We start from the raw sequence: 133,161 nt of genomic DNA on the forward strand, positions 1-133,161 counted from the left end.
TTAAAAAGAAGAAAGTATCCATTCATCAGTTGATGGACATTTAGGCTCTTTCCATAATCTGGCTATTGTTGAAAGTGCTGCTATGAACATTGGGGTACAAGTGCCCCTGTGCATCAGCACTCCTGTATCCCTTGGGTAAATTCCTAGCAGTGGTATTGCTGGGTCATAGGGTAGATCTAGTTTTAATTTTTTGAGGAACCTCCAGACTGTTTTCCAGAGTGGCTGCACCAGTTTGCATTCCCACCAACAGTGCAAGAGGGTTCCCGTTTCTCCACATCCTCTCCAGCATTTATAGTCTCCTGATTTGTTCATTTTATCCACTCTGACTGGTTTATAGACACAATGGAATACTACTTTGCAATGAGAAAGAATGAAATCTGGCCTTTTGTAGAAACGTGGATGGAACTGGAGAGTGTTATGCTAAGTGAAATAAGTCATACAGAGAAAGACAGGTACCATATGTTTTCACTCTAATGTGGATCCTGAGAAACTCAACAGAAGACCAGGGGGGAGGAGAAGGGGGAAAAAGTTACAGAGAGGGAAGGAGGCAAACCATAAGAGACTCTTAAAAACTGAGAATAAATTGAGGGTTGATGGGGTGTGGGAGGGGAGGGCAGAGAAGGGTGGGTGATGGGCGTTGAGGAGGGCACCTGTTGGGAGGAGCACTGGGTGTTGTATGGAAACCAATTTGACAATAAATTTTATATTAAAAAAAAAGAACAAAGTAGGTGGACTAATACGCCCTGATTTCAAAACTGACTACAAAGCAGAAGAGTGTTGTGCTTACTTAAGGATAAACATAGACCAATGGAATTGAATTGAGAATCCAGAAATAAACTCATATATCTGCAGTTTTCAACAAGGGGACCAAAAGCACCATTTAACAGAGAAAAATAGTCTTTTTAACAAGTGGTGATCAGAAAACTAAAAATCCACATGCAAAATAATGAATTAAGAGCTTCACCTCACACCATATACCAAAATTAACTCAAAATGGACCAAGACATAAATGCAAGTGCTAAAACTATAAAACTATTAGAACAGAGACATCTGTGTAACTTATTGTGACTTGGGGTTAGTCAACAGTTTCTTAAATATGACATCAAAAGCACAAGCAACAGCAACAAAATAAACAAACTGAACCTCATCAAAATTTAAATCTTTTGTGCACTAAAAGACACCATCAAGAAGCTGAAAATAAAACCCATATGATGGGAGAAAATATCAACAAAGTATATATCTAATAAGGATCTAGTATCCAGGAAATGCACAGAACTCTTCCAAGTCAGCAACAAAAAGACAGTCAAATTTTCAAACGGGCAAAGGACTTGCACAGACGTTTCTCCAAAGAAAATATACAAATGGCCAGTAAGTACAGGAGAAGGTGTTCAATGTCATGAATCGTTAGGGAAATGCAGATTGAAACCACAGTGAGGGGCGCCTGGGTGGCGCAGTCGGTTGAGCGGCTGACTTCAGCCAGGTCACGATCTCGCGGTCCGTGAGTTCGAGCCCCGCGTCGGGCTCTGGGCTGATGGCTCGGAGCCTGGAGCCTGTTTCCGATTCTGTGTCTCCCTCTCTCTCTGCCCCTTCCCCGTTCATGCTCTGTCTCTCTCTGTCCCCAAAATAAATAAACGTTGAAAAAAAAAAATTGAAACCACAGTGAGATACCCCTTTGCTCATTAGAATGGCTATAATTAAAAAAAAAAAATAGAGAATAACAAGGGTTGGTGAGAATTTGGGAAGATTAGAACCCTCATACACTGCCAGTACAAATGTTAAGAGTGGTGCAGCCTTTGCCGTTCCTCAGAAAGTCAGACATAGACCTACCATATGACCCACCATAACTCACATGTAGGTGTGTGCCCAAGAGAATTGAAAATATGTGTTGACATGAAAGCTGGTACACAAATGTTCGTAACAGCAATGTTTATAAAGGCTGAAAAGCGAATGCAGGCCAGATGTCCGTCAAATGATGAATAAAGTGTGAAATACTTGTATAGTGGAACGATATTTAGCCATAAAAGAAATAAAGTTCTAATACAAGGTACAACATGGATGAACCTTGAAAGCATCATGCTGAGTAAATGAAGCTTGGCACAAAAGGCTGCAGGTTCTAGAATTCCATTTCTAAAAAATGTGCAGAATAGGCCAATGCACAAAGACATACGTACATTTGTAGGGGCCAGGGGCTGGGGGAGAGGGAATGGGGAGCAACTGATGACAGATTCGGGGTTTCTTTGTGTGATGAAACTATTCTGGAACCAGAGAGTGGTTATGATTGAACAACACTGTGGATACAATAAAAAAAAAAAAAAAAAAACACCACACTGGTTTGTATGCTTTAAACTGGTAAAATTGTGACTCTTATGTCACGTGAGAATTGTTCCTCAATTTAAAATATTAAGAATAAAAAATAACAAAGGAGAAATAAGAAAAGAACATTCACCAGCATTTCAAACTGAGAGAATGTAATTGAAACACATCAGATATGTTAAAAACCCATGAGATGATGATCCCGAAAGAATATCTTCATTGGCTACCTTTGGAGGGTGATGCTGAGAGATTCCATACTGCTCCTCACAGTGACAAAATAATTTTTTTTTGTTTAGAGAGACTTTCCTTTTATAGAAGTACTGCAACTAATAAATAAAGAATGAATTACAGAATTTGCATATCATCATCTTATAAACCCCTAACAAAATAACTAATCTAGGTAGTTATTGCTAATGGCCACTACCAGGACGCGATCAGCAAAATCCATCTGAGCATCTCTGCAGGATAACTACCTGTTTTCTTCAGTAAATAAATTGAAGTAATAATTTAAAATAAAAATGGGGGGGCGCCTGGGTAGCTCAGTCAGTAAACCATCTGAATCTTGATTTTGGCTCAAGTCATGATCTCGAGGTTCATGGGATCAAGCCCCGAGTAGGGCTCTGCACTGACAGCATGGAATCTGCTTGGGGTTCTCACTCTCTGCCTCTCCCCTGCACCCTCTCTCTCAAAATAAATAAATAAACATTTAAAAATAAATAAAATAAAATAAAAATAGAGGGACTGGCAACCAGGGAATTAGAGACTTAAGAGGCATCAGCAAAACACAGTGGGCCTTCTGAACACTTCAAAACAAACTGTAAAAGAAAAATTAGCAATCAGGAAAATCAAAATACTACATGGAAATTTTTATAATATTAAGAAGTAATTATTAATTGTTTTATGAATAATGGTAACATTGAGGTTGCCTTTCTTTCAAGTCCACATTGTTTATAGGGATTAAATATGATTGACTCTAAGTTGATAATTTTGAAGTTGGTTGGTGAGAATAGGTAGGTCATTACTACTCTAGTTTTATGTGTGTGTGTTTGAGAACATCTATAACAAAAAGTAAGAGGCATATGTCTAAGATAAATTAAATAACACTAAACAGAGAGAATCTGTTATCAGTAGACACACACTAGAGGGAATGCCCGAGAGTGACCTTCAGGAGCAGGAAACTGACCACTGGTTGGAAGGTCAGTCATGACAGAAAGAATGAAGGTTAAGAAAAGGTCCCCAAAAAGGATATATCTAAATAAATACCGATTTTATAAGATGTATGAGAGGTTAAAAATGCAGGGAGAGTAAAATACACCACAACAAATATATGTAATTCAGGAGCGAATAAGTAAAGAGTTTCCGCGTTTTTCAGGAAGTTAGCAAAAATGCTAATATTGGTTGTGTTAAGCCAAAAATGCAAGTTGTATAAAGAACTTATCAAACTCAACACTCAAAAAACACATAATCCAGTTGAGAAATGGGCAGAGGACATGAATAGACATTTTTCTGAAGAAGACATCCAGATGGCCAACAGACACACGAAAAGATGCTCAGCGTCACTCATCATCAGGGAAATAGAAATCAAAACCACAATGAGATACCACCTCACACCTGTCAGAGTGTCTAAAATTAACAACACAGGAAACAACTGATGTTGGCGAGGATGTAGACAAAGGAGAACCCTCTTACACTGTTGGTGGGAATGCAAACTGGTGCAGCCACTCTGGAGAACAGTATGGAAGTTCCTCAAAAAAGTTAAAAATGAGGGCACCTGAGTGGCTCAGTCAGTTAAGTGTCCAACTTTGGCTCAGGTCATGTTCTCACAGTTTGTGAGTTCAGTCCCTGCATTGGGCTCTCTTCTGTCAGCATAGAGCCTACTTCCAATCCCTGTCTCCTTCTCTCTCTGCCCCTCCCCCACTCACTCTCCCTCTCAAAAATATATAGACATTAAAAATATATATATTTTTTAAAGTTAAAAATAGAACTACCCTTTTAAAGTTAAAAATAGAACTACCCTACGATTCAGCAATTGACTACTAGGTATTTACCCAGAGGATACAAAAATACAGATTATAAGGGGTACATGCACCCCAATGTTTTAGCAACCGTTTAGCAACTGTTTTAGCATCAACAATAGCCAAACTATAGAAAGAACTCAAATGTCCATCGGCTGATGAATGGATAAAAAGATGGTGTGTGTATATATATATATATATATATATATATATATACATATATATATGTACACATATATATACACACATATATATGTATATATATATATATATTACCCAGCCATCAAAAAGAATGAAATCTTGCCATTTGCAACAACATGGATGGAGCTAGAGAGTATTATGCTAAGTGAAATAAGTCAGTCAGAGAAAGACAGATACCATATGTTTTCATTCATATGTAGATCTTGAGAAACTTAACAGAAGACCATGGGAGAAGGGAAGGGGAAAAAAAAGAGTTCCGGAGAGGGAGGAAGGCAAACCATAAGAGACTCTTAAATACAGAGAACAAACTGAGGGTTGATGGAGGGAGGTGGATGGGTGATGGCCTAGATGGGTGATGGGTTCTAAGGAGGGCACGTTATGATGAGCACTGGGTGTTATATGTAAGTGGTGAGTCTATAAATTCTACTCCTGAAATCAATATTACACTATATATTAACTAACTAGAATTTAAATAAAAATTTGAAAAAAAAGAATTAGTATGATATAAATATTAAAAACAAAACAAAAAAAATGCAAGTTGTAGTTTGCTTGCAACCACTAAAAAAAAGAGTAAACAAATAAACTTCCAAGCTAATAAGAAAAAGTAGAATAATACTTTTTTCAACAAATGTGAGGAAATGAAAGAAAAGTGAGAAAAACAGACAAGAGAGTAAAAGCACTAAAGGTCATGGTATGCATAAAACCTAAATATGTCAGTATTACGTAAACTACAGTATATTGTATAATGTAAATGGAATAAAGTTTCCAATTAAGAGGTATGTACTATTAGGCAGAAGAAACAAAACTTAACAATGTGTTGATAAGAGACATAAAAAGCAAACATAAAAAAGTGTTTAAAGTAAGTGATAGAGGGGTGCCTGGGTGGCTCAGGCGGTTGAGTGTCCGACTTCGGCTCAGGTCATGATCTCAAGGTTTGTGGGTTCGAGCCCCGCGTCGGGCTCTGCACTGACCACTCGGAGCCTGGAGCCTGCTTTGGATTCTGTGTCTCCCTCTCTCTCTGCCTCTCCCTGCTCATGCTCTGTCTCTCTCTGTCTCAAAAATAAATAAATGTCTAAAAAATTTTTTTAAATAACTGATAGACAGATACACAGCAAACTAACATTTCAGCAAAAAAACATCAAAAACTAGAGTTGCTATACTAATCCTAAAGTAGACTTCAAGACAGGAAGCAGTAATTGAGAAGAGGACACTTTCTAGTGATGACAAAACATTTGGTTCACTAAGAAGACGACCAACAATGTTTAACGTGCAACCATCTAACAGAAGAGCCTCAATATATACAAAGCAAAAATGGGCACGTCTTCCGTATCCAGCCATCAAAGGATGTAATGTACCCTGCACACTATTTTCAGGTTTACAAAGAGCAGATTCACACATGGACTACATTCTCGACACCGAGCAGCTTTCAACAAATTCCAAAGGACTGAAGGTATACAAAATATATTTGTGTGCAATTTAAAGTAAACCTAACATAAATCATGAATAGAGCATTTTAAAACCTTCATGTGTTTTTTTAACTTAAAACATAACTTCTAAATAAGCCACAGATCTAAACAATAATTTTGAAATTTCAAAATTGCATAAGATAAGTAACAAAAATAGTAGCTAGGATGCATCCAAGTCAGTGTTTAAAGGGAAATGTATAGGCTTAAATACATATGTTAGAAAAGAAGAAAAGCAGGAAATCAAGAGCTCAGTATTCATCTGAAAATGTTATAATAAAAAGATGATTGGGTGAAGTCCCAAGAAAATAGCAGGGAAGAAAGTAAAGAACAGAATGTATTAAGTAGAAAGCCAGCAAACAGGAGAGAGACATTATACCGAAGGTAATTATTTGAAAAGACGGACAGCATCACAAGACTCTGGAAGGATGAGGAGAGAAGGCAGAAATACTGATGCTGGGAATGAAAGGAAGGTCTCACCACGATCCTAAAAACACAGAGTGGATCCTGAGAGGATGTCATGAATAATTTTGTGCGAATACACTTGAAATGTTGACGAAATTGGAAAACTACTGGAAGAATATCACCCACCAAAACTGACCACCAAAGAAGTAGAAGATCTGAAAGCTCATAGTTATCCATAAATGTAATCTTGCCATGAAAAAGATTCCAGGATCAGGTGGCTTTACTTGTGAAAGGAAAGACACTTCTACCAAATTTGACCATATTTACCAAAATCCTTAATATTACACAAAATCATCAAAAGAATAGAATACGGACAACGTTCTGTGTTATTTTATGATGCATGGGTAATCTTAATGCCAAAATGTGACAATGACAGTGTAAGAAAATTTTAAAAATCTCTCTTCTCAATCATAAGTATATAAGCAGAATTACCAAATGAAATCTAATATGTGTATATATAATATATAAAAATTATAGTATGTCCACAACCAAGTTGTTTGTATTCCAAGAATGCAAGATTAATATTCAGAAATTGATGTACGTCACCACCATAACAGAATAGAGGAAAATCATATCCTCTCAATAGATGCAGAGAAAGCAATGGAAGAAAATCAATATCCGATTAGAGAGGCCTGATAAAGCGTAGCTATGAGAGGCTAACCGCGCACATCTTCCGTGATGAAACACTGAAAGCTTTCCGTTGACCCTCTCCGCAGTTCCCGTCAACACTGTACTGGACATTCCAGTCAATGCAGAAAGGTAAGACCGCGGACAGTGATTATAAGGCTCAGAAAGAAAGAATAAAAAACTGCCTATGATGACACATGGTATGATCATGTACATAGAAGATCCACATGAAGCTATAGGTAAGTTACTAATGTGAATTTGGAAGGCTTGCTAAGTAACAACATCAGTATATAAGATGAACATCATTTTCATGGACCTGCAGCAAACAGCTAGAAGATGAAACTCAAAAGTGATATCGTTTCAATAACCCACAACCATCCATTACCAAATACGTGTAAAACCTTTTTGCGTGAAACTGATGAGAGAAACCAAAGGAGATTTAAGTAACATGGAAGGATGCCCAGGTTCCCAACCTGGCAGCACAAATGCCAATCCCCCCACACTGAAGTGACTCCAGGAGATCCCAGTGATTTTTACTTGTGGACTCTAAAAAGCTGATCCTCAAATGTATATTGAAATGTGCAGGACCAGGTACATCCAAGACATTCTTGAGAAGAGAAGCAGCGTGGCGGGATTTGCGCCACCAGATAGCGACTCGTAAGTAGCGGTCATGACACAATGTTGGTGGCAGAGGAGAGACCGTCTGCGAATGGAACAGAACAGAGCCTGGAAATCAGTGCTTACCTAGACGCCCAGTTTACCAAACAGGTGGGTAGTGCTATGGAAGAGTCAGAAAATCTGGGACAGCCGGAAGTCGTTTGTTAAAAGTGAGATTTGGCTCTGACCTCATACCACACACGAAAAAACAATTGCAGGTTGACTGCAGATCTATATTTGAAGGCAAAGCCGGGAAGACCCCGGAAGCCAGTACAGGAGACCCTCAGGGCCTCAGTGCGGGAGAGGGCTTCTGCCAAATTTCCTAAGCAAAGAGCAAAATTACCAGGCATGAAGGAAATTCCTTGTGAATGGAACTGCGTGAAAATCAAGACAGTCTTCAGAGAGCGTGAAGGGAACTCACAGCTTGGGAAGACATACTTGTCGTATATGAACGGACAAATGACTTGTCTGCACAACACATGAATCATCCTAGACAAACAAAAAGACAACCCAGTTGAAATACAGGCAAGAGACTTGGAGAAGGACGCACAGAGAAGAGGAGCCAAATGTGCCGCAAACATTTGAAAATGTGCACGACGCTGCTAAGCCCGGGAGAAAGTAAGTTCACACGTTAATGAGGGACTACTGTGCACCCCCTCAAATGTCTAAATTAAGCAGACGGGCCATAACCAGTGGTGTCGAGGTCCAGAGCAAACCAGAAGGGATTGCAAATGAAGACAAGAAGTTTGGATTTTCTACTGACGTTGAAGCTACCTGGCCTGACCTATGATTTCACGTTCCCCATCGAAGGTATTTACCCAACAGAAATGCACACACACGTGCACAGAGACCAGCATAAGACTTCTCTGCAGCACTGATCACGACAGCTATGAATGGGAAGCGACAGGAGTGAATTGCGGTGTCTCTGTCTGGTGACGTGCCATCCAACAGGAAACATGACCACACTAGAAGCAGCACAGCATGATGATGCTGGCCCGGGGACCGCACTTTGAGAAAGCTGATAATTACGTGTCTGACTCACACTTCTCTCTCTCTCTCTCTCTCTCTCTCTCTCTCTCTCTGTCTCTCTCAACCCATATTTCCAAATGGTCACAACCTAGGTCATCCTGTTCAAAACTGCTTGTTCACACGCTCACGTCCAGGCTAAGGATGTCACCACCACCAGCCACCCCAGACCCTGCCCACACCCTCCCCTGCAACCTCCGTGCTGTGCCCTGCCAATCCCCATCCACCGTTTCTGCCTCCACCCCTCCTGTCGACTCCAGGCCCTTCTCTCACCTGACTGGCTGCCGTGGTTTGACCATGAGCTCCAGCCTGTCCATTCCCTGCTTTGTTCCCCACACGGAGCTCCCTGTGTGGACTCGTCCAGTCCTCCATTCAGATTCTATTGCTTCCTAATGCAAAGGAGGTGACAGCTTCCCCGTCACCCGAAGGGCCCCCCGTCACCTGGAAGGGACCCCCAGAAAGGTCTTGCTCCCAGGCTGCCGGGAGACCTCGGCTCCAACCCAGAGATCATGCCCGGCTGATTCTCCAGTTCTCTCCTTCTGCCCAGAACGTCCACCCTGTGGGTGTGACCGGCTTGCACATCTCCCCCTGAGTTCTCCATCACCTCTCTGGTGTGACTGTTTCCTCCTCTGTGCCATCAGCAACCTGGTCACGCCCCTCTCACTGCCCTTGTCACATCACATTGCAGGTGTTTGCTTCCACGTCTGCATTCCCGCAGAGCTGTGAGATCCCCAGGGCCCAACTTGGTCTAATTCATTTCCGTCCCCCACACAGTGCGCATGTCCCTTAGAAGCATGTGCTCGGTAGTCTGGTGGTACCGATCTGAGCCTGAGAAACACATTTAAGGCGATGAAGGAGCCTGATGCTGCGATCCTCTCATTATAATAAAAACCTATCCCTAAAGGGGGTTGAAATGACCCTGAAGCCTGAGACAGGGCTGGCCAGAGCAGGAGTGTGGTCAACACTTCATTGCGGAGAGCGGGCCCTGAGTGCTTTCTGTGTACCACAGCCCTCATGCCTCCCTTACACACACAGTGTCCTCTCACCCCCGGCAGCCGTGAGGGGTGGCTGTGTTGACCTTACCTTTTCCAGCTGAGGGTCATGACTCATTCAAGATCACACGGCTGGTACCTTCTCTCCCAGGGTCTCCCGAGCTCCTGACCCATGTCTGTACGGATGATAATGCGGACTGAGGACTTTCACCCTTCGTCGCTCAGCTCCGGCTTCCTGTGCAATGAAGAGAGAGTGGGGACGGGGCAGGGGAGGGCACCTGGGGTCCCAGTGAGAGTCTGGCCGGGTGCCCCATGTTCGGGCTACAGGAAGCTCCTGCGTCTTGCTACAGGAAGCAGGGGAGGGAATGGTCTCCGCTCACCTCAGCTTCCTCATCTTGTTGCGTCAACCAGGTAGCGTATTAAGGCACCTGCACCTTGACATCCCTCTGATTGGGAAGATCTCTCCACCTGCACGGCTGGGACTTGGAGCCTCGAATGGCCAATTAGGTGTTTGTTTGTCTTCTGGCCTCTGCAGTGCGCTGGGACCCCTGGTTCTCCCGGGTCCCCTCTCACCACCCCTTGTCTGATCCCCCCTCACCCGCAGAGCCAGGAACCAAAGCCGACAAGTCCCTTGGGACCCCAGAGGGGTGAGCGGAAGAGCAGCACAGACCCTGTGGCCCTCAGTGGCCTGGCCTCCCAGGGGCCACAGGTGTGAACTCCTGGGCCCTAAGCTGTTCCGTCAGCCCGGCCCCCCCCCCCCCCACCACCACAGGTGCACCGCTCCGCTGTGAGCTGAACCCATCTATCAGGAAAACAGTTCTCTTCCGGGTCGGTCTGTGCCTACTGTTGGTCCCCCCCTCCAGCAGAGCCTGACCCTGTGCAGATCACCCCCCACGACTGGGAGAAGACCACCCTGAATACACTTCTGTTCCTGGAGGAGGAGCCGGTGGGGCATAATATTTGAGAAATACTGCTTTTCTTTTCAAAATTATAAAACCAAAATGTGTATGAAAAGTTCAGGAGATTAGAAAGTGGAGACCACATCGAGGATGTCGCTCTGTTTACCCCAATCACTGTCCCCACCTCTGTTGGAGGCTCGTTGTTTCCACTCTCAAACCTGCTGGGGGAGGAGGCTTGGGGGTGCCCGTGTATTCTATTTGTTTTTTTTCTTTTACAAAAATATGATCACACCCTACACAGGGCCTGCACTTTTTTTTTTTTTTTTTTTTTTTTTTTTTTTTTTTTGCTGAATACTGTGTAACTGTTGCCTTCCTGAGCCAGTGGCTTTCTCCTTCAGCATCTCCGTTGTATGGGGGACCAGAACTCACTCATTTAACTATGTGAATGGTTGTTTAGGATTTTACATTTTTAAAAATTTTATTCTTGAAATAACACAACGTAAGATCTACTGCCTACTAAACGTTTAAGGGCACAATATTATTGTTGACTGTGGGCACAATGTTGCACAGCACATCTCTACAGCATATTCCTCTCGTTTGACCGAGACTTCTGCCTGGTAATAACCCCACCGCCTCACCCCTGGCAACCACCACCCCACTCTGATTCTACGGACTTGACTATTTCAGATAACTCATACACGTGGAATCATACAATTTTTGTCTTCCAGTGACTGGCTTATTTCGCTTAGCATAATGTCCTCACGTTTACCCATGTTGCAAAATGTCCTTCTTTTGAAAGGCTGAGTAGTATGTATTACACTGTATGCATAAACCACAGTTTCTTTTTTTAAATTAATTTATTTAAATTCAAGTTAGTTAGCATACAGTGTAGTAATGGTTTCGGGAGTAGAGCCCAGTGGTTCGTCACTTACCTACAACACCCAGTGCTCATCCCAACAAGTGCCCTCCTCAATGCCCATCTCTGTCTAGCCCCTCCCCTCCAGCAATCCTCAGTTTGTTCTCTGCATTTAAGAGCCCCTTAGGGTTTGCCTCCCTCTCTGTTTTTATCTTATTTTTCCTTCCCTTCCCCTATGTTCATCTGTTTTGTTTCTTAAATTCCGCATATGAGTGAAATCTTACAATATTTGTCTGTGACTTATTTCACTTAGCATCATACCCTCCGGTTCCATTCACGTTGTTGCAAATGGTAAGATTTCCTTCTTTCGATAGCCAAGTAATATTCCACTGTATGTATATGGGCCACAGCTTCTTTATCCATTTGTCACTCAATGGACATTTGGGCTCTTTCCGTAATTTGGCTTTTGTTCATAGCGCTGCTGTTGACATCGGGTTCATGTGCCCCTTCGAGTCAGCATTTTCATAACCTTTGGATAAATACCTACTAGGGCAATTGCTGGGGCAGCCGCTCTGGACAACAGTATGGAGAGTCCTCCAAAGATGAAAAATGGAACTACCCTACAACCCAGCAATTACACCACAGTCTCTTGATCTGCTCACACGTTCACGGGCAATCGCGCCGTTTGCACGTCTTGGCTGTTGTGAGCAGTGCTGCACCGAGCCTGGGAGAAGCAGACCGACTTGGGCTCTTTTGAGTACGTACCCAGCAGTGGGATTCCTGGATCCCGTGGCAGTTCTATTTTTCATTTTTTAAAGACTTCTTTGCTTTTTCTGTAGCAGCTGCACTATTTTGCCTTCCCAACAGCCATGGCCACTTCTTCCACATCCTCACCAGTGTCTGCTGTCTTCTTAAAAACACATAACAGCAATCCTGAGAGGTGGGATACGACACTTCCTTGTGCTTTTGATTCTTATTTCCCTGATGATGAGTAACCTGAGCAATTTTTTTCCATATACGTGTTGGCCACTTGTATGTCTTCAGAGAAATGTCTATTCGAGTGCTTAAGCCATTTTTTAATTGGGTCGTTAGCATTTTTTTTTTAATTTTGAGTTGTAGGAATTGCTTCCATGTGGAGATGAACCCCTTAACAGACATGCAGTTTGCAGATATGTTCTCTGTCCCGTAGGTTGCCGTTTCATGCTATTGACTGTTTCCTTTGCTGGGAAGATGCTTTTTAGTTTGATAGAGTCCCTCTTGTTTATTTTTTTTTGTTCTGTTGGGTGTGCCAAGACCAATACTGTGAAGTTTTTCCTTGTGTTTTCTTTTAGGAGTTTTAAAGATCAGCGTCTTGTGTTTAAGACTTTTGTCCATTTTGAGTTTATATTGGTGTATGGTATAAAATAAGGGCTAGGGGCGTCTGGGTGGCTCCCTCGGTCGAGCGTCTGACTTCAGCTCAGGCCATGATCTCATAGTTCATGAGATCGAGCCCCGCGTCAGGCTCTGTGCTGATAGCTGGGAGCCTGGAGCCTGCTTCGGATTCTGTGTCTCCCTCTCTCTCTACCCCTCCCGCGCTTGTGCTCTGTCTCTCTCTGTCTCTCAAAAATGAATAAATGTAAAAAAAATGTTTTAAAAAATAAAATAAGGGCCTAATTTCATCCTTTTGCATGTATATATCTAATTTTCCCAGCACCAGTTGTTGGAGAGAATGTTCTTGTTGTGTATTCTTGTACAAAATGTCAAAGATCGATTGAACATGTATGCATGAGTTTATATCTGGGCTCTCTAGTCTGTTCGTTGATCTGTACATCTGTCTGTACACCAGCATCATACTGTTTTGATTATCGTACCTTTATGATATATTTTGAAACAAAAAACTATGATGCTTCTAGCTTTCTTTTCTTTTTAAGGTTGAGTTGGCTATTCACGGTCCCTTGTAGTTCCATATGGATTTTAAAATTGTTTTTTCTATTTTTGTAAACAATGCCATTGAGATACGTTAGTTTCATGTGAATGATATAATGACTCAACAATTCCATATGTCACTCGGTGTTCACCACAATCCCCTTCACCTATTTCTCCCATCCCCCACCTGCCTCCCCTCTGGTAACGATAAGTTTGTTCTCTATACTTGAGTGGCCATCTTTTCTTTTTCTATCTTTTTTATGGCTGACTAGTATTCCATTGTATACATGTAACACATCTGTTTTATGCATTCATCTATGGGTGAACACTTAGGTTGTTTCCATATCTTTTTTTAAGTTTATTTATTTTGAGAGGGAGAGTTTGAGCAGGGGAGGGGCAGAGAGAGAAGGAGAGGGAGAATCCCATGCAGGCTCTGTGCTGCCAATGCAGAGCCCAGCATGGGGCTTGATCCCATGAACCATGAGATCATGACCTGAGATGAAATCAAGAACCAGGTGCCTAACCAAGAGACCCCTAGATTGCTCCCATATCTTGGCTATTGTAAATAATGCTTCAATAAACATGGAGGTACACATATCTTTTTGAATTAGTGTTTTAGTTTCTGTGGGGTAAATACCCAGTACTGGAATTAGTGGATCATATGGCAATTCTAGTTTTAATTTTTTGAAGAACCTCTATATTGTTTTACACAGTGCCAGCACCAATGCAACAACCATGGGTGTACCTAAAAAGTACGATGCTAAGTGAAATAAGTCAGACAGAGAAAGACGAATACCATATGATTCACTCATATGCAGAATTTAAGAAACAAAACAAAGGAACAGTTTCATAATATATTTTGAAATCTGGGATTGTGATACCTCCAGTTTTGTTTTTCTTTTTCAAGATTGCTTTGACTGTTCTGGGTCTTTTGTGCCTCTATACAAGTTACAGGTTTATTTGTCTTAGTTATATGAAAAATACTTTTGGCATTTTGATAGGGATTGCATTAAATCTCTAGATTGCTTGGGGTATTATGGACATTTTAACAATATTGGTTCTCCCAATCTATCTCTCCATTTGTTTATATCATATTTAATCTCTCTCTCTAGATGTGTTTCCATTGGCAAGGGAAACAAAAGCAAAATTAAACTATTAGGACTACACAAAAATAAAAAGCTTTTGCACAGCAAAGGAAACCATCAACAAAGCAAAAAGACAACCCAATGAATCGGAGAAGATCTCTGTAAATGATATAACCAACAAGGGGTTAATATCCAAAATATATAAAGAACTTATACACTCAACATCAAAAATAAAAAAGGAGAAAAGAAATAATCTAACTAAATATGGGCAGAAGACATGAACTGACATTTCCTCAAAGAAGACATACAAATGGCCAACAGGCACATGAAAATATTTTCAACGTCACTCATCACCAGGGAAATTCAAATCAAATCCGCAATGAGGTATCACCTCACACCTGTCGAAACGGCTATAATCAACAACACAAGAAACAACCAGTGTTGGTGAGGATGTGGAGAATGGGGAACCTTCTTGCACTGCTGGTGGGAATGCAAACTGGTGCAGCCACTCTGGAAAACAGTATGGAGGTTCCTCAAAAAATTAAAAAAAAAGAAATTACCATATGATCTGGTAATTTTACTACTGTATTTAGTCCCCCCCAAATGAAAACACTAATTTGAAAAGATGTATACCCTATGTTTATTGCAGCCTTACTTATAATAGCAAAGATATGGAAGCAACCCAAGCATCCATCCATAAATGAGGATAAAGAAGATGTGGTATAGATATATAAGGGAATATTACTCAGCCTTAAAAACAGAATGAGATATTAACACTGAGATTTTGATAGGTACTGCATTGAATCTGTAGATTGCTTTAGGTAGTGTGGACATTTTAAAGGTATTAAGTCTTTAGTAAATACCATGTTAATATTTCACTTTAATTTTTTCACTATAGGATGCAAGTAGATGTGTTTTATCAAGTGGGAAGATTGCTAGAGAATTACACATAAATACTGCTTTAGCTGTATCATCTAAGTTTTGATATTCAGAGTTTTCAGTATCATTTAGTTTTACCTGTTTGGGTTTTCAGTATTATTTCTTCTTTGACCTGTGAGTTACTTATAAGGATGTGTCTTAAACTTCCAGATATTTAAGATTTTTTTCAGTTTTATTTTTTTATTAACATCTATTAAATTACATTTATGTCTTGGTTCCGTAGTCATAAATTAATTGACCAGATATGTGTAGGTTTATTTCTGGGCTCTCTATTCTGTTCCATTCATTTCTGTGTCTGTTTTTAGGGCAATATCATACTGTTTTCATTACTAACACATTGTAATATGGTTTGGAATCAGGAAATGTAATGCCTCCAGCCTTGTTATTCTTTCTCAAGATTGCTATGGCTCTTCAAAGTCTTTTGTTGGCTCCATACACATTTAAGAATTATTTTTCTCTTTCTGTGGAAAATGCCACTGGAATTTTATTAGGGATTGCATTGAATCTGTAGATGGCTTTGGGTAGTATGGACACTTCAACAATATTTATTCTTCCAATCTATAAACACAGACTATTTTTCCATTTATCTGTTTTCTTCCATTTATATCATCAATATCTTATAATTTTCAGTGTATGAGTCTTTCACCTCCTTGCTTAAATTTATTCCTAGGCATTTTATTCTTTTGATGCAATTTTAAATGGGATTGTTTTCTTAATTGCTCTTCTGATAGTCTGATAGTATATACAAACACAGCTGATTTTTGTTTATTGATTTTGTGTCCTGCAACTTTACTAAATTTATTAGTTTCAACAGATTTTTGGTGGAGTCTTTAAGTTTTCTACATACAAAATCATGCCATCTATAAATAATAACAGTTTTACTTCTTTTTTTCCCAATTTGGATGACTTTTATTTATTTTTCTTGTCTAATTGCTCTGGCTAGGAATTCCAATACAATGTTTAATAAAAGTGGTGAGAGTGGGCATCTTTGTTTTCATAAAGGAAAAGCTTTCAGTTTTTCACCTCTGGGTATGATATTAGCTGTGGGCTTGTCATATATGGACTTTAGTATGTTGAGGTACTATATCCAGTTTGCTGAGAATTTTTTCATGAATCAATGTTGAATTCTGTCAAATGCTTTTTTTTTTTACATCTGTTGAGATGATCATTTTATCTTCACCCTTGTTGTGTTCATGTTATGTATCACATTGATTGATATGCAGATATTGAACCATTCTTGCATCTCCAGAATGAATCCTACTTGACTATGATGCATGATCCTTCGAATGTATTTTTGAATTTGGTTTGCTAATACTTTCTTGAGGATTTTTGCATCTATGTTCATCAGGAATAATGGCCTATAATTTTATTTTCTTCTTGTCTTCTTGTCTGGTTTTGATATCAATGTAATTCTGAACTTGTAAAATGAGTTTGGAAGTATTACCTCTTCTATTTTTGGAAGAGTTTGAGAAGGATTGGTATTAGTACTTTAAATTTTTGGCAAAAGTCACTAAAAAGAATTCTTTTTTTTCCTCAGCAAGTATGGCTGAATCTTGGTCTAGAGAGGAGTTCTGTTCCAAAACGGTATCATAGGAGGCTTCTGAACTCACCTCCTCCCATGGATGCATTGACTCTACAGCTATACATGGAACAATTCTCTCAAATAAAATCTAGAAACTAGCTGAGTGACTTCTACACATCAGGTGAATGAGAAAATACCCACACTGAAACACACTCTCACCATATGTTCCCACCCCTGCAACAGCAACATAGAGTGGGAAAGAACTGACAATTCTGATTCTCCATGAGAAGCAAAAGGTTTGTACTCAACACGTAGCACTCTAACTTTTAAGAATTCCACATAAGGGATGGCTGGAAGTCTACATCCCTACACAGGCCTTACAAGAGATGTTAAAGGGACTTCTTCAAGCTAAAATGAAAGGATGTTAATTAGTAACAGGAAAAAAATGAAAGTATAAATCTTACTGATAATATAAATACGTTAGTTAATTCTAGAATACCCTGATGGTGATGGTGGTAGGTAAATTACATATACATTTAGTTTGAAGGTTAAAAGACAAAAGTATTTAAAATAACTATGACTACAATAAATTCTTAATAGATATACAAGGTAGAAATGTAAATTTTGACCTCAACAATATAAAATGTAGGTGGAGGAGAATAAAAATGAAAGCTATAGCATGCATTCAAAGTTAACTTGTTATCAGCTTAAAATATACTCTTATAAGTATAAGATGTTAAATGTAAGCCTTGTTATAGCCACAAAGCAAAAACCTATAGCAGACACACAAAAGAGAAAGAGACAGGAATCTAACTATACCACAACAGAAAAATATCATTCACGCAGGAAGAGATAAAGAAGAAAGGAACAAAGGAATTGCAAAGTAGCCAGGAAGCAATATCACCTACAGCTATAAATAATAGCTCCAAATGTAAATGTTCTAAACTCTCAAGTAAAAATACACAGAGTGTCTGAACGAATAAAAAGAATATGACATAACTATATGCTGCCTACACAAGACTCACTTCAGTTTTAAGGGCACACACGGACTGAAAGTGAAGGGATGGAAAAATTAGTCCGTGCAAATGGAAACTGAAAGAAAACAGTGGTACCTCTACTTATTTCAGAAAAAAAAAAATAGACTTTAAGCCAAAGACTGTAATAAGATAAAGGTCATTATATAATAATAAAAAGATCAATCCAGTAAGAGGATATAACATTTAAAAATATGCATGCAATATACGAGCTCCTAGATACATAAAGCAAGTACTAACAGATCTGAAAGAATAAATAGTCAGCAATACAATAATAGTGGGGATTTCACTTTCAATAGATTGTCCAGACAGAAAGCCAGAATTGTCCAAGCCAATAAGGAAACACTGGACTTAAACTACATGTCAGACCTGATGGACTTAGACATTTATAGAACATTCTATCCAACAGCAGCAGAATAAATTCTTTTCAAGTGAATATGAAACATTCTCCAGGATAGACCACATGTTAGGACATAAAACGCATCTTAATAAACTTAAGAAGATTGAAATAACAGGCACCTATTCTGACCATAGTGGTTTGAAACTAGAAAATAATTACAAGAAGAAATTAATTACATGAAAGGATAATTCACACACATGGAAATAAAACAACATACTACTGGATGACCTATGGATCAAAAAAGAAATCAAAAGATAAAAAGAAATATAAATATTGAGACAAATGGAAATACAACATATAAAAACATATGGGATGCAGCAAATGCAGTTCTAAAAGGGAATTTTATAACAATAAACACCTATATTAAGAAATAAGAAATGTCTCAAATAAACAATTCTACTGTATATCTCAAAGAACTAGAAAAAGTTCAAAGTAAATCCAAAGTTAATAGAAAGTTGTCTTATATTATTGCTTTCCAGATAAATTATGATGTCTTGTTTGATTTTCCTCTTTGACTCAATTTTTGATTCCTTTTAATCAATATTTTTAATTTTATTGTATATGACCCAAGAACCTGGTAAAAAATATTATTTTTAATTTTAATTTATAGCCAAACCACGATATATTTTGGAAACATTCTATGAACAAACAAAATAAACCCAATATGTTTTTATTCAAGGGATCTAAGGTTTTTGTAAAAATATTGAAGAATTTTGTTGACTTGTCTCTTATTATATTTGTCTTTGCTTACATTTTGACTTTTAGATCTGTCCCATTCTTTAAGAATTCTCTCCTAACATTTCTAGCAGCCTTTACTTTATTTATTTAAATCCATTTTTAGTGTGTACACATTTATGACAGTTATATGATATGTGTAAATTTACCTGTTTTCATTGCTTAATTAAATCTTTATCCTGTTCAAAAAATTTATCGTTAAATTTGACCTTGTCAGCTATTAACAATCCTTCTGCTTTTTTGTGCACTTAGCTGCCATCAAATTGCTCATAACATTATCTTCAACAGTTCTTTATCATTTTAATTATGTTTCTTGTACCTTAGTGTATAGTTGGATTTTATTTTATTCAAACCTTACATTTTCTCTCTTTTGATAGAGAATTCAGGGCATTCGCATTTTGTGTGATGACTTTACATCCTTCTCAATATTATTAATAACACATTGGAATAATCTATGGTAATGAAAAGTGAATGATCTATTTCTATAAGCAGCAGCATATATTAACATCACAAATATAATAATGAACAAAGGAAGGCAGATATAAAAGATTACCTAGTATGTAATTCCATTTATATAAATTCCGAGAAGACAAAATTAATCTTTAGCATTAGAAGTTAAAACAATTATTACCATTGGAGATATAAAGGAATATTAGAGGGTTTCTGGATTGAGTATTACTGTTTTTTTTTTTTTTTTTTTTTTTTTTGCTAGGTAGTGGGTTACACAGGTGTGTTCACACTTTCAAAATTCATTGAGTTGTATGCTTAGGTCTTATTCAGCATCCTCTAAAAATGTTATACTTAAAAATGTTTATTAAATTTTTCTGATCTATGAGCATAATCATGTTGTCTGCAAATTGTAAATTTAATTCTCTTCTAAGTTCTGTTTCACTGAGCCTTTAATTTACATTTTTATTGAGTTTTTATGTCCATGTGCTTGTAGCTCAACACAATGTTAAGGAGTGAGACAAAGGCTATTGTGTCATTGACTTGTTTGCAGTTTTAGAGGAAATACTTTTAACAGTTTATTATTTAAGTGTGATATTAGCTGTAAGTTTTTAGAATATGTCCTTTATGATGTTAAGGAAGTTTCCTTCTATTCCTGGTTTGCTAAAAGTGTGCAAAAATAGGATGTTGAATTTCATCAAATGCTTGTATTATATGTATATTCTTCTTCATTTTGTTCATGAGTTAGGTTACATCAATTAGTCTTTAAGTATTTGATAAACCTTGTATTTCTGAAATATATGAATTAGTCGGGGCGCCTGGGTGGCGCAGTCGGTTAAGCGCCCGACTTCAGCCAGGTCACGATCTCGCGGTCCGTGAGTTCGAGCCCCGCGTCAGGCTCTGGGCTGATGGCTCGAAGCCTGGAGCCTGTTTCCGATTCTGTGTCTCCCTCTCTCTCTGCCCCTCCCCCGCTCATGTTCTGTCTCTCTCTGTCCCAAAAATAAATAGACGTTGAAAAAAAATTAAAAAAAAAATGAAATATATGAATTAGTTGTAATGTATGCTATCTATCACTATCTGCAATTAGCCCTTTGTTTGAAAGGTTTTTGTTTGTTTAGGAAAACTTTCCATCTATATTTATTATGGAAGAAGGTCTGTAATTCTGTAATGTCCTCATCAGATTCAGGAATCAAGGTTTTGTTGCCCTTGCAAAATGAGTTCATCAGTGTTCCTTCTATTTATTTTTTCTGAAAAGATATGACCATGCTTCTTTCTTATATACTTGGAAAAATCACTGACAGAACTTTCTGTGTCTAAATATTTCCATGTTGAAAGTTTGTAATTTCAGAATCCATGTCTTTAATCTATATGTAATTATCATCCAGCTTTTAAATTTCATTTTATGTTGGCTTTGGTAAAGTTGCATTGCTATAGGAATATTCATCCTATGCATCTAAATTTTCATTTGGCTTAAAGTTTTTCATAATATCCCTTGTCATCTTTTTAATATTTGTGGGCTCTGCGTAACTTCTCCTCTCATTCCCATTTTTGGTTATTGATGGCTTTCTCTCTTGTCTTCATCCATCTTGCTATGTTTATATCACTTTCATTAGCCTTTACAAAGAACACATTTTTAACTTTATTGGCCTCAACACTGAGTATTTATTTCCTAATTAATTTTTTTGCTTTTATAGTTATATATTCCTTTCTACTTTATTTGGGTCAAATGTAATCTTCTGCCAATTTCTTGGAATGGCTTCCATTGTTTCCATTGATAACACACTTACCTGTTTATGAAGATAAGAATTTTTTTCTGTGGATTCCTTTCAATTTTTCATAATGTCAACTGTGACATACCTAACTACAATGTGTGTGTGTGTGTATGTGTTTAAATAAATATCCTATTTGATGTTTCATAATTTTTGGAAAACTCATCTATTATTTATTCTAATATTGGTCCCTGCTCATTCCTTCACTTCTTCATTTGAGGACTTCAATCATATGTATGTTCAGGCTTATTACCATATCCTCTGTGTCTCTTATTACTTTTCCAGTATTTGTGCTTTTGTCTTTTCATGCTTATAAGTATGGATATTTTCTTTTGATCTATATTCCAGTTTACTAATTCTCTCTCCAGCTATATCTAATCTGTTGTTAATCCTATCCATTGTATTCTTGATAGCAGTTATTTTATTTTTAAATTTATTGTTTTTAATTCCTTGAACATACTTATTTTAAAGTCCATGTCTGAGATCTCTTGTGGATCTACTTCTAATGCCTACTTTTTAGTTTTGTTTTATCTTGTTTCTCTGAGTGGCTGGTTACTTTTGATTACATGCTGGCTAATAAATATTTTTAAATGCAGGGGTAATTTGAGGCTCTGGATGATGTCAACTCTCCTCTAACAGGATTTTCTTTTGCTTGTACTCAGAAGCCAGACAAACAAACCCTGACCACATTAATTCAATTAGACTCTAAGAAAATTTGGATCTGGAAGATGGTGTGAGACCTTGTGAAAGCTGGTCTATGTGAAGTTTACTGCTACTTCTAGGATGTTGCCATTCATACTCCCTCCTATTCATTGCCAATTTTTGCTCCCCCAGCCCCATGAATCTGCCAGTCACCTCTTAGCATCTCAGCATCAACCTTGGTAGTTGACAACTTCCTCAAGGGAGAAGCCCTGACAAATTTTAATCTCACCTGTCTTGGCTTCATCTGCATTCCAATTTTGGTCTCCAATTTCTTCTTGCACTAGTTGGTGTCTAGTGCTTCCAGAAAATTTTTAAATATTTTTAAAATATTTCATATTTCAACAAAAGGGTGTATCTGAAATACTTTTCTGCCATTGCCAGAACAGAATTCCTATTGTATCATTTTCCATTCTTTTCGTTTTGAACCTCCAGTGTCATTTTGTTTTAGATTGTGTCTTACGTATAAAGCATCAAAAAAAAAGTAGTGTGTTTTCCTTACCATTCTGAGAGCCATTTTCTCTGAAAAGGTTAACTTATTACATTTATCTTTGTTGTAATTTTTGATATATTTAAACTTAAAACTCATGTATTTTCTTATATTATGTGCTGGCCATTTGGGTTTTTTTTTACCTTTTTTCTTACTAGTTTCTGTACAAATTACTGATATTTTTTCTTCCACTTTTACTCTCAGTATTTGGAAATTGCACGTTTATTTCTATTCTTTTAGTATCTACTCTTACATTTTTTAATACACCTGCTAAAGTTATATTTTGTATTAATGTCTAGAGGGAATCAGAATTTCCTTCCTCAAGGAACAAAGAGCATTAGTATAGTCTTTCTCATAACACATCTCTCTAAATTAACATCATTTAGCATTTTAGAACTAGATTCTACTTTAAAAATAAACATTGTGTTACATCCTGTATCAACAGTCATGAGGCTTAAAAATACATTTTACATTTTTATTTTTCACCATGACTTCTTTTATCGCTTTTCTCTTTCTTTGAACCATTTATTTTGTGGGAGCACATCACATACACCTATCTCATTGTTTCCTTGATAAACAGGATATACCAGAATCTTTTCTACTAGGGTCTGTGTCTACTTATACATGGCCATTCCTCTGTAGCTCTATTACCCACAAAATAGCACTTTTAACATGTGGACAAATTCCCTGATAATGCACCCTGTGAAGATTAAGGAGAGACTGGCTGGTCTAGATTGGTTCAGAAGTAGCTCTCAACTTAATCACCGATGAATGCACTGAAGTCATTTTCTGCTACTTGCATCCAAATCTACTTGATTTCATACCAACCATTTCTATCTCCATAGCAGTCTTCTCCTGCATATCTGGAGGTTTTGATTCACACTGTATTGTATTGGTTACTCCACAGATCTTTTCCTTTTTAAAAAAAAAATTCTTTTTAATGTTTATTCTTGAGAGAGATGGACAGACAGAACATGAGCAGGGGAGGGGCAGAGAGAGAGGGAGAGACACAGAATCTGAAGCAGGCTCCAGGCTTCAAGCTATCAGCACAGAGCCTGATGAGGGGCTTGAACTCATGAACCACTGTGGGAGATGCAGGAGAGAAGCATCAAAGGAAAAGACTTCCAAAGGGAAGAGCTGGAGAAGGTGCAAGGCCTTAGGACATGTTTACACAGCTGAACATGGCTGGGGCTCATAAGGAATGCCTAGAGCTATTAACATTGTTCAGGGCCGGATCCTTCTTCACACCTGACCCTTTCTAGTGTTATAGAAACCAATTAACTCAAAATTCAACCTTGAAAAGCTAAACCATTAGATTGATTAACACACTTGCTTAGCTGACTTTATGCACATAGTCTTTAGCAATTATCCTAATAAAAAGAAGTTTCATTCTGGAGTCGGGGTCTCATTCCGACTCGAGTATGAGGACCTTCACTAACTGTATTTTGTTTGTGGACTCATCTTTTGCGACTCTCGCCATACTCCCTGCGACAAACCACGAGATCATGACCTGAGCCAAAGTCGAATGCTTAACAGACTGAACCACCCAGGTGCCCAAATCTTTTCCTTTTTTAAGTAATTCTTTAAAATGCCTGATCAATGATAACATTATTTCTGATTTTCAGGATTATTGTAGAGTGATAACATTTCTTATTCAGCCATCTTGATCCAATACAGCTTTAATTTGTATAACAATGTAATAATTGACACCATATGTCAGCCAAGTATTTGAATTTTTATTTTGAATTTTCATTAACTTTCAAGTTAATTAATCGTATTCTATAAAGAAAGGGTCCAAAAAGATTCAAAGGACAGAAAAGGGATTTTAAAATTTCTGAACACATGAGACTGGCATATCATTTGAATATATTTATATTTGAATATATATTAAATATGTCTTTGAATATATTTTGAATATATTCAGTAGTCAAATGATATGCTAGTACTCGTGTGTTTAGATACCATATTAAAATACATATTACAAAAATAATGTTAACTGACCTATTCCTATACTATGCTATGCAGTTAAAATGCATCCGTGTGCTTATTTAAATACATTCTAACAACACTGTGCATCAAATAGTAATGGTGCCTAGCAATATTTAATGTCCTTCTAGAGAGCCTACTGCTAGTGATTGAACTGGGAGTCCAGCCCAGGTTTTCTGAACACACATCCAGCACCACTTCTGTACAAACCTGCCCTTTTCCATTTGCCCTCTATGTAACCCTATTTAGGGTTTAGCCATCACCTTGGGCTATTTACTGATAATACCAGGATTTATTTTTCTCTTAATCCTGAAGCTACATACTCCTCTGGGCTCTGCCTTAAAACAAACTCTACTGCTAACAATCTTACAACTCTTGCCTCATTAAAGAGTTTCTAATGAGCTAATTAAACAGGAATGTAGTTTGGCAAGGAAAGGCCCCCAGACAATGTGAATTCTGAGGCAGGGAGAGTAGGGATTTAACCCTCTGGAGAGCTCAGCCTAATAACCTAGGATCCTAATGAGCCTGGTGTGGCTCCCAACTAGCTCCCAGGAAGCCCATCTGATCAAACTGCATATCATAATGAATATGGTCTCCTGACCCCAGCCTCTAGTGAGCCAGCTTGGCAAGCTGCATCTTCTAAGGTATTTGCCAAATCAACACATCCAAAGTTAAGTCTCACAATCCATCTGTCCTGCTGAGCAACCCGTCCTCACACAAAGACTTCTTACCTGTCAAAAGTCTCAAAACACTGGGTTTTAAATAGTTCAGTATCTCATGGATCCAGAGTGGAAGAACATGGAACTACCCAAAATCTCATTTGGTCAAACCCCATCCTTTCATGAAGGAAGGATATGAGACCTAGACAATATGGGATCTGACTGGCTGTAGAAATTCAGAAAGCAAGCAGAAGAAGGTGCAAAAGTAACAAAGAATACTAAATAGGCATGAAAAAGAGTAATAAATAGGCATTTTTTTCAGCCAGATGTTAACATTTATTTTAAAAGTAATGGTCTCTTATATGTTTTGCCTTGACGAACAGCCATTTTCTCTGTTGGCTGCCTGTTTGCATAGCTACCCACCCATAACAGACTGAAAATACCAGATATTAGCTTTCTTAGTGTCTCACAGCTAGTCTAGTTGTGACCAACAACACATGAAGGGAAACATCTAGAAAATACTCATGAGCAAAAGAAGGGGGACATATACTCTTTGAAGAAGACTGATAATGCCTTTCAACGTCCAATTCCTTTCATTATATCGTAATAGAATCCTTATTATTATCCTTATTATGATCGCTCGGAATAAAGACAGTAATTTTCATCCTCTCTTGCAATGTGTGTGGCCATATAACCCAGTCCTGATAAATGTCATACAGCAACAACTTTATTAAAGAAAAATTACCGAACTTTGATAAGGACAGCAAAGGCCGTGTCATATTGACCTGGGCTTCTCCCAATCTCCCCTTTCTGGCCACCACGGGTTGGCAGCCTTGAAAGGCAGCCTTGCAGATACCAGAAGGGGAAGAGTGATTTTACAGGTTGTCAAAAAAACCTTGTCCCTAGAGCAGTGTCACTGTTTCCCCCAATCTGCCATCTCCTGGAAAGGCCACATTCACGTGGTAGCTACTTGGTCTGACCTAGAGCCCAGTTCTACCCCCAGAGAATCATTGGCATCACCAGCAATGAAGCAGATGCCAGACGCTTCAGTACCAGCATTGCTGGGATAAAGAAGTGCTCAGTCAAAATCTAAAAGGAAGACCTGGGCAATAAGAGGTCTGGCGGCGGGGAGGGGTTTGAAAAGCTCACACATATCACTGGGGTCCTATAAGGCTGTATTCATCATATGGCCGTGTGCATGCCCAAGGACGATTAGAGGGCCCCGGTCACTTGTCAGTGGTCTTGAGGTTCTGCACAAGCAGGAAGTGAAGGCTAAGACAGATGAGATGTGTCAGTTGCCTGAGCTTTGAAGGAGTGCCTCAACACAGACAGATCTTAGCACAGGTTGGAAGATTTACTGGCTGAAGACATTTAAGAAAATCTGAGCAATCATTGACTATTAAGTTAGTCTGAGCAAGTATTGCATTGTTATATTATCCAAATTGTTAATTTATCAATGAAAAATTATGAAACACCCAAAGAAAGAGGAAAGTATGGCCACATTCAAAAATAAGGCAGTCAATTGAAACTGTCCTTAATGAGGACTAGATGGTTGGCTTACTAGACAAACATTCATGTTTTTGTAAATATATTTACATTATTTTGTAAATATATTTACATATAATTACATACAAAAAACATTCAGTTTTTGCAAATATATTCAAAGAACGGAAGGAAATCATATTTAAAGAATTCAAGTAAAGTATGACAACTGTGTCTTATCAAATAGAAAATACCAATAGAGGAAAAAAATTATATATATTTATTTATAATTTTAATGTATATTTAATATATAATATATAATTTTAATATATATTTAAATATATAGTATATGTTTATACTTTATATATATAAAGTATATATTTTTCAAATAGAAATTCTAAGAGAGAAAGTATAATAACTGTAATGAAACTTCACTAGAGGAGCTTAACTGTAGGAGAAAGAATCAACTGGAAGAAGAAAAACTCAGTGAACTTGAAGATAAGTCAATAGAGGTGATTCAGTCTGAGGAACAGAAAAAGAATGACTAAAAATGAGCAGAGCTTCAGAGACCTGTGGGACATTATCAAGCATACCATCATACACATAGTAGAATCCCAGGAGGAGAAAAGACAGAGAATGGAGCTGAGAAAAGATTTGAAAAAAATAATGGTGGAAAATTTCCCAAACTGGATGAAAACATTAATCTGTACATACTGGAAGCTCAATGAATTCCAGTACATAAATCTGAAGATATCCCCACCTAAAAGCATCATAATCAAAGGGTAGGAAGTCAAAGACAAAAAGAAAACATTGAAAGAAGAAAGATTAAAAATAACTTATCACATAAAATGAATCCTCGATCAGATTAACAGCTGACACCAGGGGCACCTGGGTGACTCAGTTGGTTAAGCATCTGAATCTTGATTTCAGCTCAGGTCATGGTCTCATGGTTCCTGAGTTCAAGCCTTGCATTGGGCTCTGTGCTGACAGGACAGAGCCTGCTTTGGATCCTGTTTCCCTCTCTGGGACACCTGGGTGGCTCAGTCGGTTAAGAGTCTGACTTTGGCTGAGGTTATGATCTCGAGGTTCTGAGTTTAAGCCCTGTGTGGGGCTCTGTGCTGACAGTTCAGAGCCTTGAGCCTGCTTCGGATTCTCTATCTCCCTCTCTCTGCCTCTCCCCTTCTCATGCTCTGTCTCTCTCTCTCTCTCTCAAAAATAAACACTAAAAAAATTGTTATAAAAAAACCTGACATCAGAAAATGTGGAAGTCAGAAATTAGTGGGATGACATCATCAAACTGCTGAAAGAAAGGCTCATTGACCAAGAATCAATATAGAGCGATCAATAAGGATACTTTGAATATTCTTCAAAAATGAAGAATAAGACATTTCCAGATTGAAAAAAATAATGTCACTGGCCTCTATGAGATATACTAAAAAGTGTCTTTCTGGTTGAAAAGAAAGAACACCAGATGGTAATTGAAATCATGAAGAAATAAAGAGTACTAGTAAAGGTAATTACATAAGTAAATATAAGGACAATATAAATGTATGGTAACACTTTTTTTCTCTTAATTTAAAATATAACTGCATAAAACAGTAATTATAAAACTGTTGATTGGCTTATAACATACAAAAATATAATTTGTGTGACAGTAGTAGGGAACTATAGGAAGGGAACTATATTGTAATAAAGGTTCTATATGCTATTGAAATTAAATCAGTATTTACCCAAACTGTGTTATTCTAACTTGAGATCTTAATCTAAATTACCATGGGAGCCACTAAGAAAATTACTCTGAAAACATACTAAAGAGAAGGAACTAAAAGGGTACACTAGAAAATATTTATAAACATAAAGAAAAAAAAAATGGAGTGATAGAAGAGCCAAAACAAAAAACAAAAGAACAAAAAAACAAAAAACAAAAGACATACAGAAAACCAATGTCCCAGAGCACCTGGGTGGCTCAGTTGGTTAAGCATCCAACTTTTGATTTCAGCTCAGGTCATGATCCCATGGTTCAAGCCCTGTGTTGGACTCTGTGCTAAAAGTGTGAAGCCTGCTTGGGATTTTTTTCTCTCCCTCTCTCTCTGCCCCCCCCCCCCATGTTATCTACCCCCCCCCCAAAATAAACAAATATTAAAAAAAGAAAAAAAGAAAATTAATGGCCCAATGGTAAGCATAAATTCTACCATATTGGTAATTACACTAAATGTAATAGATCAAACAAAAGGAAAGATTAGTAGAATGGGTTTTTATTTTTTATTTTTTTATTAAAAAAATTTTTTTTTTCAACGTTTATTTATTTTTGGGACAGAGAGAGACAGAGCATGAACGGGGAAGGGGCAGAGAGAAAGGGAGACACAGAATCGGAAACAGGCTCCAGGCTCTGAGCCATCAGCCCAGAGCCTGATGCGGGGCTCGAACTCATGGACCGCGAGATCGTGACCTGGTTGAAGTCCGACGCTTAACCGACTGCGCCACCCAGGCGCCCCAGTAGAATGGGTTTTTAAAACACAGGATCTAATGAATGTATTGTCTATATAAGACACACTTTACATTCAAAGACACAAATGGATTAAAAATTTAAAAATGGAAAAAAGATGAAACATACAAACAGAAAACAAAGGAGAGCTGGATTAGCTATACTAATATCAAACAAAAAAAGGCTTTAAAATGAACATTCTTACTACATATAAAGAAGATTCTATACTAATAGATGGGTTAATTCAACAGTAAGATACAACAATTATAAATATAAACATACCTAAGAATTGAGCCCCCAAACACATGAAACTAAGAATGATAGAATTGTAGGAGACATAGCTCAACAATAATAGTTGGAGATTTTAATATTCTCAATAATTGATAGGACAAATGGACAAACAATTAAGCAAAGATAGAAAAGACTTGAACAACACTATCAACCAACTTGACCTAACAGACATTTATAAAACACTCCACCTAATCACAGAGTGCATATTTTTTTCAAGCCCACATGGAACATTCTTCAGGATACACCAATGCTGAGCCATAAAAAAAGTCTTAGTAAATGTAAAAGAATTGAGATCATACAAAATACATTCTCTGACCATATTAGAAGTAAATTAGAAATGAATAACAGAATAAAAATTGGGAAATCCACAAGTATATGGAAATTAACAACATGGTTATAAATAGTCCATGTGTCAAATGAGAATTTGTTGCAAGATAAATTAGAAAGCATTTTGAACTCAGTGAAAATGAAAACACAGCTTATCAAAATTTATCGGATGCAGCTAAAAAAGTACTTATAGGTAAATTTATAGCTTTAAATGCCTGTCTTAGAAAAGAAGAAAGATCTCAGATAAAAAGTCCTAAACTTCTACTTTAAAAATCTGGGAGAGAAAAAAGAAAGCAAATTTAACCAAAGGTAAACAGGAGGAAGGAAATAATAAAGATTAGAGTGGAAATTGGTGGACTACACAGCAGAACAATGACAGAGAAAATCAATTAAACCAAAAGCTGGCTCTTGGAAAAGATCAATGAAATTGTAAGACCTTTAGCTACACTAACAAACAAACAAGATGAGAGGGGATACATAGTTCATAAAAAGTGGGAGTGAAATGGGGTCAATTAGCATGGGCCCTTCAGAAATCAAAAGGATTATAAGGAAGTACCATAAACAACTTGATGCTAAAAATTTGAAAGCTTCAATAAAATGGACAATTTCCCAGAAAGTCACAAATTACCAAGTGGACTCAAGGAAAAAAATGTAAAATCTGGATAGACCTACTACAAGTAAATAAGTTAAATTAGTAACTTTACTTTTTGCCACACACAAAAAAAGGCCCAGGCCTAACTACCTTAGCTGGTCAATTTTATCGAACATTTAGAGAAAAAATAATGCCAGTTCTCCAAAGCCCCAGGAATATGCCCATGCTGACATGACCAACTGATTATTGAAAAGGGGGCAAAAGCAATTCAGTGGAGTGAAGATAGCCTTTCAACAAGTGGAGCTGGAGCCATCGGACATCCAGAGAGAAAAGCAAACAGATCAGCAAAACAACTCCACCTGAATTTCCCACCTTATATAAAAATGACCACAGGGGCGCCTGGGTGGCGCAGTCGGTTAAGCGTCCGACTTCAGCCAGGTCACGATCTCACGGTCCGTGAGTTTGAGCCCCGCGTCGGGCTCTGGGCTGATGGCTCGGAGCCTGGGGCCTGTTTCCGATTCTGTGTCTCCCTCTCTCTCTGCCCCTCCCCCGTTCATGCTGTGTCTCTCTCTGTCTCAAAAATAAATAAAAACGTTAAAAAAAAAATTAAAAAAAAAAAAATGACCACAAATGGATCATGAGCCTAAATGGAAAACTTAGAACTATAAACCCTGTGCATTATTTCTTACAGCGACATGCAAACCCACAGTTATCTCAAGGTAAAAACGTAATTGGAAACACTCCTCAGTGGGCTTGAGGACCAAACAAAACCTAGGTGCCAAACACCTCATAGGATAAAAAAATTCTACAGCTGTTCACGTCCTTGGCATAACTCTGTAAGGAAAAGGAACCCATTGCAGGGTTGCGTTGGGGGAGGAGCACACAGGCAAGCTTTCCCTGAACTTTTAGTCCTCTCATCTCGCTGGCATGGGAAAGTGGAACCTGGTCCCACCAAAAGTGGAGTTGCAGCCATCTGGAAACTTGTACTCAGGGGTCTTCACCTGCTGCAGGGGCCAGATGGCAATGGGCGAGGGGTGGGCAGAGAACGAGTTGAGAGACATCGGTCCTGCAAAGGGATGTACATGTGTGGGGCAGTGGGGCGTTGCTCAGAGGAACCCATCAAGAGGCACTCATGGCTCTTGGCCACAGAAGCTCAGAGTGTGCAGCTCAACTTGAACTCTGCAGATTCTTTCGTGTTGCAGCTAGGAAAGGCCGAGGGTGGGGCAGGGAAACTAAGAGATACCCCTCCAAGTCATTGCTGACATTCCCAGAATGGACCACAGCACTCTGCCCTGCAGAGCTCCTTGGCACATTAAATATCCTTCGCTGGAGGATTTTTTAATTTTTTTTAATTTTTATTTAAATTTTACTTAGTTAACATACAGTGCAATGTTGGTTTCAGGAGTAGAATTCAGTGATCCATCACTTACATACAACACCCAGTGCTCATCACAAGTGCTCTCCTTAGTACCAATCACCCACCTAGCCCATCCCCCACTCTCCTCCTCCATCAACCCTCAGTTTGTTCTCTATCCTTAAGAGTCCCTGATGGCTTGGGGAGCCTGAGTGGCCTCGGTGGCATCTGTCTTCAGCTCAGGTCATGATTTCGCAGTTCACAGGTTTGAGCTCCATAACAGGCTCTCTGCTGTCAGCGTGAAACCTGTTTTGGATCCTCTGTCCTCTCTCTCTGCCCCTCTCTTGCTTGCATGCACGTTCTCTGTCTCTCTCTCTCTCTCTGTCTCTCTCTCTCTCTCTCTCTTTCTCTCTCTCTCAAAACTAAATAAACATTAAAAAAAGAGTCTCTTATAGTTTGCTTCCCTCTCTCATTCTCCTGCCTCCCATGTGCTCATCTGTTTTGTTTCTTAAATTCCACATTTGAGTGAAATCACAAGTATTTTGCTTTCTTTGATGACTTATTTCACTTAGCAGGATACATTCTAGCTCCATCCCTGTCATTGCAAATGGCAGGATTTCATTCTTTTTGATGGCTGAATAAGAATTTGATGGCTGAATATCCATTCATCAGTCGACGGACGTTCCATAGCTTGGCTATTGTTGATAATGTTGCTACAAATGTTGGGGTGCAGTACCCCTTCAAATCTGTATTTTTGTGTCCTTTGGGTAAATACCTAGTTATGCAATTGCTGGATCATAGGGTAGTTCTAGTTTTTAGTTTTCTGAGGAACCTCCATACTGTTCTCCAGAGTGGCTGCACCAGTTTGCATTCCCACCAACAATGCAAGAGGGTTCCCCTTTCTCCTCATCCTCACTAACACCTATTTCTTGTAATTTTAGCCATTCTGACAGGTGTCAGATGGTATCTCAATGTGGTTTTGATTTGTATTTCCCTGATAATGAGTGATGTTGAGCATCTTTTCATGTGCCTGTTAGCCATCTGGATGTCTTCTTTCAAAAAGTGTCTATTCATGTCTTCTCATTTCTTAACTGGGTTATTTTTTTGGGGTGTTGAGTTTGTTAAGTTCTTTATAGATTTTGGATACTAACCCTCTATCCGATATGTCATTTGCAAATATTTTCTCCCATTCCGTAGGCTACCTTTTAGTGTTGCTGATTGTTACCTTCACTGTGCAGAAGCTTTTTATCTTTATGAGGTCCCAATAGTTCATTTTTGCTTTTGTTTCTCTTCTCTCTGGTGACATGCCTACTAAGAAGTCTCTATGGCAAAGGTCAAAGAGGTCACTGCCGGGGCGCCTGGGTGGCGCAGTTGGTTAAGCGTCCGACTTCAGCCAGGTCACGATCTCGCGGTCCGGGAGTTCGAGCCCCGCGTCGGGCTCTGGGCTGATGGCTCGGAGCCTGGAGCCTGTTTCCGATTCTGTGTCTCCCTCTCTCTCTGCCCCTCCCCCGTTCATGCTCTGTCTCTCTCTGTCCCAAAAATAAATAAACGTTGAAAAAAAAAATTAAAAAAAAAAAAAAAGAGGTCACTGCCCATGTTCTTCTCCAGGATTCTGATGGTTTCTTATCTCACATTTCGGTCTTTCATCCATTTTGAAGTTATTTTTATGTATGGTGCAAGAAAGTGCTACAGTTTCATTCTACTGCACGTTGCTGTCCAATTTCCCCACCACCATTTGTCGAAGAGACTCTTTTTTTTCCATTCTTTCCTGCTTTGTCAAAGATTAGTTGACCATGTAGTTGTGGGACCATTTCTGGGTTTTCTGTTCTGTTCCATTGATCTATGTGCCTGAGTTTGTGGTAGTACCATACTGACTCGAGGACTATAGCTTTGTAGTATAGTTTGAAATCCAGAATCATGATGCCTCTGGTTTTGTTTTCCTTTTTCAGAATTACTTTGGCTATTTGGGGTCTTTTGTGGTTCCATGCAAATTTTAGGATTGTTTGTTCTAGCTCTGTGAAAAATGTTGGTGGTATTTTGATAGGAATTGCATTAAATGTGTAGATTGCTTTGGGTAGCATAGACATTTTAATAATATTTGTTCTCCCAATCCATGAACATGGAATGCTTTTCCATTTCCTTATATCCTCTTCAATTTCTTTCATAAGTGTTCAATAGTTTTTCAGAGTACAGATCTTTTGCCTCTGATTTATTTCTAGGTATCTCACTGCTTTTGATGCAATTACAAATGGGATCGATTTTTTAATTTCTTTTTCTGCTGCTGCATTATTGGTGTATAGAAATGCAACAGATTTCTGCACATTGGCTTTATATCTTGTGACTTTGCTGAATTCATGTATCAGTTCTGGCAATTTTTTGGTGGAGTCTTTTGGATTTTCTACATAGAGTATCATGTCATCTGGAAATACTGAAAGTTTGGCTTCTGCCTTGCTGATTTGGATGCCTTTTATTTCTTTTTGTTATCTGATTGCCGAGGCTAAGCTGAAAGATTTTTTAAAATTTTTTTAATGTTTATTCATTTTCTGATAGAGAGACAGAGTGGGAGTGGGGGAGGGGTGGGGAGAGAGGGAGACACAGAGTCCGAAGCAGGCTCCAGGCTCCGAGCTGTCAGCACAGAGCCCAACGCGGGGCTCGAACTCACACTGTGAGATCGTGACCTGAGCCGAAGTCGGACGCTCAACCGACTGAGCCCCACAGGTGCCCCTGAAGGATTTGTTTTTTTAATGGCAAAGGCAGGAAGGTCTCTGATAGCCCCTCCTCACCCTTCTCCCCTGAAACAGGTCAGAAGACGTCCATGTGTGAGTTTCCCTCCCTGTAGCAGGAGGAGGGAAGACATTCTTTTCACCAGAGGTGAGGAATCAGGGGCCAAGAAATCTGTACAAACAAACCTCGTTAAAAACACCCTTATCTTCCTACTTACTTTTTCACCATTTACATTTGCCCAAATCTTCACAAATTTCCCGTTTCCTTTACTGTCTAAATGCATAAAAGCTGCAGGCTCTGGGCACTTGTTTGGGTCTTCTTTCTGTCATGAAGGTTCCCACGTGAAAATTCTATAAAGTCTGTCTGCTTTTCTCCTGTTAATCTTTGTCAGTTCACCTTTCAGACCCAGCCAACGACCCTAACAGGTGGCAGTGAATGCCACTGAAGCTCTCTCTTGTGGCACAGAAAACAGGCATGTGACCGGAGAACAAAGAGAAAAGTCCTCCATAACCCGGAATCCTGGGTGCTATGGTATGAAGCGGGAGGAGACTTCCCACAGTTTCTAAAGAAGGTGCCGACTGCAGGCCCCCGAGATCTTGCTAACACACAGACCCTAGAAGCCGCTACCACCCTTAAACCATTTAAAGCCCGTGGGGAAGTGGATCAAACTAAAGCTGCCACAGGACCCACAGCTTGCCCATTTGCAGCCAGACTGGCTCACACCCCACTTCGATACACCCCAGTGAAACTGCTGGAAAACAAAAACCAACAGCAGATCTGACAGCATCAGAGAGAAAAGACACATAACATAGTTGGAATGACGGCAAACGTTTATCTGGCTTCTTGTAAAAGACAGGTTCTAAAGACAGTGGAACAGCATCTTCAAGTTGTTGAAAGGAAAACACTGTCGGTGTAAAATTCTATATCCAGCAAAGCTATCTTTCAAAATGAATGAGGAAATGAAGACATTCTCAGGCAGAGGGAAGCTGAGGTAATTTGGGAGTCTGCAGACCTGCACTATGAGAAATTCTAAAAGAATATCTCCTGGCAGAAAGAAAATGAAATGATGTAGAACCCTGAGTCTTCAGGGAAGGAGTAAAGATGGCTGAAAGAGTAAGAGTGAGCATATGGGAAAGACAAAGCCGAGTCTTAGGAAATATAAGATAACGAGAACAAGACGTTCAGGAGGGGAGTGAATGGGGTCAGACAGATGGAGTGTGCATACTGCTTATGTAATAGGGTGGGATTGATTGGAGATAGATATGCTATATTAAAGAGACATGTTTCAATTTCTAGAATAATCCCTGAAGCTAACCATATTAGTTTCCTGTTGCTGCTGTAACAAATTAACACACCCTTAGTGGCTTGAACCGACATAAAACTAGGATCTTATGATTTTGGAAGTCAGACATCCAAAATCGGTCTGACGGGGGTAAAATCCAGGAGTACAAATGCCGTGCTCCCTCTGGAGACTCCAGGAAAGAATCAATGCCTTGCCTTTTCCTGCTTCTGGAGGTCACTGGCATCTGTGGCTTATGCTTCATGGCTCCTGCTGGTGACACTCTGATCTATGCCTCTAATCAGTAATCTTCCTCTCCTTCTGTCTTTCAAGCATCTAAGCATCCTAGTGATTATGTGGGACCCACGCAGCTAATCCAGGATAATCTCCCTATCAAAAGAGATCCTTATCTTAATCAGATCTGCAAAGTCCCTTTGCAGTATAAGGTAATATTCACAGATCCTGGGAATTAGGATGTGGGCACAGTTGCGGGGGGGAGGGGGTGCATCATGTGGAAAACATCACTGTTATTCTGTCTACGACACTAACCAAGGAAGTAGAGCTAAAATATCCATACGGACTTCAAAATGAAACACTAAAAAATGCACACTTTGCCCAAAAGAGAAGAAGAGAGAAACAGAGGAATAAAGATGAAAGGGAATAGATAGAAAACATGATACTAATGTGGGACACTTAGAAAAGAACATGCACGTAATTATATTAAGTGTAAATGGAGCAAATGCTTGAGATAAAGTACAGAAAGTTGCCTTTGTTTTTAAAACACACGTCTAATTTCTAAATCAATAACCTTTAAAAAGGAAGAACTGTTTTGAAAGTGCTGTTCCCTCAGTTTTGCTGTGCTTGTCCAAGAATTGCAAGATGCCTGTCTCCTTTGCTTAGTGGTTTCCTGAGCTCTGGCATATGGGGCCAGCATCTTTCTCCTCAAATAAATATCCACCGCAAAGACTGATGAGCGTTTAATTAGCATTTTCCTTTTTGGAGAAGGAAGGGGGAACATAGGCCAAGTAAAGTAAAAGCTCTCTCCAAACATCCCTGACCGTGAAATTCTCAGCCCAACACAGGTTGAACTGCCAACAATTGCCGTCCTGCCATTAGCTTCCAAACTCAAAGACTCTGCAGCCAAACCTAATGTGACCTGCGTGGTTAGATTCATATCACGTTGTTTAGAAAGGGAGCTGTTCCAGTAGGGCTCTCTCGTCTTCTAAGTCCCAGGAACCTAACATTTAAAGTCGATAGAAAGTAGTTTCCAAGGAAACTACCTGGACACTTCGCGGCACTCACCCATGTTCCTCAGTTTGGCATGCCTTTCCTTGTTGAAAACATGCACCCATGAGTGTGTGCTTTGAATGAATGCTGTCACTCTCTCGCATGTTCAGGATCTTGCTCACTCTTGTTTTGTTGGGGAAAGGCACTGAGGAGAAGTTGGGACTATCAGAAGGCTTCCCCAGGATTCTAAAAAACAGCCTTAGACAGGGGCGTTTGGGTGGATCAGTCGGTTGAGCATCTGACTCTTGATTTTGGCTCGGGTTGTGACACTAGGGTCATGGGATAGAGCCCTGTGTAGGGCTCCATGCTGAGTATGGAGCCTGCTTGGGATTCTCTCTCTCCCCCTCTCTGTGCCCTCTGCCCACTGGCTTCACTCTCTCTCTCTCAAAAAGAAAACTAAAAATAAACAAAATATCTTTAGACAGACCAGAAGAGTAACTCACAACTCCCCAGAGAGGTGAAATAAGAGATGTGGAGCATGGAATGTGTTGGCAGCTGTTTTCTGTTGTGTAGACAAAGACTCTGGCCAAAAAAGGTCATGGGCGGAGGAAAGCAAAGTCAGGAAATTGTGAGAACATCCCTGAGCCCTGGAACCCCTGAGACCAGCTGATCGTCTGCTCTGCCTGTTCTTCCATGAATGATCCCATGAATTTCCATTCTTCAATGTCTTAGCTACAGTTGAACTCCCAGCTTTTCGAGGTATAACCGCCTCCCACTCTCTCTTGTTTTTTTCCCTCATGGGACAGTCTTCTCCAAGCCACCACTGAATTTTCTCCAGCTAGCAGAGATTCTCCTCCAAGGAACACACAGTTATTCCAATTAGAGCTGATGGTCTCAAGCTGTAATTTGGTTTTTTTTTTTTTCAATGTAATATAAACTTTCTAGCTTCTGAGCTTATAATCAACAATAATATTGCTTTCATTTACAGCAGGACTTCTAGATGTGGCAAAAAATGTTATTTTTTTATTAAGGCAATTTTAAAAAGTAAAATAAATATATTTTCTATATATATGCATATATATTTTTATCTGTCTAAGTATATATATATATATATATATTTATCTATCCATCTATTTTACTGTATCAGTGACAGCTATTCTTGAAGATGTTTGGAATTGTAAGAATATTGTGCCAACAAATTTGACAATTCAGATGAGAAGTCCACATACTTAAAGATTCACCTTATCAAATCTGATACAAGGCATAATAGAAAATCTCAGTAGTCCTATTTCAATTAAATAATAGAATTTGTAAGCAAAAATCTTCCTACAAAGAAAATTCTATGGTTTCACAGAAATTGCTATCGAAACATAAAGAAGACATAAATAGAAAAGAAGACTACAGACTAATCCCTCATTAACATACTCAGAGAAGTTTCTAAAAATATTAGACAAGAGACGCCTGGGTGGCTCAGTCGGTTGAGCGTCCAACTTTGGCTCGGGACATGATCTCACTGCTCATGAGTTCGAGCCCCACATCAGGCTCTGTGTTGACAGCTCAGAGCCTGGAGCCTGCTTCACATTCTGCGTCTCCCTCTCTCTCTGCCCCTTGTCCACTCATGGTCTGTCTCTCTCTCTTTCTCAAAAATAAATAAAATAAAAAAAAAAAAGTAAAAAAACTTATTAGATAAAATATTCGGAAATACAAAAAGTATCAAATCATGATCAAATAGGATTTATTCCATGAATTCAAGATTACAGAACATTAAAAAATTCACTACTTTAATTCACCGTATTAATAGAATTAAAAGGGGGAAAATGTATGGTCTTCTCAATAAATGCATAAAAATAAATCTTTGACCAAAAAAATCAACACCCACTCAGAGTTAATATCTCAGAAAGTAGGAATACTCACTTGAGCTGAAAAGGGCATCTTTAAACTTATAGCTAAGATTATACATGATGGCAAAAAATGAAATGTTTTCCCCTGAGATTGGGAATGAGGCAGGGATATCTGCTCTCACTGCTTCCATTTAACACTGTGCTAGAGGTTTTAGCAAGGTCAAGAAGACAAGGAATAGAAATACAAGACACAGAAAATGAAGAAGAAATAGTTAAAATGCTTATTCACAAATAGCATGAGTTTCTGTGTATACAAATATTCAGGAATCTACAATCCAGCTATTCAATTGAATAAGTGAACTTGGTCAGGCCACAAGATATACATATGCAAAAGTAACTATTTTCCTATACACTAGCAACAAATAACAGGAAAATAAAAAATTTAAAAGTCATTTAGAATACAACCATCAAAAATAAGGAGTACATTTAGTAAAAATACCAGATGTCTGCACTAGAAACTGTAAAACCTTGAGAAAGGAAATTAAGAAAGTCTTAAGTCAATAGAGCCATGTACCAGACCAATACCATTCAAACGTCAGTTCCTTTAAATGATCCCAGATGGAAACATCAAAATATAAAAATTGATGAAGAGTAACGGAAGTGTAAGTGGGAGGATAAATATTACTTATTTTGGGTTGTGTTAAATAAGAGTAACAGCATGTAGACATTAAGATTTATGCAGAATTTTGGAAAAGTTGGGAGAGACTAAATGAATTTAGACTTTTAAAGATGTGGCAGTTTTCATGAAGCTACGAAAAGAGAATAATGCACATTGGCTTGCACTGAATAAAGAAAAAAATAATAGTTAAGGAGCGTGTAATAATGTGGTAAAAGTAAAAATGAAAAACTGAAAATTTAATTCATTCAATGGCAAGTAGATAAAAGTAAACACAAACGGGGGTCAAATGAAAAACCAGCAATAGATGTCAAAGAAATGTTATCATTTACATTAAATGTGAGTGGACTAAACACTCTATTTAAAAGACTCAAATTATCAGATTGGCTAAATAAAAACCCTATATGCTTTTTACAAGAGATCTACCATAAATGTAAGGATACAGAAAAGATGAGAGCAAGAGTGAGGGGAAAATGTACATCATGTAAAGTTAAACGAAAGAAATCTTGTGTAGTTATACTAGTACCAGGTAAGTGTACTTTAAGCAATTCAATAAAAAAAAAAAGAGAGATTTTAAAATGATAAAGGCAGCTTTGTGTGGTGTGGAACCTGGGCAAGTTTACCCGCAGCCCCTTCTGAAAGATGGGGGTCTTAGTAGTTTCGTGGTAGTGGTAGAAACTCAGTTTGACCGCAATATCCACCTGGGCCACTCAATATCATCCCTGTGGTACTGGAGAGTGGACAAGGGGAAACTGATGCAAGTAAAAAAATCATTCTGCCTGCTGTGTCAAGAGTAATGAAAGTCTTTGTCTCTGATCCAGGAGCCTCGTGTTTTCTGCCAGCCTCCATGAAACCACGGCGGACCTAACTGTTCGCTTATAAGCTGGTAAAACCTCAGGTCCTTCAGTTCTCGACACATAAGGAGTGCCAATAAGCACGTGAAAAGATGTTCAACATTATCAGTAATTAAAGAAATGCAAATTAAAACCACAATAAAATACCTCCCACAGTCACTAGAATGGCTAATATTTAAAAGAATGGTGTTACTGTTTTCGTGCCAATACCACACTGTCTTGACGATTACAGCTTTGCAATACAGCTTGAAGTCCGGAATTGTGATGCCTCCAGCTTTGGCTTTCTTTTTCAACACTACTTTGGCCATTTGGGGTCGGTTCTGGTTCCATACAAATTTTGGGATTGTTTGTTCTAGGTCTGTGAAGAATGCTGACGTCATTTTGATAGGAGTTACGTTGAATATGTAGGTTCCTTTGGGTAGTATTGACATTTTAACAATATTTGTTCTTCCGATCCAGGAGCATGGAATGTTTTTCCATTTCTTTGTGTCTTCCCCAATTTCTTTCATAAGCTTTCTAAGGTTTTCAGCATACAGATCTTTTACCTCTTCGGTTAGGTTTATTATTAGATATCTTATGGGTTTTGTGCAATTGTAAATGGGATCAATTCTTTGAGATCCCTTTCTGCTGCTTCATTACTGATGTATAGAAATGCAACTGATTCTGGACATTGATTCTATTCCTGGGATTTTGCTGAACTGTTTGGATGCAGGAGGCTGCACATCCCGTATCAGGGAGTACTGCTAACTTCTGTGCATATCCAAAAGGAGACCATCCATTTTTGAAGAGGGGTCTGGACAACAGTAGGCTGTGTCTGAATTCCGAAAAAACAGTAGCTCGGTGGTTGCCCTTGGCCCTAATGATTCAGTCACGCATGATTCTGGAAGGATCTGCGGCTCACACTCTCCCAAAGGAGCTCACGGCTAAAGCCCGTGAGTGCCGCCTAGCGGCAAACACTGGAACTTGGGACCAGAACGTTTCCAGATACCGCGATATGGTGTATGCCTTCTGAGAGACAATTACTAGGGTGATAGCGGCATTAGCTAAGAGCTAAGACTGAGGATACAAAACAAACTCGAAACCCGAAATACCCATAATATCTTAGGTGGTGCCAGAGAAACACTGATAAGAAGAGCAGTGCCCAGAAGAGTTCCACGACGGAATGGAAATGGTTATTCCGGAGCATGTCGTCCAGGGAGCGCGAGGAGGGCCTCGCATTCAGGAGCAGGGAGCCTGTTCCTCTGTGGCTTTAGAGCCACCCGATGAGATTCCAGATCCTACGGCCACATGGCCAGAGTCCTGTGAGTGCCTCTTTATTGGCCGGCCATGAGCCGATTAGGTTTAGTTCAAGGTGGGCAGACAGCATCCTGTTTCAAAGTTCAGCCACCCTTTGACCAACTGATGGAAAAGCCCTGATTGAGGAAGGTGAGAACCAGTCTGCTCCGAAGGCTGCAGAACATGCCACTTTCTTTGCAGGGATGGAAGGACTGAACAAGAAAGATCCGTGTTTGGGTGTTTACTCTCTCAGGGGCTGTGTGGCCAGCAGACGGGTGATGGGGACACTGGGCTAATTAACTGTGCAGGGCACAGTTCTACAGAAATCTCTACGGTGACCTGGGGGCCCATGAAAGTGGGGCATGTCGGCGCCCGTCACAAGAATCCCTCCAGGGTCGGAGGGCGATTGCAAACCAAATGGATATCCTGGTGTGTTCACTGGAGGGGCCAGTGGGGCCCATGGGACGAGTGGACATGGGGCCGCAGCAGTGCAGAGATGGGCTGACCGTCAACATATCCCTCTCACGCCCTCTGAGGCGCAAAATGCTGAGCAGAACTGACTGCAGATGGTTGTGGGGCAAGCAGACCACGACGGCCCACCGCCCGTCGCCCCAGGACCCCGATGGCCTGCTGCCCGTCACTCCAGGAGCCTTCAGAGGGGCCCTGAGAGGAGCAGACGCTTACTCGGACCAAGCTTTGCACACCGATGGTGGATGAAAATGCCCAAGATGGTGTAGAAGGACTGGAGGAAGATGCTGTACCCATTTGGGCCCCAGAGTACATTTCTTACAGCCCGTGGTGTCCACAAGGGACAGAGAGAGAACACATCACACGGACCTGTGTTTGCGCTCAGAGTGGTGGTTTGACAGGACTGGAGCAGGCAATGGTGGAGGATAAAGGACATTAGGGGTTGGCTCACACGCCTTCGTGAGTGTGGGCTCACACTCAAAATGAGGGACGCCCAGAGAGGATCTCCACCAGGTAGACCCCCCCCCCCACCTTTGCTGGGGAGTCACGGGGAGAGGGGTTGGGGAAGATGCATTTCTCAGCTTCCCTTTTCCCTACTGGGTGGTGGTCCGGGAAGCAGGGCTGGGTGACCAGAGGCATGAGAGGTAGGGACAGGAACTGGAAATGTGCTTGAAGTTGTTATGCCAGAATTTGTGAAGGCTGATGGGGTGGGTTGGGCCTCCATCCCATCTGGAAACCTTGGAGCTGGTGGGGAAGGCAGCTGGGCCGACCCCTGGCTCTGCGCCCGCGTGTCCCCACCCACGTGAGGGGAGATCCTCGCGGGACCACGGTCTTGCTACCAGCAATGTGGACTAGCTCAGAGGCCAAACCTACTGTCTCTGCCCAAGGTGGGAAAGTTTATGCATCAAGGGGATCCAGCCAGCCTTCGAGACAAGACATGGCAGATGTCTTTACGGCTTCTGAGAAGGCAGACGTCTCTTAAACAGGATGTTACAAAGTGCTGGCCTAAAGGAACAAATGAACCAATGAGACCGTTAACGGACCGTTAACTCCCTATTAGTGAGACCAACTCAGGTCACACGTCTACCCAAAACTGAATTTCCAAGGCAATGCCAGGAGCCGGTTTTCTTAATTCTGGGTTCCTGTGGGTCCGTCAGGGCAAAGGGATGTGATAACCACCCATGGCGTAGAGGCTGGGATTGGTTAATACTTCTCCCAGGATGTAGGGATGGGCCACTTTGGTGTGAGCCCCACGGACCGGGTGGGGAAGGGGTGCACGCCCAGACAAGTCGGTGCCCGGGGTGGGGTTGCTCCTGTGCACCACAAGGAATTAGTGAGAGGGTGGACAGGCGAGACACAGGCCGGGAGAACGTACTTGTAATACGTACAAGCTCCAGAAAGACATCTGACGAAGTCAGTGAGGTGAGGAATTGCTACAGATTAGTGACAAAAGTACAGTGAACCCAGTTAAAACAAGGAAATGACTTGTATCCTCCTTGCGTCCCAAGGAGGACAGCTGATTGGCCCGCAAGTGTCTGAATGGGGCCCAGTTTTACCAGCGATTCGGGAAATGCGTACCGAAACCGTAAGATACGCAAGTGGACAGCAGGCACCTGCAAATGTGGGTTTCGTGCACACCGTGTTGCCGCATAGGATGCCAGCGGACGGCAGCACGGCCGCTTGCTTATCCGTTCACTTGTCGAAGGGCTCTGGGTCATCTCCAGCTTCCGGCGATTATGGACACGGCCGCCGTAAACCTTCGCGTCCCGGTTGCCCTGGGAACAGACCTGTCACTTTATAACATTGTAAGAAAGCGCTAAGCTGTCTTCCGGCCGGGCAGGACCGTCTCGAACCCAAGCTGCAGAGGGCGGGATCCCCTTGCCCGCTCGCTCCCCGGCCCCGGGTGAGGCCCTGATTTTATTTTAGCCGTTCTGACGGTGTGCGGGTGTGTCTGCGGGTCTGATCTGCATTTTCCTGACGCTCGCGGCCACAGTTTTCTCGTTCTTGTTTGTTATCTTCCTTGATGAAGTGTCTACCCATCTGCCTGTGTTGTGACTGGGCCGTCCTTTCCTTCCTTCCTTCCTTCCTTCCTTCCTTCCTTCCTTCCTTCCTTTCTTTCTTTCTTTCTTAGTTTATTTAATATTTAGAGAGAAAGCGGTGGGGGGGGCAGAGACAGAGGGAGAGGATCCCAAGCAGGCTCCGTGCTGTCCGCACAGAGGCCAACGTGGGGCTTGAACCCACAAACTTCGAGATCATGACCTGAGCTGGAGTCCGGTGCTCAACCCCTGAGCCCCCCCGGGCACCCCATCCTTTGCCCTTTCTATTGGCTGCTCTCCTGAGAGGCGGGGAAATGTGGGTGAGCTGGAATATTTGTTTATAAGAAGACACACGCTGCCACTGCTTCCTCCCCTGTGCCTGAGCTCCCTGACTCTTAGGACCCCAGGCCCCCTCGATGGCTCCCGTGTCTTCCGCTGCCTTGGGAAAGGTTTACAAGACAGACCTCTTTTGGCTTAGACTGGTCAGTGCTGTTCGGTTGGTTATATTTGCGGGAAAAGTTCTTGTCTTAGGCCAGCGCTTGAAGTTCTCTGTCCCCTTGTGAATAATAAGGTGAGGCAGTGTCTCCCAGAGTCTCTCTCCCTGGACCGGGCCATGGTCACTGCATCCAGAAGAGTCCTCTGTCCCCAAGTGGGACCTGAACCCCCCCCCATCCCTCAAGGGAGGGGTGCCGGAGGCCCTGGTGGGGACAGTGCTGTGTGGCCAGAGACTGAGTGGACAGGGGAGGATGTTTGGTCCAGAGGCCTGGACCCTGGACAGCACGTGGGGGATGTTTGGACAGGCTCTGCCCCTCAGCCAGAGGCCGTCATCTGGGCCCAGGGGCCCGCGGACATGAGGTTCTGTGCTAATTGGCAGTGTGGGGCAGTCACGTCTCCGTGGCACAGTAATTGGACCCTGGGGTCCCCACATCTGTGCATCGGGGGAAGGCAGCCAACAGCCCCTTCGCCCTGGCACCTCCTTTATACCAGCAGTCACTCGGGGGCTGGCCAGGTGTTGCCAGGGGCTGCCCACTCAGGGTGTCAGGGAGCAGGGTGGCCAGTGACACCTGCAGCTGCCCCAGTAGGTCCCCCCGACACCCTTCCTGTCAGCGAGCTGGCCGTCTGGGTGGCCTCTGGACCTGGTCCCTCAAGGGCGGGGGCTGGAGGGAGGCCGAGGCCCTCACCGGCACTGGCCCGTGGCCCCTGAGTGGGCGGTGTGGGGACTTCGTCCCGCAGCGCCAGGGTGTGCCCACGCCCGCCTCACACCCACCCTGTGTCTCCAGTGCCCCCATCTCCCTCTGAGCTCAGAAATCCGCCACTGAGGGCCACGTTCTGCTGTGTCCGCCGGCTGCTTTCCTGCCCCTCCCGCGGTGGTGCCCGCCTGCCCGCTCCAGGATCGGAGACACGCCCCAGGCCTGCCTGGTCAGCAGCCCCAAGTGGACGCCACACAGGTGATGCCAGCGCTCTGCCCTCCGGCGCCTCAGCCTGCCCTGCCTGTCCCCCTCTGTCCCCTTGGTCCTTGTAAGGAGCCCGTGGTCTGCTGAACGCGAACATTTCAGAAGGGGCCACCTTTTCTGTGGCTGTCAACAAAGCCAGGTCCCAGTAAAGCCAGAGCCGGGGGACCTGGCCGGTGGGAGAGGCAGGGTGGCATCTGGGGCTCCTTCAGAGCCCCGCCTCCCCCCCTGCCTTTGCCCCCAGTCGGGGTGCTGATGGGCCCCAGCTTCAGGGGAGGACTGCCCTGCCCACCTGCCCCTCGCCTCCCCTGCTCAGTCTCCCCTGCACTGCCCCCACGTCCGCCTCTCAGTCATCAGACCTCCGCTTACCCCGTCTTTGACGAGGCCAGAAGTGCACATGTTCGCTTTAAAATTGGGAAACTTGAGGGGCGCCTGGGTGGCGCAGTCGGTTAAGCGACCGACTTCAGCCAGGTCACGATCTCGCGGTCTGGGAGTTGGAGCCCCGGGTCAGGCTCTGGGCTGATGGCTCGGAGCCTGGAGCCTGTTTCCGATTCTGTGTCTCCCTCTCTCTCTGCCCCTCCCCCGTTCATGCTCTGTCTCTCTCTGTCCCAAAAATAAATAAACGTTGAAAAAAAAAATTAAAAAAAAAATAAAATTGGGAAACTTGGGAGCTGCGAGAAGTGCGAAAGAAACACCGAGAGTCGCGTCTCTTAAACGCTCTGCCCGGCCAGGTGGGCTAAGGGTCAGGGGAAGTGACGCGGGACCGTTTCCCTGGCGCTGCCCCAGGCGTGCTGTGACCAGTGCACCTGAGCGGTGGCCTCGGGCGGGTCCAGCCCTAACTGGTAATGAGGGCTGAACACCCGTGCCAAGCTCGAATCCGGGACAAACTCCTAAACTAGCAGTTGGACAGAGCCCCCAACCCCACTCATCAGGTCAGGGGGTGACTCCGCAGGTCTGGGATTCGGGGAGGGGCGTGGAGAGGGAGGGGGCACGTTCGCAGACTCGAAGCCCCCAGACCTCTGTCTGCTCCCTCTGCCCTGCGGACTCTTCCCCGAGTGGCTCGTGGCTGGGGGCCCGAGCACGCGGCCCTGACGCCCTCCCTGACCTGCCCCAGATCACCTTCCAGAATCACCTTCCAGAGGACCCTTGTTGAAGGGCTGGTGTTTAGATTCTTGCTCTGTTCAGTCCCGTGCTGCCCCCCAGGCGCTCCAGACACGCCCACTGTGACCCCACGACAGCCACGCGGCTGGCACCCGCCTCCTTCCAGACTGTGCCCCAGAGTCGCCTTCTCACCCCGGCCGTGCCCACCCCGACCCCTCTGCCCCCATCCCCCTGCCTGCTCAGGAGTTACCTCGATGGTCAGCATCATCGTCCGTCTTGTCTGCCTTCGCAAAGGCAGAAGGTTTAGACTGCTTTCTCTCCCGATTTATCCGGGCTGCCTTGAAGCGGTGATGACCACATAGTAGGCGGTCGGGACACAGGACGGATGAATAAAGGGCGAGCCTCTTCCTCACGCCCTGCACCTCTCCCTGAGTCCGGGCACCACAGGCTCCTCGGGAGGCCCGCACAGGCCGGTCCACAGATGCCTCAAATCCGGCACATCCGAAACCACACTCCCCACCTTCCTCTCTTTCCGAGAATGTGCTTTTCCGTCTACACCCAAAGCCTAAGGAAGGCAGATGCCTGGAAGCCACCCTGGAATTTCCCACTTCTGGGGCACCTAGCGGCAGTGCCGGGGGCCCGAGGGACGAGGTGGGCTCCCTAGGAGGAGGTGGCGTCTGGACCAGGTCCTTCCCGGGGACGGGACAGCAGGGCACTTGGTCAGCGAGCTGCTCTGGGGGCCGGGCAGTGACTCCCCGGGGCGTGCCTGAGGGTGTGGCATTGATGGGAAGGACGCCGGATGGATGTGGCGTGGATGGGACGGCGCTCCACGTGCCCTTCTCTGCCATGCGGACAACGGACCGGTCAGCGGCGGGAAAGACCGCGTGAAGTTGGAGGCAGTGGCAGTAATTCAGGTTGGGGACATGGAGCCTGGACGGGGGCAGGGAGTGGAGGAAGCCCGCAGTGTGGAGACGAGAGAACGGGTTCTGGGAACACGCGCAGGGGGCGGGACTCGTGCCCGCTTAGCTGACGGCAGGGAAGGGGGAAGCAGAAGCTCATTTTCTGGCCTGGACAGCGGGGTAGACCGTGCTGCCATTTCCTGGGACAGAGAACCCAAGACGGATGCCAACGCCGTGGCCAGTGCAGGCGGCCTGCGGATGGCCGGACGCCGGGTGGAGTCTGCAGACAGACAAGGGAGGACTGAGGGGCGCCAGTGACCCTTGAAGATGCGGGCTGGGTGTTTGCTCTGAGCGTGGACAGTGAGAACACAAGGCTGGGGCCACACTGCCGAGTGCGGACGAAGGTGCAGGGAGTGAAACACGGAAACTAGCGACAGGTGGGTCCCTGGCATCTGCAGGACAGGCAGACCGAGGTGCGTGGGGACAGAATCGGGGCGGCAGGTCGGTGGCGGGGGTGGGGGGGAGGCAGGAACCAGGCCGTGGCAGGAGGTGAGCATTTATGTAAAAGAGGAGGCTTCTTTTTTCCTGTAAGACACAAAGTCCCAGCAGAGCCAACAGAAAGGAGAGAAGGGGCCCAAGAGGAGGGTTAGAGGTGAGCGCCTGGGGAGTGCCGGGAGCAGGATCCGGTATCCTTACCATCAATGCCACACCCCTGCATCAGTAGCCGGGGAGCCGACAGGTGCCGCCCACGGAGGGAGGCAGGGGCTCCCGCGTGGGCCAGAGGGTCCTGCCCATTGTGGGCACACAGCAGTGCACGGCCACGTTGCCCCACATCTTCCAGAATTCTGTGCTTTTACGGTCCGATTTTCCTACACGGCTCTTCCCATCTGTTCGTATTTTCAGACGATTTTAAGAATCGTTTTGTCCTGTTTTAAGAAAAGTAAGATTTGGTGAGATTTCAGTGATAATTGAGTGAAATTTTGAAATCTATTTGTCCTGGGTTTTCTAGCCACCTTACGTGCGACAGTGACAGTTTGGTCTGTTTCTTTACCCCCTTTGCGGAGCGGGGGGTGACATGTTGTTTACCCTGTGGCGGCTTTCACGAGGACCCGGCTGCCTCCGTGACTCTCGTCTGTGGCTGCCGGGATGGGGTAGGCTGTTGGCTGAGACGGGGATTACTAATCACATTAAGTCAAATCACTTCTCCGGGGTGACGAATGTATAAACAATGGAATAGGTTTCCATCAAAGCTTTTCAGCATCGGCTGGGCTGTGGCTGTGATCACTGGAATAGATTTGCTGCCCGTGATCCCCCCTTGCAGCCCGGAAACAAATCACGATCAGGGTGTGGCATGTGCCTTTTTAATATATTCTTGGGCTCCATTTGCTGGCGGTTCGTTGGAATTTTGTAACTGTACTAAACACAAAATTTAGATCGTGGACATCAGCTTTCCTTTTGTGCAGTGCTGGCCGGGTTTTCGTGGTATCAGGAAGCTTCGACTCCATACGACGGGTTGGGAAGTGCTTCCCCTGCCCGTGATGGTTTACAGAACACGGCAAAGCCCAGCCCCCCACAGAACTGGAGATTCGGGCAGGGAAGGAGCATCTTCGAAACCTCTCCGGCAACTCCCAAAGTTCTATTGCGATGACGGTGAGTTCTGTGTTTCAGGTCTCTCGGAAGGTCGCGTCTCTGCTCCGGAGTCGGACCTTTACTGTTCCCCGGCCGCGTTCCGCGCCGGGGCACCGGGGGGGGGGGGGCCCCCCCCCCACCACACGGTGGTCACACGGCAGGGACTTCAGAGACACGGCTGATCAGCCTTGTGGAATCTCTGTCTTCGGGGGTGTCCTTTCTCTCATCATTAAAACGGTGCCTGTATTTCCCGTTTATTAGACTAGCTGGGGTTTGTCTGTCCCTGTCCGCCACCCGGAGGCTGCCTCCGGGCCAGTTCTTGCCTCTATGGCTCAGTTCTATGCTTCTTCCTGATTAAAATAGCTGCTGTTCCCTTTTCTTTCCTCTGCTTGTCCTCAGATTGGCTTAATGCGTTTTCTGACTTTTTCAGGTGACCACATATTAATTTTTTCCCTTCTTTCCGACTACAAAGTGAAAGCACTTGGAAGCACAAAGTCGCCCACGCGCAGAGCCTGGCCGCGTTGGACACGCGCGGTGTAGTCGGCATTCTTTTCTGCACGGGCTGTGACTGCGGCTCTGATCTCCTCGCTGCCTTAGGAGTCCCCTAGCGGGGTGCTCCCTTCTCTTCCACATGCTTGGGGTCGCATTTAGTCTGACGTTAACTAATCTCAATTTTTGTCCCTTCACTTTTAAGAAATTGGGGAAGCCATGATGTCTGCTTTGGAGATATCGTGAATTTTTCATGTTATTTCGGATTATTTTTTCCACATTCTCTGTGGGCAGTTCCCCTTTTCCAAGGCACTGAACCAATAGCTCTCAAATCAGCCTGTAGGTCACATTATTCTGACGTTCAATCCTCACTCCCTCTTGCCGTCTTGCTGTGCGGGTTCTGTCGAGGTGTCGGCGGTGCGTGCTGAGGCCTGCTGCCTCCCTCCTTCTGGCTACCTCACTGCTGACTCTGTGTTGATGTCATACTGTGCGCTACAAGGGCCGTAAATAGGACCGACCATTCGAGGTCCCGAATGTTACCTGACCAGGTATTAATTCTGAAATCCTGTCTCCTCCTTGTTTGTTTGACATACCTGAGCTACGCCTGTAACTTCAACCTTCCTGGGTGTTTCATTCTGCAGAGTACACACGCTGATTCCTTTCTCATACACGGAGAGTCCTCTCCTTTTGCCAAATTTTATGACGTTTACGTTTATTGTCACGACTGATGCATTTCTTTTCCTGTCACTGTCACATTTTATTTGTGCGCTCTCTTGGTGTTTCCTTTACTTCTCATTATAAACTCCAAGAATGAGGCACACCCGGGGTGCCTGGGTGGCTCAGTCGGTAGATCGTCCGACTTCGGCTCAGGTCATGATCTCACAGCTTATGGGTTTGAGCCCTGCGTCGGGCTCTGTGCTGGCAGCTCGGGGCCTGGAGCCTGCTCTGGACTCTGGGTCTCCCTCTCTCTCTGCCCCTCCCCCACTCATGCTCTGTCTCTCTCTCTCTCTCTCTCTCTCTCAAAAATAAATAAACATAAATAATGAGACACACTCATTTGGTGTCCTGCTCTGAAAAACAAGGCAAATAATACAGTTTTTCCCCATTATAATCATTGCCTCTCTTGGGTTTTCCCTGATGTGCGTCAACCCAGTTTCTGTCTCTTTTTTCCAAGGAACCGTGGCTATTATTCTGCTTTATATACCTTTTCGGTCCACAAGGACTGACATTCGCATTTGGTTCTGTAACTGTGTTGACCGCGGCTGCCAGGGGAAGTGCCGTGCTGTGTGTGTGTGTGTTGGCTCTCCTTCCCCGCCCGTCTCTGTGTGTGGAGAGCTGTGGCAGGGGTCGCCACTCGCAGGTGGACAGCTGTGACATGTGAGCTGCATGTGGAGGAGGGGTGGGTCAGCCCCACGTTCAGACCTGGCTTGTGTGGAGAACGCCTTGTGCGATGGTCTGGACACAGCATTCTCGCCCGCACCCTCTGTCCCTCTGCCGGGTCGACCGGCTGTCCCAGGCATGTGTTCGGGTTTTTCCATTGTTTTCTGGGCTCCAGTGACCTGGGGAAAAGTAAAGCTAACCCCGCCGATCTTCCATTTTATAAAAGTTATTTTATTCTGCCTAGATGCCTTTAGGATTCTTTTTCCTTGAGTTTCCAAAACCGGTCTCTCCTGCAACCTGGGGTTGCTGGCACCCCGCCCTGTTACAAACTCCCGCGCCCCCAGCCAGCCGCCACACTCGTGTGAGTCCTGCTCGTTTGCAGTGGCAACGAGTCCCCCACGAGCCATACTGCTCGCTCTGTCCGGCCCTCCTGGTCAGAGAAGCGGGGTCACATTCCCGTCGTCGCCGTGTCCTCTGGGCTGTATCGCTCCCACACGCTCTGCAGGTAAGTCGACTTCATCAGTGCTTTCTCCTCTTCCACATGCAGGGGTCTGGTGGCATACTCCAGACGTCAGGCGCGTGGCCTTCTGTCCTCCCCAACTTCTACATCAGAGGGTTTCTCTATTTCTGCATTTTCGAAGAAAAGTCTCTGGGATTCGAGGACCAGGAGGAGAGGCGAGGGGAGCAGCTGTCGGGGGGGTCCCCACCTCTCCCTCGGCACTTTTGGCCGAGCTGCATGGGCTGCCACTCCTATCCGTCCCGGGCTTCACGTCTCCGTCCACTCCCCTAAGGTTCGGGGACCCCCCCTTCAGGTCCCACAACCGTGCTTGTGGCCGGGCCACTGGTGAGCGAGGGGGCAGCTCCTGCCTGGGGAAGTGAGGTCGTCAGAGACCAGGATGGCAGGCAGAGGCAAACAGAGGGAGTAGAGCCTCCATGCGGGGGGCGGAGGGGTGTGGGGTGATGGGCCCCACAGCAGGAGCAGCCGGAGCTGAGGGCGGGCCGGGGGCACCCCAGACATCAGGAACGTGTGCGCGAGGCTGGGGGCTCTCTTTACACGGTGTCCCCCTGGGCTCCATTATGGTTTATATTTGGGTTTAACCAGTATATGGACGGGAGAACTGTTTTATTATATTTCATGAATTCGGCTCCTGTGCACGTTACTACCACCATTGATGAAGTGCTCACTGCAAGCCAGGCCCTGACCTGGTATTTCCTATGCATTTTTCTCTAAAGATCTGTTAACTTCGTGTTCGTTATTTAGATCCTTAATAATGGACCTACTTATTCGTGCCCTGACAGATGCCATTAATGTAAGGTTGACCTTTGAACAACACAAGTTTGAATCGCATGGGCCCACTTATATGTGGATTTTTTTCCCCCATAAATACACTACAGTTCTGTAAATGTACCTTCTCTTCCTAATGATTTTCTTCAACGTTTATTTATTTTTGGGACAGAGAGAGACAGAGCATGAATGGGAGGGGCAGAGAGAGAGGGAGACACAGAATCAGAAACAGGCTCCAGGCTCTGAGCGATCAGCCCAGAGCCTGATGCGGGGCTCGAACTCACGGACCGCGAGATCGTGACCTGGCTGAAGTCGGACGCCCAACCGACTGGGCCACCCAGGCGCCCCTCTAATGATTTTCTTAATAGCATCTTTTCTCTAGCTGACTCTATCGTAAGAATACGGTATGTAATACATACAACATACAAAATACGTGTTCATCAACTGTTTGTGTTATTGGTAAGGCTCCCAGTCACCAGTGGTCCATCATAGTTAGGTTTTTGGGGTGTCAGAAGTTCTAATGTGGATTTTCGACTGCACAGGCGTCAGCACCCCTCATCCCATGTTGTGCAAGGGTCAGCTGTATTTCCATGACGTGTCCGGGGTTGCTTTTCTGTGTTTTGATTACTCTATTATTTTGGGAGGACCGATGCTTTTGTTGTGATTCTGTGGTTTTTCACTCAACCTCCTTGTTTTCGCCACGATGCTGTGCGATCCCGGATTTGAGGGTTTTGCCACGTTAGAGGCACACGACACCTTGTCTGATACGTTTTGCTCCCAGTGACCCATTCAGTCTGTGGGTTTTCTGTATGGATGGAGAACTGTGGCTTAGGGAAATACCTACTTGCTGAATGTTTAATCCAGCCCGTAACACTTTCTTTTTAAAGGAGAGTTTGAGAATTCAAAAATATACCTATTTTTGAATCACTGTTTTGAATAAATAATACATTTACAGGAAACAAAATGAAAAAAGCAGCAAAAGTCTACGCTGTGTCCCTCCACCTCTGTGTCCCAGCCACCTGCTTCCCCCCTCCTGGGGCAGCGGGCACACCAGTCCCCCGTGTGACCGTCACACATGCTCCGCTCACATATGTGCCCTTACTTACACCAGGGGAGGCGCATTGTACGCGCTGCTAAGAATATCTAGAAAATGTAACTGTGTATCTCGGAATCACTCCATACCTACGGAGAGACGTGTCCCTTCTTGTCAGTGACCACACGGTGCTCCAGCACAGATGTGACAAAGCTTATGTAGCCAGCATTTCTTCCTTAAAGGGCATCGTCTGCCTCTTCCTTCTGAAAAATATTTTTATTTTGTGATCTCGGTTCATATAAACTATTAGGGTCTCGTGTCAGAAGGCAACTCCATCTTCGTTCTTGACAACTCCGGACTTCTGACCCAGGACCAGATGGCTTTGCTTTCTCTCTTGCTGCTCTCTGGGGGGAGGGGCTGCAGCCGTGGGGGGCGGAGGACCGGGGCTTGCGTCCTGGTTCTGCCTCGGTGTCGGGTAAGCCCGTGAGCATTTCGATTTGGGTCTGACTTCATCTGAACCTGGAGATGCCAGCCTTGTTTTCCTAGGGCCCTGGTGACGATGGTGGGACGTGTTTCATGTTACAATACTTGGTTCGTGATGAGGGTGATGAGGGTGACGTGGTCCTTTGTCCCATCAAGGCCGGCTCTGGGGACCCACACGGGGGATGGGGAGGGCCGCGCAAGGGCAGCCACTAGACTTTTCTGGAAGCAGACCGCACGTAGGAGCCCTGTTTTCACCGCCTCCACCTCCTCCCGTCACACCTGTCAGGTGCTGGGAAGATACAGGCCCTTGAGAAGATTCTAGATTCCTCTACCCTTGCTGCCCCGGCCACTTTCTGCCATCTGCTTTCTTCCTTCCAGAGTTGGGTGGAAATCTTTCCCTTGCCGATGTTCCCCTCCTGGTCTCTTTTGCTGTCTCGATGTTACGGGTTTTTATCTTTTTACTGCTTTGTCATACTTTTAGGGGTTTCGAGATGGCACAGAGATAGACATGTGACCGCTCTCCCTCTCAGCCTGGGAGATGCCTGCTGCTCCCTAAGACCCCCAGCCCTGTGGGTGTGCCTGGGCCTGGGGTCTGGCTAACCTGGGGCACCATATCCCACCATCCCATGAGCCCCGCTGGTGTCCCTTCCTCTTATAAAATCAACTCTGATACCAGGCGGAAGGTTCGGTACCTACTGATTTAGAGAGAAGGTGCGAGATGACGAACAGCGGGCCAGGTGACCGTGGCGCGACCCTGGCTGCAGAGAACTGTGGATCTCCTTACTGGGATTAGAGTCTTCGGAGAACTCCAGGTTGTAGGGAAACGACACCCCGTGGGACAGGGGGGACGACGTGGGCGGGCACTGCAGGGCCCCCTCCTTAGCATGACTGGCCCCAAGGACACCGGGAACCTCGTGATGGGAAAGGCCTCACGTGGGGACTGTTTCTGTTCCCCCAGCTGCTTGTGGAGCGCGGCATCCGCTCTTGAGGCTGAACCTCTCCTGCGGGGGGAGCTCTGCCTTCTCCCGAGTGGCCCCGAGGCCCCTCACCCTGGAACGATGGTGTTTTGCAGGCCTGGGCTCCCGGCACACGGGAACGAGGGGACAGAACGGCAGCACGGTCAGCGCATTCGTCCTGCTGGGCTTCCCCACGGCCCCTGGGCTGCAGCCTGTGCTGTTCCTCCTCTTCCTGCTCACCTACCTCTTCGTCCTGGCGGAGAACCTGGCCGTCCTGCTCGCCGTCCGGAGCAGCTCCTCCCTGCGCAGGCCCACGTACTACTTCCTGGGCGCCCTGTCCGCCCTGGAGATCTGCTACGTGTCTGCCATCGTCCCCAAGATGCCGGACGGTCTCCTCCTGCAGCGGAAGCGCATCTCCTTTGTCGGATGCGTGATCCAGCTCTGTTTCTTCAGCTCCTTGGTGTGCACCGAGTGCGTGCTTGCTCCTGGCCTCCATGGCCTACGACCACCACGTGGCCATCTGCCACCCCCTGCGCTACCACGCCATCATGACCACGGGGCTCTGCGTCCGGCTGGTGGCCTTCTCCTTCGCGTGCGGCTTCTCCGTCTCCGTGATCAAGGTGTACTTTATCTCCAGCGCCACGTTCTGTGGCTCCAACGTCCTGAACCACTTCTTCTGTGACATCTCCCCCGTCCTCAAACTGGCCTGCACGGACTTCTCGACCGCAGAGCTGGCGGACTTCGTCCTGGCCTTCGTCATCCTGGTGCTGCCGCTCGTGGCCACCGTGCTGTCGTACGGGCACATCGCCCTGGCTGTCCTGCGCATCCCCTCGGCCACTGGCCGCTGGAGGGCCTTCTCCACCTGTGCGTCCCACCTCACCGTGGTCACCATCTTCTATACGGCCTTGCTTTTCATGTACGTCCGGCCCCAGGCCATTGACTCCCGGAGCTCCAAGAAGCTCGTCTCTGCTGTGTACACGGTCCTCACCCCAATAATCAACCCCTTGATCTACTGCCTGAGGAACAAAGAATTTAAGGCTGCCTTGAGAAAGGTCTTGGGCTAGGTCGATTTTCACAGTAGGACAATCAGATGTCCTAAAGTCTCATGCATAGTGATAACAAAATGCTATCTCATGTCGCACTTTATGCTTTCGACAGTCAATTTGCAAGTGAAATTTAGCAAACTGCAGAACCGTGCACAAATCATAAAGCTTCATCTGCTTTCGTTTTCACGAAAGGACAGCAGGCGGTTTGGTATTTTTGAGCTTTTTATGAACGCAGTCACGAAGATGCTGCTAAGTTCCTTTCATTCGCTAGGATGCTTGGGTGAATCCTTTGTGTTTTTGCATGTAGCAGTGGCTCGTGCGGATCGCCTGTAATATCGCCTTGCATAAACGTATCACAACACACCTATGCATTGACTGCGTGGGCTGTGCTGTAGATGCTGTCTCTTACGGGCAGTGCCCCTGCGAGCATTCTGGGTCATTTCTTCTCATTAATATACATTCACTCTCCTGGGGTCATGCTGGGATCTCACTGTACTTCAGTCTGTAGTTCCCCAGTGACAAACGCAGTGTCCCCGTGAGGTTAGCGGTCGGCTGTCCTGGAGGTGCACCTGCCCAGGTGCCCCTCACCACGTCTTCCCCTAGTCGCGTATCTACTCGCTGCTTCTTTTCAACGTGCGGGCATTCTTCCACGTTCTGGGCACGTGCCTCCGTCGATGCATTTATTGCAAAAATGTCCTAGTTTCTGGGCTTCTGGGTTTGCCTTTTCCTTCTCTTACGGTGTCTTCCCAATAAGGAGGACCTGCTTTATTTTCACGTCCAGTTTGTCCGTTTGCTCCCTTTACAGTCAAGTTACTTCCCACTTAAGAAATGCTTGCCCGTTCCAAGCCATAAAGATATTCTCCTATTTAATTCTAGGAGCTTTATTGTTTAAATTTTCATGTTTAGATTTACAACCCACCTGAAGTGGATTTTAATTTACGGTATGTGATACCGGCTAAAGTTCCTGCTTTTCTATCTGGATATCAAATTGACTCAGCACCTGCCATTAAAAACATTTTTTTTTTAATGTTTATTTATTTTTGAGAGAGACAGAGACAGAACGTGAGTGGGTTAGGGGCAGAGAGAGGGAGACACAGAATCCGAAGCAGGCTCCGGGCTCTGAGTTGTCAGCACTCAGAGCCTGACGCGGGGCTTAAATCACAAACCGTGAGATCATGACCTGGGCCGAAGTTGGACGCTCAACCGCCTGAGCCACCCAGGTGCCCGGCACTTGCCATTTATTGAGAAGACCATGTCTTCCCCCCTGTACTGTCACCCTTTCCATAAACCAAATTATCTATCTATCTATCATCTATCTATCTATATATATCTATTATATATCTTTCATCTATCTATGTATCTATCATCTATCTATCATCTATCATCTATGTATCATCTATCTGTCAATCATCTATCTATCTATCTATCTATCTATCTATCACCTATCTATCCACTCATCCATTCACCCAGCCATCCATCTCCCTGTCTGTCCATCCTCCTCTCTTTTTGGACTCCTAATTCTGTTCCACTTGTCTATGTGTCTATTCCTGCACTGGCCATGCAGTTGTAGTTACTATGGCTTTTTACAATCTTGACGTCTGGTAGTAAGCCCAGCATCTCTGTTCTTGTTTTTCAAGATTGCCTTGGTTATCTTTAGCCCTTCCCAAATGGGTGGTGGGGGATACATATTTGAGAATCAGCTTGTCAATTTCAACAAAAGAAAAATTTGTTGGATTTTTATTGGGATTATACTGAATCTATATAGATCGATCTGGAGAGAATTGTCATCTTTAGAATTTTGAGACTCTTAATCCAAGAGCAAGGCACACCCCTCTGTTCACTTACAACTTCTCAATACTGTTTGTCATTTTCAATGTATTCATCTTTCACATCTTTCTGGGCATATTTTAGTTTTGGGTTTTTAAAACTAACACAAATGGGGGCACCTGGGTGGCTCAGTCGGTTAAGTGTCTGACTTCAGCTCAGGCCATTATCTCAAGGTCAGTGAGTTTGAGCCCCGGGTCGGGCTCTAGGCTGATGGCTCGGAGCCCGGAGCCTGCTTCCGATTCTGTGTCTCCCTCTCTCTCTGCCCTTCCCCCATTCATGCTCTGTCTCTCTCTGTCTCAAAAATAAATAAACGTTAAAAAAAAACTAACACAAATGGTAACTTTAAAAATTTTTACTTTTTTAATTAAAAAAAATTAATCTCTATTCCTTTGTTGCTGGCACCTAGAACACAATTTTTAGAACTTTCTTTAAAAAGTTTTTTTTTAATGTTTATTTATTTTTGAGAGACAGAGAGAGACACAGCACAAGTAGGGGAGGGGCAGAGAGAGAGGGAGACGCAGAATCCGAAGCAGCCTCCAGGCTCTGAGCAGTCAGCACAGAGCCTGACACGGGGCTTGAACTCATGGATCATGAGATCATGACCTGAGCCAAAGTCGGATGCTCAACCGACTGAGGCACCCAAGCACCCCTTTTTTAAAAAATTGTTTTTAGTGTTTTTATTTATTTTTGAGACAAATAGAGACAGAGTATGAACAGGGGAGGCACAGAGAGAGAGGGAGACACAGAATCCGAAACAGGCTCTGGGCTCCGAGCTGTCAGCACAGAGCCCGACGCGGGGCTCGAACTCATGAGCCGCGAGATCATGACCCGAGCCAAAGTTGGACGCTTAACTGACTCAGCCACCCAGGCGCCCCTAGAACTTTCTTTTTGAAATAATTATAGATTTACAGGAGGTCGCAGGGAGACATAGAGGGAGGCTCTCTGCATCCTTCGCTCAGGCTTCCCTGATGACACCATCTAGTGTGACGAGTTCAGCGTGAATAGCAGGGCATTGACTTCAGTGCAATCCACAGAAGGTATCTGGGTTCCCACCAATTCTACGTGCACTCATCTGTGTGTGTGTGTGTGTGTGTGTGTGTGTGTGTGTGTGTGCGCGTGCGCACACACACGTGTACCTCTGTAGTTTTATTGCCTGTGTGGCTTCGTGGACGGCCACCTTCTAGGATGTGGAATGTTTCCGTCACCACAGGGGGCACACTCCATGCCCTGGCCTCTGGCAAGGGCTGATCTGTTCCATCTCTGTAACTGTGCCTTCAAGGATGTTATACAAACGGAATCACACCGTGCGTGATCTTTTGAGATCGGCTTTTCCCGTTCAGCCTGATTCCCCTGCGGTCCACCCACAGTCTGTTTTTATTGCCGACCAGTGCTCTGTAGCAGGGGTGCCCCAGCGCCGAAGGACAAGCGGGGGGGGGGGGGCTGAGACCAGCGGCTGGCTGCGTGCGAGGCACGAGGGTGCGGTAAACAGTCAAGCACAAGCACAAGTCTCTCTGTGAACCTGTTTTCACTTCTCCGCAGACCAAGGGCCGGGTTGGATCTCAGCCCATTTTTAGCGCCAAAGGCACCTGCCGACTCTCCAGCAGAGCCGCCGCGCCGCTTCCCGTCCCCCCGGCGGCGACCGCGTGACCAGCTTCTGCGTCTTCTCCAGCGCGAGGGTCACGGCCGCGTCTCACTCCGCCCCTCCGGCAAGTGCGCGGCGGCGCCTCCTTGGGCTTTAATTTACCTTTTTCCGACGGCTAGCGATGCGGAACGTCTTCTCGCGTGCTTGGTGGCCATCGTGCGTCCTCTTCCGGGAAGTGTCTGTTCACATCTTTTCCCTGTTTTCTAGCTGGGCTGTTTCTGAATGTTCAGCTTTGAGAGTTCCTTACGGGTCCCGAACGCAAGGCCTTTGTCAGGCTGCGCGCCGCTTCTCCCCCTCTGCCGCTGCCCTTCCGTCCGCATAGGGTCCCCGACGGAACAAACCTTTTTGATTTTGTGGGGTTCCATGAACCACCTTTCCCTTCCGTGCATCACGCTCTTAAGGTCAAGTCCAAGAAGTCCTTCCCTGGTCCTCGGTCCTGAAGGTAATTCTATCACTAGTGTCTATGACTTTGTAGGTGTACATTTACCTCCGTGATCATTTTGAGTTAATTTTCGCGTGTGGGTGAGGGGCACATCCACGTTCAGTTTTTTGGGCCCATGGACGTCCGACTTCCGCAACACCGTTGTGTAAGAAGCCCCCCCTTCCTTCGCTGAATTGCATTTGTACCCGTGTCAAGTATGGGTTGAGAATATTTGTGTTGGTTTATTTATGATCCTCTGTTTTGTTTCGTTGATCTGTGTGTCTGTCCCTCCACCGAGACCACAGGGTCTTGAGAAACGTAGCTAATTGGTAAATCCCTAACATTGCAGGGATGATTGGCTCCTCCCACTTTCTTCTTCTTTTTCGAAATGATTGAAGGGCCTGTATGTTTCCTTATAAATTTTATAATAAGCTTCTTCATCTGCACAAAAAAATCTTGATGGGATTTTGTTGGGAAGTGCATTAAACTTACAGATCATTTAGAGGAGAACCGACATTATCGCTTTGCTGAGCCTTAAAGTCCGGGAACCACAGCAAATCTCTCTGACGATTGATGTTTTCTCTGACTTCTTTCTCTGGTGGTTTGTTCCCAGCGTGCAGATCCTGGATGTGCTTTGCTAGAGTATCCCTAAGTATTACACTTTTATTCTGGAGAAATTATTAACGCTACTGCATTTTTAGGTTTCAGCTTCCACTTGTTGTTAGTATATAGGAATATGCAGATTTTGTGTTGACCTTGTAACCTGCAACCTTGCAGACCTCATTTGTTACTTCTAGGGACATGTTTTGGTGTCTGGCTCTGGATTTTCTACATAGCCAGTCGTGCGATCTATGAATAAAGGCAGTCTGGTGTCTTCCTTTCCAATCGTATGCCTTTCATATCCTTTTTATTCCTACCTTGCTGTATTGTTTAGGACTTTCAAGGCTCTGCTGAATGAATGGGGAGAGCAGGTATCTTCCCAGGAAGTGTGATGTCAGCTGTATGGTTTGTACATAGATGTTCTGGGGGCGCCTGGGGGGCTCAGTCGGTTGAGTGTCCGACTTCAGCTCGGGTCATGATCTCACGGTTCGTGGGTTCGAGCCCCGCGTCGGGCTCTGTGCCGACAGCTCGGAGCCTGGAGCCTGCTTCCGATTCTGTGTGTCCTCACTCTCTGCCCCTCCCCTGCTCATGTTGTGTCTCTCTCTGTCTCAAAAATAAATAAACAGTAAAAAAAAAAAATTAAAAAAACATCAGTGTCATATTTTGTCAAATGCTTCTTCTACCGCAGATGTTTTGATCACTGGTTTTCCTTATCTGTTAAGGGGAATCGCAGTGATCGATTTTTGAATATCAGATCAGCCTTCCAGCCTTTAAACAGATCCCATGGTGGTGGTGTCTTCACTATACATATTGCTGTACAGTATTCAATATGCTAACATTTTGATGAGGATGTTTGTGTCTAAGATCATGAGAGATATTGGTCTAACTGGTTTTTTTCCCCCCATTTTTTTGTGTATGTGCTTTGTCTGGGTAGCACAGACTGGGCTCAGGAGTGTTCCCTCTTCTATTTTCTGGAGGAGACTATATACAATTAAATCTTTAAATGTTTGGCTGAATTCTCCAGTGAAGGAGAGGGCCTGGCAATTTCCCTTTTTTGGGAGGTGGGGGAAATTTTTAATTTTTTTTAATGTTTATTTATTTTTAATTTTTTTTAATGTTTATTTATTTTTGACAGAGACAGAGCATGAGCAGGAGAGAGGCAGAGAGAGAGGGAGACACAGAATCCGAAGCAGGCTACAGGCCCTGAGCTGTCAGCACAGGGCCCAACGTGGGGCTTGAACTCATGGACTGCGAGATCACGACCTGAGCCAAAGTCAGACGCTCAACCTCCTGAGTCACCCAGGTGCCCCCTAAATTACAAATTCAATTTGGATAATTTAGGTTAGCAAATCATTATTAGGGCTGATGTCTGGTTTTTTTTCTTTCTTTCTTTCCTTTGCTCCTTTTTTCTTACCTTCTGGTTGGAAAGTTTTACATTCTTTAGAGAGCCATCTTGATTTAGATGTAATATAATAATAACAATTCAGCTTACTTCTGAGGTGATGTTTTGGGCAGTACGGTTCTGTATCGTGTGGTTTCCTTAGCGCTTGCTCTAGATATCACAGCAAGTGCTCGTGACTTAACCTGTCATATCACTGCTTTATGGTTTCTGGTGGGAGAGCAAAATGCTACTTTCACTGAAGTCCTTGCACCACCACCACCCCCCGATTTCTAAATGTGCTTGTTTGAGTGTTTCCTCCACATACATTAAACACCATACCAAATGATGTTACAATTTTTGCTTCAACCATCCAATGTGATCTGAGAAACTCCCAAGGTGAAGGATGGTCTATTATATTTACCCCCATCTCACCCATGCCATGGTCATCCCTTCTTTCCGAAGCCCCCAGCCTCCTCTTGTTACTGTTTTCTCTCTGTTTGGAGGGCTCCTTTAGCCAAACTTTAGGGGTGGGGGCCTGCTGGAAACAGAGTCTCTCCGTTTTCCTTCACCCCAGAGTGTCTCTGTTTCCCCTTTAACATCTGAAGGACAGCTTTGCTGGGTGCAGGAGTCCCGGCCCAGGGGCTCATTCTTCCTCTGCGTTGTCGGACAGTCCCTCCAATACCGCAGGTGAGTCCGCTTGTGAAACAGGTTTCAGGGCCTGTCCCCGATCTCCTAAGGCAGACGCTCTGGCTTTGCGGAGTAGGACTCTGCACTGTGGATAAGCAGGATTCTCGCATCGGAGAAGCATCCATTGGCCGACCTTCGTGTTCACAACGGCATTCCCACTCCGGCATGCAATTCCACGATCGTTCCGAAAAGCCGAAGCCGAGAGGAGGTTAAACGATAGAAACGTCCGGGTGTTGAGAACAAGCCCGAGAGATGGGAGATTCGGACACCTTTCCGAACGGCAGGCGGGAAAGGTATTTCACGTGGAAGTCAACTCGTGCTAACCGGGGAGGCGAGCACCCGGACCCTCGAAAGGACTGCGGTGATGGAGCACCCACAGCGCGCGCGTGTTCCAGTGTCGTCCGAGGTGCCGCACGCCCTGCCAGACCCGGGGTCCCTCGAGGCCCGGCCTGGAGGACGAGGACGCCGGAAAGGGCCCTGGGGCGGCCAGGTCCGCCCGCAGCCCCTCTCCCTGCCCCGCCCCAGTCCCGGGCCACCTTCCCGGCCTCGGACTGGCTTCCGGCTCCGGGGGGGGGGGGCGGGGAGACCCAGGTGATTTGCAGGTCCGCCCGGGCCGGCCTCGGGGCCGCGGGCGGGAGCGGGGAGTCCCGGGCGCAGCATCTGCCAGCGCCGGGGCGGCCTCGGGACCCCGGCGGAGTCCCCCCGACGCTCTCCAGCGTCTCTGTCGCAGCCGCAGGCCCAGGTCGGGCGGCCGGACCCTGCGAAGGCCGAGCGAGGCGCAGGCGCAGGCGCAGGGGGAGCCCAGCCGGGGCGGCCGTCCGACGGGAGCCCACACCCCGTCGCCCTGCGCCTGCGCGCCGCGCCCGGACGCTCCTGACAGGCGTCGCGCGGGCACCCCGACCGTGACGTCACGGCGGCGCGCCGGCCGCGGAAGAGGACCCCGCCGCGACCGCGTCCCCTCGGGTCCTTGAGCCGGTGCGGACCGCGGAGCCATGGCCTTGAGGCTGCTGAGAGGGCTCCCCGCGTCGGCGGCGGCGCGGGGCCTGGCGGCGGTCGTCCAGCGCGTGGTGAGCGGCAAGCGGCGGGCGGGGGGAGGTGCCGGCCTGTCCTCCGGCGCCGACTCCCTCACCTCCCCGCGCCTCGGGGCCGCGGCTGCCGGGGTCACTCGCGGGGGGACACCCGCGGCCCCCGGAGTATTCGGTCCTGAGTCGCGGGCAGGTTTGCTGGGGGCCGGGAGCTTCTCCAGGCCGTGTCACCTGAGCTCCAAGCACAAGGCTTGGAGGGGAGCGGAGGTGACTCGGCCGCCGGGCCGCCGTGGCGTGGGAGGCCAGCCTGCAGGTGCCCCGGGGGGGCCGGACGACGGGCGCACGAGCAGGTGCGGCCGAGCCTAGGAGAGCCCGGGGCCCGCGCTCCTCATCCACTAAGTAAGCGGCATCCACCGCTGCTCGGTGAAGCCCAGTTGGGGCCCAGCCCTTGCTGGGCGCCGCGGGGATGCGACTGTGGAGCAGAAAGCGAAGAGAAGGCGTTCGGTTAGATCTGAAGGGATTAGGACTCCCTATGGCTGAGAACAGTGGGATGACGTTGACGCAGAGAGAACCAAGGAAGCAAAAGAACTGAGGCCGGCAACCTTAGGGAACTTTCTTTTCTAACTGTGGTCGCAGAGTAGCGTCTTTGCTTGCTGAAGGCTGGAGCTACATTGGTGTCAAATTGTAAAGGGACTTGCTTGACCTCCTTCCTAAAGATTTTGATGAGAGGATTTTAGATAGAACAGTGCAACTGTCTTATCAAAGTCATATACGTGTTTTTAGGCGATAACTCAGGCCGCCAAAGAAAAGTGGTTATCTTTTTAATATCTGGTGTCCTGGGAATTGTGATAGCGGAAGTGAGGGACCCAGAATAAAGGAGGTGATATTTTGCTATTTTGCTGCAGTACATGCACTAGACAGATTGCTCCCCCCCCCCCCCCGCGCCCCATAACCGTTCACTTCCTGGTACTTTCTACAGCGGATATAGATGAACTTAAGTAAGTGGGAGAAAAATGAGTAAGATGAAAAGGTACACACCTTGTAACTTGAATACGCAAAGGAATGGGAAATGTGTCATGAAAGATCAGTTATTCCATATGATTCTAGAGAGCAGTAAACGGGACTGAGGATGGGAAATTGTAGAGAGTACTACTGTAACTCTACAAAAAAGCACTTCCTAAAGATTTTGAAGTCGGGAAATGGCTGATTGCTTGACCAGACATTACCGTGCACCTGCTCTGTGCCACATCGGTGCTATGTTCAAGTTGTGGACGCAAATGGAAACAGTTTGCGCATGGCTCATACGTAGCCTGGAGGAGGGGGTGATTAATGTCTAGGGTTCAAGGTACAATATGATCAACATCTCCTTATCATCTCCTCTGCTTTTGCCTGGTCCACTTGGCATAGGCGAGCCTGGCCCTGCTGGCTTTGCAGCACTCTGGCCTCCGGACATTTGTGCGAACAGTTTCCTCTGCCTGAAAGACCCTCTTCCACATGTCCACTTGGCCAGTTCCCTCAGCACCTTCCAGTCTTTGCTCATATATTACTCTTTCTTCAGAGGCTCCGTAGCCACCTGTTGTAACACACAGCCCGGCCCATGTGCCATGCTGCCCTCCACAGCACTTCATATGTTGTTGACAGTTGAGTCCTGAACAACACAGGTCTGAACCGCGTGGGTCCGCTTATTTGCGATTTTTTTTTTTTATAAGTACAGTGTTGTGAATGTAGTTTCTTTTCCTTATGATTTTCTTGGTAATTTCTTTTCTGGCTTGCTTAATTTAAGAATACGGTGTATGATACATGTACAAAGTGTGTGTTCATCAACTTTCTGTGTTACGGGTAAGGCTTCTAGTCAACAGTAGGCTATTAATGGTCAAGTTTTTAGGGAGTCAGAAGTTGTATGTGGATTTTCAACTGCATGGGGGGGGGGTGTCGGCACCACAAACTCCTGTACTGTTCAAAGGTCAGCTGTAACTTCTTCTCTGTTTTGTTGTCCTGTGGAACCCTTTTGCTCATATCCACATCCCCAGTTGTCTAGAAAAAGCGCACTGCATCATGTGGGCTCCTAGTAAATACTTAATGAATAACTAAGTGAATGAACATTTTTTCATACAGTTTTTGGCTATTTTTAATACTTTGAAAATAAGCTGTGAGTTCCTATTCTTCCCTATTCTGTCACTATTCCTTATTGATCTACACAACTTTTATATACACTAAGGATTTTCTTTTTTTTTAATTTTTTTTTCAACATTTATTTATTTTTGGGACAGAGAGAGACAGAGCATGAACGGGCGAGGGGCAGAGAGAGAGGGAGACACAGAATCGGAAACAGGCTCGAGGCTCTGAGCCATCCGCCCAGAGCCCGACGCGGGGCTCGAACTCACAGACCGCGAGATCGTGACCTGGCTGAAGTCGGACGCTTAACTGACTGCGCCACCCAGGCGCCCCTACACTAAGGATTTTCTTAGTTGCTTGCCTTTTGATTGTGTTACTTTCTGTGAGCATGTGTTGTGTGCTGTGGAGAGTAGATCATGTGGCTTTTGAGCAGAGAACGGGTGTGTTGGAGACAGGAGACGAGACGTTGCTCCATAGATGAGAGATGTGAAGATGTCTGCACAGTCAATGCAGTGGGGACAGGGGCAGGACATTTCACTCCTGAGAGGTTTAAGAGTTAAGGTCAATAGGATTTTGTGAGTGCCTGTAGGGTCGGAAGGAGGAGGAGGCTATCCAGGGTGATCCTGTGTTTGCTTGGTTTTGCTGGTGGATAGCGGATAGGGAACTTGGGAAGGAAAGCAGACTTGGGGGGTAGGGTATGGATGTTAAATTTTGGTTTTAAGCCTGTTAGTTGTCAGATACCTTCAGGACTTCTGGATGGAGCTGTTTAAAGGCAGGTAGCCAGGTCCAGAGCTCAGGACAGGAATCTGGACTAGAAAAATGCTCTGTTCCCTTACTCCTGTCTTCCCTTCGCCTCCTCCTCCCTGCCTTTCTTCCTTCCTTCCTTCCTTCCTTCCATCCATCCATCCATCCATCCATCCAGCTTATATTGAACATGGTAAGCATATTCTGTTTCAGGCACTGTTCCAGGCCCTGAGGATTTAACAGTGAACAAAACCAACAACCCCCCTGTACTTATGAACTTATGCTGGGGGGTGGGGCAGGGCGACCAGTAATTAAATAACTAGGTAATAAAAATGTAGATGTTGGCTTTTTTTCAAGTTTATTTATTTTGAGAGAGCGTGCATGAGCGGGGGGCGGGGCAGAGAGCTAAGGGAGAGAGAGAATCCCAAGCAGGCTCTGCACTGTCCGTGCAGAGTTTTGAAACAGTTCCATCCCACAGACCATGAGATCATGACCTGAGTCGAAACCAAGAGCTGGATACTTAACTTACTGAGCCACCCAGGTGCCCCTAGATGTTGGGTTGTTTTTCTTTTTTTTTTTTAACGTTTGTTTATTTTTGAGAGAGAGAGGGAGACACAGAATCCGAAGCAGGCTCCAGGCTCTGAGCTGTCAGCACAGAGCCCGACGTGGGGCTTGAACTCAGGAACTGTGAGGTCATGACCTGAGCCAAAGTTGGATAGATGTTGGTATTTTTATCACCAGAGGTCTTCTTGGCATTTTTACCTAATAGCTGCTGGTGCCTGTGGGAAGGGGAATGCTCACTCACGTCATGCTGTTGTGTTTTCCAGGAAGGAATTCATACAGGCGCCCAGTGCAGGCTACAGTATGGTCCTTTGGCATACATACTCGGCGAAAGAACAACCAAAAAATTCACAGAATACAGCAAAGTGATAACTGTAGACGGCAATATATGTTCTGGAAAAGGCGAGCTTGCAAAACAAATAGCAGAGAAACTAGGTACGGATGTATGTCGTGGAGTTCCTTTCTCTCAGGTGCATCGTTGCTTGTTTGAGTTTGATTTTCCTTTCATATAGACTGGGTGGAATTGGGCCCGAGGTAGGTATTTTACATTTTTAAAATACGCTAAAATCTATTTTTAATCTTTCGGATTTGGAAACATTTTTAAATCCATACTGGCTGTCAGTTTGCGTTGGAACTTTTTCTTGATAATGTCAGCGGAGCACGTTCACGTGAGCGGTCTCACCCGAGCTCTGTGACGGTCCTCCGGGGTGGGGCCCTGATCACTGCTGTCGCTTGCAGACGGGTGAGCTCCGGAGGGGGCTGCTGTCGCGCAGCTGGTGAGCGCGGAGCCGGGACCCGAACCACATCTCCTGACTCCCGGTGAAGATGCCGTCGTACTTCCCGTGGTAGCTGACGGGCTGGTGCCCAGTCGCACGTTGGGGGCTCCCCGCGGTCGTGGGCCGCTCTCCTTTTCGGGAGGAACTCCCGCGAGGGTACCGGGGACACACCGTAGGCCGGCCCTTTCGCTGACATGCTTGTCTTCCACGAGCGCTCTGGACACGTCGTCTTTCGTGTCCCGTGTGGACACAGGCGTGCGGGTAACTTGCCCGGGTCCTGTGCCACCGGCCTCCGCCCTGTATTCAGATGGGGCTTGCTTTCTGTGAGTCCCTGCTGCCCGCCGATGGCGGGGGAGGCGTTCGCATCACATGGCTTCTTCTCAGGCTTGAAGCACTTCCCCGAAGCCGGGATCCACTACGCGGATGGCGCGACGGGAGACGGGAGGCCCCTGGATGTGGAGCTTAGCGGCAGCTGCAGCGTGGAGAAGTTTTACGAGGACCCGAGAAGTAACGACGGCCACAGCTACCGCCTGCAGTCCTGGCTGTACGCCAGCCGCCTCCTGCAGTACGCGGACGCCCTGGAGCACTTGCTGAGCACGGGTACGGCGTCCGCGGCGCCCGGGCGTGTCCTGCGCGTGAACCCCTTCTGGAATCGCCATTGCGGACTGCCACGGAGCAGAGCTTTCCTTTAAGGGCGTTTGCGGGGGCAGGTTCTGTTTTTTTAACAGGATCATAAATTCCCCGAGACCCACGCTGCTGTTGCTTCGGAATGAAAGTCCCCGAATTGTGTTTCATTTTCGCGTGCTGGAGTGAGGGGTATGGGTTGTGTGGAATTTCTGTGCCGCCAGTGTAGACATGGGAGTGAAATGTATCAAAGCCGTGGAAGAAAGAGAGAGCCTCTAAAGGGCTGTGAGGAAGTGGAGTCAGACTCCTGCACACGGAGCTGTGAGTCACACAGAGATGTGACACACAAAGTAGGCTCGTCCCTAGGGCCCAGAGATGGGCTGGGATCCGCCATCAGTCCACTGGGGAGCAGCTAAACCTGGAGGAAGTGCAGCGGTGGTGGAGGCAGAACACGCAAGGCCCCAAGGGCCCGGACGATTGGAAGGGGGGTGTGCTTCTGGAAGTCACTGGAAGCCGGCAAGAGATGGACGAGGACTGTATGTTGGGGCGGGTACCGTTTGGAGTCTGGGAGACCAGCAGCAGGGCTGAGGACATAAGGTTAGCACAGAGCAGGGTCCAGTCCAGGAGGGACTGCGTTATCCTGGGCACCAGCAGCGGGGGTGACGCTCGGCCCCTACCCCAGCGTGCCCTAAGAATCGGTAACACACGCCGGGGTGCTTGGGCATAGCTCCCAAGCCTTGGCGGTGCTGAGTTCGCGGGTGGAGATGACGTGTGTGCACGTGAGAGGAGGGGGTGCAGGTTGTATGAGCCTTGTGTCCGCCTCCTACGGTAGTGATGGCCACGCCCGGTCGCCAGTTACCTGGTGAGCCATTTACAGACCGCTCAGCTGCCGCCTGGAGGGCGTACTTCGTGGGGTGTGAGGACGAGGAGGTACAGCATGTTTGACGGGGACCCCAGGTGACTGACGGAACTGGTTTGCAAAGCGGCATTTGGGAACCACTGCCAGGAGGGTTCCACGTATACGACACAGGCCAGGAGGTGCAGGATTCGCTCTTGACCGAAACGGTTACAGAGGAGTCCAGTTTTTGTCTTGGGTCTTCAGAACGTCCTTAGTGGTACTTTTCCTTCTATGACCGGAAGCCCTGATTTTCGTGGGTGCTGCTCCTAAGAAAAGATGCGGTCACCTCGTGATGTTCTGTACCAGGACCTGGCTCACGGGAACTGGTTGGTGGCTTGGGATTAACGCTGACACTTGGCTCATTCCAGATTCTTTCTGAAGCATACTTCACCTCTTGGGACTCTCCCTTTCTTAAAGTTAAGAAGAATCACTTTAAACAAAAACTTACTCGTCTCTGTCTGTGTTGTACTAACCGTTAAATGTTTTGTGAGTGCCCGTTGCGTGAGGTGCATTCTAGGAGCTGGGGTTCAGAAAGTGAAGCCCGCACCCTCCCGGAGCTTACGTTTTCCTGGGGAGACGAACAGTAAATGTGGGGGAGTTCAGTGCCACATCAGGTCGTGAGAAGCTGAGGAGGGGTTTGCCGTGGGGCCGGGGCCCTGCTTGCAGGTGGGAAGGTTGGGGAAGGCCTCTATCCTGGCACTGCAGGGCTGAGCCCGGGGGGACCGGTGCTCGGAGTGGCTGTAGTCACAGGAGGCCCCTGTGACAGGAGTGCAGTGAGTGAGGCCGGAAGTGGACGGGATGAGGTCAGAGAAGTTGGCTGGGCAAGATGGGTTTTCCTCTGGAGGAGAGAGGAAGCCACTAGCAGATTTGAGCGGAGGAGTAACGCAGTCCGGCTTGAGTTTTGCAAATGCCCCTGTGTTGCTGTGAGAGCAGCCGGGAGCGAGCACGGAGGCAGGGCCTACTCGGTGGCGGGGGCGGGAACCTTGCCAGCAGTGAGGAGGCCTGGCTGCCGGGAGGCAGCTGTGGCGGAAAGGTCAGGCTCTGGATGTGCTTGGGAGGACGCCGGTGGTTTGCTGATGAACTGGGCACGGGGGGGGCGGGGGGAGAGTGGTGGGTGCCGCTGGGGTCTGGCACAGCAGTCGGGGTGTGTGGGGATTGCAGTGAGCAGGTGGGGTGGGAAAGCTACGGAAGCTGTGAAGCACCTTCCTCGTAACTGGGGGTTTCTGCTGCAGCCGGTGGAATGAGATGAATGTTACGTTGCCCGAACCAGAAATGTTCTAGTTCTTGAAAACAGTCTCTCACTTACGAGCACACATACGTACGTTTGAACGGTATGGTAGAGAACTTGTCTCTTTGTAAAGTGAAGTTACTCGTTTCTGGGGCCTTGGGTTTTTTATGTGTCTGAACTTTGAATTTTGTTTCCCTGTTTTTAACCAGGACAAGGTGTCGTATTGGAACGTTCCATCTTCAGCGACTTTGTTTTCTTGGACGCGATGTATAACCAAGGATTCATCCGGAAGCAGTGTGAGTCGGCGTTGCGCTCAGGCCTTCCTGGACACGCTGCGTAGCTTCGCGAAGGCTCTGGTAGACTCCCCACGCGGTCCCTGCTCTTTCCGTGCACGTCTGTTAGGCAGACGGATAGAAGCTAGTACTTGTTAAATTTCCACAGGAAAAAAGCGGGTTCCTCCCACCCTCTTCTCCTCCTAAATTCCCATCTCCCAGTGGAAGCAGGGAAGCGTTCTGGATCCTTGAACAGCTCAGCTCCCGGATTCCACCCAACCTTCCTGAGCTGCCCCGACCCTCTTCGGGCTTGCAGGGTACCGCAGCCGCTTTCTCTGATCTGTGGTTTAATTTCCCTGAACTGGCCAGTTTTTTAGTGTATCACCTTGGACATAATCGGGATGTCTTCTTTTTCTTGCCGGCGACACCTGCATCCTTTCCCTCCGTCTGATGTGCTGCTGGTCTGCCGCGTCCAGGGACGGTAGCCCCGGTAGGGTGTTGTGGAAGGTCTGACGGTGGCAGACGGACAGGAGTGAAGGCCTCTTGGTTCGAGGTGGCCTGACTGAGCGGTTAGGGAACCACGTCAGGGTGGGGCCAGGACGTGTAAGTAGGAGTGCGCCAGGGCGGGGCCGGGAGAGCCTGTGCCGTCTGCCTGTGGCCGTGTCCACCTGAGCGCCCGGCTGGCTGGAGCGGTGGTGGCTCACGCCTGGAGGGCAGAGCGAGAGCGCTCGGTGAGTGACTGTGGAGAGCGAAGCAGGCCAGGAGACGGCCTGGGATGGAGGCGCCCGGCCGTTGGTCCGCCTGCCCGTTCTGCGGTTGGGGTGCCCGCCCGTGCTCGCAGGAGGGGCCGCGGCGCCCTTGCTTCTGGCCATGGACCTCACAGGCTATCCGAGCAGCAGCTGCGGGCAGTCAGACAGCCTTTCTGGGACGTGGGCTGCGTGCCGGGCTTCGTTTTAGGCATTGGGGATCTGGGGCGAGGAGACGGGGAAGCTCCTGCCGTCCTGGCCAGGGCGGGGCCGGCATTGAAGCAACGTGGACGCCGTTACTCCGTGACCCTGTGGAAGCACCCAGAACTCTGGCTGGGAGACGGGGTGCGGTCCGGGACGGCGTCCTGGGTGAGCCCGGAGCAGGCTGGCAGCAGGGCAGCGGGTGAGCGAGGCGCGGCGTAGCAGGGAGGCCAGCGCGGGCGGGGGACGGCCCAGGAGAGGCAGGTAGGGCGGGAGGAGGGGAGGCTCGCGCCCTGGCGGGGGGGCTTGGCTGTGTCCTGAAAGTGGCGAGGAGCCACCCAAGGTGTCGGGTGTGGGAAGGATGTGGTTGCATTGCGTTCGTTCGTCTGAAGTACGTGTTCGGTGAGGGGACATCCAAGGACAGGAGGCCAGAGGTGGGGATGTCAGAGCAGGATGGCACGCCGACACCGCAATGGGCAGGGCACAGACCCGGCGGGGCAGGGCGGGGCAGGGGCAGGCCCGGCGGTCGGCCTTGTGAGCAGGAGGCCGGGGAGTAACTGGGCTCAGCAGGCTCCTTGCCACGTGAAGAGGATGGGGCGCGGCAGCGGGCCGAGGAGCAGGTGTCCCACACGGGCGTGTGAGCTGGGGACCCCTGAGGTGGCCAGGTGGTTGCGTGTCCTAGACGCGGTGTGGGGGATTGACACGGACGGAGGATGCGCTTATCCCGGGAGAGTCGGGAGAGGGAGTGAGGACCGAGGCCAGGGTCCTTGGGGCTGGCTTCCGGCTCTCTGGGGAGGGAAGCCCGCTGCGGATTTGCACCCAAACGGGGTCGGTGAGGTGGCAGGGGCACGGTCGTCACCGAGTGTGTGGGATCTCGTGGGACGGGAGCGGAGAAGTGACCCGGGGTGGGGGGCAGTGGCTTTCGTGAGAGTCAGTTCTGTGTTAGGCTGGGAGAACAGATTCCTTTGGGGTGGACGGCGCACGCACAGCCAGGGGTAGGGTCCCCTCAGCCGTGGGGACTCCCAGAACATGCCCAAGGAGGGGCACTTGGTGGAGGAAGCGGGAGGACGGACGTCTTGCCTGGGGGTGGGCAGGACCAGACAGGAAGCCGGGATGAGGCCGAGTGTTAGAACGGTGCCCACAGTCCCGTGAGGCTGGGTCACTTACTTGGAGTGCACCACCGTCGTAGCCTGTCCCTCCAGCCCAGACCCTTGTGACCTTGGGTCAGAGGTCCGCCTGAATCGCCCCCAAAGCAGGCGTCGCTGGCAGTGGTCACCGGGACTTTTCTTTACAGCAAAGTAGTTGTCTTTCTGTGGCTTTTCGTGTGATCGCTTCTGGAAGTTTCTGCCATGTGAAAATCTGCAGATGGTCGTTTCTTTACATTGCTGCCGTGGCGGGTGAGGGTGGTGGTTTCGTTCCAGCGACCCAGACTGTGCTCTGGCTGCCTTTCCAGTGGCGTCATTGTGCGCCAGAGGACGTCCAGGTGCAGGGTGTTCTTGGAAACGGCGCGGATGGGGTTCGGCATCACCGGCCGTGCGTGGCTGTTGTGCGTACGGCTTGCTCGGTACGGCGACAGCTTCAGGAGGGTTTCCCCCAGCCTTCACTGCTTGCTGCTTTGTTTTCTCATTACTAAATCTGCTTCAGAAGGTCGGTCTGCGTAGCTGCGTAGCTGATTTACTGATTTACTGAAGTAGGTTGAACCCGAGTAAATGTAATCGGATGTCTTTCAGTTGAGTTTTTTGAAAAGTAAAGTATGTACGAGACGTCCACGACGTGGACACCCGCGGGTGACTGACGTGTCCCGCTCGTGTGTGGCAGGTGTGGAGCACTACAACGAGGTGAAGAAGGTCACCGCCTCTGAGTACCTGCCTCCCCACGTGGTCATCTACATCGACGTGCCGGTTCCGGAGATCCAGAGTCGGATTCAGAAGAAAGGAAACGTAACCAGCTCTTAAATTCAAGACCCCGCTCGTTTTGCGTGTCCCCGCTGTTGCGGTGCCGGCGCTCGCGGCACTTTGCTGAGTCGCCACCTTCCTTCACGGAGCCGGGCGGCACCCACAGCGGAGCCCCCGGAGGGTGGGCCCTCGTGCGGCAGACGGAGGGGGGTCCCGGCGCAGTCCCTGCTTTCCACCGGAGCCCCGCGGTCCCTGGCCCCATCTCTCTGTCCTCCCCTGTCCCCTAAAGCACCCTGTGAGGCCGGGTCAGTGTCCTGACCACTTCCCTGTGCCCTGCACCTTTCTGTTCTCTCGCGGGGTCTCCGTGCCCCGGTGTCTGGGCAGACTGAGTGTCACTTTCAACACCTCTCAGTGCTTCACTCCCGTTGAGCCCTGTCCCTGTGTTCCTGCCTGCTGAGCCTGCAGCGGCTGAGCAGCGAGGTCCACGCATGTGGCGCCGGGCGAGACTCGGTTAGGTGGCCTGGACACTGCAGGTTGAAGGTGCCCACCGGCCGTGTGGGCGTGATGCGGGGGACAGAGGTCGTGAAGACCGTCGCCGCCCTTAGGACTGGTTCTTGGGAAGCACTGCTCCCACTTAGGGTATTTGTTCCTGACACGTGGTGACAGTGTAGAGTTGTGTGAGGGGGATGCGTAGGCAGTGTATCAGGCGGAGGTAAATGCCACGAAGAAACCAGGGAACAGCGATGTGACTGTCCTGGAAGCGTGGCCGAACTGGAAGAGGTCTTAAATTCTGAAGCTTGCTGCTCGTGATTGGAGTTTTCAGTTTCCGAATTTGGCTTAGCACACCTGGAGGTGATAGGGGGGTGAGAGGTGGAGAAGTGGGAGCGGGCTGGGAGCGTGAGCGGTGGGGAAGCGAGAAGGACTGAGGGAGTGGGTGGCGGTGAGGGGGTAGGGGAGAGGTGGGCTGGTCCTCTCGTCTTGGGCGCGCTGCGGAGCGGGCAAGCCAGGCCCAGTGTGTGTGCACACATGCACACCGTGTTCTTTCTGAGCCTGTTCGAAGCACGCGTCTGAAGGCCTGTGCAAGGTCATGCCGTGGGTTCCCTGGGCAAACAGGTTAGTCCTGACCGATACCGAGGCCCCTTTTCTGTCGTCCCGACGACACCCACAGGTTGTTCCCAGAAAACCGTGTTTGTTGCTTGTTTTCACGTCTTACGTGTGCACAAGTAAAAGAAAGAGACGCCTAAATGTTTCACGCTTGTTTTTTTCTTCTTTTGCTTAGCCACACGAAATGAAGGTCACCTCGGCCTATCTGCAGGACATCGAGAACGCCTACAAGAAAACCTTCCTGCCTGAGATGAGGTGAGCCAGGCGCACAATTCACACGTCTTCACACGCGGCTCCGTGTGCCGCGGCCCGGGGGGTTCACTCTCACTACGGTGGGTGTTGTGCGGCATGTTGTGCGCTGAGGTTTGCGAGGGAGCAGGACAGCACACGTTCCGGCTTGATCTGGTGGGGTCTTGTTGTCTCTTGGCTTGCTTGTTTCGTCCATCTTCCTTCTTTGTTTTACTTCTGAAATCACGGGAAGCCGGAAGCAGACCCTTGCCATGTTTCACGATAGGGTGTGAGCATCAGAGGACTCCTCTGACACCTGAGCTGGCAGCTGGACGTTCATGTCTACCCAGGATTGCTCGGCAGTGCCCCCTGCTGGTACAGAAAATTCAGGAGGATAAACAATCCCTACGGGTTCTAAGAGTTCTTCTGAAAGGTCACTTGGAATTTTAAATGAAATCCCACCAAACCCTCCTGTTTCTCTCTTTTCTCCTGTTCTCTTCCTTTCCTGAAGGCGCAAGGCGAATGTGTTTCCGCCCCCTCCGTGTGGCCCATCCTCGTGTGGTCGTGGGCCTCCCTCACGTCCCGCCAGAATTAGGTTGTTTGATGCTTTCACTGAAGGTTCCTAGCAGTATTTCTTAAACTTTCGGAAACTTAACCCTCTTGGTACCTAAAAATCTCATGCCTTTAAGATTTCAGAGTATAAAATTGTGAATAAAAACTGTGATAACTTTGGAAGAAAAATCTGGTTTTTAAGTTGAAAACTAATTTTTTTAAGCGTGAGCATGGATGCTTACTGCCGCTGCCGTCTTGTGACAGGCCCCTTTCTGGCAGTGGTACAGAGGGTTGAGCTGCGGGCCCCCTTCGTCCCGTCCTGCTGCTCTGTTTGTAAGACCAGAGGTGCAGAAACACCTCGGTTTTGTAAACCTGCGCCAGGGCAACGTGTGGAGGTGTGTGAAGAGGCAGAGGGAGACGGTGGACCGCAGCACGTCGGTTCCGGAAATGCCTCTGGAACATCTTCGGCTGCAAAACAACTGAGAACGGCAGTCCTGGCCCCAGTTGTTCCCCGCAGATTTTCCCGTAGAACTTCGGCTCATAACGCCTGAATCCTGCTGCAGTCGGGAGGGGATTTCCTTTCACTTGGTGGTTATTTTGAAGACCGTCTCCTTGAGGGCTTCCAGATCACAAAGTGTGTCCGGCCGCCCCTAAGTGTCTACGACATGGTCTGGCTACCCGTACTTGCTTTGTCCTGGGACCCCCTCCTGGGGCCGCACGTGCCACGCTCAACAGCTCACGTGCGCCCCTCCCAGGTCCAGGCAGGTGCCGCTTCCGTCCGGTGGCGCCAGAGCCCGGGGCAGAGCAGAGCAGAGCACACACCCTCCCGGGCCGGGGCGGCCGTACGGTGTCGGGCTGTGCGGGCCTCGTGGATCGCTCACGGGATCTGCACGTCGTCGCCCGGTGTTAGCATAACGGTTCCTCAGGGTGGATTTTTACCCATCTCAGTCACGGGCCCAGAGCCTCAGGAAGCCACCAAGGCACACGGTGCACGCGCCTCAGGCCAGCGCGCTGAGCTGGCTGAGTTTATACACGGCGTCGCAAACGCTGTCCCAAGCCTGCCGGCGACTGCTCCTCCTCCCCGGTGTCCTTGCCCGCGGCCCACTTTCCGAGACGCAGGTCGGGGTGCTTCCCGCCTCACCGAGAGGCCCCAGCGTGGCGCTCAGGGACCTCGGGAGCCAGCCGCGCTGAGGTGAGGCGCTCTGGTGGGCAGGGCTGTGTTCTTGGGACTTGACCTGGGGCCTCGGGGCCTTTGCTAAGTCCGGGTAGGACAGTGCCGCCTCCCGATGAGAAACAGAGAGCCACGCTCTGGGGGGACGAGCTCTACCTCTTGGTCCTGCTGTGATGTCTGTGTGCCCTGTCTTCTGAACAGATACGGCCTGTGCATTGTCCTGGCTCAAGCCATGTGGGTTTATGAGACCCGCTTAAGTTGGAGGCCATTTGTCACAGTGAACACGTTCGTGAGGTTTTCTGTGCAGTCTGCCTTATGTTAAGTGTTCACAGGCTCAGGTCACAGTGCAGCGAGGGATGTACGTGACTCCCAAGGTGTTCTCTTAGAAATTCACTGGACCTTGACTGGAACCACAAGTTTTATGTAAAACTTTAAGCAATCTATGACGAGTAGGTTATCTAAAGTGTCTAAGCGTTCGTGACTTAGAATTTGTCACAGACTCAGAGTCTGGAGTTCTCTCTTGTCCAGCAAGAGAGCGGACGCAGAATTAAATGCGAGAGAGGCTAATGTCCGGGAGGATACGAGTCTTGAGGAAGGGTCCTCGCTCCATATTTATTAGGGTCAGAAGGCTCGCAAACGTGATGGACGTGCAGAAAGAGACAACGAAACGGCGATCGTCAACTCGTGTGTGTCGAAGCTATGTGGTGTTAGGGGTCTGGGTCAAAATCATGGCTGCCCGAGCAAACTTGCCTAGGGGATAAGACAGAGCATGTACCTCAGGGTCAACACGACACTTTTTTTGCGAATTAGCTCCGGGCAGTTTCACCCTGCTCCGTGGTCTGTAGCCTGTTTACGTGTTTACCTATTCTGGACCTTCCGTCCTGTGAAAGCAGCTTTCCGTTCTCATCCTCTGCTGGGGGTGCTTTGCCTTGTTGACCTAATCTCCGATGCTTTAGTCCTAAACCTTGTTAACGCAAAGCTGCAAGCTCGGGAAATTCCTAAACTTATTCCCCACAAGAGTTCAGGAGGTGTTTTCCCACATGAACGATTTTAGGTTTCCCGGGCATGTTTATTCGAAGTCATTTGGTTCAATATTACGTATTTACAGTGACTCACCTGGGAAGAGAACATTATTAGAGTATCAGTAATTAAGCAATAAAATCAAAATTGCTTAAGAGAAATTTTTTTAGCTCGAATGTCCATATTTGAAGCAGAGTGGGTTTACCTGACTTGAGGGCAACTGCCGTCTGGGCTGGCTGTCCCGTCAGCTCTCCTCTCCCGAGCAGGCACGCGATGCTTCGCCGTGTTCTTACGTGTTGACCATGAAAGCGTGGGGAGCGTTGCAGCTCTCGCCAGGAGACACAGCTACCCACCACAGGAATACGTTTTCTGGCTTTGAGAACATTTATGCTTAAGATCATTGGAAGGCCTGTGTTTTGTCTTCCTTACCTTGATTATGAAACGTGTCGGGAATGAGTTTGCACCGTGGCTTGGCTTCACACGCTCGTGAGGAGGCCTTTACGCTGCTCTGTTTGTAAATGTTGCCGCGACCGCTGGTGTCACGGGAGACACGGAAGGCACAGCGGTTCCCGAGACGGGGGGGGGGGGGGGGGCGCGGGGGGGGCCCACTGGGGTCCCGCGGACGTGAGTTCGCTCCACAGGCCTTGAGGGTGTCTCCGAATCTCTGAGACCCTCGGCCACCCTCCTGGTTCAGCCTCCCTTCACAGGCCGGTGGGAACGAGGGGCGGGCATGACCCAACGGCAGGATCCTCTGCCATCTGTCGCTCTGTTACTGAGGCGTTTGGCATGGGACGCTGCTCGTTGTAGACACGCGGAGAATAAATGTCCGGTGTGTGGAGTCACACGAAAGACGGAGATGTTAGGTTATGAAATCGGCTCTGTGAGCCGTTTTCCGTTGACCGTCTGGAGTTGCCAGTTCTGCACGGGCGGGGACCTTGTCTCTGTCACCGTGTACGCCCCACACGGTGCCTGCCGCCAGCGGGGACTTAAGAGGTGGGCTCAGTTACGTGTGTCGAAGGTACATGTCACCGTGTTCCTGATGTCTCCCGCGCACGCTCGTGACAGCTAGGTCAAGGACGCCACACCGTGTCGCCGTGTGAGGAAGAGCCGTGTTGTTCCCATACCAGCCTCCCTCCCTTCCTCATCCAGGGGAGGTGACAACCTCTGTCTCCTATGCACTTGGTTTAATTTTGACTCGTGGGACTTGTCGAGGGAAAGGACTCCCCTCTGCGTGCCTTTCTCCTCGTAGTGACAGTGAGAGGCCGCGGGCCCCTGAGGAGGGGCTGCGTGCGTCAGGTTCTCCGCTTGGGGGCCGCTCTCCCTCCAGCCACAACGGCCAGTGCACCGAGGTTGTGTTTCTAGCTCTGTGGGGTCGTTATCAACCTGCTTATGGTCTCTGACCGTTTCGCTCGTCATTGTGGCGATACAGGAAACGCAGTGACCTCGTTGCAGCAAGAAACACTTATCTCGTTGGAGGACGTCTTGGAGTGCGCCATGCAGGCTTACCTGCAATTTCAGTGCTTGGGGCGTTTTTTCTTACGCTTGGAATGAATGTGAGTCCACAGTAACGATACGAATACAGACGCCTTCCCTGCACTAACTCTGCTCATTACACCGGTGACCTGTGGAAGGTGGCCAGCAGTTGGCGACGTTCGATGCCGTTGTGGAGGGTCGCACGTGGATTTCAGTTTGAGCGTAGCTCGTATGTTCTTGGACTCTCTGTCAGTGGGAGGGTGCTGTGGTGTAGACGTCAAAAGAGAGAATGGCCTCGTTTATGCTGTGCAGATGATCCTTGGGAAGTAGCAGTCTGTCCTTGACATCCTGCTGTCCCCTTTGCTGGATGGGGGTGAGACATTGCCTGTGGTGACAGGCTGTCCAGTGGACCTCTGGTCTGGGCGGCCTTGCTGGCCTCTGGCCGGGGTTGGGGCGTCAGGTCTCCCACTGGCTGGTCTGGAGGTGGCGGTGGGGGCAGACTTCCCATCTGTGGCTTGTGGTGGTCCAGTCGTCTCCTGGCTGGGCAGCTGGCCGTCCAGGTGGCAGTCAACGTGGCGGGGGGATAGGCAGAAGTGCTGGAAACGTCTGGGATCCAGTTGTGACTTTGCAGTGTCCAGACTCAGGCCAGGGACCGGGGGAGTGAGCTGCTCTGCCCTGCTGCGGGCCTGGGCTGATAAAGGTTATCCGGAGGGCCGGTTTGTCTCCTAGATTCTAGCAGCTCAAGTAACCTGTCCTTCCTCCTCCACCACATGCCACTCTCTGTGCCCATGCCTCAGTGAGGCCCCGGGCGCCTTCGTCCTGTCCTGTAGCGAAACCCGTGGAGGTGACCCATGGACCCCATCCCCCTTCGCCACTGGTCCTGGCGCCTGTGGGGTGGGGGTAAGATTGTCAGAAGGGAAGTCAGGAGATGTACCCGCTGTCCAGCGTAGAGCACGTTTCTGCTGCTAGTGGGTCCTCCTTAGCCGTTCAGACCACGTGAGCCAGCACGTGCCCAGCGTATCACCCTACCCTGTTCAAAGAATGGGAGGTTTCAGTGTTTGTGGTGATAGTTTTTAACGTTACGTATTCATTTGTGCATTAACGTAAGCTTGGAAAATTTACGTTGAATTCCATCTTGTTTTTTCTTGCAGTGAGAAGTGTGAGGTTTTACAGTATAGCGCAAGGGAAGCTCAAGATGCGGAAAAGGTAAGAAATCGGCCGAAAGTTTGTGATTATTCTTAAATTTGTTTCATGTGTAGGGTTCTTATCAATCAGATAATCAGTTCAGCTGCCACCAGTCTTAGAAATGTCTATATTTCATGAGGTTTTTAAAAGAGGTACTGAGCCAGTGTATCTCACTCCCCTGGTCATGAGATTTTGATTTTTTTTTGAATAACTTAAGTTTCTAGGATCTTAAAATTGTAGAAAATACATTAGTAAGTGCATTTTGTAAAATTCGAGTCAATCTCAATGCAATGAGAACTTAATGAGTAATAACCAAAAACAGTGGAAAAAAATAATGCAGGAACATTTGCCTTCCCAGATAACAAAAACATATTACAAAATGATGGTAATGAAAGCCATGTGGTGTTAACACAAGAATTGATAAATGGCTAAATGGAGCAGAGCAGAGAGTAGAGAAGCAGTTGCATGTGCGTGTGCATGTGCGTGCGCGTGCATGTGAGACTTTGGCAAAGGCAGTGCCTTAAGGGAAAACAAAACATGACGTAGAAGAAAATTATTATTTCTTAAATGGTGTTGAAGCAGTTGATCATCCATTAGGCAAAAAGAAGGTCCCATGTTTTAGAAGTTAATCATAAAATACTAAAAGGCAAAACAAAAGGTACAAAAATTCTGGAAGAACAGGTTTTATGGTTTGGGGCTGAGGTACAGGTGGTGACATCAGACAGTACTGTGGAGTTGACCACTGCAGAGACAACGGGCCCGGTCGGCTCTGGGCACGAGAGGAGGAGAGGGTTATGGAGTGAGGTCTTGTCCACGGAGAGGGGGACGCTCCCTTAGGGCCCGGGGCCGCATCCGAGTGCAGCTCCGGGCCAGCTCCGAGGACTGCACGTGGCCCACTCCGCTTGGACTGCCTGAGTTCTGTTGACTTTTGTCCCTGGGAGGCAGGTGTGTTTGTCGTAGGCGGTTTTACGCCTGGACGGACCCATCAGATGCCACGTGTTCGAGCAGAAGGTTGCATTTGCTCCTAAGACCGTGCCATGCTTTCAGTTTATAATTGGAAGTACCCAAATTCCTGAGACTCAAGAGAGGACCCCGGGTGTGGCGTTTTTTGGGGAAAAGTGCATCTGAAAAGGTCGCCCCTCTGGGAGATCAGAGTACAGACTGAGGGTTTGGAGGCTGGGGACACAGATTGTTGGATCTCTTCAGGAAATGGATTAATTTTCTTGTTCTTTTGTTGCTTCCAGTGGCCAGGTCTCGTCTTCTAGAACGAAGTCCCTGGGGCGGGAGAGTCTGTCATGATCACTGTTTCCCCCGTCTTGAGGCTTGTTTTGTCCCGTGCCTCGTCTCCCGGCCCAACGTGTCATTTCTGCGCCACCCACGTGTCAGTGGGCCGGGCGCGCACACTGAGGGTCAGCGCTCAGTCCCATTTCTTCACTGAAGGCTGTCTGTCCAACTTCCTTTCTTTTTGACTTCCATGGGGATTTTTCCTGCTAGGTGTTTGTGGCTTGCAGTGTATTAAAACGTGACCTCATTTAAATTTCCAAAATGGGCCTCTGCATCAGGCTTGGAATCGTTTGTGTCGTAGGTGGTGGAGGACATCGAGTACCTCAAGTGTGACAAGGGGCCGTGGCTGGAGCAGGATGACCGGACTCTTCACCACCTGCGGATGCTGTGAGTCCCACGCTGTTGGGGACCACCCAGACGGGGCACGGGGCTGGGTCTTTGAGAATAGTCCACGGCCCGCGGTAGAAACTGACAGAACGTGAAGGAGTTCTGTTTCAAGTTAGATGTTAACTGTGCCACCAGGAACGAGGTGTATTTCCTTTTTCCTTAAAACAGGCTCTTCCGTCCCCGAGTCGGACAGTTAATTAATTGATTGCCAATATCAACTCGGCAGATCCTTTGCTGCTTCCGTGTGCCGAGCCCTGAGCCAGGTGTAGAGGAATTAGAATCAAATAGCAGTCTTGCTTTCATCTCCGGTGGGCACTTTGTCCTCCAGCTCCAGGCAGAGGATGGTGGGGACGCGGCCGTGCGTCCCGCTACCGCTCAGCTTGCCAGACAGCCCGACCCTCACGGACACACAGCGGAGGGCCTCCTCCTGCTGGTGCCCTCGCGTCCTCAGGGGACCACTCCCTTCAGGTCAGGCCAGCTGTGTCGAGACCGCAGATGTCACGTGCGTGGAGCCGTTGTCACATTTCTGTGCCACGGCATGAGTTCCTCGGTCAGGGCCACTTGGTGCAGATGACCCTGTGAGTGCCCTGGGGCTGCTGTAGCGAGACACCACCCGCTGGGGGCGCTGCACACGACAGAGGCTGCTTCTCCCTGTTCTGGAGCCCGGAAGTCCAGAGTCCAGGTTGCTGCCAGGGCGCCCTCCTCTGCGGGTCCTAGGAAGACTGCTTCCCGCCCTTCAGCTTCTGGTGGCCTCCGGCCATCCTGGGCTTTCCTGGGCAGGTGTCTGCGTCACTCCCACCCTGCCTCCGTCTTCACGTGACGTTCCTCCCTGTGTGTCTGTGTCTTGCCTACATTTCTCTCTTCCTGTCAGTTCACCAGTCACGGGAGGAGGATCCGTGCCAGTGCCCTGGGATCACATGTTAACTTAATCTCTGCAAAGGCTCTTTGCAAATAAGATCACGCTCACAGGTTCCGAGTGGACATGAATTTGGGGGGGACACCATTCAACCCAGTACACCATGTGTTTGAAGGGTCCCTAAGCCCGACTGCACACTTGGAAACTCACTGGAAAGACTCAGGAGTCTCTGTATGGAGTTGTACTCACGGCCGGGGTCACAGGGAATTAGCAGGTGCACGGCTGGGCAGTGAGGAAGAGCCATGGCCAATATGGAGCTGTCCACGCCCCGGCTTTCGATGCTCCCTCCCTGCCATGAGGGACGTGCCAGAGGTGCTACTTTGTTCGGGAAAAGGCAGTAACACGTGGGTAGGATCTCTGCCCACAAAGCCCATTGGACATCAGTGCCCAGTGTTTTTTGGGGCACTGGCACCTTCTGCCTTAGCAACTACTCAAGGCCTGACCTCCAGGCAAAAGGCCCATGTAAACCCCATCGTACCTTGGCGCGTAGGGTTCAGTGCCCTGGCCTCGGGGCGCTGTTTGGAAACAGAGCTCCCAGGCATGCTCTGTTTATGACAGCAGAAGGGATTCCATGTGCACGTGAACTGGGCTTCTCACAGAAACGTCTCGGGCGGGAAGGCAAATCTGAACCCAGCAAGTGGAAGTTTCTTGTGAGGGCCACTGGCTGCCCTCCATGATGGGGGGACCCCACATTACCGACTTCCCTGTTTTGTCCCCCAGGACGAGCTATGCTGGGGGCTCAGCACTGGCCTTGCTGTGGCACGCTGGGCACACACAGTGGCAGGGCCACATCAGTTTTGAGGAGCGCCGGTCTCAGTGTTGAGCCCACGCGTAGCACCCGTCTTGCCCCGGTGACCAGTCTGCCCATCGGACTTGCTCCCGCGGAGCTGGGCCCCGAGCGCCAGACCTTCCCGTGTGTGCCGGGTAGTTTGCTGGGTTGCGGTTTCTTTTGTCTGATAGCTGGATGTAGCCCAGCGTCGGCACACGCGGAAGGGTGCCATCAGCTGTTCACATCCTGTGCTTGAGGTGGGATTACTTCTCGTTTGAAGCTACTGACTTAGGTATTACAAGTAAGGTAACTTTTAATGGTTTTTGTTTTGTTTTTTCTTGTTTTGTGCTTCAGATGGAAAAAGTAGCAGCTCATGGGAAAGATCCCGTGGTTGTAGGGGTGGGGTTGACAGGGACAGGGAAGGAGGCTCCCCGGGGGAAGGCTGGGAGTGGCCACTGAAGGCGAGGCCTAGCGCTCCGTGGCGGTCCGTGCTCCTCACATGGCTCAGGGTGAGCGGGGATGTGCCCTGGGCCTGTGGAAGCTCTCTGCCGGCCGCCCCGTCTTCATGGTGAGATGGGAAGTGAGCCAGTGGCCATGAGTGCCAGTGAGGGTGCGGGGCGCGGGGGGACGCAGTGGAGGTTTGAGGAGGGAGGAAATGTCTCAGCCTCGGTGTGGGGAAGACCGTTGGGAGGACCTGAGAGAAACGTGCTGTGCGCGGCTGGTGGGGCAGCGGCCCTGACACCGAGCGGAGAGAGGGCTTTCCCGGCTGCTGCGGCCGTCCCCGGGCTGTAGGACCCTGGATTCCAACAGGGTCGGGGTCTGGGGGTGAGTGGGAGAGAGGGCAGGAGAGCCGGGAGCGTACAGAAGTGAATGAGGGTCGTGGTGAGAACTTTGACTCGGGTGATGAGGCAGGTGAAGAACACGGAAATGACCATCAGCCCCAGCGGGTCAGGGGTGGGAGCTACACCACTCACCATAGAGAGGGAGGAGGCCCAAGTCCAGGATCACCTGTGATTCCTGACGGCGGACGGCAGGCTGTAAATGTGTGAGCTCGTGTTTCTAAATACAAGTTACCTCATATGTGTCTTTGTATTCTAGATTTTGACACCATAAGCACGTTCCTCTCTTAGTGAAAACTTACAAATTTGATTTCTTGATGGCTGCTTGGGGATGCTGTTTGAACCCTTTGATGGAGATACAAGTCAGCGGTTAGCAAACTGTGGCCTGTGGACCAAATCCAGCCCTCAGCTGCCAAGAATCGTTCTTACATTTTTAAAGGATCGTGAGAGAAAACTGGTTTATGCTACAGAAACTCTTTGAAGCCCTCAGAGGCTGAAGTACTTACTGTCTGGGTTTACAAGTAAAGTCCGTCAGTTCCTGAGATGCTGCCCTGATCCACTTATTGTTTCTTTAATTTTGCTTTTCGGGTTGCTTTGATCCCTTCCTGTTCGTAATCAGCAAGCACATTGCACGTGTGTCTGTTCCACACCGGGTGTGAAGGCGGAGGGACCGGGTGAGGTCGTGTGAACACAGCTTACAGCTCTCCCTCGCAGAACCGTTCTCCAGAAAAGGCGAGCCAGGCTGCACGCTTGACCATCCCCAGAGTCCCGGACGGACCGCGTAGTTCGAACAGACAGCAGACACTTGTGATTTTGACACCTGAGATGAGTGGTTGCTTTATTTTGCATTTTATGAACCCTGAATTTCAAACAGTTTGTATTTCGGGTGCCTGTTTGTCGTTGGTGAATTTTCTCTTCACGTTTATTGATCTTTTTAAAGAACCAGATTTTTGTTTTCTTGAACTTCTCTGTTGTCTGCTTTCAGTCTGATTTCTGCTCTAGCCTTTATCATTCTTTTTTTACTCTGTTTCCTTCAAGGCTTTGGTCGTCTTTTCCCTGGTCCCCTGGGGCAGAGGCCTGGACGCTCGACTCCAGATCTCCCACGTGCACTTGGTGCTGGCAGCCTCCCTCTGCTGTGCCTGCACTTGTGGTCTGAGAACACACTGAATTCTGCGAAGGCCTTTTGTATGCTCAGGAACGTTCCTGTCTGGATTCGTGCTCCAGTCGAGTGTGAGCACAGTGTGGATGGAATGTTCTGGAGATGTCAGGGAGAACGGGCGGTTCATCCACATCCCCGTGGCTTCTCTGCCTGTGGGTCTGTGGGCCGGTGAGGGGTGACCAGGTCTGCGGCCACAGGAGTGCAGGGGCGGGGGGTGGAGGCGGGACGGGGGCCTCGGCGGGGTGCTCCCCTCTGCTCCCCACCACCCAGATGGCACCATTGGCACACGCCAGCACCTCCCGGCGCACCGTTGCTCTTCTTCCAGAGCAGGTGGTTGGTTGTCAGGGATATTTGTTGTGCGGATGAGAGTGGGGACTTTCAAGCTTTTATCTGGAGCTAAAAACTGCAGTCTCTGGTTTTGAAAACTCCGGTTGAGTTTCTGTGTCGAGATGGTTGTATATTCAGGTGTTTTTGTACATTTACCCCAACGAGGTCACTTGCCTCCTACGTCATTCGGGGCCTTGCTGGAAATGCAGTGTCCTTTCTCTCAGCCGCTGCCTGGTGTCTCCGTGTAGGTCTGAGGCCTCGAGGCTTGAGCCTGAATCGCAGTTACGGTGTCAGCACTGTGTCCGGACGGTGTTCCGGAAGCGCTTTCCGATTCCAGCGCACTCCTGCCTGGTGGGGGCCCTCCTCGCTGTACAGGGGTCTGGCCCGCCCCCCCGAGGCGACCGGGGCGTGGATGGGCTGACGCGACCCCGCCCGCGGTCGTGTGCACAGACCGTGCTGCCTTCCCTCCGCCCGGTGGCTCAGGCTTGGATCCCGGTGGGGCCATCACCTCTGCAGCCGGCATCCCGCTTGGACCCTCCTTCTCCTGGCCGGCTGCCTCGCCCCCGCCGTACCCTAAGGGACATGCTAGGGTCTGCGCTGTCTCCAGTGGTTTCTCTCCCTGCCCTTTTCTCTTGTGACTCCTGCCTTGGCGGTTTGCCCCTTCGTTCTTGATCTTCATGCTGTGCTTAGTTATTTCTTCCCACTGCTTGTCCCGTGTGCACACGCCTAGCAGGTTAATTTTGATGAAAATGTCACCGTGACCCTGCATTCCTTTTCCTCAGAATCCTTCAGTGGCTTATCTGTGTCTTGTCATGAATCCACGTTTAGTTTCTGGGCATCAGTTCAGGGTCCTATTGACGTCCTTCTGCCTCTTCCTGAATCTGCGGTCTCCCCCACCGGCCTGGTAACTATCTACGAGTCCTAGCCTTCTTCTGAGCCTGGCTGTAGCCACCTTTTCCCCCACCCCTGAGTACCTTCTCTTAACTTCGAACTGTAACAGCCACGTGCTAGCTTGTGGATTTCTGTGTGATTCTTTTCAGTGTTGGCCACTGCTGGACACAGACGTGAAATACCACGTGAGGGCAGGTGGCTGTCCCGGTGTCCCCACCCCCTGTGGCTGGTGATGTGCTAGGGCCTTTTGACTTGTTCCACTGATAACAGTGTCAATTTTCTTTTTAACTTCACTTACTTATTTTGAGAGAATGAGCAGGGGAGAGGCAGGAAGAGAATCCTAAGCAGGCTCCGCGCTGTCAGCACAGAGCCCGACGCAGGAGTTAACCAACCCCCTGAATCGTGAGATCATGACCTGAGCCAAAATCAAGAGTCGGATGCTTAACTGACTGAGCCGCCCAGGCGCCCCCACAGTGCCATTGTCTAAACGTTATCTGAAATGTGTGTTAATTTGATTCTAGACTGTGTCCAAAATTGATGTCTTAAGACCATAATTTTTGTAGTTATTTAGTTATGTTGTTATTGGAGCAGAGAAGGATTCAGTAATTCCCTTAAAGTTTACAGATGATAGCATTCAATTAACTGGTAAAATAAATTTCATTTCCTTTATTTTACTAAAAATGGCCTGTCCTCTCCTCCCAGTTTATTGTCCCCTGCCCCTGACGCCCGGATATCTCATCACAGTGTACCACGGTAACTGTTTATTTTCATTTGAGCATCATTTCTTAATTTGGGGGACTCCAGTGAAAATTACGACCAATTTTCTAAGTTAAGTACCATAAACATGCCACTTAACCAGTTACACCCATTTTGTTTAGAACCTGACCAAATTACTGGTTTAGAGCATTTTTGTTCCACGCCAGTTACGGATGCTGGTGTACAATTACGTGTGTGTGTGCTTATGCCGAGGGACCGCCGCTGTCTTTTTCAACCTTGATGGCATTCTGTGTTCATGTGCGTGGTCCGTAACTTGTCGGCGCCTGCCTCTGCTGCTTTCATTCCCATGCTCGAGACCCTGGTCACCAGGCATGGTTCCACGTGTGCAGGGCCCTGCTTCCCCAGAGCCGGGGCCTTCCCGCCCCCCCAGTTTGCTTCCTCATGGAGACTTCTGTTTCCTGTGACTCTAGGAGAAGGTCCTCGTGGTAGGAAGTTTCAGTTACAGAGACTGTGGGGTATGAGTTTGGTATCAGAAGTGTAGCGTTCGGACAGAACTTTGCGGTTTGGGAGGGACTAACCAGTACCCTTTGGACATGTTTTAGGAGCAAGGGGAGACATTCTGTTGATTGGGAAACAGTTCGAGTCGTAAAACATTATCTATGGTTCATTTTTTCTCTCTTTTCCTGCCTCACTCTTGTAGAGTACGTGGCATAGCATCTTGTGTTGTAAACCAGGCTCGGGTACGCTCTTGCTTCTTCGGGCACTTTGGCTCATGATGTTAAGAGGTTATATTATCCTCAGCCAGTTTTTGAATTCTCTTCAATTAGACTAAGTGCTTTGTGAACAGAATGTTTTCTGTCTCCGCTTTTTGCTCCCTGGGTCATAAAAGGTTTCCCGTGCCTCACTTCTCTTCCATCTGGAGTGAATCTGTGGTTGATTGGAGGTTACGACTCCTGGCGTTTGGTGGAGAGAGATGTGACACCGTGGGCTCTTCGTAACGGGCCCCCTTTAAGCTCACGGCGACAAGTGGACAGGCGCTTAGCCACGTTTCAGTGAGAACAGCGGCAGTGGGTATTTTTTTTTAATGTTCCAAACCAGTTGGAAGCGTGTTTGCTCAAAGAGACACCGTTTTGGGGGCTTTCGTGTAAGCTCTCCTTCGGCCCGACGGAGCCTAGATGGCACTGTCGCTCTGTGTGCTGCGGACCAGCTCCCGGGCCAGGAAGGTCTTTCAGGGTTTCCAGAATGTTTCACGTTTTTGGAACTTACTGAGAAAACCCAATCAAACTCCACCTCGATATCTGGTAGCATTTAAAAATACTAATTTCATTTTTAGTGTAAATTGTTTATTGTGAGGTCACTTTAAAAATTATCCTTGTAAAATAAAAAGGAAGAATAATTCCACTTGTGTGAAAAATAAAGAGATGTGTACTTGGGCGTTATCTGCACATGCTCACAAGGCCACACGTTCTGTGAGCAGCTCTCTGGGAGAGGTAAGAAATAGCTCTCCTCCGAGCGTGTCTGTTGTGGCCACTTACACGATCAGTGGATGTCCACGTAAATACACTTAGGAAGACTCCTCGGGTAATGTTTGCCATTGAGTCGTTATTAGTCCGTGTCTGAGTGACACAGTTTGTACTGGTGACACTCAGGCGCTGCCTTTTCCCACTGTCCACGTCCAACCAGCCGCGGGTTCTCGGGGTGTGTGGTCCTCCACAGGGGAGGGCCTGGGGGCGCTGGGCTTGGGGTTCGAATTGGGTTGTTCTGGTGGTGGCGGTGTGCCCCGGGTGCCAGGGTGCCCAGGCCTTGGGTTTACATGGGCCTGGACTCTTTATCACAAAGTAGCTGAAAGCCAGATGCATTTGAAGAACTTCCATTTGGGCCATTACGAACAGAAACGTCTTCTGCCATTATAACTCATTAATGGGAAAGTGGTCATTTAAAATAATTATTTCCTTGTTTTGAGCCCTTCAGAAAGGAGACTTTATTTAAGTGTTTCTTCCTAAAAGCCCTCAAAATGCTTTTCGCCTTCAAGGACAGTGGTCATATTCAGACTGAGTTTAATTTGAAATAAGCAGTTAAAACACAATGTAAATGTTTTCGCAAGATAAAATAGTGAAACAAGGAGCGTTAGACCTTTATAGGCAAGGGTGCACCTGGCCATCCTGCGTGTGGCTCCCCACCACGTGCTCCGGACCTGCCCGTGGCCTTGCTCTCCTGGAGTCTCTCAGGCAGAGAAGGAGGACGCTGCGTGGTGAATTTGGGGGAACTGGACTTCCTTGCCACCTTTCCTTCGGGATTCACAAATTGTGCACGCTTTTAACAAGGGCACACTGCACGGCCCTGTTACAGATGGCGTCGGGTTTAGTTTTTTTCTTTGGGCCATTCCTGTGTCTAAAGCACACCGTGGCTCCTTTTATGTGTCTCCCACACCTCCTCCATTCCCGAAAGGCCGTCCCTCTGTGGCCTTTGAGCCTTTTGGAAGACTCTCCCTCAGGTTCTGAAGGTCATTTCAGAAGAGCAGGTGCACACAGAGACCTCATGGTCTCTGAGGTGAAAGTTGGCTCCCAGAGGAATGCTGGGATGAATGGCGTTTATTTGCACGTGTGAATTTTGTAACATGGGTGTTTTGAAAAGCCTTACGGCTTGTGTCTTTATTTTACGGTTTAGCGTGATCTGTGTTTGTCTTATTTTGTAGGGTTCAGAATAAGCTGGAGGTGCTGAATTACACAACCATTCCCATCTATCTCCCAGAAATCACGATCGGGGCTCACCAGAGTGACCGCATCTTCCAGAAATTCACAGAGGTGAGATTTTGAACCAGGAGCGCTGGCTGCTGGGCCCCCACGACTGTACCAAGGTCACTTCTCCAGAGAGTGGCTTTTGTTGGTTTTTTTGCGTGTTGGTTTTAGTGAAAGAGCTTCCCTTCCCTTGAAGTAATTCTCCCCTCCTCACTCCGTCCAAAGCCGGTGAGGCTCCTCGGACGGCCCCGGCCGTAGGCAGTGAGCCACCCTGGGGAGCGCGTGTGGCACGCGGCCTTCCTGGGCAGCAGTTTCTCTTGATGTGGAAACGTTGTCTCCTCTTTAGCCCTTGTCTACGTTTCTCCAGTGTCAGATTTCCCTTGGGGTACCTACCGCCTCACTCCTCACGGGACACGTGTCCGCCGAGGACGAAGGCGTGTTTGTGCAGGAGGCCCGCGGGGCGGGCGTGAGGCCGAGCTCGGGGGCTCCGACTGGGTTTGGGATCTTATCTGCTTTCCATACCTTTGTAGTGAATCACTTGTTTTCAGAACGGTTTGGAGAATCGTTGGCAAAATCCCACGAACCTAGAGGACACTTAAACCAGTTGTGTTCTAGACGCCGGCGGGTGAGGGGAGCTTCCCCTGGGGATCCTGACATCGGATCGAGAATAAGAGCAGGATTGTGTCTACACCCACTGTCACTGGGTTTGTTATTGGCAAATGTGTGAAATGATTGTATTCAAATTAGCTCTTCAGGCTAAGCAGCCAGCATTTAGCTCAGTTGAAATCTTAGGTATTTCTGCATCTCTAGAATGCTAGCGCGTTGCCTGACGCACCGATCGGGTGTCTGAGTATATCCCACTGCTCACTGTCTTACTTGGGATACTTGGTATTTTCTTTAAGTACTTTTGGTTGTTTTGAAAGTGAGTTTATTCAGTGAGATTTGGGGAAGTACGCAGTAAACCCACGCAGCTGTCACTCAGCAGTGCCCACGCTTAGTACGTTTGCACGTCTCTTCTGAGTGTCATAGCACCTAAGTGCGAGTAGCTCTGGGGGGCCATGGGGGCCAGGCTGGCTCCTCCCTGCTGCCTCTGTCGTGGCTCTGGCACAGGTGGGAGAGCCCGTACTTGCTGGTGGCTCCGCTCTGCAGCTGATGGCTCTCCAGGTCCTGCGGAGCCCAGGGCACAGACGGCCTCCTTTTGTTCTGTGTCCTCACGACTCCCACCTTCCAGGCAGCCGGCGCTGTGCTCGGATTGGCACCGTGGCTCCCTCTCTGTCTCCCTGGGTCCTCTCCCGTCTTGCCAGAGCTGCAGGTGTGCAGGCAAAACCTGGCCCCGCCCCCTCCGGCCCCACCCCTCCGGCCCCGCCCTGGCTCCCCTTGCCTGGGACAGGCTCCCTCTGGCTTCCAGGGAGCCTCGTCCCCCACTGGAGCCCCATGGGTGTCCACCGTCTCCCGGGTGTCGTGTGCTGGTCCATACCACTGGCGCTGTGGGCTTGAAGGGGGTGCACGCACAGGAAATTTAAAACCAGATGGGTATTAAGTTATCTAGTGAGAAATTTTTGCCCTTTTAAATTTTTAAAAAAATTCATCTGATTGTGTGAGCGTGTTGATTACTGATAACATGTCTGTAACATTTCTGTTACTTTTGATGACCTCACTTTAAAAAAATTTTTTTTCATTTTTTTTTTTTTCAACGTTTATTTATTTTTGGGACAGAGAGAGACAGAGCATGAACGGGGGAAGGGCAGAGAGAGAGGGAGACACAGAATCGGAAACAGGCTCCAGGCTCTGAGCCATCAGCCCAGAGCCCGACACGGGGCTCGAACTCACGGACCGCGAGATCGTGACCTGGCTGAAGTCGGACGCCCAACCGACTGCGCCACCCAGGCGCCCCATTCATTTTTTTTTTTTTTTAACGTTTTTATTTTATTTTTGAGAGAGAAACAAAGCGCTAGTGGGGTTAGGGCAGAGAGAGAGAGAGGACACAGACTCAGAAGCAGCTCCAGGCTCTGAGCTGTCGGCACAGAGCCCGACGTGGGGCTCGAACTCACGAACCGGGAGATCATGACCTGAGCCGAAGTCGGACACTTAATCGCCTGAGCCGCCCAGCTGCCCCTTGATGACCTCACTTTTAAACAAGAAAGCAGTGGGCCGCAGGCTCAGAGATTTTGCAGTCACTGATACGTGGGTAGAATTTAGCAATAAGCCCTTTTTTATAGTTTCTTGTTGTGCTCTCTCGTTTATGGTGGGTGGTACTGGCTTTCCACTTGAATTACCGATACAGTTTCCTCTTTAAACGTACTGTGACAAAGGGCATTCAGTTTTTCTAAACGTAAGCAATAGATTGGGCACACAGCTGTGGCTGGAGCAGGGCAGGGGCCTCCGGTGAGCTGCGTGGCTGTGCCGCGCTCTGTTGGCTTAACGTTCCGTAGGCGTCAGGCGTTTTCACCTTGTCCTCCCGCACGTTCACTGCCTTTGGTCATCAGTTCAGTTATCCAGTCCACCGCGTGCTTTCCGGGTATGTGCGGGGGACCATCGCGGTGCACAGGATGGGCAAGAGCCCCTGCCCTCGTGGAGCTGACGTCAGGGTGGAAGGACCTAGAAAGTAAAACTGAGAGTTTGTTAAATGGTGGCAGATGCTGTGTAGAAACCTGAGTTCCCAGAAGAGGGCAGGGCAGAGCCTTGCCAGGTGGCGGCTGGATTTGCAAAGCCTGGGTCTTGCTCCCAGAGGCCACACTGAGAAGGTGGCCTATGAGCGGAGAGCTGCAGGAGGTGAGAGGAGCAGGGGTGGGTGCTGGGGGAAAGGCCCGGGAGGGGAGACGGGCAGATGCAGAGGTGAGGCTCAGTGCTTCCGGCACGGTGCCGAGGCTGGAGCAGGGGCAGGGAGGGGGAAGTGGTAAAGAGACAGGGGAGGCCAAAGAGAGGCCTCCTGGGCCAGTGGAAGAAGGTGCAGGAGGAAAATTGCATATTTTGTAATGGGAATATGGTGGTGTCGGATTTGAGAGTAGATTGAGTAGGGGTATGGACGGAAGCAGGGAGGCTAGTTAGGAGACTTGATAGGAAGATAGACGGAGAGGTAGCATTAGCTCAGACCAGGGTGGTCCTCGCACGGGTTTCAAAAAGTGGCCATTATTATGGGTAGAACCAACAGTCTGTTGAAATTTTGTATTGGAAAGAGAGAAGTAAGCTGTTCGCTAGGTCGGTGGCCTCAGGAACTAGAACTTGAGTTGGAACTGGCAGATGTTGGCAAAACAGAGACACAGGTTTCCGTGAAGGATGAAGGATTTGTCGTTGGGGGTGTTTGAGATGCTTACGATCCCCATGAAGAGATGCTGAATGGGTTGCGTGCAGTGAGTTTGCAGTTTGCAAGTAAGTGGGACTTGTAAGTACACGTTTAGGGGTGGTCAGCGTGTGGTTGACGTTTGGAGTCGTGGAGCTAGTGGAGCTCACGGGTGGTGAGCACAGGTAGAGGAAGAGAGTGAGGTCAAGGGGTTGAGGGGGCAGCAGAAAACCAAACTTCGTCACCGTTTTCACGGAGTGTACGTTGAGTATGTGTTTTATTCCGTTAGTTATTCTTACAAGTGGGGATTGGTAGTGCCTGTAGGAATTTTTCTGTTGATACACGTCTGTTAACAAAGTGTAGCTTTGGGGCGCCTGGGTGGCTCCATTGGTGGAGCGTCCGTCTCTTGATTTAGGCTCAGGTCATGATGTCACGGTCGTGAGCGTGGAGCCTGCTTAAGATTCTCCCTCTGCTCCTTTAGCACTTGCGTTCACTCTTTCTCTCTCTCTCTTAAAAAATAAAAATAATAAAGTATAGCTTTATGTACGTTTCCTTGTGTAAGTGAGAAACAGCTGGATTATCCCAGCAAAGCAGGACTGGCATCCAGAACACCTGAGACTCTCGTCATCCCGTGTGGGGAGTGGGCAGGGCAGTGCCCCTCTGTGGAGCATGGGCGGACCCCTCTGCCGCGCCACGGATGGGGCGGGGGTGTCCTTGCGGTGGATGGGACCCCTGAGTGGCTTCGCTCACCACTGTGGTGAGGCGCTGCTCAAGGCAAGGAGGCTTCTGGTTGACCCGCGGCCCCAGCCTTTGTAATGACAGTTGTGGGCAACTCTTAAAAGTCCCAGCGTGGGAAAAGAAAAAGGAAAACGCGTGCCAGCAGGTAACGGCAGCGTCACTTCTTTCTGACCTTTATGCCGCCTGTTTCCCCTTGGCTTGATGGGCTGGATGGATCTCTGGTTCATGGGCAAGTAGGCGCTGTGACAGGGGCTGATGTTTCTGACATCAGTAATTCACCAGTAGGGGTTATGCTGCTGGGGGTTAGCGGTAGATACTCTCCCTTAGGAGCTGAAGGAAGTTCCATTTGACTAGTAGTTGAATTTCCGTCCTGTGTGGGTGTCGAGTCCGATCACGTGTGTCTGCCCCAGACGATGCTTTTCTCCTTTTTTTGTTCGCGAGCTCAATCTTACCCGTTGATTTTCTAGTGGGACGCAGATCTCGGTCTGGTGGAATCAGTCCCCCTGTTGTGTGTATTAACCTCTTCATCTGGAGCTGAACCCAACTCACGTACTTGATTTAGGACTTTTGTACCTGTGTTCCTGAGAGATTGTAGTTTTCTTGTGATGATCGTCCTCAGGTGTTGTCAGGGTCACACTGACACATGACATGGAGTTGAGGCGGCACCTTCACTTTTTGTTCTCTGCGAGAGTTTGCAGAAGGGGCGCGTCACGGCTTCCTTTAGCACGTGCATGGGTTGACTGGTGGGGCTCTGTTGGAAAATCCCCGATTTTGGCTTCAGTAGCTTTGATAGACATGGAGTATTCAGTATCTTGTCCCTTCTTGGGTTCGGTTTTGGAAGTTGTATTTATCACAGAATTGGCCCCCATTTCATTTAGATTTCCTAATTTCTTGGTGTGAAGTTGTTTACAATGTTCTCTTTTATGCTTTTAACTCGAGTGGGCTGGAGGTTGACCGCCATCCCCGTCCTCAGCCCTGTGGCCAGTCCTGGTGTCTCTCTCCTCCTCTGCTCTTGGAAGGAGCTCAGGATCCAAGGAACGGTTTGTTTGGTATCGTCCGTTATACAGTCTGGTTCGCTGATTTTTTTCTCTTTTATTTGCTGCCTCTCAAACTTTTTACAATGAACAGATGGATCATTGATTTTTCAGCCTGTCTTGCTCTTGAGCAGGTATGTGTAAGGCTGGACACGTTGCCCCCAGACCTGGCTTAATTTGAGCTCTTAAGTCTCTGTGTTGGGTTTTCCCTGTCATTAACTCAGAATGTTTTCGGATTTTAATCTGACTTCTGTGTACACCAGTAACTCATTTGAGTTCTACTGGATCATTTAAAAGCAGTTGAGATCTTTCTAACTATCTTTTTGTTCCTGATTTCTGGCTTAATTCCACTGTAATCCAAAACATACTTTTTATCATTCCGATCCTTGGATGTGACTGAGGCTCACTTTTCGGCCCAGCATTTGGTCAATCTGGTGACGTTTCGCAGTCCCGGAGGAGAGTGCCCCTTCCCCGTGCTGTGCGCGGCGTCCCGCTGGCATCCCGCGGTGACGCGTGTCACGGCAGGACTTGCGTCGCTGTCCTCCGTGCTGGTGTGCCGTGCGAGGTGCGTGGAAGTGTGCCCCTGTTGGCGAGGCGTCACGTCTGTCGGGCCTAGGGTTGTGTCTCACGCGCTCCGAGCCTGTGTCGTCACGCGTCCCCCGTGTCGTGTGCTTGTCGCTCTCTGTGCGGATCCACGATGGCGCCGCGCACCTGGAAACGCGTGTGCTTCAGCCCGTGCGGTCCGTGCGCGGAAGGTGTACCCGCTCGCGTCTCGTTTCGCTGCCGTGTCTGAGGGGCACCTCTCACTTGGGGTTTTGTGTGTTTCTTACCTGCTTTTGATTTTTTTCCTTTCTTGCCTTCTTTCGGATTCAGGGTTTTGTTTGTTTTCATTCCATTTCCTCCCTCTGTTTGCTTCCTGGCTCTCATTCTCTTAGCTGTTAGTAGCCAGCCTGGTGGCGAAGTATGTGTCCTTGACTCAGTGGGGTCCACGGTGAACTAGACCTCATGGCCGGGACGGGGGCCCCAGGGCTCTTCCTCCCTTTGCCCGGCCCTTGGCTCTCCTGCCGCTGTCATCCTCTGTCCGACTGCCCGCTCGTCGGTGCGCCGTCAGCCCCCGCGACGCTCCGGTCACCACTTTCTGTGGCCGGCGCTCCCGCGGGTCTGCCCAGGGCCCCGCTCTCCGTGCTCTCGCTGCGTGTCCTTGTCCTGCCTGAAGAGTCGTGGCTGACAGAAAATCTTCTCGCTGAGTTTAAAATGGTCTTTATGATCTTCGTTTTATCTCCCCTTTCATTTCGGGATGTGTTGAACTTCCAGAAATAGCAGGAATAGAAAACTAACTCGCGCTGAACCAGTGCGCGTGCTCCACCCGACGGCGTCTTGGCTGCAAACGCTTCGCGCAGAGATTTCCAGTGTGGTCCCTGCACCAGCATCGCTGGCTCTCCTTAGGAATGCAGGTTCTCGGGCCCCACGCCGGGCCTACTGGACGGGGCTTCTGGGGGCACGGCCCAGGAATCTGCTGTAAGGACAGAACCGTGGCTTTGGCGTGTAATTCTTGCAAACGAGGACGTACTCCTTCACAACCAGCGTGCCGCTCTCCACACCAGGAGGTGAGCGCTCGCGTCTTTCCGCCTCTGACGCAGAGACCCCTTTGAGGGTAACCGTTGTGCCTCTGAGAGCGATGCTCTTGCGAGCGGAAAGACCCGGCGCAGGCTCATGGCCTGCATGTGATTAGGGCGTGAATCGGATCCGTTCCTCAGGCTTTCTGGGACCCTTTTTGAGGTGACGGGACAGGCGGTTTTTGCATGCCCCTCCGTTTGGTTTCCCCGGAACCAGGTTTCAGTTGTGTGCCTTCTTGTAGGGACGTCCCAGGATTCGTCATGTCTTCTCAGACGGCGCAGTTCCCTTGGGCCCCCTCCCCACGTACGTCGACTTTGATCACTTGGCGGAGATGATGTGTTCACTGTCAGTCTCTTACTCCCTGTAACTTATATAAATGTTTTCCGGGAAAGTACTTTGAAGCTTCGTAAACGTCCATTTTGTCATCAGACTCTCACCCAGTGGCTCTAACATCCGCCAATTTCCGTGGCTCAGTTACTAACATGACGGTTGCCAAATGGTCACCTGCTAATGCTGTCACTCTTCCTCCAGCGCTGGTTAGCGCTCCACTGTGTGCGAGTGCTTTCTCCTGTCCCTGTGCACTCACTTATTTGGCTGTGCCACAGGGGACACAGGCTGGGGGGGCTCCCGGGACCCCCGTGTTCGCCCGCATGCCTGTGCTTCACTCTCCTCCCGTCCCGGGTGCCGGCGACTCTGGGCCCCTAGCAGCCCTGCGGGGTCCGTCCTCCTCGCCCCCACTCGTAGGTCCTCACGGAGCAAGGAGCTGGGCTCTCGCGGCTTCGGTCTCTGTGCTTCCCGAGCTGACCATTGTGTGTGGCCGGTGTCCTGCCATGCCTGTCTGCCGCCGTCACCACTGACGTCCCCAGCCCCCGCCGGTGCCCCCGCCACGCACATCTCCACTCTGGTCTCTGCTTGGCTCGAGGTTCCTGACGTTGTCTGGAAAAGGTCTGCTGGTGCGTCTTCGGTGTGGCCTGTGCCCCACTCCCTGTCTGCCCCCTTCTGGGGCCCCAGTTAGCCCCGTGGGCCTTTTCCGCACGTTCCGTGCCCTCGCGCTCTTCTCTGTTTTCCGCACCCTGGTTTCTCTAGGAGCCTGGGTGTGTTCTTCTTGTCCGTCCCCCCAGTTACTAGTCTTTTCAGCTCTTCCCAGCCTGCCTCTAAACCTGCATTTCCTGTTTGTGTTTTTAATTTTAATCGTAGTCCTTCTTGACTCTAGAATTTCCATTTTTTTAATTTCAAGGTATTTGCTGAAATCATTTTGTTATCTGATTTCTTGAACATACCAGGTAACTGCACTACCTGCACCTGTTTTAGATCTGTCTACACTGCCTGGTTCTCTCCGTCCTTTCATTTTTGGTCGTTCAGTCTTATTTTTGGTGTGCCTTGTTTTTTCTTTACGTTCCAGCCATCAAAGATAGCGCAAAGCTCTGGTGGTGTTCCCTTACTCTGGAGAGGACGTAGGTGCTGTCCCCTGGCACCTAAAGTAGGGCCGGGTCCCCGAGTCCATTGAGAAACCGCCAGTTGGTGCTGCGCTTAGGCTTGTGAGGGTCTGCTGTGTTCCCCCTTTGCCCTTGCTGATGGGAGTGCGTTCAGTGGGGCCCTTGCTCTGTGGTGGGTCCTGACCCACCGTACTGTGCCCACCGTCGCCTCCCCTGGTGCCCTCAGCTTCCCAGCAACCGCCTTTGAGAGCAGGCGAGCCCTGGGAGGGAGGCGTGTGGAGACCAGGCAACTCGCCTTTTCCCCTTTCTTCGCTGGGACCTGGAGCCTCCCCACCTTGGTGCCTTCGCTCAGGTGTTTCCCTCATGTTGCCTGTCTCTTCTGGTGGCTCAGGAGGGGCATGTTGTCCTCACTGGTCCACCGGGAGCTGGATGTGACAGCCATTTTAACCAGAGACATGGTGGCGGTATCTGGCAGTTTTTTATCGTTATTGTGTTTTGCGTGTTATTTAATTTGTGAGTATTAAGAGAATCTACTATATTGGACTTATAGTTTTAATGGGTTTTTTAATGTTTATTTTGAGAGAGAGAGAAAGAGACAGAGCGTGAGCAGGGGAGGAACAGAGAGAGAGGGAGACACAGAATCTGAAGCACGTTCCAGGCTCTGAGCTGTCAGCACAGAGCCTGACGCGGGGCTCGAACCCACAAACCGTGAGATCATGATCTGAGCCAAAGTCAGACGCTTAACCGACTGAGCTGCCCAGGAGCCCCAGACTTACGATACTAATTAAATGTTGAGAAATGCTGGACGTTTTAATTGATTTTTAAAGTTTGTAAGCATTTTAAAAAATAACTCCATTTTTTAGAACAGTTTTAGATTTACAGAAACATCGTGGAGGCGCGGGGGAGTTCTCACGCACCCGCCCCCAGTTTCCCGTGCTAACGTCACGTTCGCGAGGCGTGTTGTCACGGTGCATCAGCCAGCACTCGTATCTCCATACCTTCCTCGATTTCCTCACTTCTTCCCTAATGCCATGTTCCTGTTCCAGGATCCCATCCAGGACACCGTGTGACAGTAAGTTGCCATGTCTCCAAAAGCTCCATTTGGCCGTGACGGTGGGTCAGATCTCCGTTAGTCCTTGTGACGGTTCCGAGGAGGACGGGTCAGGTGTGTCTGCCTTTTTTCTCAGGGTGAGCCGGTGTTTGTGTTCTGGGGGAGAGAGCCTGCAGAGGCGAAGCACCGGTTCCATCCCTTCACGGATCGTAAACCTGCCTCCTCCCTGCTGGTGTCGGCCTTGACCCCCTAGCTGAGGCCACGCAGATGCACACGCTCCCTTTCTACGGTCTCCATGCACACCGCACACTTTACATCTGTCCACTGAGTAGGAATCGCGTGAACATTTAGAGGGATCCTGATGTTTTTGAAGGAAATTCAGTTGCTTGATATTAAAGCAGTGATCAGTTTGGGCACCTGGGGGGCTCAGTCGGTTAAGAGTCCGACTCTTGATCTCAGTTCAGGTCTTGATCTCAGGGTCACGAGTTCAAGCCCCGTGCTGGGCTTCCACACTGGGTGTGAGCCTACTTAAAAAAACAAAACACAAAACAAACGATGGATTGAATTTAGATAGAACGTAAATACCAGTAACTTGTCCTCGTTGGCAGAGTACTTCGTCTGGACGTTGAAGACATGGGCATCAGTTCTTCCCAGGTGTCCCTTGGACAGCACATGGCGGGGCATCTGGGGAGGAGCGGCAAAGACCCTGCTGCTGATTTCTCCCGCAGCTGTTGTAGGACTGGAGAGATTTGTGGTTCCAGGAGGGGTCCCTGGCCAGGCTGCAGAACTGCTTTCTAGAAATGCCTGAGGGAGCAGCAGGTGAGGCCGGTCCTCCCCGGGACACCCGAGGCACCGCGTGGTCTGCTGCCTGGAGGACAGCAGAGTGGGGACGCATGAGAATTGTTTCCTTCAAGAGGAGGAATTGCTTGGTGTCAGAGCCGGGGGCGTCCTGTGGCCACGTATGTCCTGGGACACGTGAGTTGCTGGGGTGGGGGCCGTTGCACGGGAGGACCCTCAGAAGCCCACCACCCTGCCGGCCAGTTTCTCATTTTCCAGGGAAAACTAGTTTCAGTGTTGAAAATGTGTTTCGGCCAAAGTGCCTCGACGGCATGACAAGTTTGTATGATTCTGATTCAGGTAGTAAAGGTGATGAAGTTACCAAGGTCACAATCCTGGTTTCGTGAGGACCTTGCAAAGTGTGTGCCCTGTGCTTGTAGAGACGTGAGGAGCCGGAGGAGGGCTGAGCTCTGCGTGTCGCAGCCCCAGTACATGCTGCGCGTATTTCACGCCAGACCCTGAACTTGCTGGGGCTTGTGGTAGGAGGTTATTAGAAGCAGGAACAGGGCGCCGACCTTTTGTTTTTAGTTCAGTGCTGTGGTCCCCTCTCCCTCTGAGGGTCCTTCTTCTCTTCCTGTCTGTGCTGTTCTGGGTCTGTGTTTAAGTCTCTTTTTCCTTCTGCCAGCGCTTTCTGAATCTCATTGACAGGATGTTATTTCTTGCTTATGGTTTCATTGGCTTCTCTTTCTCGAAGCGTCTCAAATATATAGTTCCTTGTATTCTGCACGTGGTAACGTCAGGTCTGGAAGAGCGTCAGACTTGGTCATTTCTCGTGTCCTCTGATTCTGACCCTTGGTGGCTTATTCCCTTCTGTGTTTGGAGACTTTGGACGCGAAGTTCATGCTCTGTGGGCATATATCTGTGGGCGTTTGGTGAGAGTCCCTCCTAAATACAAGATGCCCACTTCAGTTTGAATGCAGATAAGCAACAGCTACTCTTTTGGTGTGAGTATGCCCCGAACATCCCGTTCCTCGGGGCAGCCGGGACTGTGCGGGGACTCCGGGCTCCCACGCCAGGGTGAGGACTGACCGTGGCTGCCCGGGAGCTGTGCTGCGTGTCCATAAAGGATCCCCTTCCCACACGGCCCCGCGGCCCTGCCTGTTGTCTCTGGGCGGCTCTCCAAGTGTCCCCGGGGCAAGGAGGCCACAGCCCGCCATCGTGCCTTCCGGTCTGCTCTTCGCTCTCAGCCCCTGTTGTTGCTTGCGGAGCTCAGCAGTGCATTTAGAGCATTTCCAGGGGTTTTACATCAAGAGCTTTCTCCTGGCGTTGGGGCTGTTGCCTTGCTGGAAATGGAAAGCCGCCGGGTTCCCACGGGATCCGAATGCCGGCTTTGGTGCCGGTGCTTCCCGTGTCCGTGCCCCGGGGCGTCTGAGTCGGAAGCTCCGTGTCTCTCTGTGCTCAACAGGTGTTTGCCTGGTGAACCCCCAGGACAGGACTCATTCAGTGCCCGACCCGCAGGGCATAGAAGGGAGACCTGGCTGGTGAAGGAACGCCGTCTTCTGTCATCATCCGAGAATCCCAGGCAGAGGGTGCCCTCGGGCATCTTGGGAGCACGAAGATACTGTGAGCAATGACGACGGCTTACCCCTGACTCTGGCTGCCGTCCCTCCCCCAAAACCGTCATCATTTTACGCTCACTCACCGCTCGGCAAATATTTATTGTTCCGGGCACTGTTGTAAGCGTCGGGGCCACATCTGGGACTAGAACAAAAGCTTGCTCGCAAGGAGCCTGCATCCTGGCTGGGGGAAGGCGGGACAGACCATAAACACGTATGTAGCGGGGCGTCTGAGTGCCGCGGGGCAGAGATGAAGCTGTCTCCGGTGGGAGCTGCGCTGAGAGAGGGCGCCCGCACGGGCAGGTGACCCCTGCACCTGCAGGCTGGGCACGGAGCCCCCGCCCGTGAAGCGGAGCCGGTGGGGCGGCGGGCGGAGCTGGAGGTGAGGTGGGAAGGTAGCAGGGCGGGGTCAGAGGGGGCTGGGGGCCGTGCTGTGAAGACTGGCCTGATGTGTTGGTGAGACCGGAAGCCAGCACGGTGTTTTGAGGGTGATCGCGTCTGTATTACGCGCGGGAAGGATCGCTCCGCTTGATGCGCTGGCCCTCGAGCGGGGGCAGGGAAGGGGGTGTTTGAGGAGTCTGGGTGAGACGTGGTGGGGCCTGGCTCATGTGCCCTTACCCGAGGGCCCCCCTTCCCCGCTACAGGTTTACAAGGAAGGACGCTGTTGTTGAAGGGTTCAAGTGCAGGAGAGTGGTCAAGGGAGGGCTGTGACCGCGGGGGCAGGCGCCTCGGGCAGGCGCTGGGCGTGGTGTTTGTCTCACTGCGTTTCTTCGAGCTGTGTTGTGGGTGTGGTGCCGGGTGCAGGTAGAGACGACGCTAGGACTCGTGCTCTGAAGCGGATTGGCGGTGACATGCCAGCTGGGCGTTTGTAGGACACACACAGCTGCTTGTTTTGACAGCGGGCTTCATTGTGGGGCCTCGGGCACACTTATTAATGGATCCTGTGTTAACTGAGTGAACCCAGAAAAGGTGTCTCACTAGAGAACTTTCCAGGACCAGCTGGACACCGAGGACGCCTGTCCCCTCTGCATGCTGGAGTGGCGCTCTCGTGTGACTGCCTGTCGGTCAGGCCATCCTAGGGGACGCTCGTGGAAGCAAGTCCGCCCAGCTTTGTGAAGCACGAGGACCACTGGGGGCACAGTGGGGGCACAGGGTTCGCCCCCACTGAGCTCCCGTACCTGCTCCCACGCTGTGTTCTGACCACTCAGCCAAAGCATTTCAGCCCCGTTCTCCTTTTCAGGCTCACACTTTCTGTTTTCTTAACGTTTGATCGAAGTCTGCAGTTGCAGCGACAAGTACCATCGGCATGGCTGTTTGAACTAATGACCCGTTCCCCTCGGAGGGTGGGGGGCAGGGGAAGTACCACGGCCCCCGGAGGAGCTGCCCCTTCCCCGCAGCGTGTGGGCCCGGGGCCTGGGCCAACAGGAGCCGCCGCGGGAGGAGGGGCGGGGGAGGAGGGCTGGTGAAGCGGAGGAGCCCCCGGAGCCGGCCCAGCCCCCGCAGCCGAGGGCACGGCGCCTGTGTGGGTGCTGTGGGAAGGTCGGGGTGGTGCGGGCTGCTGGCCCTCGACCGAGAGTTTGGGCAGAGTGGTGGCAGTGGGCTTTCCCATATTTTGTTTTATCTCGAAAGGCCGAGATCTCAGTGTTTTTGTAACACAAGGGCAAGAGCCAGCAGGAAGTGAGGGAGAAGGTGTGGGAGGGTGGGCGCAGCAGGTGGGCAGAGACTGCAGGGGTGCAGAAGGGGTCGCCGGCTCACCGAGCAGGTGTGGCCGCCCTCAGGGCCGTGGGCACAGTGCGCAGGCGGGCCCCAGCGCCTGCAGGAGCGGTCGCCCTGAGCGGGAGTGGACACCACTTCGTGAGATCTGGTGGGTGAGGCTCTTTCGCGCCAGAGATCCCTGCCGATGGGCCGCTGGCCCAGTAGAGGGCCTGCCTGCGGGGGGCGCGGGGCCCGACAGGCTCAGTCCAGCTTCAGGTGAGGACAAGAAGAGGTAGAAAGGACTTTCGTCAGTCCTTTATGCTGAACCGCGGGCTTCACTTGGGATTACTCACTGTCTACAAGAAAGCCTCTGAGGTGAGTTTTAGACTCACCTTTCGGGAAAGGCGGGGCTCAGAGATCAGCTCCAGCGGCACCCTCCTAAGGAAGGGCGTCAAGGGTGGAAGTCTGGGGTGATGGCTCGGAAGACGCCGTCCTGGCTGGCGAGGGCCTTCTGTTGGCAGACAGCGGGTACGCAGCAGGGCCCGGATCCTCCGAGGGCCTTGGCGCCCTCCTGGTGGTCGGCAGTGAGAAGGAGAGGGGCTCTGAGGGGACGGCTGGGGTGCAGGCAGGAGGGTCCCGGGGCAGGGGTGAGAGCTGAGAGGGCTGACAGGGAGGCTGCAGTACGAGGGCGGCCAGTTGTGAGCTGTGGGCGAGGCCCCGTGCTGCTGCCCCAGGAAGGCAGCGTTGTCGTTATTCCCATTTGTAAACGAACCGCCTGGCACAGAGGTTATCTGCTGTTGGGGGCGGAGGTTCCCGGAGGACGCACTGGGGCTGCGTCCCGTCAGCCAGCCCTTCGGGCACAGCAGCCACACGGGGGCCGCCGGGGTGGCTGGCGTGCAGGCGCGTGTGCGTGAGCATTTCCAGCTTAGCTGTGTCGTGACCTGGGGGTGCAGACTAGTGAAGACAGACCTGAAATTTCACAGGAATAGGATTTTTTAGTTTTCGTCTGGTTTTGTTGATCCTGTGACCTCGGCGTTTGCTCAGCTCTCTCGCTGGCTGGGGTCCGGGTCCTTTGAGGTGCCTGCCACACTCCGGGTGACTGCTTGTCTCCAGTTTCTCCCGAAGTGATGTTTGCAGAGGGGCACGCGTGCCTGGAGTCTGAGAATATCCATCCGTGCTCTTTCTGTTCACCCGGTCCCCTTCGGTACTTGGAACGGCCGGGGCCCTCTCGGGGTGGTGCTGATGTGTGCGAAGCAGCCTGCTAACTTTTGAAAGTCATTTTTCAGACACCGTATTGGGTCACTTTTTATTTCCGTGCAGCCCTTCCTTAGGGCAGACAAGCTGTGAATTGGTTTCCACTTTACCGATTCAGTGTCTTTTCAATTTAGGGAGGCCAGATGCTATTAAGATACGGCGCTCCCTCCACCAATCCGATTGTTCCAAGACAGTTGCTAGGACAACGGTCTTCTGCTTCCTCTCCTGCTGTTTCTGTTTCTCCACTCTCTCAAGTTGTCTTCACCGCAGCACCAAGTGACCATGTTTCAGAACAGAGACGGTCAGTCACTCCAGCCTGCTGACACCGCGTGCTCTCGCTCCTGTGAGATTCCCTTTGATAAAGACAGACGTGCAGTGACCAGGAGCCGTAGCATCCGTCACGTGAACATGCTCGGGAGGAGGGGTGCAGACGTTTAATTGTTCTGCGCTTCCTCTCGGCACGTAAGCCTCAGTTAGAACTTACTCTGCTACGTGTGTTTGTGTCCAAGCGCAGATTCTCAGCGTGGACGTTGTTTAGTTGAGCGCGTAGAGTGCTCTTCAGCCTGCCCTTCGCCCGTCGGGGCTGGAAGACGCGCCGAGACGTGCGCTGCGAGTGCCCCTGCACACGCTGCCTGGAGAGCGCGTCCCCGAGACTCCGCATCGGTCCGTGTGCCCCATGACTTCGAGTCCCGCGTGTGAGGATAACACGTGTCCCCCGGGGAAGACCGCTAGCGCACGACGCGGGCTTTTCACCAGGTGCTTTCCCCTGAGTGAAACTGCGGATTGTCACGTGTTATCTGAGGCTGTGCTGGTGGCAGGTCACGGGGAGACGCCTTAGCACGCAGCCTGACAAAGCCCGGGTGCCCGGACTTGGCGGTGCGCTCAGTCGATACTTTTGTTTTTGGGTTTCTAGAAAGAATACTGTTTTCAGGTATTTAAGCGAGTGCTTGAGTTGGGGCCTTTTCCACTCACTGCTCACGTGAGTCCTTGCGAACACACGAGTCTGTGGTGCCTCTGGCAGCGGGTTTGGCCGCTGAGTGTGGATGTGTTTGTAACAGGCTGTGGTGTTTGTGCTAAAGATAGAAGGCACTTGTTCTTTAAAAGATGGCTTTTGAAAATTGTCTTTGATAAAATGAGATTTTGAGGGGGGAGTTGATTTCAGGGTTTCATCCTTGATTTATGCTTAGCAGTCATGGAAAATCAGGGAGATTGTGTATCAGAGAAGTGCCTCTACTAAATAATTTCTACCACGCTCTTTGAAATTAATGAAAAATTCTTAGAGTCCATTAGCATTTCTGCGTAATAATGGGAAATAGACATCGGAAGTTGGAATCCCGGGGTCACTCCAGACTTACCGAGCCGGCAGCGCATCCGGAAAGAGCAGAGTCCGTCGTAGCCGGTATAACTCACGTCCCGGCTCTCGTGGGGTGAGGCGGGTCCAATACAAGGGGGGCTTCATTTGATCCTTTTAACAAAATTCACCTCTCGACGGTAATACGTCAAAGGATTTGAGGCCAGGGTTCCTGCCTGTGTTCTAGTTCTCTGGAGAGCCGCTAAGAGACTGTGAGCCCCTGTGAGCGCCCTGCGGTGGCCGCTGAGAGCCAGGGTTCCCGACCGGACTCTGCAGGAAACACAAGAGAAGGTGGGAAAGCCTGGGCGTCCACCCTCCCAGGCCAGCGTGGAGCGGGGACCGTGCCCCAACACATGCCCAGGCGTCTCTATTCTAGAAACTTGAGCGGCACAGCATGATACACCGGGACTGGCAGATAAACAGAAAATCGGAGGGAGTGAATGGAATTTGGTAAAACTCAGGAAAGGCAGCATGTGGTCGAGAGAGACGAAGCTACCGTATCATTTTCCAGAGTTAGCAGCGGGGAGGACTTCCTGTCTGCTAACCCACTCCCGGTGTCCCGGAAGATGATCCTGACTTGAGACCCGCGGTTCTAGCCTGCCGCTTGCAGCCCAGTGGCTCGGGCAGGTCACGCACGTAACATCTTGTCAAGTAGGGACGGCGCCCGCCTGCCCCTCGTGGCGTCGGGACGTGTGAGGCGGTGCCGGCGGCGGGACTTGGTGACCATCGCTGGCGTCGATAAGTAGGCCGGTGACTGCCCTGGGCGTCGCTTTGAGATGAGTGCCAGGAGGAGAGTCTGCGGACGGGTGCAGGGGCTCCCAGGGGACAGGGAGGGCTCGTGGGGAGAGGGGCAGGAGCCGGGGAGGAAGAGCGGCCCGGGGAGGCACCCCAGAAGAGCAGGAGCGAAGAAGAGGCAGAGGCCCGGACAGCCAGTTGTCAGCTGCTCCCTCGGGGAGGTGCCTGTGCGGGAGGTGGGGCCGGCTCTGTTCCCCGAGCACCAGTGTTCTAGTCTCTGTCACAGATGGGTGCCAGGGCACTTCCTTCCCGGGAGGTGGTGATGGAGCAGGCCTGGGGGAAGGGGGAAGGGGGAAGCGGGGGCGGGGGGGGAAGCAGGGCTGCAGGAGCCAGAGCCTGGCCCAGAGAGGGCCGCGCAGTGAGCCACTGGGGAGAGGCGAGGTCTCTTCCTGCTGGGAACCTGCTCTCCCGCGCCACGCGTCGACGCCGTAGCAAGTGAGGGTCGGATCTGCATCGTTTTCTCTTTTCCTGCTGCTTTTGGCTTGGTCGATAATGGTCTGTACTTGTGTTTTATTTCCGCTGTTGACTCAAACGCTACACCCGTCTCACCGTTAATGACCGCTCCGGGCCGCTCCAGCACATGCCTGTCCCTCGCCACGTGAGCGGCCCGTCCTGTCCTGCCAGGCCACACGGAACGCAGGCGCCTCACGGGGGCGCCTCCCGCCCAGCTCCTCCCGCCTCTGCCGGGTTGCTCCCCTGCATTTCACGTTACCCGTGTCGGTAGCCTCGTGACCTGTTGTTGTTATCTCAGCTTCAAACGGTCAGTTCTCTGTGAGAGAAGTGAGAGGTTCTTCGTGACCCGCCCCCCGCCCCGTCGCTCCCTTCTCTGTGCTCTCGCGCTCTGTGGTCCCAGGCTTCCGTCTGGCGGCTCTCTCGTGTGGCCTGAGCCCCCTCCGTCGCTGGTGCTTACGGCACGGGTCTGCGGGCAGCACGTCCTGTGAGCTCTTGCTTGAAGAAAGAGAAGAACCAGCTTCAGCTGCACCTTCACAGACACGGGCGCCCGGAGAAGAATCCCGGGTTGGCGCGCGTCCCCCCCGACCCGCTGAGGCCCCGTGGATCCTGGCCACACGGCTTCCGTGGACGAGTGTGAGGTCCCGCTTGCCCGCGGCCCTCGTGTCTCTTGCTCTCTGTCTTTGTCACCGCTTCCCAGCCACTTCGTCGCGACGCGCCTCCGCGAGCCGTCGTGTCCCGCCTGTGCGCGGCGCTCGCTCGGTCTCCGTAGCATCTGTGAGCACACTTGGGTCCTGTTGCCCCGGGTGTTGTCTCTCACCCCTTCTGGGGGCTCCGTGCACAGACGTTGTCCGACTTGACGGTGACCCAGAGGTCACCGAGATTCTGTTTGGGGCCTTTTTGTCTCTGTGCCTTACTTTCAGTTCCCCGTTTCCTCGTGTGTGTGAGACACGCTGGCAGTTCCCTGGTGTTTGTTTGGGTCCTCCGAGGAACAGAAGCCAAGATGGGATTAAATTGTCCAGACTGTTGGGAGACACCCGTGAGGAGTAAAGGGCAGAGATGCGAGGTGCAGGGGGAGCCTTTAGTCCTCCGCTGCATGCCGTCCGTGACCGGAGAGGGACGGGAGGAGCGTGGTGTAGCAGCCGTGCAGGATGGACCTGGCCAGGTGGACGAGGGAGAGTCCCACGGCCCCCACAGACAGGCTGGCCTGGACCCTCTGTGGCTCTGAGCTGAGGGCCGAGCGCCTTACCAGGGCGTGGCCTCGGTGCGAATGGGGTGGTGGACCACAGGGTCGGCGCGGGGGGCGGTGGGGACATCTGAGTCGCACGCTGCTGTGACCACCGCCCCCGTCGGGTGGAATCTTATTTCAGAAATCCTATTTTCTTTTAACCCTAGGATTTTTATTTGTTTCTTTTTATGTTTTCTAGTTTTCTCATTATTTTCATTTTTCATTTAATTCCTTGAGGAGGTTGAATATTTTTATAATAGCTGTTTTAACGGTCTTGTTTCCTAATCCGTCATCGTCATTGTCTGACGATTTGTCTGAGCCTGATTTGTTTTCGCCCCTAATTTGTTTTCCCCTGGTTACAGGTTATGTTTTCTTCCCTCCCTCCCTCCCTCCCTCCCTCCCTCCCTCCCTGTTTATATTTGAGAGAGAGCAAGCGGGGAAGGGGCAGAGAGAAGGAAAGAGAGAATTCCAAGCAGACTCCACCTTGCCAGCACAGAGCCTGATATGGGGCTTGAACTCACAAACCAGGAGATCACAACCTGAGCCGCAACCAAGATTCAGACACTCAACCGACTGAGCCACCAGGCGCCCCGAGTTACATTTTCCCTTCACGTGTCTAGAGACTTTTCAGTGGTTGCTCTGTGTTGTTAGTTCTACGTTTTTGAGTACTAGATTTTGTTTTATTCCTCTGAAGAGTGTCAGAACGTTTACTCTGCCAGCCGGAGGTAACTGCAAATCAGTTTAACAAGCTTAGCTTTTTGGTGAGTCTCAGGTAGCCTGACTTCTAGGGAAGGATTAGCCCGATACGTGGGCGTGGCAGGCCTTGGCTGCCTGGAGCTCAGTCACTCACGGCCTGAGGGGAGCACCTTGCAGCCCCCAGAAATGCTCTTTCCCTCGGATGGCCCTCTGCCTGCCTCCGGGAGCGTCATCTCACGCGTGCACGGACGTGCCCAGCCGCAGACCCAGTGGGTCACTGCGGTGAGCCTCTTTCCTTGCCTGGGGCCTCCCTTCTAGCTCTCTGCCCACAGATGCCAGCCACCCTGACCTGTCTGTCCTGGTGTGGATTGGTTCGGTGGCTCTCACGTGGTCCGTCCTCAGTGGCAGAGCACATATGGCCGCTCACCGGGCCCCTCCCCCGGCCCCTCCCTTGGGCACATATCCCCACTGCCCCCCTCTCCTGGGCACATACGGCCCCTCACCCGGCCCCTCTCTGGGCAGAGAGGCGCCACAGTCAGTCTGCAGACAAGCGGCATGACCGACTTCCAGCCAAACCGTGTTTTCCCCGAGCACAGTCGTCAGGCTGGAGGTGGTCTTCGGGTCCCGGCACTAGGCCGTCCCCGGCACTGGGCCAGCAGCCTGTGTTAAGTGCACAAGGACACGTGGAAGCCCAGAACCGCCCCCGCGGGGCAAGCCTTGGCGTCACAATCTGGGCCGGCGGCTTCCGCGCCTTCTGAGTGCTGTGTCAGCATCCGTCTGCTCACCGTTTACTTGCCCTCGAGTGAGCAGCCCCCCTTCTACAAGTGTACCTGAAACACGGAAACCTGGAGGCACGCGTCGAAGATGGTTTCTCTCCAGGAAAGTCTCAGGAGCAGGTTGGCCCACGGGCTGCACACGGGAGGCATTTGTGGCCGGCGGCCTAGTGAGTGGAATGGAGTCCGAGCCAGAAGACATGGGTTCGGATCCTAGTCCCGTGCACACTCTAGCTGTTTGTCCCTGGGCTACTTAGCCTTTCTTTTAGAGAGAGAAGAGAAAGGACTGTGCGTGCTATGAGCTTCAGAAGGTGTGGAGTGTGCAGTTAGCTCAGCTCTCCTTCCTTGGCCCCCGGCCCCTGGGCCCCTAAGAGGCAGCCTGTGAGAAGTTTCTTTTGAACGTCCCCTTCCAGGGGTCGTGTGCTAGCAGTGCATGCGTGTGTGCGTACTTTTGTGCCTGTATGCACGTGCGTGTGCCTGTACGCGTATATGCATGCATTTGCGCGTACGTGTGCATGTGTGTACGTGCCTTGTGTGTGCATACGTGTGTGTGCGAGCGTGCATGTGGGGGGGGGGGAGGGGAGGCTGTCCAGTAAGCTGTCGTGTGCTGTTTGCCAGGAGGGTCAGGGATCTCACAGTTCTCACCGTTAGTTTAAATTACACATGACCGTCTGACACGCAGATTTTGCACAATTAAATCATTTGGGGAAATTGGGAATGATTTTGCAAATACATACTTTGGTATTCGTGTCTTTTCCCATCTCTTCCGTGCTAATCAAGATGATGCCAGTGGGAACAAGACCTGGGCCTGGGGAGGAAACCACTGAGCTGCAGACAGCCTTGGATGCCCACGTCCTCGGTCTCTGGACTGCGAGGCTGTGCGCCCCCCCAACACCCCGAGGAGGGCTGCCCAGGGGGAGCTTGGGTGGAAGGCCACCCTTCTGCCTCCTCCAGGACATCAGTGCCCGCTCTGTGCCACTCACCCGAGCCTCCTGCTTGTTCCTGGCTCTTCCCAGTGCCCGGCCTTGATCGCCAGGTTTACGGGGGCACTGAGCCCACTCATCACGGAGAGCCCCAGAGGTGGGCCGGCTCACCACAATATCGGGCACCAGGCAGCTTGGCCACTTTTCTGGAAGAGTTTGTGTTTGTGGTTTGCTGCAGTGTTTTCTTAAGGAAATTCACTTTTTGATTTTTTTTTTTAACGTTTATTTATTTTGAGAGAGAGAGAGCACGCGTGCACACGTGAGCAGGAGAGGGGCAGGGACAGAGGATTCTAAGCAGGTTCTGCGCTGTCAGCGCAGGGCCTGATGTGGGGCTTGATCTCAGGAACCTGGAGATCATGGCCTGAGCCGAGATCAAATCGGATGCTTAACCGACTGAGCCCCACCCTCAGGCGCCCCTAAACTTTTTGATTCTTAATGGTAAATGGAAAAGGTGGGGAAACAAATTCCTGAGAGTATTAAACCGGCACAGCGCCGTGACTTCAGAGGACAGGTGTGTGCAAGATTATCCTCAGCTCACATGTCCCACGTGGAATTTCGGAGAGGGAGCGCTGAAGGCTTGAGTTCCTAGGTCGTCTTCCTTCCTCCCTCGCCCCGTGCACACGCAGCGGTCCTCAGGCCCGGTCAGCAGGTGGCCCCCCCCCCCCACTTCACAGGTAATGCTTCATGGGATGTTTTCAGAGTGAAGAGGGGGCCTTCCGCTAGTCAAAGTTTCTTCTAAGATATTTTCCCGTGCATGAAGAACAAACTAAGACCAGAAGTAAGTTCAGCTGGGAGAACCAGAAAACAAACCGGAACATCAGCGGCTTGAGGAAGATAGGTGGTCATTTGTCCTGTACAGGCTGGAGGCTTATACTCGGGAGGCGCTGGGCAGCTCCTGTCTACAGAGTAGTCCGGCTAGCGGCCCCGTCACCGAGGGGGCGGCCCTCGTCCGGGGATGCGCACCTACAAGCCTGTGTGCGCTAAGGGGTGGCCGGGCCCGGGGAGGTGTCGCGCCGGTGCCGGTTCCTGAGCGGTGCCGCTGCGGGGCTGTGTTTTCTCACATGACGAATGTGAACTGGGTTCTGCTGGTTTGCAGGTCTATTTAAATGAGCAGACGCAGCTATGAAGTAACGTGTAAGCAGCTTATCTTGTGCTCCCGCGGTGTGAAATGTTCCGAATGGAAACCCTCCCTGGGGTCCCTGTTGGCTTACATGCACTGGAAAGGGACCCTGAGGATCTGGAATCAAAGGCCAGTGAAACTGCGCCCTGGGATGTCTGGGGAGCAGGCTTCACGAGGCAGTTGGCAGATACTGGCCGGACTCAGCAGGTTTGACGTTCTGCTAGTTTTTGTTTGCTCCGCGGTGGGAAACTGGATTTGCGAGGAGGAGGACAGAGCCAGCTGTCGCCCGCCCAGCCTGTCCTCGGCAGGTGCTGCCACGAGGGCCCGTGTGGCAGACGCCAGCACGAAGGGACACCTTGACCTCAGATACCCGGGGGCTCAGCCGCGCGGGTTTGCCGCGGGGTCGGGCGGGTCAGCGCCTCGGTGCCCTTGCGCGGAGACGCCGGCGCTGTGTTGTTCGCCCGGGGCGCTGCGGCGGGTGCTCAGAGAGAGAGAGGCCGTCTTCCGGCAGGTGTGCTCTCCTTTCCTGCTGCGGCTTGGTGCCCGGACGGCCGTTTGCTGGGTGTTTCTGGATGGCGCCCGGCCTGCCCTCCCTCCTTGTTCTTGCTCTCAGTGGGCCGCCTGCTGGGTGGCGGGGGCCTGCCCTCGGATCTCCGCACGGCCCTGTCTCTGGAGCCTCGGACCCAGCCTTCCAGGGCCCCGCACCATCTCCACGAGGTGCCCCGGCGCTGCTCCCGTGCGGTGTCCACAGCCCGGCTGGGGCCCCCCTTCCCCGGGGACATCGCCTGTCCTCCCCCTGCTCCCCTCTATTTACCCAGGACCTTGAGCCCTTCGGGCCCAAGGAGACCAGAACGGCATCGGTCCCTGCGGCCCTCGCCCGTGGCACTCCCTGCACCTGTTCCAGCCCGGCGACCACCTTACACCCAAGTGCTTGTCAGAATCAGAGAGCAGAAGAGCTCACCTCTTCCTGCCGCTTCCGAGTCCTGTAGCTCGCACAGCGGCCGCGGGCGCCCGCCTCTCCCCGGGGTGTCCCCCGTTCTCCGTGCTGGGCTGGCCCGCAGCGCCGCCATGGGCTGTGGGCGTGTCACGCGTGCTCCCTTGCCAGTCTGCCCCCGAGACTCTCAACTCCTGGAGAGCTGGGTCTTGTCCTTTGTTTTTCTCTTGTGTTCCCGGAGTGCTCGTGGCACCTGGGTAGGGCCCCATTAGCAGGGTCCCCCGGGCCTGAAAGTAGAGATGGCCCACGCTTGTCTCCTCTACCTGTGTGCCAGCTCCCTGCTCACCCCTCCTGCCGGTGCCCCGGTGGCCGGACCTCCGCTGCCCGCTACAGAATCCCCCCCCCCCCGCAAACCTGAGGTTCCAGTAGCCAGGAGAGAACATGGGCCGGGGGCCTCAGAGCTGGTCGTCAGGGCTGTCTGGCCTTGGGAGTGGCGTTCAGGGCCTTCACGGACACGCTGCCCACATGCCCCTCTGTGGTTCCCCTCGCTGTGGCTGCAGGTGGATGCCTTTTGCTGATCAGGATAAAGGAAAGACTGATTTATTTATTTATTTATTTATTTATTTTTTTTTTTAAGTTTATTTTGAGCGTGAGAGTGATCAGAGGAGGGGCAGAGAGAGAGGAAGAGAGAATCCCAGGCAGGCCCCATGCCGATAGCGTGTCAGGCTCGAACTCCCGAACCGTGACATTATGACCTGGGCCAAAACCAAGAGTCAGACACTTAACCAACTGAGCCACCCAGGTGCCCGTGGTTTATTTATTTTTTAATACTTTAGTACTTATGTGCAAAATTTGGAAGAGTTTTGCATGTAGCGTGTACAGATCTTTCCACATCGATGTGAAAATATGAAAAAGAAAATTCAGTATTTTGTTCCCATTTACGTAACTTGAAAACCATGCTGTATCTGAGTGGTTCCCTGCCTGCGCAGCGCGTCCCTCGGGTCTGGGTGAGCCACACGCTGGTGCTGCCCTTTGCAGCCACTCGGGGCCAGCGAGCCCTGGTCTCGATGCAGACTCCTTTGCCCGCGGGGCTGGGCTCGCGTCTGCGTGGCACGGTCTCTCTGCCCTGCATCCCCCATCTGTGCCCCTGACTTCCCTCGGGTACATGGCGGGCGGGCCGGCAGGAGACCTCCCTCCTCCCGGCCCCGTTGCTCCCCTGAGAAACAGCCCTCCTGGGTCCAGCCGCTCCCCCACCCCTGCTCCTGGAGGTTCCCACTGAGGTCGGGCCTGACAGTTCACCTGCTTCCATAACCTGCCCACATAGGTGGCGGAGGGCGGAGGGCCCCGTGTTAGCCTCACCCGAGGACTCACGAGAGTGTGCTGGTCCAGACTGTGCCCTCCGGAGGTGTGATTTCATTGGCAGGTTTTGCAGTGTCACCGTGTTTTTAAATCAAGGCCGTCAAAGCCAGGCCGGAGGTTGCCCCCAGGTCTGCTGGTTGCCGGAGCATGCCAGCTGGCCGAGCTCTCACCCGGGGCCTGTGTGACTCCCCTTGGAGCAGCACCCGTCATGGGGCGGGCCCCCTGGTCCTGCTGAGGAAGCTCGGACTCGAACAAGCTCTCGGGCGGGTGAGCCGGGGGCTCCGTGTTCCTTGTAAAGCATGTGACCGTGGCTTTCCCTCCCACAGCTGCCGGGACGCAAGTACTGCCCCGGGTACAATGCGGACGTGGGTGACAAGTGGATCTGGCTGAAGTGACGGACCCTCCTCCGTGGCCTGCATCGCGATGACGAGGACACTTCCGGTCTGCCTCACTCATGGGGTCCCTGCAGCTTACTCGGGGGGAGGGGTGGGTCAGCCGGAACCAGGCCGCCTGTAGTGTAGCTGTGGGGGACCGGGAGCCTCTAGTGTTTGGGAGGCGGGAATCTTGTAGCTTTGGGAATGATCCAGAATTATCACCGGGGAAATAAATCTGCTATTAAAGACCGGATGTTACTAGATGTTTCTAGAAGAATTCCCGTTCATTGCAGCCGTGTTCAGTGTCATGCAGATTTTGTACCTGTCTTCACACTTCGAGAAATAAAAATAAAACTGTTTCTGTGGCATTTGCCTCCGTCACACGTCTGCACACGCACACGTCACATACATGTACGTGCACACACGTGTCTGCCTGCACTTCACCGACCGTGAGCTTTGATGCATTTGGTTTACTCAGTCAGAGGCGAGGACAGAGAGGGCCCCTGAGGCACTGAGCTGTCTGACCGGCCGTCCGGCTGCTGCAGGGGGCACAGGAAACAGGCAGGGAGGAAATCACCGCCTGCTTCTAGAACCACCCGTTTCTTCTAAAAGACATGTCAGGAGACACACAGGAGGACCATCGTTGCAATTCCTCCGAAAGCAAAGCAACGAACTCTGTGTTGTCTTCAGAAACGAACACGGAAAGGGAAAATCCCACTTCTCCACTGAGACGTGGACAACTTCTTGCACGCTTGTTGTAGAGTTCCGCGCGTCGGGGCCGCCGTGGGGCAGGTGCAAGTCGTGGATCCCGTTGAACCCAGGGCTCCCCCCTCAGAGCTGCACCCCGGCCACCTGCCACCTTTGAGACGTGGGGGACTGAGGCCACATGCAAGTTAACGCCCAGCTCCCGGCACCCCTCCCAGCCGTCCAGCCCTGCCCACCCCTCGGGTGCTCGGCGGGCACACGGCCTGCCGTCCCGGGACTGGAGCCTGGGCAGTGCTCTTTGGGCCTGGAGGCCGGAGAGCTGCTCTCCCGCCCTTCCCCCTCCTTCCCCTCTCTTCCCCTCCCTGCCTCTCTCTTCCCCTCGCCTCTCCCCGCCTCCTCCCTCCCGCCAGCTACCTCTCTCCCTCCCCTCCCTCCTCCCTGCTCCCCTGCTCCCTCACCTCTTCTCTTTCCTTCCTTTCCCCGTCCCACCTTCCCCTTTATGGGGGTGGGAGGGGGTTAACAACTGAAAATAAAGTTTCCCAGCGGCATGTGACTTGGAGTGAGACCTCAGTGTTGAAGCTTCGCGGTTCCCTGAGAGACGCCGCCTTCGTCGCCGCTCTGAAGGGTACGGGGCCAGTTGTGGAGCGTTTTCTGGACGAAGTGCCTCACAGACCAGCAAGGAGAGGAGGAAGGAAAAGAAAAACATCTTTAATTATCTTGGCCGTCCCTGGTGGCTCGGCCGTAACGAGCCCGCTCACCACGTCGGCCTCCGCGTCGCGCCGCCGCATCCCCAGCTGGTGGCGGGGTCCGCTGTGCGGTCAGGCTTGGGTGGGAGCCGGCTCTCCACACGCGACGTGCCCTTCCCAGCTCGTGTGACAGCACCGGCCGGAGTCCGCGTCTGGCCCCGCGGGCTGTGCGTGCCCTGCCGGCCCGCGCCCCGGGGCGTTGTGCTGAGCGAGGACCCACCCGGTTCGCTTCTGGCGTCTCCTCTCCTGTGAACAGGCCGGAGAACAGCAAATAAACAGTGTCCCAGCCTCCTCTCCGGACAGAAACCCGGGGGAGGTTGGCAGACGCCCCTGTAGGGTCTCCTGACTTCAGAGCACCCCATCATTTCGTTTCACAAAAGATGCTTACCGCCCCCGAAAACCCCGGAGTTGAAATAAAACCCTGTGTTTTAAATACCCCGTGTCGGAATATTTGCTGCTTTGGGGACCAGGGCCTAAGTGTTGCAGGAACGTGGCTTTGTCTGCAGTTTTTCTTACGGGCGTGTGCGCGGACCGGAGAGTTTTGTGTTACGGAAAAAGTGCTGCTTTTTCTCTCCAGGACTTGCCTGTTCTACCGGCTCTTATAAGCAGAAGGTTGCGAACACTGAGCTTCTTAAAGGGGGTCGGAGATACTCCTCGCGTCCTCTCTGCAGCCGCTGCCTCCGCCAGCCCTGCTCCTGCACACGTGTGTGGCCGGAGCAGCAGGTGAGGGGACGCAGGTGTGCCACAAGCGCCCCCGGTCACGTCGTGCTTCCGTTTCAGAGACAAAGGAAACTCGTGTCTTCCTCGCCAGAAGCCACTGTGTTTGTCCGAGTCCCATTTTTCCCCAAAGCCTGCCGGCTCCTGACTTGGCTTCGGGTCCTTCTGGGTCCTGTCTCCCAGTTGCCCATTTCTGGGTTGCTTGTCGGTAGCGGTACACGTGTCAGAACAAAGGGGCCAGCCGGCAGCTGCTTTCTCGTAGGAAGGCACAGTCCGTGCTCACACTGGGGCGGGCAGATCTGCAGGACGTGGGGGGTTGGCAGGGTGGGGGTGGAAAGAAAGCCACGATTACTGTCACACATTTGGGCTTGCACTGGGAAGGCTGTGTAGGCAGCAGCCCCTGGCTGGCTGGTCAGGACCCGACGAATGGAAGAACGTACCCAAGTAATTCTAGGTTTTATACCTGGGTGGAAATAAAAGCTGGGGACCTGAGGCTTTGCTTTGGGAAAATCAGGAGCCCGAAAACGGAGGCAGGGATTCGCAGCAGTCACCCCCATCGAGAGGGAGCATCTCGTACCGTCTGGGTTTCACAAGGGAAAGGGCACTTTGCGGGAACGTGTCCACGACGTGAGTGGCCCTCACCCTCAGCCCTCCCAGTGCCTGCCTGGCCTCATTCTGGTGCCCCGTTGTGTCGGGGACCCCCACCTGGACTCTGCTGGGCTGCACCCATTAGAAACTCCTCCCCAGAAGCCCCAAAGAGCCTAAAACTCCGTGCAAGATGTGGTCGTCTGGCCTGCCACCACCACCGGCCCGAAGTCACCGAAGGCAGCTCGAGTTAGGGCTGTTCCAGCGGGAAGCCAATGAGACACAGTCAACTCTTTTCTTTAAATGCGTACATATGTCTGGGGCGCCTGGGTGGCGCAGTCAGTTAAGCGTCCGACTTCAGCCAGCTCACGATCTCGCGGTCTGTGAGTTCAAGCCCCGCCTCAGGCTCTGGGCTGATGGCTCGGAGCCTGGAGCCTGTTTCCGATTCTGTGTCTCCCTCTCTCTCTCTGCCCCTCCCCCGTTCATGCTCTGTCTCTCTCTGTCCCAAAAATAAATAAAAACGTTGAAAAAAAAATTAAAAAAATGTGTACATATGTTTTGTCGGCCTATACTATTGACTTGAAATTCTTAATTAAAAAATGGTTTTAATAAGAACGGTAGCAGATTTTCCTAAGTGTTCCTTCCAGAGTTCATGTGTAGCTTCGAGGTTAGACCCACCCTTCAGTTGCATTCCGGGAAGCAGTCTGTTCAGTGCTATGTAGTTTCGGGGAATTAATTTTTTTAATGAGGCAGTGCCCAGCGACTGTTTACAAAATCCCTCCCGTAGTTTCCACAAAGGCATCTTCCTCTGTATATTTAGTGCGGTAATGAACCCACTCGCAGTGGAGGCCCACGGAGCCTGCGTCCCGGCCGCCGCACCGTAGCCCCAGATGTGCTGAAGTGATCGCGGCCGTGGGGCCCGGCGGCAGGGCGAGCGCGTTGGCCCAGCAGGTCGGGCCCGACCCTGGGGCTCCCGACTCAGCTTCCGGAGAAGAGCAGCGTGGCTTCGGGGGGGGGGGGGGGGGGGGGGGGCGTGTGGCTGTTCTGGTGGATCCGGATGGGACGCCATGGGGACACAGTCTCAGAGGGCAGTGTGTCGGGGGCGCTGGAGGCCTGGCGGGCAGATCCGGGGCGCGGGAGCAGGGACAGTAGGGTGGAGGCGCAAGCTGGAGGGAGAGCGGGGTCCTTTCCGGCCAGGGGCTCCCTCCGGAGAGCCGCGGTCCAGCATCGCTCCTGTCAGAAGCAGGCTGGCATAGGCGCATCCCCGCTCCTGACGGGCCCCGTTCTGTCAGGGAGCGGGAGAGGGACACCTGCTGTGCCGCCCGCACTCCTGGAGGGGAGGGTCACTGGCGCAGGACGCCCGCCCCCTCTGACTCTGAAGGACGCTCGGGCGAAGGGCAGCACGTGTCTCTGAATGTCGCAGCACAGAGGGCACGACCTGAACCCTTCTGGAAAAACCGGGAGCCCGAAGGATCGTTTTAATCTTGGTATCCCCCACGCACGAGGTGAAGCGGGGGCCCAGGCCTCGCACCGCGATGGACGTGGTGTCGGACGGGCCCCGGGGTGGAGTCCGCGTCTGGCCCCGCGGGCTGTGCGCGCCCTGCCGGCCCTTGTGCTGAGCGAGGACCCGGTTCGCTTCTGGCGTCTCCTCTCCTGCGAGCAGGCCGGCGAACAGCAAATAAAGTGTCCAAGCCTCCTCTGCGGACAGAAACCCGGGGGAGGTTGGCAGACGCCCCTGTGGGATTTCCTGATTTGGAAGCAGCCCGTGACTTGGTTTCACATCAGGGCCGAGCTCGGCCTGGACTCCTGTCCGTGCTGGCTGCTCACGGACCCTCGCCTTAGAGACGCCGCCACCCGTGCGCGGTGGAGAGGCGGTGTTTTGTCGGGCGCGTGTGCACCTCGCCTGTGATGCCGTGACGGCCCGTCGTCAGCCGGTCGGGGGCTCTGCGGGGGCCCAGTGGGCAGCGCATCCGCGGCTGGGCTCCCGGGCTAGTCCTGGTGTTGGGGCTCGGGGAGTAACTCCGGACGCTTCTGCTCCCTCCTCTTCTGAACCTGACTCCGGGCAGCGGACCAGCCCCTGACCCTGCACCGGGGGCAGCTCTGGGGCCACTGCAGCGTCTGCCCCTGGGGTTCCTCCGCCCTACACGGTCCTGCTGCCTGCCCGCCTCCCACCCTCCCCACCGAGGAGTCAAGGCCGGGGCAGCAGTCGTGTCCGGGGCCAGAGTCTCGTGCGCCTGGCCCCAGGCTCAGAGCTGTTGACCGCCCCACCCCCTAAGAGCCCGGGCCCCTAAGGGCACAGTTCTTGGTCGTCTCCCGGAGCCCCGGCAGGCCCTCCAGCGGAGTCGGCACAGAACCGTGCCGGATGTGAGGGCCACGCCTTGTGGGACACCTGGGGGGCCAGGGTTCTGAGTAGATGGGTAGTTCTCCCCCCCTGGCTGCTGTGCCGCAGAGCACCTTTGGGAGAGGGCAGCGGGCTGGACCTTGAGGAGGAGGACAGAGTGTGTCCTGGTGTGGCCGTGGGACAGCACTCTTCTGGTCACGTTGACATGACCTCTCCGCTGTCTCTCGGCCTGAACACCCGCACTGGTGCTGCCCTGCGCTCGGGTGCGCTCGGAGGCCTCGCCGCCCTTCTCTGCCTTCCCGTTCTGTAGAAGGAACGGGGGGCGGGGGGGTTGGCCACGCGGCCCCCAGCGTGTTGCTAAGACGCGCCCGATGGCGGGTGTCCGTGTATTTCCCGTCCGTAGTATTTGTGCCCTTAATGTGCAGCCTGCTTTCTCAGTGGACAAACGTGATAGACTCGTTTCTGTTCAAATGAAAAGCGAAACGAGCTTGCTACGCACCGGCCAGAGCCGAAATTAAAACGAGCCCCTCCCGCGAGGGGGAAACAGTCTTGCTGAGAGGGTATAATTTAGATGCAGAAAGAACTCCAGCTGGCTGCCAGTCCCAGCGCAAAGAGCTGGCAAAATGAGCCATTTGTCTGAGGCAGGCGCTGCTGTCCGCGGCGGGAGGAGGTGGAAGGGAGAGGGCTGCACTGTGTGGTACTCAGAGTCCGCTAGCCACTCCCCGTGGCACTGAGCGCTGAGTGCAGAGGGCGGGCCTGCGCCTGCCGGCTGTTCCCAGCTGTGAACTGCATGTGCAGCTACAAAAACAACAATCGGATGATCATTGTTACCTGGTCGGAAGTAACTGCAAAGACCCCGTACCTTTTTTTTTTTTTTTTTTTTTTTTTTTAACGTTCGCCCCTTTCTCTCTTCCGGCAAATGTTACGTTTGCTCATCTAGCGGCATCATCTAGCGGGCGTCCCCGCAGCCACCGCCGTTCACGGCAACACTGAAGGGTCAGTGACCCGGGCTTCTCTTGCCCTCCTTGAAATGGGGCTTTGGTCCCTAGGTGCCCTCTGCGCTGACAGCTGGTCGTCCGTGAGCCTCACTGGAGCCAAGGCGTGCCCCTCGGGGACGGTGCGGGGACACGGGGGGACAGAGAAAGAAGTGGCTTTCCCTGCAGTGATCGGACAGGAGCTGGCCTCGGCGCGCCTCCCCGGAGATGCCGGGGCGTCCAGTTGGCGGAGCGAGCTCCGTGTTTGCAGGCCCCGAAGCGTGTGCTGGCATGCTGTGTCCCCGTGGGTACGGCCTCCCTGCTTTTTAGAGGCCAGCGCCGCCTCCTGTTCGGAAGGTGGTTGGTTTCTGGAAGCTGACAGGGTAGAGGGGCACGCGGGGCCGTGGGCACTGCACGAGGGGGTGAGCACACCAGCCAGGCTCTCAGCGTGGGCTCAGATGCGTGCCTGTGACAGCCAGCCCCCGCCCCAGCGCTCCCTGCGTGCACTCTGCCTGGTGCCCTCGCCAAACCGACCCCTGGGGCGAGCCGTGCACACCTCCCCGGGCGGGACCATCGTCCACCCCGCGAGCTCCCCGAGGGCTGGGACCAGCCGCCATGGGCCTGCGCCGGCTGTGGAGGTCACGGTGCTGCCCGCTGGAACCTTCCGGAGGCTCTGAGGGACCCTGCTTCCTGGCCTCGGCCCCTTGGCTCTCGGACCCCCTCGCCCCGGCTGAGCCCTGCTTCTGTCCCCACGTGTCCTCTGTCTCTCGTAAGGACCCTTGTGATGACGTCGCCCTGCAGAGTGTCGGGACCGTTCCCACCCCGACATCCTTACCTGCCAAGTAAGCCCTTGTGCCGCCTGAGGTCACGCAGTCACCGGTCAGGCAGTCAGGGCCTCAGGGGGCTGCCATCTGTCTGCTGCAGGCGCCCGAGATGGGGCCCCTGGAAGGCCTGTGGGTCTGCCGGGCCGTCTCTGTACCTCGTGTGTCACCTCCTGCGGGGCCCGGCCAGGAGGCCCTCCGAGGAGACGGGGGCTTCATGTTACCGACGGCACTTCGCTGTCCCGGCAGCTGCTGGCGGGCTCCCCCGCCCCCTCACCGCCATGTGACTCAGTCCCGCCTCCTCCTGCGGAGCGGTTGCTCTGTGTCCCCATCCCAGGGCTCACCCGGGACGAAGTGACGTCGGGCCACCCCGTCTCGTAACGGAAGTGAGGGGAAGCCAGGAGGGCCCTGCCTGCACCCGGTGCAGCGCGTGGTCAGAGCCCCTCTCGCCTCGCAGGACTCGGGGCAGGACCTGTAGATGAGCTCCTCTGATCGCGGCTTCCTCCGGCCCCCACCGTGCTCCCCAGGCACCCGCCTCCCGCCGCCCCACGGCCCGCACGCAGCCTTCCCCGTGTCTGGGCCTCTGCTGCCCACAGGCCTCCCCACCCTGACCTCCACCCTCGGCCTGTCCCTACCGACTGGGAAAGCGGGGCCTGTGCTGGCGTCTGTCGTAGGCCCGTCTCAGTGGGTCACTGGACGGCTCGTGTGTGACCACGAGCTGGACCAGGAGGGTCTGTAGCTGGCAACTCCGCAGAGACCACCCGCCAGCCTCCTGCCCCGGCCGCAGGAGGCTGCCTGGACGGCAGCGGGAGGGCCCCGGGCGCCGCAGCGGGAAGGGCGCCCACCAACTCTGGGCACCGTGCATGTGGCAGACCCCTCCCACTGGGCCGCCCCCCTGCTTTGGTCTGGGTGTGTGGACCCCTCCCTGCAAATGAGCACGGAAGCCCCTCCCCCGCTGGCCTGGGTTCCTGGTGGCCCAAGGGCGGTCTGGGTGTGGCCTCCTGCCCGGCCTCCTCCACCCTGGATGGCGCTGGCCCCTCGTGGGGGCCCCTTCACTCCTGACAGCCCTGAGCTTCAGGGACGTTACGCCTGCGTCCAGAGACACGGTGAGGAAGTACGAGGGTCCGGGTACGGGGCTGTCTGACCCCGGCACCTGCAGGGACCTTGCTCTGCCCTTCCCGAGAACCAGACGGAGGGCACGAGTGTGGTCTCGCCGGATGCCCCACGGAGCTCTGGTTCCGCTGGCTGAGGGCTCTCGCCACCCGAGGGGCCCTTCGAGCGCACGGCCTCTCTGGGGACAGCCAGGGGAGCACCCACGGAGCCCGCAGCCACTTTGGATGGGTGTTCACGCCTTCGGGAGGCGCGGCCCGCCTGCGGACGCTGCACAGACACGGCGGGGGGGGCAAGGCCTTCCTCTTCCCCTTCGGGACCCCCTCAGAAACCCCCCTCTAGTCATGTGTCCACCTCCCTCCCGCCGTGGTGGCGGAGGGCAGAGCTCTGCCCGTGACCCCCGGGTCCCCCGGCCACCGCCTTCTGTGCCGGCGGCTCCCGGGAAGCGGGAGAGCCTGCCAGCTGGCCAAGGGCGGCTGAGGTTCAGGTCACTCAGTGGCGGCTGCTCCGTCCGTGAGCCTGTGTTTCTGCCGCAGAAGGGGGGTCGTGACAGCGTGGTTTTCGTGGTTTTGTGAGCGCAGTGACCTAGTGCTGCAGAGTGACTGGCATTTATCCGAGGAGCAGGTGACCTTGAGCGGCTGTCATCGCCGGGGCGTCAGACCCGCCCGGGGGCCGGCAGGGCCCAGGGCTCCGGTCCCAGTGCTCGAGAAGACAGACTTGGCTTCGCGGAGGAGGGGCGCACAGGTCTGCGGTTCCGTCACCCATGCCCCGCTCCATAGAGAAGGGACGGGCCTCCACGGGAGCCGTCTCAGGGTCTGCCCCATGTCCCGGGGAACCGTGGCCCAGGCAGGTGTTCCTGGAGGCTCTGGGCGCGCAACGGGGGGGCTTGCGAGGGGTACACCCTCAGAGCCGCTCTGAGCCCAGAGCAGCGGGCAAACCCAGCTTGGGGATGCTTCCTTCAAGAAGTCAGCATGGCCTCGGGCATGGGGAGCGGGGCGACAGGTGTGAGGGCCTGACAGACGGACAGAGTGTGGCCCCGGGCCCGCCAGGGGACCGTGGAGCCGCCTGGAGTGTGGTCTCTTTTCTGGAAGCCCCAGGCTTCTGCTGGATGGCAGATCCTGTCTCTTGATGGCTGAAGCCCCCCACGCGGAACCCCCCCCACCCACAGGTGTGGCGGGACCCTCTCCCGGGACAGGCGTGGGCCTCAGGGCGCTGCCAGGCAGGGGGGCTTGGGTCTCCAACTCCTCCTGTCTTTCCTCAGGAGCCTGGCTCTGGCTGACCGGAGGGCGGCTCCCGTGTCTACCCCTTCACCAGGCTGGCAACCCTGGAGGCATCGATGGGCTGGGGTCGCCAGCTCTGGGGGCGGCCCGTTCACAGGGGTCGGGGGCCGTGGGAGACGGTTGAGTTTACCCCCATCTCCCCCAGCTGTTCCTTCCGCGCCTGAGCCTTCTGGAGTCTCTGTGAGCAGTCGCTGCCCCAGCACCCGACAGAGGAGGTCCCTCCCGGCCAGGCGGAGGGCACGGGGCCCAGCCCGAAGTCAGGCCCCTGGCGGACGCTGTGTGCCCAGGGACCTCAGTGATCTCACACATCTCCACTAGTGCATTTGGAGAAGAGGGGCTTGGGAAAGGGGTGCCAGGGCCTGGGTGAGGGGCCTGTAAATGGTGGGGGGATGGGAAGGGAGGGGGAAGGGGGTGGGCACAGGGACCTCCCAACTCCCAAGTCCTTTTCTGGAGCCTTCGAGTCCTCCTCCTCCAGGAGGGGCTTCTGGGTTTGATTGGCCCCGTCCTGAGCAGCTGCCTGGAGCCCTGGCATCCGGGAGCCCCGAGGCGGGGCCGGCTCTGCCGTGGTCATGGCTCAGCCCACGAGTTTTCACAGACCGGTGGGAGTGCGCAGGGCTACCGCCCCCTTCGTGGGAAACATGGGAAGCCCGTCAGAAAATTCCCTCCCGTCCCGTATGAGTGACGACAGCTCCGGGAAAACCCCGTGGCCGCGGCGGCTCCGGTCCCTGTGTGGCCGCCGCGGCTCCAGGCGCGTGCGCTCTCAGGTGCATTTTCCCGTCGAGTCTGGGGCTCTCGCCGTGGCGACCGGCGGTCCGGCTTCCCAAGCAGCTTTGCAAAGGAAAGGCTTCGATGATTAGAGCAAATGACGGTGAGACAGGAGATTTAACAAGTAGGTTTTTATGAAGAACTTCACAAAGTGATCCGTATTAATAGACAAGACAAGCCGACATGAGGATAACTGGAGTTCTTGAAGAGGTGCTTCCAACAAACGGAGCAGGAAAAAGCGTGCACACGTGGTGTGTGTACGTGTGTGGTGTCCCCGTGGACTGTACCCGGAGGCCACGGCAGAGGAGCCCAGGGGTGAGACCCTGGAGCCCGGAAGCCCCGCTTCCCCGGCCGTGGGGACTCACGGCGTTTTAGGTCGGGGGCTTGGCAACGGTGGCCCACGGGCCAGCTCGCGGCCTGTTCCCACCAGTGGAGCCTCACCGGGGCGCGGCTCCCTCGCATCCCTGTGCCCGTGGTCTGTGGCCGCCTTTGCCCTGCGGGGCCGACTCGGAGAGCTGCCGGAGGGCCCGTCTGGCACAAGGATTTAGCGCCTGGCCGCCCGACAGGAGAAGCTTGGAGAAGCTCACCGGCTCATCTGCATCGCTGCTGTGGATGGCGGGGGAGGGGGGGCTCCATCAGTCTGTCCCCCCCCATCTCGGCGCACGCTGGATCCCCGAGCGGGCGGCAGTGACCCGGAGGCTGCCCCTGGCCAGCTCTGCCCACAGATCGCAGGCTTCTCAGCAGAACCGAGGCTCCCGTCTGCACCCCAGCCGGTTCCGTGAGGCCCCCGCGGCTGCTGCCGGGTGGAGCCACAGGGAAGGCCTGGCCTCCGTTCGTGGTTTTGTGTGTGCGAATCTGTTGGCGCCTTTGCTTCGCGGTCTCGACTCTGGGCTTCTTCTGCGCCTCTCTGGCTGCGTCGTCCGCTCTGTCCTGGCCGAGAGACCCGTCCGTTGCTTGTTGACGCAGAGAAATCCCTTTTCTGTTGTGGAAATCGTGGACGTTACAAATACCTTCGGCCATTTCTTGCATTTTTCTGCACGGCTCCGATCCTTTATAATGAACTCGCACAGCGTTTACACCCCATCAAAATGTGATTCTTTTTTTCCTCTTAGAGATGCAGGGACAAACAGAAACGCTTTAAGCAATGGCAGAAACACTGGAAAAAGTGAACGGCCGCCCGGGGACGCCTGTGAACGTAGCAGCGTCACTTCCCCGGATGTGAACTTCACTAGTTCGTGTCTATGTGTTGTCACCCCGTAGAGGGCTGCACGCCTCCTCCCCCAAGCCACACACATGTGCCGGCTGTCGCCCCGCTGGGCCGGAGTCAGTAAATCACCTCCTCGGTAGGTTGCCACAGGATGCCGGGGCGTCTGTCTGGGGCCCGCTGAGGCCGAAAGGCTACGGACCCCGATCGGCCACCTCTGTTCCCACTCAGCCGGGAGCCGGTGAGGCCAGTGAGGCTCTGATGATCCCCCGGGGGGGGGGGGGGGACGGTGTCCCGTCAGCTGGGGTCCTAACTGCCCACAGGCCTCGGGAGCCCCTTCTGGATGGATACCTGGCATCCAGCTTGCAGTTACCGATGTCCTGAAACCATTAGCCGTCTGCTGGCAAAGTCTTTCCAGCGAGCAGATTTCTCCCAGCCTTATGGCCCAACGGGAACCAAGCGGTCAAGGAGAGACACTGCCACCCGCGTGACGCCCTGTTTGTGTGTTTGAGCGGCTCACGCGCACTTCCCGACGGCTGCCGGGACGCACGTCCGCGGCTCTGCCTCCTCTGTGCCGTTTGGGCAGCCCTCGTCCCTCCCGACAGGCCCCACGCGGCCGGCCTCCGCTCCCAGCCGCCCCCTCCATAGGACTGGCACGGGGGGCCTCCGTGCGGGGACCGGGCGCGCCACCGTGTGAGTCGCGCTGAGCAGAGTGTCCAGGAGGGGCCCCGCGCCCGCCGTGGTCGCCGGGCGGGGCGTGCTCTGCTGCACACGAACGCGGGCTCTTCTTCAGCGACTCACGCAGCCTCTACAAAGCAGGAGCGCGACGCGAGTCACAGAGGCACGCACAGCCCCCCCCCCCGCCCCCCCATGTGCCCCCGACCCCCGCAGGCCCTGTGGTTCTGGCCGGTCTGGGCGGTGTGGCCGGAGGGCGCTGTGTCACGTCAGTGGCAAACGCAGGCACGGGGCGCCGGGCCCGCCCTCGGGTTTCTCCCACTTTCCAGGTGCGGAAGCCGAGGCCCGAGACCAGAGACCAGACGTAGGGGCCTGGGGGCACCTGGGCGGCTGGGTCACACCCGAGGCCGGGCACGGTCTCTCTGCAGCTACCCCGGCCGCACGCAGCACATGGGGACAGAGACCGTTCCGGGGCTCCTCCGGGACCTGGTACGGAAGGCTGGGAAGCAGGGGACACGAGGCAGAAGCCCGTGGCCGTGTGGGCTGCCCCCCGAGACTTGACCCGCGGCTCGGACGGTCCCTCCAGGGACCATGTGGGGAACTGGGTGCCATGAGCAGCTCCGGGGTTTGTCACAGTTTCTTGCAGTCACCGTCAGCCGGCTTGCCCCACGGTGACTTACTGCAAAGGGCGGGCAGGGACAGGTGTCCGGGCACGGGGGGCGGGGGCGGGAGCAGGGGGGGGGTACTGTGCGTGCAGCCCAGAGCCCTCCTGCACTGCTGGAACCACGCGGCGCATCCCCCAGAAGGCAGACCTGGAACAGCCGCGTGACCGCGTCCCTCTCCCAGGCGTCTGCCCAGGAGGCGTGAAAAGCCGCGTCCGCACACATTGGCGGCGGTGCCGTTCACTGCGGGCAGAAGCAGGAACACCCCAAAAATACCCGTCCTCGGCGGAGTGGCCGGACGGACGTGGCGACCCCACTGCGGCGTGCGCGGGCCCCGGAGAGCAGGTGCTCAGCGGGGGAGGCCGGTCAGACCGCGTGCCCCGTGCGGGGTCCACGGCCAGGACGGGGAGGAGCCTGGTGGGGGAGGGGAGCGGGGCCACCGAAGCGGCGCACAGTGGGATCGCGCTGACGGCCACAGCCCCGTCCCTCGACCAAAACCTATCACACCGCGCGCGCCCTTAAAGTGGTGAATTTCAGGGTGATTTATGTCCATAAAGTTGTTAAAAACTGAGTTGCGAAAACACGGTTAAGGGTTCGTGCGCTACCACTGCTCCCCTAGATCACAGTGGCGGTCTGGGCTGAGGTCCCTGCTCTGTCCCTGCCCTCTCGTCACCGGAGGGGTCAGCTGGAGGGGCACATGACCCCGCTGGCCCTGGAGGCTCTGGGAGGGCCCCCGCACTCTCCGGGAGGCACCGGGCCAGACCCCCACCTCCGCCTGTGGACATCCTCACGTCGGCAGGTGCGGCCGGTCTGCAACCAGGAAGAAAACCAGCAGAGACACGGGCAGAGCCTGGGTTCTGGAAACTTCCTCCTCGAGTGGGTGTGTGTGGGAGAGTTCTGCTGCTCCCACCAAAATCGTCCTGCCTGTGTTTACTCACTCCCATCCCTGTCCTTCCTTCCCCCGGCTGCCTCTCCCCTCCCTCCCCCCGCCCCCCTCTCCCTCCCCCCTGCCCCCCCCCCACCTCCCTCTCCCCTCCCTCTCCTCTCCCGCCCTCCTTCCCCCTCCCTCTCCCCTCCTCCTCCCCTCCCTCTCCTTTCCCCCCTCCTCCCTAGCACAGTCCCCCCTCCCTCTCCCTCCCCGCACCCTCGTGAACAGAAGAATGGAGTCTGGACCCACCGTCAGCATTTTCAGGGCTGCAGGAACGCACTGCCGAGTCAGCCCCTCGGAGCCCAGTGAGCAGGCGTCGACATTTCCCTTTATGGCGGGCGATTTGCAGCTACAGCAACGCCGGATGTCTTGAAAGTAACAGGGTCCCTCCCGTCAGGAGACAGGGTCCCGTCAGGAGTGCCAGGGGCGGGGGACACCTGTGCAGTGAGGTCATGGGTGATTCTGCGGGAAAATGTGGGTGCCGTGGGCGCTAACCGATGGGGACAAACGGGGAAGGCGGGAGCGCGTCAGTCCCACGTGGCAGGACGAGGACGGAGCGGCCACTCGTGTCCCCGTGGGCAGCGGGGTCCAGGGCATCGAGGGAGACGGCTGTCTCGTTCCGTTCCCGGTTCGCGGTCTTCCTACCCTGTGCCACGTCAGGGCAGCGTTTCTCCACTGGGGTCACACTTACAGCTCAGTCCCCAGAGTGTTTGGCGGCTGTGGGCTCTGACCTCACAGGATCACATGACAGCCCTGCTCGGAGGAGGCGCCTGGCCCGGGGTGAGCGCAGGGAGGGTTGGGAGGACAGGTCCGCGCGGAGGAGGACACACCGAGGTCGGGGAGGGCGTGCAAGGACCGCGCACAGGACGCGGTGGTGCACAGGTTCCCAGGTGGGAGCCCAGCACCCCCGGGGGGAGAGGGCACGCTCTGGGGGCGGGGGATGGTCGTGAGAAGGCCAGGTCCAGGGGACACCACGGGGACCAGGGTCCAGAGGCGGGAGACGGCGGCAAAGGTGCCTCCTGGGCTCCCGGCCTCGGGTCCCTGCCGCATCCCTCCTGCCCGCATTTCTCTGTCGCTGGCATTCGGGACGCGCCCAGCATGGCATCCGCGAGCGCACACACCTGCTCCCACGGGAGTTACAGATCCGCCGGCACTGGGGGGGCGCCCCCCTCCCCGGGCCAGGCGATGAGGGCTCAGCGGCTGGAGCATCCCCCACCCCGGTCCCTGTGGGGGCCGTCCTCCCCCGCAGCCCCCGCCCTCCCTGCCTCTTCCCCAGTGAGGACTGTCTGTCCACCCTGTGCCCCAGGGGGGGCTAGAGCTTGGAGATCTGGAGGGACCTGACGGGGGACTCCTTCCTGATCTGTTGTTGGCCCCGGAGCAGTGTGGCCACAGGACGGAGCACCCGCCCCCCCCCCCACCCCTGCCGCCCCGCTGCCCTCGCAGCCCCTGCACCACACCTGCCGAGGACGCTCAGACCCCCAGGCCGCACCCGCTGCTGCAGCTGTTTGACCACGGGCCTGCCTTCCCCACTGAAGGAAGCTTCCAGAGTGTAGGGTGGGGTCACCGACGGTGTCGACGGGGACAAATGGATTCATGAAATCAATTGCATGCTTTGAGCAGAGTCTCCCTTTTGGAAACAGATCCCAAAGAAAGACCTTCTTCACTCTCCCTCGCGGCCTCAGAAGGAGCCGGTCCTCACGGCCCCTCGGGTTTGGGCTTGTGTCCCCCAGATGGAGAGGGCAAGCGTCTGCCGTTTGAGGCCAGCTGTGGTGCCTTGTTAGGGCGACCAGGAGACCCCGCAGTGGCAAGCAGAGGAACAGACAGGCCAGCAGGGCCTCGAGGGGCAGGGCTGGGCCGGGCGGGAGGACGGAGGGGGCCCTCGGCCGGCCATGGGGAAGAGGCGCCCGGGCAGAGGCGGGGCCGGCCTTCCAGGGGAGGAACAGCAGGCTCGAGGCCCTGGGGTGGAACACACGTGTGTGCTCAGAAAGCGCAGAGGTCACAGGGGCAGCAGGGCCCCCAGGGCCGCGGCTTCGGACCTGCGCACTTTGAGGGGCAGCCCGTGGAGGGTTCGGAGCGGAGCGGTGACCGGTCTGACGCCTGATGTTGGGGCCCCAGGCCCTCCTTGGCGACACAGGTCTCCCCGACTGTCCTGGTCGCCGGAGGTGCAGCTTTGGCCTTGGCCGCGGGCGCACTTTGACAAAACGCTGTGGCTCCTTCGCCCCTGCACAGGGTGGGCTGTTTGCTGGTTTACCCGTTGCACGTGCACCGTGAATTCAGAGTGACAGGCTGGGGCGAGCTCTAGAGACCCATCCCGGGAGTCCTTTCCTGGGAGGAGTGTTCCAGATATTATTCTAGAACGGTCCTTGAAAACACCAAAGAAAACTTAAAATCCCAGTGCTAGATGGAGCAGCTGAGCGGGACTTGAGGGCCGACCCCGAGGGGAGGTCAGAGAGCGCAGGTCACATCCCGGGTCACAGGAGGGGACACGGGAGACGGCCAGGGTGAAACGGCAGTGAGCCCACAGAACCCGGCGGCCCAAGGAGACCCTCAGCAGGCGGCCCCTCGCGGAGGGCGGCGTCCTGGGGCCCCTGTCCGGGGAGCGGGTGCCCTGTGGTATGTGGGCACCTGCCAGGCTTCCAGGCCACGGTCGCTCCCATCTCTGTCTTCTGACCCTCCCGCTGCCCTGGGTGGTGCAAACTGCAGGGGAGAGGGAGGCTCAGGGAGAGAGCACTTCGACAGAGGTCCTGCAGTCACCGAGCGTTGTCACGTAACGCGAGCTCCAACGGAGAACAGGCGCCCCGCGGTGGGGGGTGGGGGGGGTGGGGGGGCACCTGGGATCCCAGCCACACGAGCCTCCCACGTGGCTGGCAGAGGGCCGCTTCCCCCCAGTGTTTGGAGGAGCCCCAAGCCCCGCGTGGCGACGCCTGAGTCCCGCCGCCCGCTCGCACTGGCGAAAGAGCGGGGCCCAGGCGGGTCCGGGAGGCGGTGGGAGCGTGACCCGGCGTCCGAGCTCTGGCTCCGGCCCGGTAGCCCAGCGGCCGTGCCCTTCTCTGGATTCACTCTGCTCTGCGAGGAGGCAGAAGGGCCCGGCGCACAGCCGAGAAGCTGTTAAAACGCTCGTCAGAAGTGATCCCTGAGTGAGCTGTCTGGTGCTCGTACAAAGAGGGGAGGATGTATGTTTAGCCCCCTTTAGAGAGCACACAGTTAGCGTGTTTGAGGAAGCAGGAAACAGCCAGGTTCACAGAGGGGGCCGCCCACAAGTGGGCGCTTCTGTAAACCCGCTCCTTAGCGATCCACCCAGACTGACTAATCCCTTTGAGAGTGGAAGGCGTAATTGCCCGTCTTTGGCAGGTAAGGGCACCTAATCTCTGGTTTGGCCGCAAATGTGGCTCTCTCCTCTGTGGGCCCTCAGCAGCTGCCGCGGGCCCACGTGTTCCCCCAACCCCGGTCTCAGAGGGTCTGTCCTGTGGGTGGGTGTGACGCTGGGGGGGGGGGGGGGCGAACAGGCGTCAGACCAGGGGTATTAGGAAATGAGTGGGTGACCACCAGGCCCAGCGGGGGCGCGTGGCAGAGCCCGTGGCAGGTGTGAGCCGAAACTGGTCCTGGGGCCCCGGTTCTGACCCGCCGGGGTCACCTGTCACTGCATGCGACCGTCTCCAGATTTCCTAACGGGTGGAGAGTTTCCCTAACGGGTGGGGCCCGGGGATACAGGGAACAGGAGATGCCTCGGGTCTCTGGGTCCGAATCTGTGGGGGGAGAGACGCGGCCCGCCGTGAAGGCTCCTCCCTTGCCTCGGGTCACCCGTCCCCTCCCTGGCCACAGGCACCTGTGAGGGGACTGCGAGCTGAGGGGAGGCACCTGCCGCCCCGCTCCTCCTCTTCCTCCTGGCGCTGTGGGCTTCCGACCCGCAGGGGTTCTGCTCAGTGTCTCCTCTTGTCCCAGGACCCAGCAGGAGCCCGCACGCCGCAGCTGTTTCCACTCGTTGAACGAATCAAGCGTGGGTTCCCCAGAGACAGAGAGACCCAGAGAGATTTAAGTTTTACGGGACTGGCTCGCACAACCGTGCAGTGGTCAAGTCTGAGATCCGCGCGGCAGGCTGGCGAGGCTGGGAATCCGGGCGGGAATTGTTGCCACAGTCTTAAGGCCGGCTTCCTTTCCTCCAGGAAACCTTGCGTTTTTCTGAAGGCCTTCAACTGATTGGACGAGGCCCACCCACGTAACAGAAGGCGAACTCTGCTCAAAGGCTGCTGATGGTGGGTGCTAACCACACTTGCCAGATACCTTCACGGCAGCACCAGCGTCAGTGTCTGGTTGAATTGTGGGTACAGCCGCCTGGCCCACGTGGCACCCGAGCTGACCCGGGGTTACGCACGAGATCCCAGGCACCAGGGTTGGAGTATCTGGCCTAGCCTGGGAAGCCAGGGAGCTTGTGGGTGGCGCAGGCCTGGAAACAGAGGCCCCGGTGAAGACCGCCCCCTCCACTTGGTGCCTCCCCCGCCCCCCCTCCCAGGCAACAAGTGCCAGACCCCTTCACCCGGCTGGGGGAGGCCACACCGCCAGCGACCAGGTGGGAACGGCCGGGACCCCTGGGGCCTCCACCACCACAGGAAGGGACCCGGGGAGGAGCTGGCCGGGACACTAGGGGTCTTCCCGTAGGTCAGGGGGCTGAGGATAGAACCCAGGGAAGATAGCCTTGGAAAGAGGGGCCGGACTAAAGATGGAGGGAAAGGCCAAGTCTGGTGGGGGGGGTGGGGGTGGAAGGCCAGGGCAAATGGAGGAGGGGCCCGGCTCGCCCTTCCCCTCCCCCACCCCAAGGGAGGGCAGCTGTAAAGGGAGC

General features: G+C 51.4%; 2 protein-coding genes across 6 annotated transcripts; both read left to right on the plus strand.

Annotated features, from left to right (window-relative positions):
• The first annotated feature begins 49,190 nt into the window (after positions 1–49,190).
• On the plus strand, positions 49,191–56,009 carry LOC121014254 (olfactory receptor 6B2-like). Its single transcript, XM_040450335.1, is given in 6 exon segments — positions 49,191–49,196; positions 51,025–51,041; positions 51,427–51,549; positions 51,836–51,888; positions 54,804–55,279; positions 55,281–56,009. Coding segments are annotated over 6 exon segments (1,260 nt in total). The 3' UTR covers positions 55,866–56,009.
• Positions 56,010–63,332: 7,323 nt separating this feature from the next.
• Positions 63,333–115,179, plus strand: NDUFA10 (NADH:ubiquinone oxidoreductase subunit A10). 5 transcript variants are annotated; one of them, XM_040450469.1, is made up of 12 exons: positions 63,333–63,472; positions 67,117–67,285; positions 68,011–68,226; positions 70,586–70,672; positions 73,414–73,535; positions 74,770–74,849; positions 80,190–80,244; positions 81,809–81,894; positions 90,208–90,316; positions 91,557–91,562; positions 106,065–106,073; positions 108,471–108,587. In XM_040450469.1, exons 1-12 carry the CDS (start codon positions 63,398–63,400, stop codon positions 108,570–108,572), a joined length of 1,116 nt encoding a protein of 371 aa, XP_040306403.1. In that variant the 5' UTR covers positions 63,333–63,397; the 3' UTR covers positions 108,573–108,587. The 5 variants fall into 5 exon arrangements, 4 of the variants coding, with proteins under 4 accessions (XP_040306403.1, XP_040306405.1, XP_040306406.1 ...); XM_040450471.1 differs by lacking the exon at positions 91,557–91,562 and adding an exon at positions 92,828–92,832 and having other exon boundaries at positions 108,471–108,498; XR_005783168.1 differs by lacking the exons at positions 91,557–91,562; positions 106,065–106,073; positions 108,471–108,587 and adding exons at positions 105,263–105,504; positions 114,764–115,179.
• Positions 115,180–133,161: the final 17,982 nt, after the last annotated feature.

This window comes from Herpailurus yagouaroundi, unplaced genomic scaffold (assembly GCF_014898765.1).
Source record: "Herpailurus yagouaroundi ecotype Mexico unplaced genomic scaffold, PumYag 202, whole genome shotgun sequence".
In the NCBI taxonomy this organism is placed as follows: domain Eukaryota; kingdom Metazoa; phylum Chordata; class Mammalia; order Carnivora; family Felidae; genus Herpailurus; species Herpailurus yagouaroundi.

Coding starts and splice junctions, on each gene's coding strand:
- NDUFA10 (XM_040450469.1), top strand. CDS start 63,398: ATGGCCTTGAGGCTGCTGAGAGGGCTCCCCGCGTCGGCGGCGGCGCGG. Junction 80,245..81,808: donor AAGCTCAAGATGCGGAAAAG/GTAAGAAATCGG, acceptor TTTGTGTCGTAG/GTGGTGGAGGACATCGAGTA. Junction 81,895..90,207: donor CTTCACCACCTGCGGATGCT/GTGAGTCCCACG, acceptor CTTATTTTGTAG/GGTTCAGAATAAGCTGGAGG.